Source organism: Vitis riparia, chromosome 5 (genome assembly GCF_004353265.1).
Source record: "Vitis riparia cultivar Riparia Gloire de Montpellier isolate 1030 chromosome 5, EGFV_Vit.rip_1.0, whole genome shotgun sequence".
Taxonomy (NCBI): domain Eukaryota; kingdom Viridiplantae; phylum Streptophyta; class Magnoliopsida; order Vitales; family Vitaceae; genus Vitis; species Vitis riparia.
Window position 1 is genome coordinate 1178602 of NC_048435.1, and position 141042 is coordinate 1319643.

The 141042-nt window shown below is 35.3% G+C and overlaps 15 protein-coding genes and 2 non-coding genes across 22 annotated transcripts; 11 read left to right on the forward strand and 6 right to left on the reverse strand.

Moving 5' to 3' along the window:
• Nucleotides 1-8774: 8774 nt before the first annotated feature.
• On the forward strand, nt 8775-15869 carry LOC117914565 (ATP-citrate synthase beta chain protein 2). Of its 4 annotated transcripts, none has more exons than XM_034829931.1 (17): nt 8775-8904; nt 10081-10199; nt 10302-10404; nt 11408-11473; nt 11562-11685; nt 11874-12008; nt 12586-12646; nt 12755-12831; nt 13374-13529; nt 13638-13766; nt 13901-14033; nt 14136-14263; nt 14455-14560; nt 14668-14753; nt 14848-14909; nt 15072-15356; nt 15510-15869. In XM_034829931.1, exons 2-17 carry the CDS (start codon nt 10100-10102, stop codon nt 15583-15585), a joined length of 1827 nt encoding a protein of 608 aa, XP_034685822.1. In that variant the 5' UTR covers nt 8775-8904; nt 10081-10099; the 3' UTR covers nt 15586-15869. The 4 variants fall into 4 exon arrangements, with proteins under 4 accessions (XP_034685822.1, XP_034685819.1, XP_034685820.1 ...); XM_034829928.1 differs by having other exon boundaries at nt 8778-8904; nt 14668-14745; nt 14840-14909; XM_034829929.1 differs by lacking the exon at nt 8775-8904 and adding an exon at nt 8957-9213 and having other exon boundaries at nt 14668-14745; nt 14840-14909.
• Nucleotides 15870-17073: 1204 nt separating this feature from the next.
• On the forward strand, nt 17074-25703 carry LOC117914378 (phytochrome B). Its single transcript, XM_034829691.1, has 4 exons — nt 17074-19613; nt 20595-21402; nt 22269-22562; nt 24879-25703. The coding sequence occupies exons 1-4, from the start codon at nt 17546-17548 to the stop codon at nt 25096-25098; spliced, it is 3390 nt and encodes a 1129-aa protein (XP_034685582.1). The 5' UTR covers nt 17074-17545; the 3' UTR covers nt 25099-25703.
• A 4095-nt stretch (nt 25704-29798) lies between these two features.
• LOC117914189 (RGS domain-containing serine/threonine-protein kinase A) lies at nt 29799-36774 on the forward strand. The gene is made up of 13 exons (XM_034829416.1): nt 29799-30551; nt 30778-31195; nt 31284-31950; nt 32342-32382; nt 32854-32922; nt 33864-33964; nt 34139-34217; nt 34476-34574; nt 34743-34811; nt 34923-34972; nt 35106-35187; nt 35532-35626; nt 36219-36774. The coding sequence occupies exons 1-13, from the start codon at nt 30133-30135 to the stop codon at nt 36343-36345; spliced, it is 2316 nt and encodes a 771-aa protein (XP_034685307.1). The 5' UTR covers nt 29799-30132; the 3' UTR covers nt 36346-36774.
• Nucleotides 36775-37078: 304 nt separating this feature from the next.
• LOC117914190 (huntingtin-interacting protein K) lies at nt 37079-41143 on the reverse strand. Of its 2 annotated transcripts, XM_034829418.1 has the most exons (5): nt 40993-41143; nt 40319-40374; nt 37649-37715; nt 37498-37562; nt 37079-37363 (listed from the first exon to the last, which is right to left on the reverse strand). In XM_034829418.1, exons 1-5 carry the CDS (start codon nt 41119-41121, stop codon nt 37360-37362), a joined length of 321 nt encoding a protein of 106 aa, XP_034685309.1. In that variant the 5' UTR covers nt 41122-41143; the 3' UTR covers nt 37079-37359. The 2 variants fall into 2 exon arrangements, with proteins under 2 accessions (XP_034685309.1, XP_034685308.1); XM_034829417.1 differs by having other exon boundaries at nt 37096-37562.
• Nucleotides 41144-41949: 806 nt separating this feature from the next.
• LOC117914437 (glycine-rich cell wall structural protein-like) lies at nt 41950-42468 on the forward strand. The gene has a single exon (XM_034829784.1). The coding sequence runs from the start codon at nt 41950-41952 to the stop codon at nt 42466-42468; it is 519 nt and encodes a 172-aa protein (XP_034685675.1).
• Nucleotides 42469-43164: 696 nt separating this feature from the next.
• Nucleotides 43165-44855, reverse strand: LOC117915368 (probable pectinesterase 67). The gene is made up of 5 exons (XM_034830931.1): nt 44503-44855; nt 44231-44393; nt 43927-44133; nt 43582-43829; nt 43165-43486 (listed from the first exon to the last, which is right to left on the reverse strand). Exons 1-5 carry the CDS (start codon nt 44775-44777, stop codon nt 43333-43335), a joined length of 1047 nt encoding a protein of 348 aa, XP_034686822.1. The 5' UTR covers nt 44778-44855; the 3' UTR covers nt 43165-43332.
• A 3792-nt stretch (nt 44856-48647) lies between these two features.
• Nucleotides 48648-49967, forward strand: LOC117914937 (peroxidase 29). Its single transcript, XM_034830462.1, has 3 exons — nt 48648-48874; nt 48985-49345; nt 49433-49967. The coding sequence occupies exons 1-3, from the start codon at nt 48665-48667 to the stop codon at nt 49837-49839; spliced, it is 978 nt and encodes a 325-aa protein (XP_034686353.1). The 5' UTR covers nt 48648-48664; the 3' UTR covers nt 49840-49967.
• A 3890-nt stretch (nt 49968-53857) lies between these two features.
• LOC117914150 (GDSL esterase/lipase At4g16230-like) lies at nt 53858-56364 on the forward strand. Its single transcript, XM_034829369.1, has 5 exons — nt 53858-54626; nt 54744-54874; nt 55087-55332; nt 55415-55670; nt 55875-56364. The coding sequence occupies exons 1-5, from the start codon at nt 54374-54376 to the stop codon at nt 56096-56098; spliced, it is 1110 nt and encodes a 369-aa protein (XP_034685260.1). The 5' UTR covers nt 53858-54373; the 3' UTR covers nt 56099-56364.
• A 736-nt stretch (nt 56365-57100) lies between these two features.
• On the forward strand, nt 57101-60377 carry LOC117915335 (probable enoyl-CoA hydratase 1, peroxisomal). 2 transcript variants are annotated; one of them, XM_034830884.1, is made up of 3 exons: nt 57101-57714; nt 58388-58670; nt 59245-59800. In XM_034830884.1, exons 1-3 carry the CDS (start codon nt 57302-57304, stop codon nt 59269-59271), a joined length of 723 nt encoding a protein of 240 aa, XP_034686775.1. In that variant the 5' UTR covers nt 57101-57301; the 3' UTR covers nt 59272-59800. The 2 variants fall into 2 exon arrangements, with proteins under 2 accessions (XP_034686775.1, XP_034686774.1); XM_034830883.1 differs by lacking the exon at nt 59245-59800 and adding an exon at nt 60095-60377 and having other exon boundaries at nt 57108-57714.
• Nucleotides 60378-64645: 4268 nt separating this feature from the next.
• Nucleotides 64646-66182, forward strand: LOC117914087 (putative ubiquitin-conjugating enzyme E2 39). Its single transcript, XM_034829276.1, has one exon. The coding sequence runs from the start codon at nt 64931-64933 to the stop codon at nt 66014-66016; it is 1086 nt and encodes a 361-aa protein (XP_034685167.1). The 5' UTR covers nt 64646-64930; the 3' UTR covers nt 66017-66182.
• Nucleotides 66183-66498: 316 nt separating this feature from the next.
• On the reverse strand, nt 66499-70333 carry LOC117915454 (stachyose synthase-like). Its single transcript, XM_034831051.1, has 4 exons — nt 68864-70333; nt 67845-68022; nt 67385-67752; nt 66499-67295 (listed from the first exon to the last, which is right to left on the reverse strand). Exons 1-4 carry the CDS (start codon nt 70289-70291, stop codon nt 66726-66728), a joined length of 2544 nt encoding a protein of 847 aa, XP_034686942.1. The 5' UTR covers nt 70292-70333; the 3' UTR covers nt 66499-66725.
• Nucleotides 70334-75980: 5647 nt separating this feature from the next.
• LOC117914703 (probable protein phosphatase 2C 42) lies at nt 75981-81085 on the forward strand. Its single transcript, XM_034830149.1, has 4 exons — nt 75981-76498; nt 77016-77386; nt 78713-78949; nt 80493-81085. The coding sequence occupies exons 1-4, from the start codon at nt 76207-76209 to the stop codon at nt 80703-80705; spliced, it is 1113 nt and encodes a 370-aa protein (XP_034686040.1). The 5' UTR covers nt 75981-76206; the 3' UTR covers nt 80706-81085.
• Nucleotides 81086-83609: 2524 nt separating this feature from the next.
• LOC117914203 lies at nt 83610-103308 on the forward strand. The gene is made up of 16 exons (XM_034829432.1): nt 83610-83894; nt 92091-92285; nt 94006-94080; nt 94192-94359; nt 94576-94739; nt 95950-96168; nt 96737-96863; nt 98242-98430; nt 98916-99002; nt 99185-99342; nt 100262-100381; nt 101763-101988; nt 102242-102301; nt 102414-102587; nt 102678-102787; nt 102894-103308. Exons 1-16 carry the CDS (start codon nt 83703-83705, stop codon nt 103057-103059), a joined length of 2430 nt encoding a protein of 809 aa, XP_034685323.1. The 5' UTR covers nt 83610-83702; the 3' UTR covers nt 103060-103308.
• A 1558-nt stretch (nt 103309-104866) lies between these two features.
• Nucleotides 104867-104936, reverse strand: LOC117915493. The gene has a single exon (XR_004651403.1). It is a non-coding gene; the product is annotated as a small nucleolar RNA snoR118 (small nucleolar RNA).
• An 82-nt stretch (nt 104937-105018) lies between these two features.
• LOC117915487 lies at nt 105019-105092 on the reverse strand. The gene has a single exon (XR_004651398.1). It is a non-coding gene; the product is annotated as a small nucleolar RNA R66 (small nucleolar RNA).
• Nucleotides 105093-107227: 2135 nt separating this feature from the next.
• On the forward strand, nt 107228-107889 carry LOC117914733 (calcium-binding protein CP1). Its single transcript, XM_034830188.1, has one exon. It carries the CDS (start codon nt 107292-107294, stop codon nt 107781-107783), a length of 492 nt encoding a protein of 163 aa, XP_034686079.1. The 5' UTR covers nt 107228-107291; the 3' UTR covers nt 107784-107889.
• Nucleotides 107890-108086: 197 nt separating this feature from the next.
• LOC117914731 (DNA replication complex GINS protein SLD5) lies at nt 108087-115681 on the reverse strand. The gene is made up of 6 exons (XM_034830187.1): nt 115222-115681; nt 110405-110527; nt 109817-109896; nt 109613-109722; nt 108461-108536; nt 108087-108374 (listed from the first exon to the last, which is right to left on the reverse strand). The coding sequence occupies exons 1-6, from the start codon at nt 115396-115398 to the stop codon at nt 108278-108280; spliced, it is 663 nt and encodes a 220-aa protein (XP_034686078.1). The 5' UTR covers nt 115399-115681; the 3' UTR covers nt 108087-108277.
• Nucleotides 115682-141042: the final 25361 nt, after the last annotated feature.

A 141042-nucleotide genomic window follows, 5' to 3' on the forward strand; every position in this document is an offset into this window, starting at 1 on the left:
CCAAATTTAAAAAATACATTTAAAAATCTAAAAAGTCATACTTACAATGGTTTTTAGATAAATACTTAATAAGTAATTCTCTTAAAAACACTTTTTTTAAAAATACTTATAATAAAAAGACATTGTCAAGAGGCACTTTTATTTTATTTTATTTTTTAAAAATATAATAGAAGTAAAAAATTGTTAAGATATATTTCATCACCATTCTTAAAAAATAGTTTTCTATAGAAAATACATTTTAAACTTTTTATGGAAAACAATTTGTCTTTTTTTTTTTTTCCAAAATTTGTTATCAAAACGAGGTTTTAAAATAATTTTAAGGTATATTCATTTTTTTGTGAATTTTTTTAAAACAAATTTAAAAAATGAAGAATATTTTGAATTTTTTTTAAATTTATAAATAAGTGTATAATCCCTTTACAGAGAATAAGTAAAGAAAATTATTTTTCACATTTAAATTTATAAACACAAATTAATTCACAAAAAAAGTTGAGAATTATTTTTATACCTTTTGAGACTTATTTTTTAAAATGTTGACAAAAGGACTTTTACTTTTTATTAAAAAATATATATATATTATTATTTAACCAATAAATCATTTCAAGTTAATAAAAATTATAAAGTAATAAACCAAAAAAAAAAGTGGATTTTCAAACGAATTTCCATAAATAGCCTCTAGTATTTCTCTTTCTGACGCGTGTGTATGGGAGAATTAACAAATACTTGGGGAAAATTCTACAGTACCACTTCGGTACCTATCCAAAAAACAAGTTCAATCCGGACCGTCCAATTGGTTTATGTATTTTAAAAAAATTTAAAAATATATAAAAAAAATAAAAGTAGGTTGTCGGTCACCTGATTTCCCGCTTCTATCTTGCTTAATCTTGTTTAAAGACAAAAATTTGTCTGATGGGTATTACACTTGACGCCTATTTTCGAAGAGGTGAGCTATTAGTTTGATGAACATTACAACTTTTTCCGGATTTTAGAGAGTTAAGCTTCAGAAATTTGAGGGTGTGGAGATGGAATTTTCGGGTGAAATTAATATTTACAGAGAGAGTGGGCTGAGTGGGGATTTTGAAGGAGAAATCAGAGAGAGGAAAAATCAGCAAGAAAAGAATTAGGCGGGCTTTGGTGGATCCGAAACCAATCTCCTCCTGCAGGCAACTCTACCTACTCTCCCATAACATGTACTTCACTCATCTTATGTCATATGGTAGTGATTGAAATGTCGAAAATTTCGGCGATATTTATGAGAAAGACAATATTTTTACCGATTTTTTGGAAAATTTCCCGATATTTCCTACCAATCAAACGGGTATTGAAAAAAAAAATGATAACATGATTAGATTAGTACCTGCGAGGATTGAGAGTGGTAGAGTAAACTAGAACTGGAGCCTTTTTAGGGATTCTCGGTCTGCAGGGAAAAAAGGGCTTATTATCCTCTCTTAGAAAGTTCGTACCATCTTTTAGAAAATTCGTACATAATCTTAAAAAGTTCGTACCCTCTCTTAAAAAGTTCGTACTCTCTCTTAAAGAGTTCATACCCTCTTTTACAAAATATTGATGACAATTTCATAACAAATTACTAAATGCTCTCAATTTGATTAAAAATAACTCAGAAAAAAATTAAAAAATCTAGATATTATAAATCATTACATATTTAAATGTCATTTAACATGACATTTCTACCTACAATAGTTATATGTAAATGGAAAAAAAAAAAAAAAATCAAATGTTACCTTTTAACACTTGTAATCACTTGACATCCTTCAAGACATATAAAGCTTCATCTTCAAATTTAATCTATGAACAAAAAAAAAAAAATTATATAAAAATTTTAATAACAATTTGATAACAAAATTTTATAATAAACTCATAAAAAATTTTAAAATCGTTATTTAACATCACATTTCTTCCTACAACAATTATATTTGGATAAAAAAATATCAAATATTACATTTGACACTTGTAATCACCTGAAATCCTTCATCTTCTTCATATAATACAAATTTTAAATTTTCTCTCTCAAAAAGTTTTGAACTTGATATTGAAATTTGATTCATCAAAATACATCTTACATATTTTGTAATTTGGTAGTTGAAATTATTTAATTTTCATATTAAATTATTATCTTTTTTTTTATATATGAATAATGAGAGTATAAGAGTAGTAGGTAAGATTTTCTTTTTTTAGATAGAGTTAGGTAATGTATTAAATAACAAATTATATTTGATATTTAATAATAAATTATAAAAAAGTTGTAATATTTAGATATATATGAAATACATGTGATTATTTTTCACTAACAAGTCATTTTTACCGATTTGATAAGTTTTTATAAATTTTTTAATGATATGTACTTTACACATGTCATATTTTTATTGGGGTCAAATGTGGGTAGGTACCCCAAAATGAAGAGTGGGTACCATAGAACAACCCAATACTTGGACATGAAACTAATTAAAAGCTAGGTGGAATGCTTTGAGTTGACCAAAATACCCTTCTTCTTTTGGCATTAATCATCACATGTGTCTTCACTCCTCAATTGGCAACCTTTGACACACGTGACACTCAAGGGCGGCTTGTAACTTACAAATATGGAAAACATCTGCTTTGTTTTTTACAATAAAGAAGCGTTTTCATTTTTAGACTTTCATGTATTAGAGAACCTTTTATTATTTCTAAAAATAATTTTTAAAATAATTATAAAGCTTATGTTTGGTTCCAAAAAATATTAAGAAAAAAAAAATTGTTAAAAAAAAGTTTTTTTTTCCGTAAAAATATAAAAAATCAAATTTAATTAAAATTATTTAAAAATTTATATATTTTCAAATTATTTTATCTTTTTATTAAAAAGGTAATGTAAATGAAATGAATTTGAAACGCACATAAAAATGATTTATTGACTTTAATTTTTTTTTTTTACATTTTTTTCTTTTTATTAAATTTTTTGAAACAAAGCATAGCTTTATTTATTTTTAATTAAATTATAAATAATTTATCAAATATATTTAAATGACAATAACGGTCTAACTATGTATCATATTTTCCCTTAACGAGAACATGAAAAAAAATAATATTTTTTCAATCAAACAAATCTTTTACATTAATACATGTGATAATGTTTGGTGTACAATCAACAATATCTTTTTTAGTTAGTTTCTTCAAAGCGAACAATGAGTATACCTATAATAAGGTGTGTTCGAATTATTTTTTCAAGTCCCTCCCGAAACTTAAATATTAGTCCAGAACAAATATATAATAACTTTTTATGAGACTTATATCCGAATTTGGTATTGATAGCTTTTTATTTTGATAAAGTTTTAATATTTCATGTATTTCTTTAATGTTTTAATTTGATTCATAATTGACTTTATGAATAATAGTTTGAGCTTTAAAATTAGATATTTACATTAATGATCACTCATGTCTAATAGTTAAGAACATTTATTACTTGTACAATGAATATAAACGTTGTTTGAATAGTTTTTTATCTATTTAATATTGGATGAGAAATTAATTTATATATGGACGAGGCCCATAATAATTATTTTTATTTTATTTTTTATTATATAATATAAACCGTTGCCCCATCATAACCATTAACGTGATCAATAATTAAACATGTGAGATGATTTGGATTCCAGAAATAATTTTCACTATGATAGGGGTAAAAGAAGACATAAAAAATTTGATTGAAAATGACAAAATTATCTTTTTAATATTATATTTGATTTGTGGCTTTGAAGTAGAAGTAATTATGTTGGTATGGAGTTAGACTTTTATATTAGAAAATTATATTTAAAAAATATTTTTATCAATAATAAAAGTAAAAAATATTATTTAAGACAAAAATCGGAGAAAATAACAAGTGCCTTGCCATTAACACATTCTTTTCAATATTGTATTTGTGGGTTGAATTCAGAAAAGAAAAATAAAATAAAATAAAATAAAATGAACCGTGATTCTCAAGTGGGTATGTGTCACATGCAACGATGAGTCACAATCATTTCATCAGTTTTGAAGCAAGCGTTTGTGGTTACGTGGGTTCCACGTATGACAATGAACTCCTTTAAATACAATTTGTTTGACAATTTAATTATTTTTATATATTTTTTCATAAATAAATGAATATATATTTTTGCCCTTTTTGACTCTTTTAGCCCTTGTCGTCCTATCAACGTTGCCTTCGAAGTGGGAAAGTGGAAATTGGGGAGCGATTCTTTAGACACCATGAACCAAGTGAAATTACATCATTAGTCAATTGTGGATAACGTGTGAGCACTGAGCAGCACAACGGCGGACCAATGCCCCATAGATTTTGCTAAAAATATAATAGGTAGCGGGAATTCAACCCACACAGGTTACGTTTGGTTCCGAAAAATAATAAAGAAAGAAAAAAATATAAAAAAAAATTATTTTTTCTTGGTTATCCTGTAACAAATTAATATAATTAAAATTAATTAAAATTTTATATATTTTTAAATTATTTAATTTTTATATTGATGAGTTAAAATAAATAAAATGAGTTGAAATAATAAAAATAATAATTTGTGAATTTTTAATTTATTTTTTATTTTTTTATTTTTCTTTTAGATATATATATATATATTTTGTATTTTCTTTTAAATTTTCTATAACCAAACATATCTTTAAGTTTTCAGATAATTAAATAAATTTTTACTTTTAAAAAATAACCCTTAAAACTTCCTGTCACTTTCCTTCATCACAGGTGAATATTGACTTGGGAATTTGACAGCTTCCTAAGTCTGCCAAAATGAAATCATTTCGTGTCCTCTTGAGGGAGGTTTTAGCCCATTGGAGTTAGCCCCTTTTTTTGAATTTCAATCATATACTACTATAAAATAGATAAAGTGTATAATTTAACAACGTATTTCTCATTATGGGTAGTTGAGAGAGGCTGGGATGATGGACTGCCCTAGACTGCAATGACCCGTTCAACAATGGCACCACCCCAAACTCTTTGTCTTTCCAAATAAATAAATAAACAAAATGTTTTAATATATCATAATTTGCCAATGTTTATACCTCGTGGCTATTCTTTTTTTTTAAAAAAAAAAAATTAGGTGTCTTTTATTTATTTATTTTATATAATTTACTAATTATTTTATTATTTTTTATTGTTAAAATTTTTGTTTTTATAATTGAAGTTTTGAAAATAATATATAATAAATTGTTTTTATTTTTTATTTTTAAAATTTAATAGCAAAAAATAAGGAATAAGAATTTTGGGAAGCTAACGCCCCTATTCAACCACGTCTAGATCAGCAAAATTAGTGCCATTTCCATAAATATTGAAAAATTAAATACACTCATTAAAAAATCATTAATTTGTTTTTGTTTTTGTTTTTTTGTTTTAAGTTTAAAAGTGCCTTTCACAATAATTTTTAAATTTTTTTTTGATAAAATATTAGGCATTTGATAAAATTTTAAAAACAATTTAATTTTTTTTTTAAAATCACTTATAATATTTTCTAAATAAACATTTAAATACATTTGACATTAGATTTACAAAGTGTTAATAGTTTTTTAGTTTCTTTTATTTAAATATACAAAATTTCAAGTATTAAAAACGTTAGAAGCTTTTACTAAATCACTTAAAAACACTTCATAAAAAAACATCTCTACTAAAATTACTTTGAACAAAAATACTTTTAAATGCAGACTAAGATAGTAAAATTAGAATAATAATTAATTTTTATAAAATATTCATAATAATGATTTATGATATTTATTTTTAAAAATACAAATCAAGGGTATATTTGATAACTATTTTAAAAAACAGTAATGAAAAATAGTTTTTTGAAAATTATTTTATAATGCTTTATAGAATAAAAATATGTTTGAAACCTAAAATGTTTTTAATATTTTTAAATATGTTTTAATTCTTTTTATTATTTAGTATTTTATTTTTAATCATTGTATGTATTTATATAATTATTTTTTTTAAAGCAATATAAAAAAAAAAAAAAAAAAAAACAAACTATCATTTTTTTTAAATCCTATGTACCATTTACAATAAATTTGAATCTCGGGGAAACCATTTTATGATTGAAAAAAAAAATGGTAATAAAATGTTACATCATTTTTATTTGTAATAATCATTGACCCATAAATAATTTAATTTATTCACCTAGAAAATATAACGTCACAATCACCCATTATTGACGACCCTTTCTCTTTTTCCTTTTTCCTAAAAAATAAATTCTATTTTTTTAATAACATGAGACTAAACCTTGACTTGAATTGACTCAATATACCCTATTAAGATATTTATTCAAAATATACTCTTTAATATTATAGTGAATTTGGGATCATAAAATCAATTATTTTATTTATTTATTTCAACTATCAAATAATAAATTACAGAGATATTTATAATTAATTATAACATCCAAACAAACAGAAATGAATAATGACTTAATGTTTTTCTAAAATAGGTAATAACTTGTTTGGGGTGCACAATTTTAAATCTTGTTATAAATAGAAGAAGGTTAGAGTGTTTGATCAATACTATAGTAGTGGTATCACAAGCTTTATATAAACCCTCAAAAAAACACAAATAAAGTATGTGCACATAGACTTACTTTCTCTTACAAATAGTTAAGACTACTTTTATATGACTTAAGTTTCGGAGGGGCGTGCCCAGATCACTCGTCCGAACATTCTATTGTACAGGTAATATGTCTATCTAACTCTAGTACTGCTTGACAAATCTTTTAAAAGACACAAAGTAGGGAACAAGTTCGCTTGACTTTGGTGAGGCTAGACGAATCGAACTCTAATTAGTTTAACATCAACACCTTTCACTTTTTTTTTTCCTTTTTATTTATTTATTCATTTTTAAATTCTATTTTTTTTTTAATAATATGAGATTGAACCTTTACTTGAATTGACTCAATATACAATATTAAGATATTTATTCAAAATATACTCGAATTTGGGATCATAAAATCAATTATTTTATCTATTTATTTCAAATATCAAATAATAAATTGCTGAGATGTTTATTATTAACTCTAAGATCAAAACAAAGAGAAATGGATAATGACTTAATGTTTTTCTAAAATAGGTAAAGTTTGGGGTACACAATTTTAAATTTTGTTATAAATTAGATGCCCCAAAATTGGGATTTTTCTATAAAAGCATCCTACAGTCATTTTGTCTTCTTTTATTTTCCTTCCCCTAGTTTGTATACCATTCAAAGTTTTTTTGATAATGATTAGAGGAGAAGTTTTTGGTTTTTAAAAAATCTTAGGATGTTTGGTAAAATTTAGAAAATGCTTTTAAAAATTTTAAAAATCATATTATTAAAAAATTAGTTATAGTATTTTCTACGGAAGCACTTGATCGTTGATTTTCCCAAAAATATTTTCCAAGAAAAATATTTATACTAAAAATATTTGGAGTAAAAATAATCACAAAAGCACTCTTAATTTTTTGAATTTTATTTAAGGATTATATTATACCTTCCAATCAAATATTTATAATTTATAAGAGTTTGTTTGAAATGACAAGCCCTTTTTAGCCTAAAAAGTGTCATTGAAAAAAAATTAAAAGTCATTTTGATGGTGATTATACAAAGTGTTTTTAACTTATTTTAATACTTAATTTTTATTATTATTTAAACATTAAAAATATTAGAATCGTTTTATGAAATCACGGTGAAATACTTTTAAATATTGAATTTTTTTTTAAATTTAAAAATTTGAAAAATCACTTATGGTGTTTTTTGAAAAACATTTTGAGATAAGATACTTACATTAAAAAATACTTCAAACATTTATGCTACATTGATTTATTGTCTCATATTTATTATATTTTAATTCTAAAAATTTAAGACTAATGGAAAATTGTTTATTCTTAATAACAAATTTTAAGTAAAAAAAAAACATGTTTAACAAATTTCATTTTTAAGAACTTGTTTTAGAAACATATTATTTTTGATTTTTTTTTTTATATTTGGGTTTTTAAATAAAATTTTGTTTCTAAAAGGTAAAAAAATATTCTTTACTATCATTTTGTTGAGAGCTATTTTAGAAAACAATGAAAAAAAATGCTATGATCATGTTTGGTAATTGTTTTCAAAAAGAGTTTTAGAAAATAATTTTTTAATATTTTGTAAAATAAAAATATATTTGAAACCTAAAATGTTTTTAATACTTTTAAAAATAATTTTTATATTCAATCATTTATTTTTAATTATTTCAGGAATTTGTATAATTGTCTTATAAAATAGTTTTTAAAAAATAATAAAAAACATCTTTTAGATGTTTTACGAAAATATTGTTTTTTTATTTATTTTAAGAATAAAAGATAAAAGGTAATTTTTTGATCGCTAAACATGGCTTTTGCCCCACGTTCAATTGCCAAAGGAAAATTGCGTTTTCCCTGGTTTGTTTTTGTTTTTATTTTTGGGTAAATTTAGAAAAATGTTGGCAATATCTGAATTTTCTATGCATTCAAAGGCATTTTCATTTGCAGGTGACAATTATCTTTAAAGGATTTTTTTATACTTTCTCCAAAAATTTCCAATTTTCATTCTTCAGGGTCAAGCCACCCTCCCTCCACCTACCCCCACCAGCGACCAATACTTTCTCTCTCTACTTTTTCTTCCTTCCCCTCTAAACTAACACTGGAATCGTGGGGTATAGATTTGGTGTTGCAAATTATAATGAATGGATCGTGAGCTAACTAACTTGCGCCACGTGATCATCTCACCCCAGCCTTCTTCTGCCTCTCGGTATTGGTGGGTGCAGTAGTAGCTGTGCTCACCCGTCTCTCTCTATAAGTACCTTCTTTTTCTCTCCATTCCTGTCGCATTTCTTTGCCCTTTTTTATAATCCTCCACTTACCCCTCGCCCACCCCCACCCCTACAGGTACTTTTCCTCAATTCCTTGTTTTGAATCTCTGAATATACTCGAGTCTGATCCCAGATCTGGTGTCTTGTTTCGGCTTTCATTTGATTCCGATTCCTGTTCGTTTCTGAGTTTCTTGGCGTTTGATTTCGGTTGGGTTCGTTTTTTGTTTCGATGGTTTCGAGGGGAGGTGCTTTGGTTTGTTGTTTCGTGGTGGAGTCAAGAGAAAAAACAAACAAACAAACAGTTTAAATTTAGTTGTATAAAGTGGTAGATCTGCTTGTTGTCTGCATTGCTGCTTTTGCTTTCCGTATTTGCTGATTCGCTGCGGTACTGGGCGTTTCAATCGAGTTTGTTAATGGGTTTTTCGTATTTCGGTTAATTGTCCCGTAGATCTCCTTTATTTCATCGAATCTTTCTCTGCTTCATGTTGTTTAATATTACTGATGGGGTTGTTTTCATTGTTGTGTAATTTGAGTAGCCATAGCTTCTGAACGTTAGAGACTTGAGGTTTTGTGGGAATGGCTTGTTTGTCTTGTTTCTAGGTCCCAAACTCTTAGGATCTGCTTGGTACCGGAACATCATTTCTCTCTCATTTTTCTGGAGGGGGTGGTTGCATTCTTATGCATTTTTTTTTTTTTTTTTTATGGATCTTGTGCTGGGATCTTGTCGCCAATTCCATCTAATGCAGAACAGGGAAGATTGGTGTCACATGTTGTTTGCCCATATTGACAAGGATATGTTGTTTACAATACATAGCCCAAAAGCGGGCATGTGCTATGCAAGGAGAATTTGAATAGTGTGGGAGATACCAAATCAGGGTATCCCTTAATATAAGAGACTCATAGTAGCATGAAAAGAAATTATATCTTGAAATTTCATCAAGGAAATGATCAAATAGTGTAGGACAAAATCATTGAATTCCTTGATATAGCAGACGAATTGTAAAAATTAGATGTTCAATTGCTATTCATGGATGATCTTAAGAAATATACGTGCTTTTAGTTTTATCTCTCATTTAGGGTTTGAAAAGAATTTGTTGAATCATGTGATGCAATCCATTGTCTTACATCTATGCATGTACATTGGAGTAGTGATCCCTCCAAATGTTATTCTGCTTGTCTGGTAGACCCTTTATCTGTTAATATGTTTTCTGCCAATACTAAAATATCAGTGTGATACTGAATCTACTGACAGGTTTCTCTGAGACCAAGCCATGGCTACTGGACAACTATTTTCCCGGACTACACAAGCATTATTCTACAATTACAAACAACTTCCCATCCAGCGGATGCTTGATTTTGACTTCCTTTGTGGTGTGTATAGCCTTTCCCTTCTTTTTTTCTTTGGAACAAGTAATCGTTGGATCTTAATAGAGGCACTGTCATTTACGTTATTATCTCTTGTTTATGCTTTAGGAAGGGAGACACCTTCAGTTGCTGGAATTATTAACCCTGGTTCTGAGGGGTTCCAGAAACTCTTTTTTGGTCAGGAGGAAATTGCCATCCCAGTACATTCATCGTAGGTCTTCTTTCTATTATTCTGTTCCTGTGTTTTCTGTTGTTATTCTGTACTTGAACTTCAAAATTTGAAAGTGTTACATATGTAGATGTAGGTTTATCTTATTTCAGTGAGATTGACTGGTACACTTCCTTAGTTTTTTTGGACTGTATGACTTGCTATAATATCGTACATTTAACTAATAAATAATTTCTCTGGTCATCTAAATAACAAAACAGAATTGGGTCGGTCTTTGGGTGCCCTTTTCTCTTTATATATAATACTGTGTTTTTACCTATCAAAAAATCTAAATGACAAAAACAGAACTAGTTAGATTCTATTACACTTTATGGTTTGCTATAGCATCAGAAGCAAAATTCATTGAGCCTCAAATTATTAATACTAATTTGTATGAATATGATGGTGGTAAACTCTGTAAATTGTAGATCTTCTAGACTTGGTAGTTATGTGTCATAGCCACTTTAAACTGATAATAACTTACCAGTTGCCACTGAATGATTCAAACATTTTAAAAAATTATTGTATTTGTATGTTTTTGGTGCTAATAGTATTTATCATGTGTTCATCGCTTGTGCCCGCTGTGTTAAGTGTCTCTTGGTAAGTCCTTTTTTTTGCTTATAAAAGAAAATGTTTTCAGTGCTAAAAAGTTGACTTTAGTGAACCATTTGCTCAAGTGAATTAAATTCATTTGATTGTAATATTTTAGTATTATTAGCATAGTGCTCTACAGGAGTTTATAAAATCTCTGATGTCAATATGTTAGTATCACAACTTATATCTGACGCATTTTATTTCTCCAATTCATAGCCAATATGTCCTAATATCAAAATAATTTTAATCACCTGATGAACTTTATAATTTATACACAATAGTTTTGTAGCACTCTTCAATTGACTTAGTAAAAAATTTCTACTTCATCAATACTGCCTTGTTGGATCTGAATGTTAACGTTTCTTATCTTCATCTGGATTCCCCCCCCCCCCACCCCTTTTTTTTTTTGCAGCATTGAAGCAGCTAGTGCAGCACATCCTACTGCTGATGTTTTTATAAACTTTGCATCATTTAGAAGGTCGGTACTGATTTATTTAATCATATTTTGGAGTACAGAAGTTCTTTATTTGTGTTACATACTAATTTTGTAATTAATATATCTCCAGTGCTGCTGCTTCATCCATGGCTGCTCTGAAACAGCCTACCATTAGAGTTGTGGCTATTATTGCTGAAGGTGTTCCAGAGGCAGACACCAAGCAGTTAATTGCATATGCACGGTCAAACAATAAGGTTGTAACTGATGAAATGTTATTTTCTAAGTTTGGCCTCAATTCATAGCTCTGATACATTTTTGAATGGCAATGAATCAGCTGAGGAAAATGACCAAGCAGTAAATTAGAATTGGAAACATATTGCCCCCACTGGAAATGGTCCTAGTTTAGCTTTATATTTAACCTTAATATGGATGGTCTTCACAGGTTGTTATTGGCCCCGCTACTGTTGGTGGTATTCAAGCTGGAGCCTTTAAGATAGGGGACACTGCAGGAACAATTGATAATATCATTCAGTCCAAACTTTACAGGCCTGGCTCTGTTGGTTTTGTTTCTAAATCTGTACGTATTTATTCGTTGAACTTTATTTGCTTTGATTCCATATTTCTTATGTAAAAAACCTGGTTCTAGCCTTCACTGAAATGAATATGGTAACTGGTGATACTTCCAAATACAGATAGAAATCAAATAACAATTTCATATCTTTTATTTTCAAATACAGTCATAAATGGTGTGGAAATAACTATAACATCTTTATGGTTCAAGGCCTAATTTTATGGTGCAATTATATTAGATAGAGCTCACAGAGGTGACTATTATGCTGCACCTAACCAGTGCAAGTTGCCTCGAGTTTGTGTGACAATGTGTGCCAATCCATCTGGCAAATAAACTGGTATCATCAAAGAATTTTATCAGTTACTAAATGAGATTGTGTCCTACAAATTGAAAGAGTGAGATTTAAATTTTTCTATGTACCATAAAAGAGTGCTTATGCTGTTATCATTGAAGCAGTTTCCTTTTTAACTGCTCAAACACTTGGTGACAATCCCTTTTATGACAATGCCATGTTCGTAGAGTAGCACTCTATGCTGTTTCTTTATGGATCCAAGAAGTAATTTTTTCCCTTTGACAACTGCAGGGTGGCATGTCTAATGAACTATATAATACGATTGCCCGTGTCACAGATGGTATCTATGAAGGTATATATATATGCTGGCCATTTTGTTTAGCGTTATCTTCATAATTGCCTCAAGGCATGTACATTTGGGTTGAAATATAAATTGGGTACTTTTTTGGAACGTCTGCAGGTATTGCAATTGGAGGAGATGTGTTCCCAGGATCTACTCTTTCTGATCATGTTTTGCGGTTTAACAACATCCCACAGGTATTCTAGTGTTTGCAGTCATTCCCCCTGAGGCACACCTGCCAAAAGTTGCATTTTGCATGTTTATTTTTTTTTCCCTCCCCACTTGGAAAGCTATTATTTGTTGTATAAATAGGCATTGCATGCTTGACCTCAACTGTAGGTAATGCAAATGGTGACAAACCTGTAGACTCTCCAAAGTGTCTATCCCTTAGTAGCTTGAAAATAGTTCATAACATTGTGCCTACTATGGTACTTTTTGTGGTGAAATTATGCAGATTCCAAACTATCATGACATGCCCATATTTAAAGTGCAGCTAACCAAAGATTTAATTAGGTGTCTGGAGTTTCTAGTACTTATATTATGTTTCAGCATCTTTGGACCTCAAAATTATAAGCCTACCAAGAAGCAAGACGTAAAAAATCTAATTTGTGAGCTTGGTCCTACTTTGGGATTTACACTATGAGTGCAAACATTATGCATCCTCATTCCACCTTCATAAACATCATGATTGATTCCTCGAACTCTAATTCTAGCAACCTGATTTTCTGATTTGACTCAGGTTAAAATGGTGGTTGTACTTGGGGAACTTGGTGGGCGAGATGAATACTCCCTAGTTGAAGCCCTGAAACAGGGAAAGATTAACAAACCAGTTGTTGCTTGGGTCAGCGGAACTTGTGCACGGCTCTTTAAATCAGAAGTGCAATTTGGTCATGCGGTGAGCTATTACCTCAACTTTATTCAAACTGAACTGTTTTTGCTGTGGTACCTTGACTACTAGAAAGGAGGTAATTTCTCTAATTTTGCTTGACATTATCCAACTCAGGGGGCCAAAAGTGGTGGTGAAATGGAGTCTGCACAGGCAAAGAATCAAGCACTAAGTGAAGCTGGTGCTGTTGTGCCCACTTCATTTGAAGCATTTGAAACTGCAATTAAGGAAACATTTGAGAAACTGGTAAGTTTCTGAGTACCTTGACCTATTTTCATGTCTATGACTGAGCCTTTTCCCCATATCCATTGCTTTCCCTAAATTTTTCTTCATCTCCACCACTTTCTTTGCTTAGTGTGTTTTGATTGCTTTTCTCTTAGCATGAAGAGGGAAAGATTACTCCTGTGAAGGAAGTAACGCCCCCGCAAATCCCTGAGGATCTTAACACTGCAATTAAGAGTGGAAAAGTTCGTGCTCCAACTCATATTATTTCTACCATCTCTGATGACAGAGGTATGGTTTGAATCCTGTTATGTTTTTGTTCAGCATTCTGATGTTTGGTCACTTAATTGGGAATTCAATGGCCTTGAATGTTTTGTGCTTCTCAATTTCCAGGTGAGGAGCCATGCTATGCTGGTGTACCAATGTCCTCTATTGTTGAGCAAGGTTATGGTGTGGGCGACGTTATCTCTCTCTTGTGGTTTAAACGCAGCCTTCCACGTTACTGTACTCACTTTATTGAGGTAGATTTCTCTTACTATAGAGCCTTTAATGAATCCTTCTCTTTTTTTTTTCATTAGAAACTTGTTTTTTTTTACTATGCTTATTTAGCTTACATCATTTTTTCCCTTTTCCCTTTTAATTAAACATGTCTTTTGTGGAAACAAAATTGTGTTATAGCTGTTGTCTTACTAATGCATATGACCTTGTTCAGATCTGCATCATGTTATGTGCTGATCATGGCCCCTGTGTCTCTGGTGCTCACAACACTATTGTTACAGCAAGGGCAGGAAAGGACCTCGTATCCAGTCTTGTCTCAGGTAAATTGTAGCAATTATGTTTCATTTTTATTTAGATGGAGGGATCATATCTTCATTGGAAATGCTGTAGTGTGGGCTTTTGTGAACTGATTTTATAATGGAAACAGGCTTGCTTACAATTGGTCCCCGATTTGGTGGAGCTATTGATGATGCTGCTCGATACTTCAAGGACGCTTATGATAGGGGTCTTACAGCTTTTAATAGGCAAAATCTGGGTAGTCAAAAGATTCTTTATGTCTCTTCACTAGATTCTAAGTATTTATGCATTGACTTGCCAGGGTCTTACGGCTTATGAGTTTGTTGAGGACATGAAGAAGAAGGGCATTCGCGTGCCTGGCATTGGACACAGGTATGGAATTTCCTTGATTGTCATTATGTTTCTCTAAGTTGTGCAATAATACTAGAAAAAAATTGTTACATGGGATTGGATTTTTCTTACTTTTACATTCGTTGTTCTTCAATTTCATGATCCTCAAAATGACAAACTTTTCTTTGTCTTTTTGTTGAAAAGGATCAAGAGAGGAGACAACAGAGACAAGAGAGTCGAACTTCTCCAACGATTTGCACGCACTCATTTCCCCTCTGTGAAGTACATGGAGTATGCTGTTGAAGTTGAAACATATACCCTCTCAAAGTCAAACAACCTGGTCCTTAATGTAGATGGTGCTATTGGATCCCTCTTCTTGGATCTCCTTGCTGGCAGTGGAATGTTCACCAAGCAAGAGATTGACGAGATAGTCCAGATTGGATATCTGAATGGACTGTTTGTGTTGGCTCGTTCCATTGGTCTGATTGGGTAAGTTGGCTTACACTTCAGAGTCCCTTTCCTTTCTACCTTTCTGGTTTATTCTCTCCCTCCATTTCTACCTTAAACTTGGATCACTGCATCATATTCCACTTCAAACGCATAGTTTCCTCTGATTGGTTTCTTCTTAATTCAAAACCTCAGGCACACTTTCGACCAGAAGAGATTGAAGCAGCCCCTATACCGTCACCCATGGGAGGATGTCCTCTACACCAAGTGAGAAACTTACAGATTGCCGACACAATGGGTACCTGCTTCCAACAAGCATTTTTCCCCTTTTAGAAAGAGTTTGTGAGCTATTTGTTGGAATGATTATTCTGTTGTTAGACTAGTATTTGTGTTGCTAGTAGCCAGCTGAACACTTTCTTCCCTTGTAAGTTCTAATTAAAAAGTTTATCAAGAGAGGACTCTCTACCATTTAATAAGGAAAAAAAGAAAAAAGGTTGTTGATGTATCCATAAAATTTTAGGCTCTCCAAATAATATCACATGATTCCAAGTGAAATGTATCTGCAATATGAGTATGACAAAGAAGGTTGTCCATTGTGGGAGACTTCAGTACATCAGATAAGGTCACTCCAATCCCTCCTTTTGTTTCAAGGGGCTGGAATGGACCCTTGTCCCACACACCCACCCACCCCCTCCTTACATGATGTGCTACCAAGCATACCCTCATCTTCTAAGCCACAAATATTCCAAATCCTTAGAATTATACCAAAAATTTTATTGTATTGTTAGTTCTTGGCTTACCATTGTAACCATTGAAATTGAGCTTGGAGAAGTTATAATGAACAATCTCAATTAAAATAAAAGCCTTCAGAGTGGCGTAAATGAACTCAGAGATGCAAGGCATGTAAAAAAGACGACCAATAGATGTATAAAAATAAAACACAAGCACTCTGAGCACTCTCACAAAGGACACTTTGAGGGCATAGACCCTTCCTTACACTCTAATTCAAGCCCATTATTCAGTAAATTACACGTGAAGATGTCATTATTCATTGAACACACTCGATCGTACTTATTTGTACGATCCTGTACGAGTTTGATCTTGAAACCATCTTTAGCATATCAGAAGCGCTCCATATAGGGCCATAAACGTGAGCAAGTGTGGGGGTAAGTAGGTAGCGAAGAATAATAGAGCGGAAAGCTTCACCAGTCAAATTTAAAGGTGCCTGAGAATTTAGAGTGAAGCATTAAAAGGCAAAAAAAAAAGAGGAACATTGAACGAGGAATGATGGGTCTTTTCAATCCAGCATATTGAAAAATTGCTTGCTACTTGTAGCATTACACCCCCTTCTTGAAAAGACTGCATCTCCTTGTCCCTATCCCTCTCCGCTACCGCTGGAGTAAAATATTTATCATTTCGCTAAAATTATAACAACCACTCATAAATAATATTCCCCAAAAATAGCAAACAGAGATCTTGCCTTTTCTGCCCATAAGGATTTAAATGTAAATAAAAATGTTTTTACAAGGATCATTTATTAGATGATTGTTCATAAATGATGTTTGTTTGGGTAGATAGAAAAACCTTAATTTAATTCCATTTAAAGAAATAACAAAAGTGGTACTTTCTTGGGAAAAAAAAAAAGAAATAAAAGAAGTATCTTGCTATCCATATCCAAACGTTTAAAAAGGGGAGAGTGAATGTGTGATGGAATAAAAAATAAATAAAATAAAATAAAATGAAATGCTGAGAGACGCAAGGAAAATCTGTGTGAATGGCTCGGAGTTTCCAAACCCTAATTGGAACCATTGGAACCATTGAAAGGGCTTCTTTTTTGTAATTCAACAGCAGTAGCGGTAGCTCTCACCAAGTAAAAATCCCAGGAAAATGAAAAAGAAAGCACCGGAAAGGGCAGGAAAAACAAAAATCCAAAGCAAGAAAATGGTCACGTCCATGGCCCAAAAGGAGCCCATTTGCTACAAAGATCATCGGACCAGTTGCGTTCTCTTCACACACGCAGAGAGCTTTTTTACAACTGTTGAAAGGGTATCGGAACCCAAACAAGAGCAGTGGCACCACCACAGCTGCTACTCCGTCAATCATCGTGTCCGCCTCCTCCTTGATCTGTTCTGAGACTTACCCATTTATCAGAATTGCTGAATCTTCATACCCATTTCTCTTTTTTGATCTATAATTTTGGAAAGCTGAGAAAGGTGTCGAGAGTCTGCGAAATGAGTTCAGGAAACAGAGGAACGCAGTCGCACCACCAAGCTCAGTCGTCGGGGACAAGCAATTTGAGAGTTTACCACACTGATTCAATGAGCAAAGCCATTGCGCAGTATACAATGGATGCTCGCCTCCACGCCGTATACGAACAGTCCGGCGAGTCCGGTAAGTCATTCGACTACTCGCAGTCGGTTAGAACCACAACGCAATCGGTCCCTGAGCAACAAATCACTGCGTATTTATCGAAAATTCAACGGGGTGGCCATATACAGCCCTTTGGGTGTATGCTTGCGGTCGATGAGGCCACTTTTCGGGTCATTGCTTTCAGCGAAAATGCCCGAGAAATGCTCGGTCTCACTCCGCAATCGGTTCCGAGCCTTGAGAAGCCCGAGATCCTCCTAGTAGGTACTGATGTTCGCACGCTTTTCACTCCCTCGAGCGCAGTTCTCCTCGAAAAGGCGTTTGGGGCTCGGGAAATTACGTTGTTAAATCCCGTGTGGATTCATTCCAAGAATTCTGGAAAACCCTTTTACGCAATTTTGCATAGAATTGATGTGGGAATTGTAATTGATTTGGAGCCTGCAAGGACTGAGGACCCTGCTCTGTCCATTGCTGGGGCGGTGCAGTCGCAGAAGTTGGCCGTTCGAGCCATTTCCCATCTTCAATCTCTTCCCGGTGGTGATATTAACCTTTTGTGTGAAACTGTGGTTGAGAATGTGAGGGAGCTTACTGGGTATGATCGGGTCATGGTTTACAAATTTCACGAGGATGAACATGGTGAGGTCGTGGCTGAGAGCAAGAGGTCTGATTTGGAGCCTTATATTGGGTTACACTATCCTGCCACGGACATTCCACAGGCTTCAAGGTTTTTGTTTAGGCAGAATCGGGTTAGGATGATCGTTGATTGCCATGCCACGCCTGTTCTGGTGATTCAAGATGAAGGGCTTATGCAGCCTCTATGCTTAGTTGGTTCAACCCTTCGGGCTCCTCATGGCTGCCATGCTCAGTATATGGCCAACATGGGTTCAATTGCCTCATTAGCGATGGCTGTCATCATCAATGGAAGTGATGAGGAAGCTATTGGTGGGCGAAACTTGATGAGGCTATGGGGCCTGGTTGTTTGCCATCACACATCTGCTAGGTGCATTCCATTTCCTCTTCGATATGCCTGTGAGTTCCTAATGCAGGCATTTGGACTCCAGTTGAACATGGAACTGCAGTTAGCATCGCAATTGTCTGAGAAACATGTTTTAAGGACCCAGACTCTCTTGTGTGACATGCTCCTTCGTGATTCCCCTACTGGAATTGTTACCCAAAGTCCTAGTATTATGGATCTTGTGAAGTGTGATGGAGCAGCACTTTATTACCAGGGGAAGTATTATCCAACTGGGGTGACCCCGACTGAAGCCCAGATAAAGGATATTGCAGAGTGGTTATTGGCAAACCATGCGGATTCAACAGGTTTAAGCACTGACAGTTTAGCTGATGCTGGCTACCCTGGGGCAGCCTCACTTGGTGATGCAGTTTGTGGAATGGCTGTTGCTTATATCACTTCAAGAGATTTTCTATTCTGGTTTCGGTCCCACACAGGAAAAGAGATCAAATGGGGTGGTGCAAAGCATCATCCAGAGGACAAGGACGATGGGCAGAGGATGCATCCTCGTTCTTCATTCAAGGCATTTTTAGAAGTGGTCAAGAGTCGGAGTTTGCCATGGGAGAATGCGGAAATGGATGCAATTCATTCTCTGCAGCTTATTCTGCGTGACTCTTTTAAGGATGCTACTGATGGAAGCAATTCTAAGGCTGTAATGCATGCTCAGCTCGGGGAGCTAGAGTTGCAAGGGATGGATGAGTTGAGCTCTGTTGCAAGAGAAATGGTTAGGTTGATTGAAACTGCAACAGCTCCCATATTTGCGGTCGATGTTGATGGCTGCATAAATGGTTGGAATGCAAAGGTTGCGGAGTTGACGGGGCTTTCTGTTGAGGAAGCTATGGGGAAGTCCTTGGTTCATGATCTTGTTTACAAGGAATCTGAAGAAACTGTTGACAAGCTTCTTCATCATGCTCTACGAGGTAGTCCTCTATCTCCTAAAATCTTTTGTTCCTGCAAAACTCACAAGTTCATTAATGGGGGCCTTTTATTTCCTTTGGAAATGAAGTAGCTATATTTTGTTTTCCATTTCATTTGAAGGCAAAAATCCATCATAAATAATTAAACTTTTTGGAAAGATAAATGATTTGGTAGGCAAAAGTAGGAATCAGAAAAGTAAAAATAAAAAAAATCTAAAGAGAATTTTTGAGATCCTGAAAATTAAATTATGCATGATATTGAATGCAGTCATTCAAATACTATGAATACCCAAAATAACTAATTTGATATGCTAATAATGTACATGGGAATGATTTCATTGTACTGGCTCTGAATGGCTTCTGAGTCAAGAGCATTAATTAAATGAAATAAACCTATGAAAAAAAAAAATTCAAAATATGTAGATTGTTAATGAAGTTCTCTGAATTTTATAAGGGAAAGCCAAGTAATTGTGGTTTTTTTAATCTACCAAAAAAATTAAAAAAGAACCTGTTACATGTTACCTTGATGTATGTGCATCTAATTTATGTGAGAGAAGGATATTTTGATACATCACTGTATGCCTACCCCAAAATTTGTTTCCACTAAAAGTTGGATAAATTTGCACTGTACTCTCCAAAACAAACTTACTTGATGCCTTTTTATGTGGTTGCTTATGTCAACTTTGTTATATCATGTTTTTTCCAGTGCATCTAGGACACTGATACATTTCCACTGTCCAACACAGGTATGAGGTTGCCAAGGGCCAATCTTAAAACAAAATGAATAACGGGTGTTAGTGTTGAAAATGATGTTTTACATGGGAAAAAAAACAACTATAATAAGAAATCCTTGTTCCATAGTTGAAGGAGTGATAGTTTAATTCCTGGTATTAGTCAGCTATGAAATTGATATGTGTTGAAAAATAATAACTCAGTGCTGGATTTTGAAAGTTAATTGGTTTTACTTAATTTTAATTGATGCAGGTGAAGAAGATAAGAATGTAGAGATAAAATTGAGGACATTTGACTCACAACAGCATAAGAAGGCTGTTTTTGTGGTCGTTAATGCTTGCTCCAGTAGGGATTACACAAATAATATAGTTGGAGTTTGCTTTGTTGGTCAGGATGTTACTGGTCAGAAAGTGGTAATGGACAAATTTATCCATATACAAGGTGATTACAAAGCTATTGTACATAGTCCCAACCCTTTGATTCCTCCTATATTTGCTTCAGATGAGAACACAGTTTGCTCTGAGTGGAACACTGCCATGGAAAAGCTCACTGGGTGGAGCAAGGGGGACATCATTGGGAAGATGTTGGTTGGGGAGATTTTTGGCAGTAGCTGTCGGCTGAAGGGTCCGGATGCTCTGACAAAATTCATGATTGTGTTGCACAATGCAATTGGAGGGCAAGACACAGACAAGTTTCCATTTTCCTTCTTTGACCAGAATGGAAAATATGTGCAAGCTCTTTTGACGGCAAATAAGAGAGTTAATATTGAGGGCCAGATTATTGGTGCCTTCTGCTTTTTGCAGATTGCAAGTCCTGAATTGCAGCAAGCTCTCAAAGTCCAAAGGCAACAGGAGAAAAAATGCTTTGCAAGGATGAAAGAGTTGGCTTACATTTGTCAGGAAATAAAGAACCCTTTAAGTGGCATACGTTTCACTAACTCTCTTTTGGAGGCCACTGACTTAACTGAAGATCAAAAGCAGTTTCTTGAGACTAGTGCTGCTTGTGAGAAGCAGATGTCAAAGATCATAAGGGATGTTGATCTGGACAGCATTGAGGATGGGTGAGTTTGTTTTTATTTATGGGTTTATATTTAAATGGACGAAATTCAAGAAGCAATTTTTTCTGCTCCTTTGGGGTGCTAAATTCTGAGACATGTCTGTCTGTCTGGAAGGTATAGCTTTACCTATTTTTATTCCTCTATTGAATCCCAAGGGGATGTAGATCTATGCAAGTCTGTTTGCTTTTTCTCATCTGTAACACCAACAAGGAAAGAGAAAATGAAACAAGCTAGAAGAAGAGTTTGTTGGCTTGGTTGATTAATGGAATAGTGCAAAAGACAATAGAAGAAATGCCCTCAAATCTGGTCTGTAACTTCCAGATCAGTATCAGATAGTACGATGTTGAAGTAATTATGTTTTTAAAATAGGTTGGAGAGATTCATGTGATAAATGAACAGTTACTGGAAGGGCTGGGTGAACCCTGTACCATTGTGTCAACCATTATTTGACTCAAACAGTTACACGATTGCCTCAACTCAACAAAATCTTATCTAAACTATTTTGGGTTGCCTGTCTGAATCATGTTTTGGTATTCCATGTCATCTAATGTCATTGTTAAGATAAATGTTTGTTGTTACATATAAAAATTGTTTAGCTTTGATATTTCAAGCTAGGATTTGTTAACAGCTGGCAGCCACTAAATGAAGACGTTGAAGCTATAAACAAACAGCAGATGGTTTGTTGTGGATCTTTTGTTTCATGTTTTCAGTTGCATAGAACTTTTGATTTAGGATATTGTTATCCTCCCTCTCACTCCCTCTCTCTCATTTGCTCAAACATTTCTACCATATTCAAGTGCTTAATTGTAATGCTTTTCATTCAAACCTCTTGCCTAGTTTTTCTAATTTTAGTTGTCTTCTGGTATTAGTTCACTGGAGCTTGAGAGGGCTGAATTTTTACTTGGAAGCGTCATAAATGCTGTTGTTAGCCAAGTAATGATATTGTTGAGGGAAAGAGATTTACAATTGATCCGGGACATTCCTGAGGAAGTCAAAACACTGGCTGTTTATGGTGATCAAGTAAGAATTCAACAGGTTTTGGCTGATTTCTTACTGAATATGGTGCGTTATGCACCATCCCCAGACGGTTGGATAGAGATTCAAGTTCGTCCAAGATTGAAGCAAATTTCTGAAGAAGTAAAACTTATGCATATTGAATTCAGGTATGCTAATCTCATATCCTGTTTTCTGTGTGTTTTTCTTGTAAGCATTTTCACCACAGGAGAGAATCTTTTAGTTACAGGTGCTATTTCTGTATAACCATTGAAACATGCTGGTGGCAACTATAGGTCATAGTTTGCATGTGAAAGGTGCATTGGAGCAGTTATAGTCAAGCGGCAGCTAAAAGTTGTGGTTAATGGTTTCAATGAGAATGGCATATAAAATTATAGCAATACTTGATCTATACCACATATGATATAGGATATAATTGCCTTTTTTTTCTCGTTGCACTTCTATGGAAATGGCATTAGAAAAGTTAAATGGAAAAAAAATGATAGTGAGAATTATTAGGAAACTGTCATCTTATCATGTCTTTTTTGTATCGATTTTCTAGTTTCTGTCTAAAGTTGCTTGCACTTAAGTTAGACCAATTTCAAATAGTATTTGGTTTCCCAGTGATGTTTGACCTTTCTCTCAAGTGATAGCAAGACAAGAACTTTACCACCTAGATTTGATGGTCTCCATAACCAACCAAGATATAGGTTTTACTTAGATCATCTGGGGAAAATGGAGTTGGAGAACAGGGAAATCTTATTCAATTGTTAATTTTGTAATGTTGAATGACTACAGTTTCATGATGTTCACTTAAATTAGTTTTTGAAAAAACCATCTAATTATTCAAATCTTTGTTGCAGAGTATATATATTATACACCCTTTGGTTGAATCATAATGACTTGCAATTTTTACACCATCTTGGGACTATTCAGAGTAATTATGAACTTTATTGGCTTGAAGGGCATTGGTAAATTTAAGAGAACTGTCGGGCTCACAAAGTTACTAGTTGGGCATCGGGGAATGCAACAGTAGATCATGCTGGACAGTATTATGTGCTATTCCAGTAAGTTCAAGGAACGGGTCTGGGTCTCTTGACAAATTAGGAATATGATTGTATAGATTTAAGGGTGGGTTGAATGAACTGTGGGGGGTGGGGGGGAGGAGGTTGTCACCATAGATATCTACTAAGGGTGGCACAGATATAAGGACAGCCGAGCAGGATTGGTGATCTTTGGAAATGATTTTTGATCTTTAAGTATAGCACATCTTGGTTAGAGAACAACATTTCAGGTTCTTCTCATAAGTTATGCAGTGCTAGTTATTTCAGTTTCTTCTCATAAGTTATGCAGGTGCTAGTTATTTAAGAGTAATGCAGTTGTCAAGATGAATTAGAATCTAATTCTTTGATTGGAGTCATGGATTAATGCATTGAGAGAGAAATTCTTTGATGGGACCAACACTTCATAGATCTAGTTAAGCCTATCTGTGATATCTAATTGGTTGTTCAGGTGCTAGCCTGGTTCAGCCCAAGGTTCTTTGATTTCCCCTACTGGAAAAATACAAATGATTTTTTATTCTCATGACATCCTATTTTTAGCCTGACTTTTGGAGAAAGTTTTCTAAAACCAGTTAACCAACAATTTTTTTAGGCATTTACCCTTTTCTAGCATGTAGAGCAGAAAATAGTTCTGAGTTAATGGAACCAAACATGCTCATGGATTCATGGTTAGTTCAAGATCTTTTTTTTTGAGTCTGAGTTTAATTGATCAATAAATGGAGGTATGCTGCGTGTGGAGACCGCTTTGAATAGCAAGAGATTTTGTAAAATTTTGGAAATATATGAAGAACTTAGATAAGCCTGTAAATGATAAAATCAATATATTCAGACCCACCCATATGTAAAGACAACCATGTGAGCCAACAGTATGCTCCAAGACAGGTGGAAACTCTAATGAAGTCTAATTGTTATCCTAATAAAAACTGTATGAATGTTAAACACTTGAATAGTGGTACAAAATGTTGACCAAAAAGTCATGGATGTAGATCCTTTTTTTAATAGGTGAATTAGAGATACTTTAGATAGGCACCAATCAAAAAGGGAGGTGCAACCCACGTTCTTGTAATTGATTTATCATTCTTTCTTTCTCGTGAAGAGAGTAATAAATTGATTTATCATTCTTTCTTTCTCGTGAAGAGAGTAATAAATTAAAGCAAAATTTGCTTGATTTAGTACAAGAATTTTAATTTATTATTGTTGGTAGTATTGATCTATGGTAAGTTACCTCTTACTTAAAGAAGAAAGTCAAGGGCTAAGCGTATTGTCCAAAAAAATGGTCTCAGGCCAAACTATTAACATATACAGAAAGAAGCATGTGATAGTCACTTGTAAATTGCAATGAGCAGAAACTGTTGCTTATATTGTTTACCTTCATGTGATAATATGCTGGATATTTGAGTTGCTAATATTGTGTTTTTGATGAAGGATGGTATGCCCTGGTGAAGGTCTTCCTCCTAATCTGATTCAAGACATGTTCCATAGCAGTCGTTGGATGACTCAGGAAGGTCTAGGGCTGAGCATGTGCAGGAAGATCTTAAAGCTCATTAATGGCGAAGTCCAATATATCAGAGAATCAGAAAGATGTTATTTTCTAATCAGCATAGAACTTCCTATACCTCGCAGAGGCTCAAAGAGCGTTGACTAGGTTATTGGCACCAATGACTCTCCAAACTTCAGGCCCTTCTCGCTTCAACTTCAGATGCAACTTCTGGCATACAAAACCCATTTAAAAGCTTCAGGCTCAATACAAGAGTCACCCAGATGGGCTAATGGGTATTCAATAAAACTACTTCAACATCCATTTTGGAGTGTTTCGTCCCTGCTGTGTTCCAACACACTCTAATATAATATACACCCTGGTTGATTTCACATCTCAGTGTAGTCCTAAAGTGTTCTCAGGAACCGGGTTATGCCAGATCCTACTGCAAGGGTGTGCCTCAAGTGATCCATCAACAGAGTCGGGGTCAGGGGTCAATTGCAGATTCTTTGATAACCGGGTTTGCACTTGCAGGTAAATCTGAGTAGGGTTTCTGCCTTACGCATGTTATACTAGATAGAATATTTGTATTATGTCCTCTCAAGTTCTCCAAGAGTGGCTGTACAATATCTACTTCTTCAGGTCTAAGCTATTCTTTTTCTTTCCTTTTTTGGTGTGATAAAACAAATTCTCTTACTCTATGCTTCAAGATTATGTAACATGAGTACTAATAATCTAATCTAAATATACTCTAATTCCCCATTCTATGTTTATTTTCGATTCATCAGTTATTTTCATCCATCTTCTATTGTAGAATAGCTTGGGATGCCTCACAGGTTATCTTTAAGAGTTTTATATTTGTTATGTTATGCTACATGTTGATGTGGGAACTGTCACTTGCCAGGGATTATGAGAGGGCAAGTTTCATGAGGGATATAGTTCAAATCCAAGTTTTAGGTGGGTGCAATAACCTTCATTCAAATTTCTCAATACTCAATAGTTCTGCTTGATATAGCTTTCCAAAGAGGTGTTTGAATAAAACTTCCCAACATGGGTTTCATACTTAACATGATTTTACAATTCGTTAAGATAAAATCAAGGAAAATTTTAGGTTACTAAATTGATACTGATGTAGTATGTGGCTTATATTGAGTGAAAGACATGGAGAAAAAGAGGCAAATGCTAGAGGGGAGTGGAGTGACGACATTTGCCATTCAAGCTTGTATTTTTATTGTTGAGGGTGAATGATAGGTTGGGGGATGTGTGGGGGGGTGGGGGTGGGGGTGGGGGCGGGGGGCAATGTCCCTCTGCGGTATGGTTCAGGGGTATTTTTTGAATTTCATTACCTAATGGTTAGTATAAATACCCTTTTGTATAACCCTAATTTGAGATATAGTAAAAGTCTTTTTCCTTGTTCCTGTGGACGTAGGTAATCTGTCGAATCACGTTAAATTTATGTGTTTTTCTTTTTGTTTTTCACTAATTTTTCACCAAGAATTGTTGCACGAAAATCAACATATACATATCGAAAATGCATTTTGGGATGTTGAAATATACAAGATCAAGATATAAACAAGTGAGATTAGATACAAAAGAATGAGACCAAAGTTTAAAATGATTGGATTTGGGTTTAAAATAATGAGATTGAATGCAATGATCCACTCCTACTTGTATAGATATTATTTGTTGTGGGGTTAAAGGGGTCTTCATGACTTTAAAATATATTTATACAATAAAGAGGAACCCATATATATTATATATATAATATTAAAAACTTTTTACCTTATTCAATGTGAGATCACAATCATCCCCTATACAAATATAATGTTCTTATTGTGTCTCCTAGATTACCGTGGTTAAGCATACAAACACCTCTAGGGAGACCTAATAAACTTCTAAATCAGGGTCAAGGATTATCTTTGATATCATTTGTAATAATCCGATTCAAATTATGTAGATGTTGTTTGTCGTACTTCAAAAGGTTTCTCATAATTTTAAAACATGTTTATAAAGTTAAGAGGAACTCATACATATATAGTATCAATATATGGTTTGTCATTTATTCCCCATGTTGACATGACATCTTTGTTGTGTCCCATAGGATTGTGGGATAAACAAACAAACACCTTTATGAAGTTAAACAAACTCTCACGTTAGAGTTAAGATTGATTTCGATACTATTTATAATAATTTACTTCTAACCATGTAAATATTATCCTCTATACATTCAAGAAATTATTACAATTTTAAAATGTATTTACACAGTTAAGAGAAGCCTACACATATATAGTGTTATGAACTTTTTTCTTGACATTGATATAGAAGATGTTTGCCTCACAATAGGTGTATATCTGTTTGATCTTAAAATTTTAGTGTGAAACAATGAAAATGTTTATGTTTGTATTGAGGGTGATTGTGATATTTCGTATCAGATAAGAGGAAAAATTCTTAATGTTATATATGTATGAACTTATCTTAATTATATAAATACATTTTAAAACCGAAAGGACCTTTTAGGCCTAACCTAAAGTATAACTGTGATATGATTTGATGCATCCCACTTAATTGATACTTTAACAAGACCCTAATAAATTATACAACAAAGTGGTTGCTTCTAATCCTACTAGAAGCAGAAGTTGCAATTCCAAATAAGTTGTATGCATACCAGGATGTCGTTATCTAATTATTATTTTAAAACAATTAAACAACACAAGTTTGAAGTTTGAATAAAGTATTAATTAAGATAGGCATTATGTGACCACCCAAGAAGCTAGTTTCCCTGGTCAACTAACCGGGTCTCTCTTAGTTTTCTTTTGAGGAAAAAAAATGGTGGGTGAACATCATCTCCTATAGCCTTACAGCTTGCTATCTTTTTCTTTTATGGTAAAATTAACATTAAGGGAACCATCAATCTTCTGATTCCTCTCTCTCTCTCCCACTCTCATAGACATTGAAAACAATTAGAACTTTATACTGTTCATTGTCCCTGTCATACTTAAAATTGTGTGAGTGAAAGCAAACAAAATGTGGGAGACAGAGCCGTAGAGGGGGTTGATGCCAACTTGGCTCTCGCTTGCTTCCAGCGGTGAAACTGGGAAAGACAAAGCAAGAAAGAGAGAACACTGGATATATACGAACTTCAAAAAGGAAGAAAACAAGGTGTGCCTCTTGCCTCTTTGCCTCTTGCTTCCTTCTAGAGGTGAAACTTTGAAGGGAAAATCAAATTAAGAGAGAAGAAAAAAAGAGAAAAGCATTGGATATGTATGAACTTCAAAAAGAAGGAAAGAAGGTGCCCTGTGGATGGATGTATAAAGTTGTTTACAAAGTTAATTTTTAGTATTAATAGCATTACTTTTCAATTACATGACTCATGCTTATTAAATGAGATAAATTTACAAAAATAGTTAATATGTCCCGAGAACTTCAATACAAACATGTTAATATTTATGAGGTTTTAACGTGATTTGATCAATTACACTCACATCTATAATTTATATACAGATATAGAGGTATACGAAAATTTAACCACAGATGTGATAACGGATTTTATAAATGAGGTTTTAACGTGATTTGATCAATTACACTCACATCTATAATTTATATACAGATACAGAGGTATACGAAAATTTAACCACAAATGTGATAACAGATTTTATAAATGATGTGTTATTTATTAAGGTTATAGAAGAGTCTTAATAACATAAGAAGTTAAAAGCAAACATAATAACTTTTTATTATATGAGTAATTTTATATTTTTATTATGATTTGAAAGTATTTTTAGTAAATATAATAATTAAATTAATGTAAAATTTTGCTAATCAAATGAATTGAAGAAAAAACATAAATCTTCTTGGTTTTCCAAATATAAATGAATTATATCAACAAATTTGTATTAAAAAAGAGTTTGGCACAATAAAGACTATTTTTTGAACAAAATTGGTCTTTTTCCAAATATGAAATGAGGTCAAAACAAAACTCAAAGGGGTGCTTTTAAAGTATGAGCTTCCTTCTTCCACTAATTTAGCCATGGAAGAGAGAAGGAAGTTAAGAGTCTTACTCAACAATGACCAACCACACACATGAAAAGGCCTCTTCCTCCTTTTCTATGGTATTCCACAATCCTTCCCAAAACCCACCAATACTTGATGATTTGGACAGCTTTAGACCACACATAAATCCTTCTTTTTTTCTTATCCAATTACCCATAGAGATTTTCTCATCAAACCCAAATTTAGAAGAAGATGCACATATGGAAGTGACAGTCATTTGACCATAAGATAGGTGAACCCAAAGTCTTACATTTTCAAAATAAGTTATGTGTCCAGCAGACTAACACCCGCCTATTAATTTTTATTTATTTTTAATTTTTAATTTTTAATTTTATTAAAATATGGATGGCTTCACTTTCGAGGGAAAGAAGAGGAAGAAAATGCTTGCCCACTAACTCAAGCCCCTGTCCCATATGGTGACATTGTCAGTGAGGATAGGCACTGCTAACTGGCAACCACTACAAAACGGTGTCGTTTTGGCCTTTTCTTCCCCTCCCACTCAGACCAGAAAAATTTAGTTCTAATAAAAAGCGGTGCTGGAGATAGCAGAAAGTGGGGCGGCAATATAGGGATAGTGCCCTTGTAATGAGGGGCCTTTTTAACGGAAAATGGAAAGGTAAACCCCGGGCTTGTTCCCACGGGGTATGGTTTGCATTGCTTTCCACGCGCCAGACGGGGTTGGTTGGAAACTTGGGCAGTGGGGTTTGATTGGGTGGGATGTTGCACGCGGGTTGGTGGAGCGTGGGGGTGGGGAAACTGTGGTCTCAAAGTATAAATAGTTAGATTCAGATGATGATGAGAGAGAAAGAGGGAGAAGACACCATTGCCAAACTGCCCAAAAGAGGAGAGAGGAGAGAGAGTCAGAGAGAGAAGAATCCAAAAACCTAAAAAGAGAAAGAAGATAGAAAGGGGAAGGGAGCGAAAGTAGAGAGCTTCTTGACCCTTCAATCTCTCATTCTTCAATTCCAAGAATTGACTGTACAGAGAGTAACACAGACATGAAGACAGAGGAAGGAAAGAGGGAGGGAGGGGAGGGGGCGAGTGAATGAGATTCGTGAATCTGTGATTATGGTGTCTCATTTTCAGGTCACGGTTGGTCATTTCCCGTGAAATTGTGAGGTGGGTATTGTTTGTTTTTGGGCTTTGTTGGCCATGGACACGCCTCCAGCTGAAGAGCTGTTGAGGAAGATCCAGGAGCTGGAAGCGGGTCACGCGCATCTCAAGGAAGAGATGTCAAAGCTGATGGTTTCTGGACCCAAATCGGACCATGGGCATCAGAGGTCGCACTCGACATCGCCGCAGAGGTCGAGGTTTTCGTCGCCGGTGACATCGTCATGGAGAAAGGGAAGCGGTGGGTTCGACGGACCGGCGGGGTGGAGGAGGGGGTCGGCGTCGTTCCGGCATTCGTCGCCGTTGCAGAGGGAGAGCCGAAGTCGTGATCCTTCAAGCACTGCCGGCGGTGGTGGTGGCCCGGCGGCTTACAAATTTAATGATAAGCAGTATGTGAATATTTTGCAGAGCATGGGGCAGTCAGTTCATATATTTGATCTCAATGGTCGTGTAATCTACTGGTGAGTTATTGGATTTTGGCTTGTTTTGCGCATCCAGATGCTCATTTACTTGATCTGTTGATACGGGTTCAGTTTGTTTTCTTGTCATATCTGAAGTTGTTGGCCAATTGTAGTTTGTGATGCAAACGATAAACTCTGAACCTGCAATTTGAATTAGAGATTGAATTTGGGTTTTTGGATGTGGAATTTTTCCTTATGTTAATTTGGGAATATATCTGTGTTACAGGAATAGAACTGCTGAAAAACTTTATGGTTATTCAGCTGAAGAAGCCCTCGGTCAGCAGGCCATTGAGCTCCTATCGGATGTCCAGGACTACGCTATTGCTAATAATATAGTGGATCGAGTATCAAGGGGGGAGAGCTGGACTGGGCAGTTCCCTGTGAAGAATAAGATGGGCGAGAGGTTTCTAGCCGTTGCTACCAACACTCCATTCTATGATGATGATGGTACATTAATTGGGATTATTTGCGTATCTAGTGATTCGCGGCCCTTTCAAGAAATAAGAGTTGCAATGTCCAATGAGAGGCAATCAGAAGCTAATGCGAGCTATAATCGTTCCCGAAGCAGTAGTGCTACGGCAAAGCTTGGTCTTGATCCTCAGCAGCCTATTCAAGCTGCAATTGCCTCCAAAATATCAAATCTGGTTAGTACTACACTTTTGTATTTTTGTATTTATTTATATTGTATGTTTATTTTATACTCCGTATTAATTGCTAGATCCACCAAAACAGGCTTCCAAGGTGAGCAACAAAGTTCGGAAAATTAAGGCTGGGGAGAACAATGTGGTTCGCGAGGGTGGGAGTGGAGATAGTCATCATTCTGATCATGGTTTCTCAGATGCAGCTTTCTCTGACCATAGGGAGGATGCAACTTCAAGTGGAGCTAGCACCCCCAGAGGAGATGTGGCACCATCTCCTTTTGGCATATTTTCTCAGGCAACTGCTGATGAGAAGTCCCCAGGAAAGAACTTAAGAGATTCTGGTGATGAGAATGAAGGGAAACCTGGGATCCACAGGGTTATTACCTCCAAGGCAGAGGCATGGATTGGCAAGAAAGTTATGTCATGGCCATGGAAAGGGAATGAACGGGAAGGGTCGGAGGTAAAGACAAACCGGTTTGGTTGGCCCTGGTTGCAGAATGATCATGAGAATGACATGGTCCAACCAAAGAATCCCAATTTTGGTGCAAAAACCGAAAACCTGGTGGGTGAAAGTAATCGGCACGGGAATAATGATGCTTCAGGGTCCTGGTCTTCATTTAATGTTAACAGCACGAGCAGTGTAAGTAGCTGTGGCAGTACCAGCAGTAGTGCTGTTAATAAAGTGGACATGGAAACTGACTGCTTGGATTATGAAATTTTGTGGGAAGACTTGACTATTGGAGAACAGATTGGGCAAGGTGACCATTTTTCTAGTGAATATGATATGCATGTTTATTACTGTTTAGTTTCAGAAACTATCATTTTTTTTCATGGTTCTGTTAAAGCATGGGTTGAATGGATGAAACTTTACAAGTGGAATATGAAGCCATTCTCCTATATTTTTCCTAAGTTGGGTATTCCTAGACATGTTAATGAGGTGAACAAAGGGATATGGCCTACAAACCCAGTTATCGATCTTATGAGTTCTTTTGCTATTGACTGCAAATTAATTCATTGGTGTTGGGGCAGGTTTCTCTTTGTTTCTTTGTTCCTGTGATTTCTTGTCTTCTAATCTATACTAGAACACTTTTCCTGCTTCAAATATTCTAATATTTGTTTGCTGATCTTGTTCAATAACTATTCCTGCAGGATCTTGTGGAACCGTATATCATGGTCTTTGGTATGGATCAGTATGTGCTTCTGCTCTTCTTTTGATAAGTTCATTGCCAAGAGGATGCATGAAATGTGATATTCATGAACCCTAATTAGGCCAAATTAGGTTAGAAGGTGCAATGCCAACCTCCAATTATCCAAGTTTGAGCCCTTTATGTCCATAAATTATGCATTATATGGATAAAATGTGACTCAAATTGCTAGCATTCGATGTATTCCCATCCTCTGGCTAAATTTGGGTTTTCCATGTTTAACATATTACGCGTTATATGGATGAGTTGTTGCTCAACCTTCCATAACCCATGTTATAGTGTAGGCACGGTCTAGGGGCAGGCACTACCTTTTGTTCTCATAAGCGATGGTACCTTTGTTTTCATTTTTTCCCTTAAAAAAAAGTATCTTTCTTTGAACATGGAAGAAGGGAAGGGCAAAAGAAAATGTTTTGGATATTCTTCTTGTTTGGTTGAATGATGTTCATGTTGTCGCAGGATGTTGCTATCAAGGTGTTCTCCAAGCAGGAATATTCAGATGACGTGATACTTTCATTCAGACAAGAGGTGTTTTTTCTTGCTAGCACATTTTTAGTGTATTGCTATTAGGATCAATCAATTTTGATTGCATGAACTTGGAACTCAAGTGACATTAATTGGACATCTGAACTCTCCCAATGATATTCTTGAACCTATTTAATGACAATTCTCCTAGTTCTGCATTTTCTTTGCCATTACATGTGTAAACATGTTGGATCTCATGTCAGCTTCCAAGATCCGCTTACATGTGGTCTATTGATTTCATTGCAATCTTGACTTCTTCTGGTGATTTTAGGTCAATACTCCTCCTCCACACATGCGCTTGCTATGCTCTCAATAGACGCTCAAAGTTGTATCTTAACACGCTGAGAGAAAGTTGAGATGGTTTAGTCATCTGCAACAAATATCATTGACCTTAGTAAGAGGGAGTATTATGGTTATAGGTTGAAAGGCTTGTGCCGATGAAGGAGAGGCGAACCTTCATTTCTTTTCTTATGTAAGAAAACATGTGAGATACAATGAAGGACAAGAAGACCTTCAAGAATCAAACCATAGCTTATAACGCACTGCCAAACATAAGAACAGGCAAATAACATGCAACTGACACTAATGCCCTCTAGATGCTTCTAAAATGGTGGTACAAAACTCACTTCTAGAGCTGCATAGGATCTCTAGTTTCTCTCAGCAGGTGGCTATGTTTTTAGACACCCATTTGAATCAATAATGAATAATCTCTGAGGCTGTCCCAAAAGAATCAGAATGATTTTTGCATGGCTTTGGAATTTTAGATAATTTTTTGGAATAGATCCTTCAAAGCAGACAAGGATCTCTTTTTCTTCTTCCTTCTGCCTTATGGTGAATTGTAATTGTTCTGCTATATTTTATGCATCTTGAAATTGTAGCAGGGACTGCATGTTAATAGGTTTTATTGTTAACACTGATATCAGTGTTTGGTTTTGTTTATGAAGGTATCTCTCATGAAAAGGCTTAGACATCCAAATGTTCTGCTCTTCATGGGTGCAGTAACTTCACCTCAGCGTCTATGCATTGTCACTGAGTTCCTTCCACGGTGTGTTCTCTGCTTTCCGATTGAAAACTTTCTCAAGCAAGCTTATTTCATGTGTCTTGCCTTGTAAAATTGGCCATATTTGATTTTATTTTTTTGGGCTGCTTATAATCATGTAATAGTTTCTCAGAATGTTAGGGCCAATTCACTTATATATCCATTTTTTTTATAATGCAGTGGAAGTTTATTTCGGTTACTCCAAAGGAACACATCCAGACTAGATTGGAGACGACGTGTACTCATGGCTTTGGATATAGTGAGTATTAAGCATCCATTTGCTATATGGAAATGATTACTTTTTTGGTTATTCAAATATGAGATATCTGTTAAGCGGCATCTAACAAAAGAAGACACAAATCTTAGTAAAACGGAAACAATTTTCATTTCAAGCTGACAATCAGTGAAGGGTATTCATTCCAGTGGTACAATTGTATTGATTTCCATTTGTTTTGTATAACTGCTTTAGTTAATTTCTCATACAAGTACACCTTTTATTGCTCTAACTTCTGTACAGGCACAAGGCATGAACTATCTTCATCATTTCAACCCACCTATCATCCATCGTGATTTGAAGTCTTCAAATCTTCTAGTTGATAGAAACTGGACTGTGAAGGTCTGCCTTTGCTTCTAATTATTTATCCAATTTTTCTTCTTTTGTTGGGCAACAAACCTTATAGGTGTATGCAAATATATCCATTGTGATTGTGTTTTACATTTTAACCTCTTTTTTTATTTTTTGAGTTAAGGTTTAACATGATTTCATTTCATGTTGAGTCAACAGGTTGGTGATTTTGGTCTATCACGTCTCAAACATGAAACATATCTCACAACAAAGACTGGGAAAGGAACGGTACTAACCGGCACTCACTACCTCTTCCGTTTAATTGGATCTACTTGATCATGATCTAAACAATAATTCAAGTTCTCAATAGTTTAACAAATTATCCTTCTTGTTTTGTAGCCTCAATGGATGGCTCCAGAGGTTCTCCGTAATGAACCCTCAGATGAGAAGTATGGCTTAAATCTTTAAGATGGAATAAAGTTAAACATGGCTGTGATATGTGTGATTCAAGTTTACTTTTGTACATCTCCGGGCTTTGTCAAATTAACATATATTCTCCTATCTCTGTTTGGAAACATTTAGGTCTGATGTATATAGTTATGGAGTAATATTATGGGAGCTTGCCACTGAGAAGATCCCTTGGGATAATCTCAACACAATGCAGGTATTCTTCTGGTTCTGAAAATTAATTTTGACTATTTGAAAGAAAAAAAGAAAGAAAATCAAGTGCTGCCTTCATCTTTCTTAAGTTCTTTCATGCAAAGTTTATATCACTTACAATATTCATGAAAGAAGTTGTTTCATCTGTAAATTCATATTAATGCTTTGATAAAATAGTCCTTTGAAGTACTCAAAACTAGATTTGCTTTAGGGATGATGTGGAGATGGTGTCCTGAGTGGAATCTACATTATGCTATTTAAAATAAAACAAAAGTTTTATAGGCATTGCATGTTTTGCAGCACTACATATATATGATGTCAGTAAGAATTTGCTTTGGATGCTTGCAGGTGATTGGAGCTGTTGGTTTTATGAACCAACGGCTTGACATCCCAAAAGAAGTGGATTTACGATGGGCTTCTATAATTGAGAGTTGCTGGCACAGGTGCTTCTTCTCTTCATGCTTAATGCCTGCTTTAACTGAAATTTCCTAGAGCCAGGGATTAAGCTTTTAGCCTAAGCCACCTTCAACCTTAACTAGCTCATCTAGAAAAGCTACTTATAACCTTCACAAGGATACGTGTAAAATTATTAGGAGTAATTCAGAATAGTTGATTGGGATGCTTGCATAATCCAACTTCAAATGGTCATCAATTAGAGCAATAACAACTTCCTCCACAGCATCCGAGTTTGGTACATGCCATCAAATGTCATCAAATGAATGTGGGGTGAGTGGGGAAAGAAGTTATTACCCTAGATAGAGCTAATTGGACGATTTATCCAACCAACCCAGGAATTGAATCAAGGCTTGCATGGGATTGCCTGTACTATTATCGATATCCCACAATAATTTAGAAGGTTCAGGTCATTACTGTTGAAAGATATTAAGATGTAGATGTTTGTTATTTCAGTAGTGGAGGTAGCTTAATATCTGTAGATTGGGTTACTGAATGGACAAATTGAACAATCCTCCTCTTTGTGTCTTTCTTGCAATTATCGGTTAGCTATTGTGCTGATTGGGAATTTTGTGAAACTAGTGATCCCCGGAGTAGGCCAACATTCCAGGAATTGCTGGGAAAGTTCAAAGATATACTGAGACAGCAAACTATGCAATTTCAGGCAGCCCGCGCTGCAGCTGGAGATAACACCCAAAAGGAGTTGTAGAGAGCCAATGCTTTTTTGCTCCTGCTATTTTCACTTAACAGCCAGCAGAATCATTGGCACTTTTTTGGAAACATTTACATCCACAATTGGTAGGCAGATGGCCACACAAGTTGCCGCAAATGCTTTTGGCATTGGGCCACTAAGAGCGAAGGGAGATTCTAGCTCATTGCAGCGGAAGAAATGGCCAAAGAGAGTGGTACTTAACTTTGTGAGCTGTCTAGTTTTGATGGCGATTGGCCGGGTTGGATTGTGTTATGTTAGTGCAGGTTTGTTTATGGACACCATAAAAACCTTTTTCTGTTCCCATGCGATTGAATTGAATTCATGTTATTATAATCATTTGTAATCCACGAAAAAAAAAAACCATGTACAAAAAAAACATCGACGGTTATTTGAGTTAGATTAATCTCTTGCTTTAATTCCTTCGTAGGATGTATTCTTCGCTTTCATTTTTGTTGTAATCTTTCCTGGCAAGGTCTGTCCAAGGGTTTTTTTTTTCTTTGGTAAATTTTCCCTGAGCTTCATTCTTTTCTGAACCAGTTGTGTCTTTGTAGAGGGTTGGGGCTCGTTTGGTGCCCAGGGAAATGTAGGCACTGTAAACTTTATACAAAATTTTACGTGAAAACCCACTGTTTTAGCAGCAAAATAAAGGGAGCTTGATAAAAAATGATTAAATAGTGCCTGTCTTTTTCAATTTGGGAAATGCTGTTTCCCCAAATAATGGGCCAAGAGGTTCATGCAACTAGCTTGTGGCACTCAATCCCGCATTGCTGAATTAAATAGTAGTTAAAGCAGCAACAGCATTTTTACAGAACAGAAAGAGATATACAGATCCATTATGGATCATCATTACTTTGGTCTTGCTACTTCAAGCATCAAGACTCCATTACTTAGTTCCTTAAAGGCATGTCCAAGACTCCAAGCATCAAGCTCTCTTGCTACTCCACAAATGCAAAGTCAGATATATGTTGTGACAGACACATTCCAATAGGCACCCTTGGGCTTTGAATTGGTTCAGCTGACAGAGAGTGGCTATGTATTCATCATTTATATTTGGATTGCATTCAACATGCAAAAATCAAGATTGAGAAAAAAAAAAAAAAAAAGAAACAAGAAATTTTCACTCCAACAGCTATCTAGCGAAGCAAGTACCGAATGGCAGCAACAGCATCACCTTTGTGTTCACGTAAGGTTCTCTCAGCCACCTTCTTGTCCAACTGTTCGCAACGTTACAGTAAAGAACGAGTAAATGTCTAGGAATGATTATATGACAAAAAGGGCAGAGAGATGGGAGGAAACCAACCTCTAGTTCATTTGCAATTATGTCAACATCGGCTGCATTGATCTTGACAGCAGCTAATTCTTTCTCCCTGCGACCAGATAGATATCCATGTTTGTTGAAACACATTGATTTAAAATAGCAGCAGTTGAAGAAATGTTCAGACAGCCAAAGAGGAAAGAAAAGCAATGCCCTTGCATAAGCTTCATGCTTCAGTCACAACTAATTGCACCCAAAACTGAATTAGTATCAACATGAAATATTACATAAACAAAACTAGTTGCACCCAAAAAGCCTAGAATTCCATGACAATATTTTCATAAGTTGGGGCCAAAAACATGAAAGCAATCCTTAACTCTAGTAAAACATTATCAATAATTAATAATGACCCTTAAATAAATCATAATAACAAAATCTATCACTTCCTGTATTTAGGCCTAACATAAGTGTGTAATTTAACATCTTTATCTCCATTATGAACACATGCATCTTGTTATACCAAATATAAATACTAATATATGTCCTCTGATGTCATCAGGATATAGGTGTAAATAGCTGCACCAAGCCTTGACAAGCTCATCTCAGGCTTGTGATCTTGGTCATTGGTGCTTGGGCATGCTCCCATGTGTTCAGCCTTAATTGCTATAATCTACCATATCATCTCCAGTGCAGTTTCTTTTTCTTTTTTCTTTTAAATCCACTATGCATTTAAAGTAGTCCAAATGGTTTTGATACTGATTAGGTCTTATTCATCTTTTTTTTTTTTTTTTATAGGTAATTAGATCTTATTCATCCATTTAATTTATATATCAGAGCAAACCTAGCCCAAATAGCAGCGAAAATAACCTGACCTAAGTACAATTTAATGCTTGTAACAATGTCTTTTATAAGATTGAATTAATATACTTTTCAAGCATGTAACTGTGAATTATTGTAACATGTCATCTAGCAAAGCCTACCCGCATGAAATCTCTCAAAAGGAGAATATGTGCCGCAAGCAAGAATGCTAGAAATGTGTTTTTTTTCTTATAGGCAAATAAAAGAGAATAATAAAAGCACTAAAAGAACTAGCGCACCAGAGTACACAGGATGTATATAATAAGCACCTAGAGGTAAAGGAAAAAAAAGGGAAAATAAAAATCTACCCTCTCCCTCAATAATATCCCAACCAATCTACAAAATTAATTGAAGGCATTAGAGTCTTCATCTATGTACACCTTGAGACACAGGTAGAGGTTATTAAGGAAAGTGCTTTTGAGCCTTTGATCATACTTATCCTTATTTTCAAATGATCTTCGGTTTCTTTCCCTCCAAACAATTCAAAAAATGCATAAGAGAATGACTATCCATGCCTTCTTTCACCTTTTTCCTACAAAAGAATCATGCCACCCTAAAAGAGTCTCCATGGCCATAGTAGAAATCACCTAAGAAACACCAAATAATGAGAACAACAACTACCATAAAATCCTAGATTTGTCATGATGAAGAAGAATGTGGTCAATGGGTTCTCCAAATGCATAAGAGAATGACTATCCATGCCTTCTTTCACCTTTTTCCTACAAAAGAATCATGCCACCCTAAAAGAGTCTCCATGACCATATTAGAAATAAGCTAAGAAACACCAAAAATGAGAACAACAACTACCATAAAATCCTAGATTTGTCATGATGAAGAAGAATATGGTCAATGGACTCTCCCTCCACTTTGCAAAGAGACATCTATTGACTAATGACCAACATCTTCCTTGATGTAGGTCCAAAGTCAACACCATGCCCATAAAGGCCTTCCAAGCAAAAAAGCTCATCTTAGACAAAATCCAGGGTTTCCAAATTATCCCTAATAGAAAAGGAATGACATAATCTAGATCCAGAACAAAATAAAGGGCTTTCACTGAAAAGCTTCCATGGTTTGTGCCCCTCCATACTAATTAATCCTCCATTAAAATTCCTTGCGAAATAGAAATTCCAATGTCCACCACTTCGTTTCTATAAATTTGTCACCCACACCTCTTTCAACTCAACGAAGGTAAATAAGGATGGAAAGGAAACATCTGAAGACTCCTCACCACACCACTTATCCTTCTAAAACTTCAACCTTCTCCCATTACCCACAGAAAATGAGACTACTATAAAAAAGATCCCATTCCTTTCTTACACCTTTCCATAAGCTGACTCATAAGAACACCACCCCCTTTCTTCTTTCCCATACTTGTCACCTATAAGCTTCTTCCAAAGAATATCTCTTTCATATGTATAACACCAACTCCATTTGCAAAGAAGAGCTTTGTTGTTCAAAGAGAGAGATCTGACACCCAAAGACCCTTTAGACTTGGCCTTACAAACAATCAACCACTTCGCTAAGTGTGGTTTTTTCTCTAGGGATCCTCCTCCCCAAAGGAAATCCATTTGGATCTTCTCTAGCCTTAAGCAAGAATTTCAGAAATGTTGAAGCACAGACCTTGAGAAACAAGGGTTAAGATTCACATTGTCTCATTTAAAAAAGAAAACTAAGTAAACATAAGAATTGTTTGCAATATGTATCATTCAGGAGATTAACTGTTTATGTTCAAGATCCCTAACATGGTATCACATCAAACATTCAACATTACAAACAGTTCCAGAGCAATTGTTACAACATTATTCAAATCCATTTATAAGAATATTAGCTGCAGCTTAGTAAGATGCAAAAGCTCACCTCATTCTCATGGCATTCCAATCTGCTTCTGCGGATGCTGCAATTGATGCCATGGCCTGTCACAATCATACCACAGTTGTGAGCAAGCATGAGAAATATATAATCTAAGCAAACATGCAATTCACTTTGATTTTTCTACTAATTTTCACCATCCTCAGCCCAAGTTCAATGATCTGTAAGCTGGGCAACCCATTATAGGTAGAGATAACAAGTCAGTCTGACCATCAGTTTGGTTAATGAGAAAATTAAGGGAAATACAGGGCCCTTTTTGTTAACAGAAAAAATATATATTATATTTACAACCAATTTCATTTTCGAAAATGAACCAAGAGAATATTTTCATTTTCAAATCGATTCCCATCGTTAAAAGAGTTTGCTTCCTTATACTCCAGTATTTTCTCCACAAATGACTATTTTTAGTAAAAAAAATCCATATTCGAAATCATGTTATCAAACATATCTTCCGAGTCCTTTTTCTATTTCCGAAGGCGGAAAAAAATTCTCATACCAAACAACCCTAAAAGTTTAAAATTCTGCTTTAAAAAAATAAAACCGCAATTAAGTAAACCACACACTTCTTAATATCCAGACCTTGCTTTTTCTTTTTCCATTCACACATTTTCCCAGCAACCAAATGGAGAACTAAGGCAAAATTAACCCAAAAAAAAAGAAACCTCTTGAACACGAGTGGAATCCAGCTGGCGATCTTCGACATGATCAGTGAGCTTGTCTAGGGCTTTGCTTTGCTGTTGCAAGTCCTTCGAATCCACTACCCGATCGATTCCTTCATCTGCTACCTCCATCTCTTCTTCACAGCTCTCCCAAAACTTTAGGGCAAATCACACTTTATTATATACTATGGTTAAGGGGCCATCTCCATAACATATATCGGCCCAAGTCCAGATTTCAGTCAAACTTAGCCCAAGAAGAGGCCCAGACTCAAATCGCTTTAAATAATGGGCCGAAGTCCAGAATTGTTTGGGCTAGGAACAATCCAGGCCGTCTTCCCAATTTTGAGCCCAATGCCGAAGTAGCTTTGAGTTGGTTAATAGAAGGTAGAGGGAAAATAAAAATGAGTGGGAAAAAAAATTGAAAAGGAAAAGAGAAGATAAATAAATAAAAAATAGCTTTGATTTAGTAAGGGTGTGTTTGGTTGCATTTTTTTTTAAAATAAAAAATAAAAAATAATTTTCTTTCCCTCAATTTTATTTTAAAATTGTCCATAAAAAATAAAGCATTTTTGCATGGTGTAATTGACACGGCACGCTTGATTTGAAATTGGATAAAGCTATGAATTGGAGGGCAGAAGAAGTGATCCAAATGAGAGGTGGTGGGGCCTTTGTATTACTAAATAAGGTTGGTTGAGGGCTAGGTCAATACAGTTATGAGATACGCACCGCCTATTAATCAACACTAGTTTTCATAAAGAGTTGAATTCTGAGCGTTTGGACTTGGTAATCCATATCTCAAATGCAGACAAAGACTCTTCAACTACATGCATTAATGCTATCAAGTATGCATTACCGTTATAAATAACACTCTTCTCTACTCAGTTTTAATCATCCCAATCACTTATCTTTTCCTCTCGGCTTGTTTCTTTTCTTGTAATTCTTCTTTTGGATGATAGAAAGATGGGAAAAGTTTCTAAGTATGTGGGAGTGATGGGTGTAGTGATGGTATTGGTGGTCGTGGGAATGGCAGAAGCCAGAAAGCTGGAGAAGGATTCGTTTTCTGGTGGAGGGCTTGGTGGTGGAGGAGGATTTGGCGGCGGAGGTGTTGCCGGGGGAGGGTTTGGAGGTGGAAAAGGTGGTGGAGGAGGGTTTGGTGGTGGGCAGGGTGGCGGAGGAGGGTTTGGTGGTGGTTCAGGAGGAGGATTTGGCGGTGGGGGCGGGTCTGGTGGGGGTGCTGGCGGTGGGTTCGGAGGCGGCAAGGGTGGTGGTGGAGGATTTGGAGGCGGGGCAGGTGGCGGAGCTGGAGGAGGATTTGGAGGTGGAGCTGGTGCTGGCGGGGGTTTTGGAGGTGGATCAGGTGGGGGTGCTGGAGGAGGATTCGGGGGTGGAGGCGGCTCCGGAGGAGGGATTGGCGGTGGTCACGGAGGTGGTGCTGGTGGGGGTGGAGGCTTTGGTGGTGGTTCTGGCGGTGGATTTTAAATCTATGTTCAAGTAAAGCTTGTGATATAAGACGTAGTACACCATGCTTGAGCCGTTGTGGTTTGTGCATGGGCAATATTATTGGAATAAAGTCCACTAGGACTCGAACGTACCCTCTCGCTTATCCCATGCAAAGAATAAAATAAAATCATTATCTTGCTTTATATTTGTTATGCCATGATTTTGTTTCAATAATATTTGCAATTCCTACACCCAATGTCTTTCGTTACACCTTCAACCTTATTTGAACTTGGTCTGTTCCCAAAAAATACAATTATTTAAATCATACTATATATATATACTTAAATCCTCATTTCTTTATATCTTAATTTCATTCTTTTATGTCTTGAATCCTAATCTTTTGTACTTTGATTTGGATCTAAATTTTAATATGTATTTTCAACAACCAAAATTGAAAGTTGGGTAGGTACCTTTTCCATGCCTTAATTAAACTTTTCCAATTTCAACATGTGTTAATTAAATAAAAATATGACTAAAACGAAAAACCGAGGTATGAGAAGTGACCAAAGGTACGAACAATATGATTAGGGTACATACAAAACTAAATCCATTTTTTTTTTTAATTTAAATTATCAACAACTTGGACCATATCTTAAATTCCAATGAGTGGTATCAAATATTAGGTACGATATCCTTTGGTACGGTAGAATGTTATAATCAAAGTAATCATAAAGTGAAAGATTAATTTTTGTTTAATAAAGGAATGAATTGAAAAGAACACAGAAGATCGAGTATCTAAAGCTTCATGTGAGCGTATGAGCAAAGTAGAAGAGGTGTAAGTTGGTATAAAATTAACAATCATTTCCGATAATACATTCCTGGCTAATTAATCGATCATCTGCTTCATAGCCATGCCGGTAGCCATTTCTGGCCATCCACGAAGTCCACAGAGAGGTAAGGAGCAGCTTCTTCATCAGTGAGCTGTAAAGACCATGAAGCCCGGTTCTCTGTTTCTGCTCCTGGTCCATAGCATTTGTACTCCGCTTGGAATAGGTTCCTGTTCCAATTTACAGTCAATATATAATCTGATCAGTTGTTCATAAAAAGAAGATTGAAGATGGGTTTTGGGTTTAAGGTTTAATTTTTTCTTACTCGGTGCTGCCCGTATAGCTCCATTTGGTCCAGCCCTGCGGGACTATTGTCCTAGACATATAAACCTTCGCAAAAACCGCTCTAGAATGGGAGCCTTTGGCTCTACCCAAGTATACTCCTCCAATGCCATACACTTTCCCTTTCACAAACACAAACCCACTGTTATCTTCTCCACTTTGCCTGTTCTGAGCTGTGATGGACCCCGAGATCTTCACCCTTTGGTCTGCAATCACGAATATCTCACAGTTCTGCGTTCACCCAGAGAGTGAGAGGATTAAGAACAAAAACACTGTTTCAAGAATCATGATGGGGTTTTTTTGGATTGCGTTAAAGCTTAAAACTCACATGGAACATGGATCTTCCGCGGCCAAAGATGAAATCAACTGAGCCCTGGATGTAGCAGTTGTGGTAGAAGTGCCTGCCTTTGTAATCAAAGAGAGTGTTGTGGGTACTGTAGAAGGAGCAGTGGTAGAATGCTACCATCTCCGCCCCCACATATGCTGCCACTGACTGGTTCTGTGAGGTCTGGGCGACCCCGGTCGGAGCATCATTCTGTAAAACCGAATACATAGAATTAATATCGAATCGAATCTAATCAACTATCTTTATCAATGGAGTCATGGAGATCAGTGGAGAAGAAGCAACGGACCTTGAAGCTGATACCAAAGATAACAACATGGGGGGCTTTAACTTTGAAAGTTGCAGACTCTATGTTGTCCTTGGAGCTTTGGGACCAAACGATGGAAGTCCTGCCTCTCCCATTTCCTCTCAGGAAGATATAAGGCTTGTTCTCTGGTATGTGAACCTTCTCTCTGTGAATCACAATTAAAAAACATTCCACATTAGGGAAATTTAAAATAAGGGTTTTTTTTTTCTTTTAATTATGGAATTGGTTTGAAGGAAAGGGAAGAAACCAATTACTTGTACACCCCTTTTCTGATATGGATGATAGTCCACTTGCCATTCCCTTCAGGAACAGAGTCAATGGCAGCTTGAACAGAAGTGAAGTCTCCTCTGCCATTGATATCGACCTTGATCGTGTGGTTGGCACCAATCTTTTTCGTCAAGAGAGGAGAATCTAACACTGTTGTATTGAGATTGGGGGATTTGTTATGTGCTGCATGGGATGCAGGGATGGAGACGGAGACAATGACCAGAAAGGCAATGTGAATGGCTTGAAGGAATGGTGAAGACATGGTTTCCAGGAGGAGCAGGAGCTGAATTGTTTGTATATGGAAAGGGAGCTTGTAGGAGATGAAGTTTTGATGGAGTTTTTGGGAGATCTCAAAGTGAAAAACATTGTGTTCATTTTAGGGGAGAGGTTGTTTGGAAGGTAAAATTGGAGGTTATTGAATTGAATGGCGTCTCTGTTTTGGAGGGCCTCCAACGGTTTCTTTTGTGGTTGATGTGCTCTGTTTTTGTTTTGATCTCTCTGCATGACATCTCTCTCATTCATCCACAACTAGATGTGGTTGAATTTTATAACTCTGGAATTTCATCAAACACTTAAATTTTTGTTAAGACTTTCTAAATAAGGGTATCATACTATATCCAAAAATGGAACATGCCCCATCCTTATTAGTTGAAAATGGGGATATGGCGCTACCTTTTTGCCATAGATGAGAATTCATAGTTGGGATGACTTACCTTAAACATGGGTTATATATATGATAGAAGACGAGGGGCTTATTTGGGCACATTTTGGAAAATAGTTTTTAAAAATAGTTATCAATTATTTGGGCACATTTTAAACATGGGTTATCTAATTTTTTCTTTGTCAATTTTCAATGGGCCCAATTCTCGGTGTTGCGACTCTAAATAATGATTAAATTGACCAATTTAAGTAATTTACATCCAAGTTCCCTAAGTTTTTACTAAATCACAAGATATTGACTCATGTGTCAAACTTTAGATTATCATTGTGGAAATAAATATAACTTAACAATATTTTTAAACCATGAATGCCATCTATGGAAACTATGTTTGGGAAAGAAGAAAAGATTTCTTTTTTCAATAAAATCTTTCTCTATAATAAACATGTTTAGGGTTCAGAATGGAGTAGGTTAAGATGGGACACCCTTATCCCAAATTCAAGGTAAAGTAGGCTAATGGGTTGTCATCCTCATTTACAAATAATATTGTCCTTGTCTCATCAATGCAAATCTAAACCCTAGATCATCCATGAATTTGAACCCTTCTCAAGGTCAATCCTCGAACCAAAATCTTAACAAATCCGTTGCTTCATCTTCTTCATTTTCAAAGCTTTGACATTCTTATCAAGTTATGCTTATGAAAAAAAGACTTTTATTTTATTTTTTTTAATTTCAAAAAGGTTAGAACACCCTTAGGGGAATTGTAGTGGCGTCACAAGCAATGCTCTAGATAATTAGGTACTTTGCATATATTTAGGACCAATGACAAATATGATTGGGCAATGGATGGAAATGATGATGCCTAACAATTAGTTCAACGTTACTTACAAGTAGTTTTCGGGATTAAGACTAAAGTAAGAGTAACTTGAAATTGATTTCAAAGATGAGAGTTTTAACTAGTGTATGGGAGGAAGATGAAATGGGGCAATCAAAGTGGGGAAATATTCGAATCCAAACATAAGGGTTCTAAGGCTAATGCTTGGAAAAATAATTCTTTATAGGAAGAAGTTTTTACTATTTTTTTTTAATATTTGAAGGATAATTTTGAAAATTCGCATTTGGAGCAAGTTAGTAGAAAACGTACATACCCCAAATCCAATTCAGGTTTTGAAGATGTTTCCAAATCCATTCTCTCCCCAATTACAATATTTCCATACTTATCCCAATGGGTCGAGCCTGGTCGGGCCAAGCGACCCAAATAACCTGCAAAACTTCCATCCCTAAACATGTTTAGGAGGGATGAGAATTCCACCATCTCAGACCAGTTGGAGATTGAAATAAATGAAGAATGGAGTAACGGGGACCAGGGGTATTTATTATTGAATTGGATGATGTTAATATTGAGAAATGTTGCCCATAACATATGATGAAGCATGAAAGAGACTCTTAATTATAAGGTCCAAACTATGGAGTATGAAAGCCCATAATCAATGCTCCATCTGAGGAATTTATATGGAAAGAATTTAATATTCTCATCTCTCATTCTATTAGTCGTTAACTATGGAGCATTAAGTTTCAGAATTAATAGTCTGTCTTTGCAATTTCTATGGAAAGGGGGTAATATTCTCTTTTCTCATTCTATTGCTCTTTAATGTAGTTAATAATATTTCCAAAATTTAATGCTGAGTTATCACAAATTATTGACTGTGGAGGTGGATAAATGGATTGAGGTAAAGTTTTGACTTTTTGTCTTAAATCCTAAATCTTAATTTAAGTGGAATAAAGTAGAATGCTTAGAGGGTGTTTATTTTTTTGACTTTTTACTGAAAGTAATTTGTTTTCTAAATTTAAGTGGTTTGTTTTTTTACTTTTTCATAACTTAAATTTAAAAAAAAAAAAATCAAAATATTTAACTTTTCTAAATAGAAAAAATAACATATTGATTTTTCTTTACTTTTTAATACTCAATAGAAATAAAATATTACAAAAACAAACAACTTAATATTTAACACTATTAAATATTAAGTTTCTATTTAAAATTAAACAAAAAAACAAACACCACCTATTTATTAAGGTTTCAATGATATTACACGTTAAATTATTTGCTTTTACATATAAAAGTATTTGAGACGAATTTGTCCTAAAAAAAATATTTATTTATTTATTTTATTTTATATAATTAAGATAGAATATTTTAAAAATAAAAATAAAAATAATGGAATATTTCCAAGTATCTCAAAATCTTAAAATTATTTAAATAGTTAAAATTTTTAAGAATGTTATATTTTCATTATTGACAAATCAATTGATAATCAATTTTTTAGTGAAAGAAGTTTTTTTTCTTTACTCTTTTCCTTTTCTTAGACTTTATATTTACATATACTCATATAAATCTAGATCATTAGTAAGATGGGAATTTGTAGGAACAAAATAATAAGGCAAACACAAATAAATGGGGGTAGCTATTTATCATAAAATTTGACTTTCGTTGTTATTTTGTATTCAACATTTTTAACAAACAAATGGATTATAGCATTTCATGTTGGATCAATAAATTATTGAGCTGAGTTGGATTTGAACCAACATAGACATATTGTAAATGAATTTACAATCCTTCCCCATTAATCGCTCAAGCATCAAACCCAAGAATAATCAATTTTAGGATTATCGATAATCTATCATCAACTTCTTTTCTTCCTATTCGTAGAAGAAGTCAAATCCTAACTCGTTGCCTCCTTAAAAGAGAAATGTCATGAACCCCTCAATGATGGGAATATGCTTCCTTGATTGTCATCATACTAAGATGATAGTATTAATTGTTTTTTAAATTGTCAATATAATGTAATGATATAACTAGATTTGAAGGATCTTTCTTTCTTTCATGATTCCATAGAATCTTTTGATTCATCATTTGAATTCACGAATCAATCATTCTAATCAAAATTCCGTATATAAATCAATAGTTCTATTTTGTATCAAAAAGTTTTATAATAGCTAAATCATCAAAGCATTTAATAGATGCGTTTTTCATAATAATTCTCCAATCAAGTTTTGATAATTTTAATTGAAAATCAATTAATTTCAAAGAGAATAGGTTAAATTTTTTTACAACATTCTATATCATACATCTTATAGGCTTATCCTAATTGTTATCATTTGTTCTATCCATTTCAAATTTAAGAGCAATCGTGCATGACACCCTACCCCTAGTCCATGAACTTTTAATTATTACTTAGAGGAGGCATTAATGAGGTGAAGGTACCCGTGCATTTTTCAACCATCATCAACATCACAACCATTGTTACGTGACCTAAGCCATGATACATAAAAAAAAAAAAAATGATGCATTGATTGGTTTACTGAGACGCGTATGCTGAGTTGGATCCAAGCAGACCGCCGATTCTTCTCCGCTTTTAAATAGCCATTACTCAAAGGACTTGATACTCACGAGTTCTCTTCTGAGTTCTGGCTGATCATCAGCAATAAAGATTATGGATCATCTGAAAAAACTAAGTACTGTTCTGTGTTTTCTGCTCGTACAGTTTGGGGTTGAAGGCAGAGGACTTTCGTATAGTTTTTACCAGAAATCATGCCCCCAAGTTGAGGACATTGTTCGAGCTGCCCTTGGACCCATATTTCTCTCTGATCCCAGCTCCCCTCCAGCTTTCTTGAGGCTCCTCTTCCATGACTGCCAAGTTCAGGTCTCTTTCTTATGATCTTATCCCCCTCAAGCTATACATTAGGCTGATGAGAGAAAGATCATTTCATTTTTCAATTGTTAATTAACTGCTTTGAATTTTTTTATTCACAGGGCTGTGATGCTTCCATCCTTGTCGATCCAGCTGATGGGAAAATGCCATTGGAGATGGCTTCAAGCAAGAACTTCGGAGTGAGGAAAAGGGAGTCGATCAGCCTCATTAAATCAGTGGTGGAAGCTCAATGTCCTGGTACAGTTTCTTGTGCTGACATCCTCGTAATGGCGGCGAGAGATGCGGTTGCCTTCTCCGGAGGGCCATGGATTAAGGTCCCGTTTGGAAGGAGGGATTCGTCCCGTGCTACCAGCTATAAACTAGCGGATGCTTTACTCCCTCCGGCGAACCTCGACGTCAATGGCCTGCTTCAGATCTTCACCCAGAAGGGAATGACCATAAAAGAAGCTGTTGCCATCATTGGTAGTATTATACTGTTATGACACAAAGTCTTCATACCATCCATTTGCATGCTGTGAGAAAGTTATAAACACGGTGCCATTTTTGCAGGGGCTCATACCATAGGAATAACGCATTGTTTGAATATTCGGGATCGGCTGCAGAGGCCAGAAGGAGGTGGCAGGGCCAGAGGAATGGAGCCAGGGTTCGAAGCATTCCTGAGGTTGAGCTGCCCAGAAGGATCTTTGATCTCAAATTCAACCTTTGTTGTGAATGATCCAAGTGCTTTTACCTTTGACAATCATTACTATTCTAACGCAATGCACGGCCGTGGCATACTGAGGGTCGATGCAGAAGTGTCGTCAGACTCAAGAACAGCTCCGATTGTGTCGAGCTTTGCAGCTGATCAGAGTGAATTTTTTCGGGCTTTCGCTTCTGCCTTCGTGAAACTGTCTGCTTCGGGTGTTCTAACTGGAAATCAGGGTGTTATTAGAAAGAGCTGCAATAGATTAAATTGAGAAGTTACAAGCTGGTATGTATTCTTGGGTGCTATGTTCTGTGTAGCATGCTCAATGTTTAGTAAGAAATGTTTATGTTTTGTGGCTGAAACTTCTTAAAAAGTTCAGAAATCTCTTTGCTTGTGGTATCTCTCAGATCACTTTCCAAATGGGTTTTTCGTTTGTTTGATAAATTGTAAAAAATAGGACATTGGAGTCGGGCCAGCACAAGCTGGGACTCAACCTGGTGCAATATAATAGGCCATTCTCAGTGCTCATGGTACAATTTAGCCATTCCTACAGAATTACAGAAGAATGGTGTGGGACAAGTGTTCTCCAAACTACTTTTTTCAACCACTCTTTGTAAACTTTCCTGAAACCGAAAATGGTGCACGCTTTCCTGAAATGGAAAATGGTAAGTTATAGTATCCCTTGGTGTCGTTTCCAATTAGAGTCAGGTTTAAGACAGAGCTCATCTTGGTCCAGACGGAGTGATCCCATACGAGTTATATGTTTGCCTTGAACAAACAAAAAATCTTGAATCTGGGAATGACACGTAGAGGGAAGCCCCCCACAGTATCAGTTACACATTGAACAAAAAAATCATAACTATTGAATGTATATACTAAAATCAAGGCTGAGTTAAAAAAAATTAGACCAAGTATAAAAACAAGAATAATAGGATTAAAATATAAACAATAAAACTTAAAAATATATATTATCTAATTAATAATATTTTTCTATAGGTATTGAAAAAAATCTATTTCAATATTGTAGTCGAATCCTCCATAAATCCATTGAAATAAAAGGAAACTTATGTTTTGATGGGGGCCATTTGGGAAATATATGGTTTTTGAAATCCAACTTTATGAAATCTGAAAAATCAATTTTTAATGTGGAAAATTATATATTTTTTATACATTCTGAGCCGGTTGCATATTTTGTGCCAAGATTGCTTTTTTTTTTTTTTTTTTTCTCTCGTACCCACATTCGCCTCTCCCTCCCTCCCTCCCTCCCTCCCCAATGAAACCGAGCGGCACTTTGCCGATGTCATCACCGGCCTCCCCCTCTCTCCCTTTCCTTTGCCTCTTTCTCTTTCTTTCCTTCCCTTTCGACATCACCAAGAGAAAAGAAGGTGGTGGCAATGGTGGAGAACCAGGGTTGGAAGGAAGAAGGCGCGGTTGGTTACCATTGACGGCGGCGGCGGAAGCACCAACGTAGGGAGAGACGTTGAGGAGGGGCGGGTTGGTATTCCTAATTATGGAGGATCCATGGTGGGGTATGTTGTTTATCCTTAAAAGGGCTCTTTTGGGTGTGTGCCTTTTGAGGGTGACAAACCCTTCAAGTCTCGCTCCTCTCCCACCACTGTTCTTCTTCTTGATTGTGGAGGTATTCCAGATTCATCCCTTTTCTTTAATTCTTGTTTGTTTGTTGGGAATTTGATTTAGTACTATAAGAGAATTCATTTCTCAGTGATGGGTGGGTCTTGTCTTTTCCTTCTCCTTCTTTGTTTGCCTTTATATTAGTTGAATTTGTATGGAGTTATTACATTAATAGGTATTTTGTTTGGCTTTTGGATTTGGGTTTTGGATGCTTTGAATTTGAATTTTGTTGTAACAGTGGTGCTCCCTTCTCTCCCTACGCTAGTGCTTCCGCCATCGTCGTTGTCAATGACTGCGAGAGCTGTTGTTTCCCGTCGTTAATGGCAACTAGCCGCAGCTTCTTCCTTTCGGCCCTGGTTCTTCACCATTGCCATTGTCTTATTCTCTTTTGGTGATGTCGAAAAGGAAGGAAAGAAAGAGAAAGAGGGAAGGGAAAGGGAGAGAGGGGGAGACCGATGATGACGCTGGTAAAGTGCCGGTCGATTTCACTGGGGAGGGAAGGAGAGGCAGATGGTGGGTACGGAAGGAAAAAAAAAAAAAAGGCAATCTCGACACCAAATATACAGCCGGCTCAGAGTGTATAAAAAATATATAATTTTTCACGTTAAAAACTGATTTTCAGATTTCATAAAGTTGAGTTCCGAAAATCATATATGTCCCATCAAAACATAAGTTTCCCTTGAAATAACTTCTTATGGTATTTAATAATTACACTTTTAACTTAAATTAAAATACAAAAATTAATAACGTCCTCTACAGTAGCAAAAGGACCATTTTAAATATAAATTTGACTATTTTGCCCCAAAATCTCCACCCTGCGGACAAGGGCGATGGTTAAATTTGTTGGCAGAGGAGTAGTTCAATGGGACCTATAAGGCTATAACAGCTGCTAATAATAAATAACAAGACCTAATTCTGTACAAGAGAGGGTTTATGAAGTCAAAATGTACAGGAATCAGATCAAACCACACAGACAAAATTAAAGAAGCCGCTGTGCATTTGTCAAATCAATGTGGTGTCTTTTTCTGTTAAGGGTAGAAACAATCACATAGATGTGATTTAAACTATAGCATAGTTCTTTGACAGGAGGCCAACCACTCCACATTCATGTTGATAAGGGCTGTCAATATCATATAAGAATTACGAAAAAAAAATTAATATAAAATTTTATATATTTTAAAATTATTTAATTTTTATATAATAATAAAAGGTAAATAAAATAAAATTGAAAAATCTATAACCTTCATGTATTTTACTTTGAATTTACTTTTTATATTTTTCTTCAAATATTTTGAGAATCAAATATAACTTAAAGTTATTAATCAATACTTTTATGAGTTCATGATATGTTTGGTTGATAAGAGGTATTAAGGAAAGAAAAAAATTATTTTCTTATATTTAATTTTATTATGAAATAAATAAAAAGAAAGTAAATCTAATTAAATTTAATAAGGAATTTATATATTTTAAAATTATTTAATTTTATATAATAGATAAAAATATAAAATTAGTTTTTTTAAAAAAAAAAAACTTATTAATTTTAAATTTATTTTTTATTTTCCTTCACTTCCCTATTTTCTCTTAAACTTTCCCGAAGCAAAAGTAATCCTAATAATTTTTCTTTCAAACCTCCAAAAGACTCACATTTAACTCTACACAAACAGTGCAAGAAACCTACTTTCTTGCACATTCTGCTAGATGTTTCTAAACAAAAACATTGTTCAAGAACTTGAAAAGCCTTTGGCGTGTACACAAACCATAATAATTCCAATAGAAGGTGATTTTTTTTCCAAGTTTGTGCTCTGAATAAACCTCCACCATAAATAAAGTTTCACATGCTGAAGAAAGGGGTGTCTCTTCTTCCATCTCCTGCACCATGTGAATGAACCTAACCCATGAGCTCCTTCCCCCCTCCCCCCTCCCAACCTCAACACGAATCCATCATGTGTCATTATGATAAAGAGATGGGGCAAGAATCTGGAAGCAACAACCTAATCAACCAAAGCTTAATATTAGGCTGCGGTCCCTCCGGGAAGGTTAGGCCTGGATATAAATGTTGCTTGGTAACTTTCAATCCACTCATTCCTCTCTGTCAGACCAATGCAACAAAGGAAAAGGGTGGTGCGCTACTATTCCTAGTCTGTCTTCTTCCCTGAAATAAAACTATTTTTAAATAACATTTTTTAAATTGTTTTGGATTGTTTTCTTATAACTGTTTTAAAAAATAATTAAAAGAAAAACACAAATAAAAATTATTCTAAAAATATATGTAAAAACGTAAAAAAAAAAAAAAATTGTTAAATTCTCGAACAGATCTTTATTTTACAAAATATAAGATACCAATTTTTTAAAATTATTTTCAAAAACTATTTTTTCAAAAACACTTCTTAAAGGAAGCCTAATAAATGAGCTAGTTTTTATTTTTAAGTTACTGCATTGAATTCAGTCCATGTGGTATCCCCCATTTGTTTGAATTTTGAACAGTCGTCTGGGTTGGGTTCGTTGGCAGTTGCATCAATTAAAATATTTACTTTGTATGCAGAAGCACGGACGACACAGTAGCTACTAATTCAGTCTTTTTACTAGGGTTTTCGCCTCAATTTTCTACTCCCAGTAGGCCTTAATCACATCCTGCTTTCACGGGTTGGTGGTGAGATTTTGCAGGGCCATCAATGTTCTCTACACTCAATCCATGCTTTAAATTTTTCACCAAAGTTTGGTCCAAAGAAGGGTGTGTTTAACAATACTACTCTTTCTGGTGTTATCGTCATCTTTGCTTTTTGTTTGATGGTAAGAAAGCTCAAAAACCCTGTCCTTGAATCTTGATTCTTCCTCCCCCTTTGTAGCCCATTGCTTATATGATCCAAGAATAGAAAAGGGTCCTTTTCATCTTTCCTTTTTAGGCTGGTTTACGTGAATAGAGAGTTAGAGAAAGGCCTCATTTTCATATCTATGGTATTTCAAAATTTCTGTTTTGATTTTGAAGTTCTTCCATACACTTACACTCCAACTCTTTCTATATAATCTAATAGTCTTTGTAGGCAAATTCATTCAAAGCATTCTTCTATACATCATTGTGTTCTTCAGTTCCCCCTTCCACTTTTTGGTTCTTCCTTTCACCTTTTTTGGCTGCAGATCCTGTGTTTATAGTATCGCTCAGTACATTTTGGGCTATGGGTGCTCTCTCAAATAGAAAAATCACACTCAGGATTCTATTTCCAATATCCACTTTCCTGGTCTTCTTGTTAAGTCCTTGTTTGGCAGGGAATGTTCCTGCAAATTTCGTTTTTGGGGATTCTTTGGTGGATGCGGGAAACAACAATTACATTGTATCTCTTTCCAAGGCCAATTACATACCAAATGGGATTGATTTTGGGAAGCCAACAGGAAGATACACAAATGGAAGGACAATAGTGGACATTATAGGCGAGCTCTGTTCCTTTCTTCTTTCACTTCTGCTTGATTCTATCTGTCATAGGTTTTTTGAACTAATGGGAATGCTCATATCATTTGTTCTTCTTCCTCTAAATTTTCTCCCACCAGGTCAGAAAGTGGGCTTCAAAGATTTCACTCCTCCTTACTTGGCTCCAACCACAGTTGGAGATGTTGTCCTCAAGGGTGTCAACTATGCTTCTGGTGGAGGAGGAATTCTTAATTACACTGGGAAGATCTTTGTAAGATCTCTGCTCTTCTTAATTGCAAGATTTTGAGCCTTAAATTTTTCTGATTGTACGTTCTGTAAGCAAATTGATGGGGTCTAGTCTAACTTTGAAGCTTCTAACTCTGATAGTGATTTAATGTGTATTAAGTGCCTTCAGTTTGTCAGAAATAAATGTTGTATGCAGAAAAAAAACTGATGGGCATTGAGTATTTGATTGACTCATAGGGTGGAAGAATCAACTTGGATGCACAGCTTGACAACTTTGCAAACACAAGGCAAGACATAATCTCAAGAATTGGTGCACCTGCAGCTCTGAAGCTGTTCCAAAGGTCTCTGTTCTCAGTTACAATAGGCTCCAATGACTTCATCAATAACTATCTGACACCTATCCTCTCAGCAGCTGAGCAGAAGCTGGTCTCTCCACAAACCTTTGTGGGCACCATGATTTCAAGATTCAGACTTCAACTTACAGTAAGAAAAAAAAAAAAAACACCCACCTTCGGCTTAATGGATTCAGCCAAGAACCTTTCTAATGGATTTGGACTGCCTGCAGAGACTCTACAGTTTGGGGGCGAGACGGATCATTGTGGCAAATGTTGGACCGATTGGGTGTATCCCATTTCAGAGGGATACAACCCCAGGTGTAGGAGACGACTGTGCTTCCCTTCCGAACCAGATGGCCCAGTTGTTCAACACGCAGTTGAAGAGCCTAGTAGCAGAGCTCAGCACAAGTCTTGGAGGCTCAAAATTCGTGTATGCAGATGTGTACAGCATTGTGGACGATATCATCCAGAATTATGAATCATTTGGTTTGTAAACTCTCTTCTTTTGGTTGATTTACATAGCAATATGTCACAACCTGCTCAAAATGATCACCCACTTGAGTTCTGTAAGGGAGCAGAAAGCTTCTTGCTGCCATAAGCCGTGTGAGAAACACCTAAGTCCGTGACAATTAGCTTCCATTTTTTTAATTTTTTTTGAGATTAAATACAATTTTTTTTTCTCTTTTATAGGTTTTGAGAATGGAAATTCGTCGTGTTGCTACATTGCTGGGCGCTTTGGGGGTCTAATCCCATGTGGGCCTCCGTCTAAAGTTTGTTCAGACAGATCAAAGTATGTGTTCTGGGATCCATACCATCCTTCTGATGCTGCTAATGAAATCATAGCCACTCGGCTACTAGGAGGCGACTCTGATGACATTTGGCCAATGAATATTCGCCAACTGATTCAATCCTAGTCTCTGCAGTGGAATCCATGGATTCATAGGATCATTGAAGCAAAAAAAGTAATAGAAAAATAAGAAATCTTCCCTTTTTGATCGATGATAGCGCAAGTTCAATAGAAAATTTGTCCATGATAATGGAGCGGGAGAAAAGGAAGAGGCCATCCCATTCAGTATAAGCATTGTCTTTGGCCCTGCTAATTATTGATTATTATTGATATGTAATACTATTCAACATTTCCCATAGTGGTTATTATAAGAGTCTTACGTCTTTTTCTTTAGTCAATCATGACACCGGAAAATAATAATAATAATAATAATAATAAATTAAAATTCATTTCTCAATGATGATGAGATGACCAGAAGTGTCACAAACCACTCGTGGTCTCGCTGAGTTGACCTCTATCCATTTTTGCTAATTTGAATCTATGATCTAATCCTGATACCATTGGTTAGGATTAAGGACTTAGACACTTCATTCGAAAACTAATAATTGTCAATAATTGCATGTGACACATCCATTTTGGGACCTTGATTTATCCCAAGATTTATAATGATGTCTCATCATCTCCAACCTTACATACTCATTTCAAAATTAATCTCCACATGTCATTTTTCCCGAGAAATGACATTGTTATATCTCTAAGAGCATTAGGAATCAATTATGTGGAGACAAGGAAATTAGTCATCCTGCGTTGCAACCAAAATATTTATATCATACAAAAAAAGTGACACGTAATACTAAGAAAAAAAAATTAATCTTTTGATATCAATGCCATATTATATCAAGTAAATGTACGGTAAAAATAAGCTACAAAGCAAGATTTAGGATTTTTTTTCTCTCACTTTGTATGGTAAATTTTTTTATTTTTCAACCTACTAAACCCGCCAATATATATATGCTATGAAAGACAAATTTTCATAAACCAAAAAAAATATGGCACGTGTGAGGCGTGGATGCAATATTACACTCGAAAACGTTGGTCAGCGATTCACAGAAAACGCTCGTGTTGTTCATGCTGAGTAATGACACTGGCTTTGCTCATTTCTATACAGATATAGCGATCACGAAATGGAGAAGAGTCAGTTACAGACGCTGTTGCGAAACGACGTCGTCCTTATCCTCTCACACACTCCAACGCGCTATCACAATCCCCCACCTCAAGCCACCCCTCCCACCTCCCTCACCCCTACACCGATCTTACTTTCCAAACCCTAATGGCTCCATCCTCATCTTCCGAAGAGCTGATACTCGTGAATCGTGAGCCGAGCGGCGTCGCCTTCGTGACGATCAATCGGCCGCAGCTGCTGAACTCGCTGACCAGGCCGATGATGGTCGATCTGGCGCGGGCGTTCAAGAGCCTCGACGCCGACGATTCGGTTCGGGTCATTGTGATCACTGGATCGGGTCGGGCGTTCTGTTCCGGCGTGGATCTCACGGCGGCGGAGGAAGTGTTCAAAGGCGATGTGAAGGACGTGGAGATCGATCCGGTGGTGCAGATGGAGCGGTGCCGGAAACCGATTGTTGGCGCCATCGGAGGGTTTGCGGTTACTGCTGGATTCGAAATTGCTCTCGCTTGTGATATCTTGGTTGCTGTTAAAGGAACCAAGTTCATCGACACTCATGCTAGGTATTTATCTCCTAAATTATAGGTTTGTAATTTTTTTTAGACTGTTTGTTTCCCGGGGAAGTACCTTCGGTCTAGAATTCTGCCTTTTTAATTGAGGCGATTTTGGTTCATGGTTAGTGATGTAGAGTTTGGATCTATTTGATTAGTTTACTGTTGTGTTTTATTGGTTTCTGTCCTTGTCGAATGAGATTTGCTAACCTGTAAATGGCAGGGGAGGCAAAAAAGATGTTGAAATGTAGAGTTTGGATCTGTTTGATTAGTTTACTGTTGTGTTTTATTGGTTTCTGTCCTTGTCGAATGAGATTTGCAAACCTGTAAATGGCAGGGGAATAAAAAAGATGTTGAACGTTAGATTCAAATCTTGTATGTACAGACCTTTTTAATTTATCATTTCTTACTGAATTCATATTATTAACAAAGAGGGAAAAGGCAGTTGTATCGAGAATAATGATTCAAAGCCCTGTGACAGTCTAGGCTTCCACTCTTACATGTTTAGCATTCTCTTGAACATTCTTTGGGCCAGATGAAAAATCCTTTTGAGTGTCATTTCCTGTGATATGCCTTTTGTCTGGATGGTTTTCAGCCATGAATAAGGATATGCCTTTTGTCTGGATGTAAAATTGGTGATGTGGGTGCCTTCTGATAATGTGTTTAGATAAAACTGTTCTTGCAGGTTTGGGATATTTCCTTCATGGGGTCTCTCGCAGAAGCTCTCACGGATTATAGGAGCCAACAGAGCTCGTGAAGTGTCTTTAACAGCTATGCCTGTGACTGCAGAACAAGCTGAGAGGTGGGGATTTGTGAACCATGTTGTTGAAGGAAGTGAACTCTTGAAGAAAGCTCGAGAAGTTGCAGAGGCCATTATGAAAAATAATCAAGATTTGGTGATGAGGTACAAGTCAGTTATAAACGATGGCCTCAAACTGGACTTGGGTCATGCTCTTGCTCTAGAAAAGGTAGGGTAATTTATCTTGTTAGTGGCATTTTTTTTAGAAGTATCTACCTTTAATTGTTTTGGTTTGTCTTTCCAATTGGTCTTAGCAATCAAGTTCATATGATTCTTATGACCAAGGCTTACATCTCAGTGCTCCATGCTTTTGAGGCTCTCCTTAAGTTTTTGCCTTTCCTATGACTTTATTTTTATCATCCAATTTTATGATTTTATTGGGTTAAAATTCATTGTATATCTTTAATGATCATGAAACCTATTTGTCGAGCTGAAGTTTTTTCCAATAATGCCTCCCTTTTTTATGATTTTGTCTTGTTAACACTTATTTAAAATTTGTTGAAAGTATTTAATGATCTCAAAAACTGTTTATTAAAGTTTGAGGTTCATGTGCATGACATTTAGGTACTAATTCCTCCATTCACTCCTTTTACCCCCTCAAAAAGTGACCTAAACCACTTGCATCACATATTAATAGGCAAAGTTTGTGTTTCCTTGTAAAAAGAAGGGGCATAGTGATTGTAGTTGGTCCGTACTCCTGAATGAGTGATGGCTATGTATCTTTGGCTTTTGTTCTTTTTCAGTGTCATCAGGAACTGGGCAAACCATAGATCATGGATCTTATCAACAGGAATGGTAGTTTGGCTCTTGATGGTCACATCTGCTATTGGGGCTCCATGACTCCACAGAGAATGGGAAAAAGAGAGGATTTGGATGGTTAAAATTTAAATAACTTTGTTTTGGTTTGGGGAGAGAGAGGTGGGGCGGGTGGTGTGAAGGAGAGGAAAAATGTGTTTACAGGTATTTACTGAAAAATTCTATATGAGAAGCATGTTCATTCACAATTGGTTGCTACTCTATATGAGTGGTTATTGCTACTAGTAACCATGGTCTTATATTTCTATGAGGAGGACAATATCTCCATTGAGATTTCCCTTCTCTACAGTTGCCCAGATCTTCTCTCTCTGATCCTTATCCAGGTGGAGATTTCTAAATCCTTAGAAACTTCATGGGAGAGAAGTCTGGTGGAATTGTCACTTTTAATGTCTAAATAGATTGTTGTTGATTGTTGCATAGAATTTATTAAGTTAAATCTTGTGCTATTATGGTTATATATATTTGCTTAACAGCATAAATTTTCAGATCCTAGATGCCACACACTTGTCATGCATGCATAAAATCTATTAGTATTTGGATTTAATGGTTGAATTCTTTTCTTTGTCTAGTATCTATACTTGTCGATGTTTCATTTTGATTTCCATGTTTTTGACTAGTTTGACTCTTTTTTTTTTCTCAAATTATCATCTATATAAAAAAGTTAACACCATATCTATCAATATCTCTGCATTCCCTGACCATTAAGACCTTGGTAGCAACGTATAATTTAATTTCTCATACGATTTATTTTCTATCGCTTGACATTGTTATTTCCAGGAGAGGGCTCACAACTATTATAACGGAATGACCAAGGAGCAGTTTAAGAAGATGCAGGAATTTATAGCAGGTCGGAGCTCAAAGAAACCTTCCCCCAAGTTGTAGATTCACTTCTGTTTGACTTGTAAAAATAAATTAGTTGGGCCACCAAGGGACAGAGAAATGATGAGCAACGAACTAGCCTGGTTGCCCAACTTTGTCATTATGCAATGATATTCCCAATTGGCCATTCACTGCTGTCTGTTAATAATAAGATGCTCTTGTTCAAGTTGCCAAATACACATCTGATTAGTGCAGCTGCTTCTTTTATACAAATTAAGCACGCAGAATGAACCTATCCTTGTGAAATAGCTTTTATGCACATTTAAAGCCAATTGCACCGAGCTGGATGGTCTCTGGGCGCATTCAGTTCAGGGGCAAAGATGGGGCGGTTCTCAACTATTGGAAGAGTTGATTGTGATAGGTCAAGGGTTGTAAATTATTGTAAGACTTCATTGATAGGTTAAAGGAGTCTTGCATCATCTAGCCCAAAGAAAAATTAAGGAAAAAAAAAGATCTTCACAAAATTGTGTTGTTAAATACCAGATAGGTTGGTTTTTTGATGATTTTTCATATTCACAGCTACATTATCTGAGTATTCTCCATCTTGGTGCACCTTAGTATACAATATTTATGTGTGTGTAGATAGAGATTAGATATTCGAAGAGGCACTTTTCGGGTGTCACAGAAGGCAGAGTTAAGGAGTTTTGAACTAATTTTGAGATATGCACGTCTCCCTCTAATGGAGGACTCTTCATGAGAAGACAAAATATCATGTAATCATGCTGATACAGTCTAATCCTTCTATATATCTCTTCTCCTCAGTACAGATTTCCCTTCTGATGTATTGTAATTAGTCTATAATTCTATCATGAAATCAACTATTGAATAATCCTCCCAATGTACTTGAATACAATTCCAAAAGCTAAAACTAGTTGCTACTTTAAAAAATGACCTCATGCCCATGTCTGAGAATTGGCTCAGGCCTAGTGGCCCAAGCTTTACACACAGCAATGGGCATTGATTGTTTAAGGAGTTCCTATTAGGAGTGAGTCATCCAGCTTACATAGGGAATGCTTGTAATGCTTTATTAGTTAGTTTCCAGACATGCACGTTTGATGTTTATGTGTTGTGGAGGATTGTTTTGGTTTTAGTCGGCCATTCTTTAATTTTTGCTCTGTTCCTGTAGTTGTCATTTAATAATTTAATATGATTTAATATGCTCAATGTATAACAGTGACAGCCAAAAATGTAGATTTCTGCATTCTGTTAAACCGAATGATTCAGTTGGCTTTAATACTACTCTCTTAGAGCTTATGAAATGCTTTTGGGGTGTGTAAAGAAGTGTTGCTTTCTTATTTCATGAAGCAAGCTATATGGAGTAAATAAGTTAATTCTAAAGCATCTATGATTTGGAAATGACTTATTGAACTGAACTTTTAGCCAACCAATTTAAGCAATGCTTACCTTCAAGGGCAACAACTACCAGGATTCAGAATTGACAGGTTACCTATGGGGTACAAGCTGGCTGAATTCTTGAACTGGCACTCTTCTCTTTGCAGGTGACTCAGAATTATTTGAACTGAATTGTCTGCTTATGATGTTTTCTCTCTCTTCTTTTATCTTAATATAGTTTGTATTAACTTGAGCTTTCTTACATGTGAACATGTGACATTAAACCTGTGTTATTTGTTATGTTAGACTGTTCTATTGCCTTTTATTTTCTGTTTTTTTTCCCTCCTTTAATTGAGCAGAAGTCAAACAATTCCGTGTAAATGAGGGAAAGGAGGCATAGCCCCTCATGAAGGGGGTTGTGGCAGAAGAGGAGGAGGCCCATCCTTAGGAGTTAAGTCTCTTTTAACTTTGTTTCTTTCCTGGTTATGTTCATATGCTCTCTACACTTTTGAAGATTCGCATTCCTATTCATTGACTTAATAACCTTTTGGCTTTTGCTTTTGTATGGAAGTCTTGCACTCACCATTGACTCATAACCTTTTGTATAGAAGTCTTGCACTCAATTTTTATTTGATTAGTTTTGATAGCATGCCTCTTTTGCCTCTCATTTCATTTGAACCCTGGAAAAATCTGGAACTCATCACTTCCTGTTGCTGGATTTGTAGAAGTAGAGCAATATTATTTGCATTCACTTTTCTATTTGATTGCCCTAATTTCACTTGACTGTGTCTCTCACTAGCAAATTTGGGTAGTAAGAAAAGTGGAGCACCAGTAGCATATGCCACTACCCTATTCTTATTGCTTTTGGCCACATAGGAAGAAGCTTAAAAAATAAAAAGAAGGTTGAGCATGAAGACTAGTGCCCTTTTTTGAATAGAGTAGCTCCATTTTCTCCATATTAATGTGTCCCTTATTAGTGGGAATCTATGTCTAGGAGGCTAATTTCTTTATACCCTGTACCATTCTACTATTTCCTACCATATATTATGTTTTTATAAAGCTAGCTAACAAAAAGGGTAGAGAGAACCCCCTTTCCCTTTATTGCTCCCACCAAATATCTTAGATGACTAGGTATTAGTGGCACAACTGGAGGCCACTGTTTCATATTCTATATGATATATAGATGACTTTTGCTACTATACTATAGTTTTAGTAAATTCATATTAAATCAGCAATTGAGGGGATTGAACCCCCTTTTTCAATTAATCTCCAATATATTATATTTTCTATAGGAGAAGTATTAGGAAAGTTAAGTGTCAGTTTGACATTTTTAAAAAAAATTTGTTTTTAATTTTTTATTTATTTTTTAATTTAAAATTTTTTAAAAACATAATCAGACGAGTTTATGCTTTTTTAAAAAAAAATTAGTAAAAATAATTTTTACTTATTCTCTAAAAATTGTTTATTATTTCACTTTATTTTTAAAATTATTTTCAAAAAAAAAATAATCAAACAATATATTGTTTTGCCTTTAAAATAAAATAAAATAAAATAAAAATTATTTTTAAATTATAGAACCATAAGTTTTTTGCTTATTTGTTTTGTTATTAGAAACAAAAAATAATAGTAAATTCATTCGTTATAAAATATGATAACTTTTATATCTATTGAGGTTTTGTATAAATATATTAAATCGTGAGTTTTAAATTTTGTGATATATAGATGCATTTTATATATAATTTTTTGTGAAAATAAAATATACTTTTTCAAAGAATTCTTAAATAATATATTTTGAAAAAAAAAATTCTTACCTAAAATCTTTTTAAAAAATAAATTTTATAAGATTGGTGCTTCCATCAAATCACTAGTCTCAATGAAATTAACCTTGTAAAATATTTTATCTCATGATTTTCAAAATCATTTTAATATTTTTAAATTTAAAGTAATATCTTAAATTTTTGTTAAAAAATTTGTGAAAATTATTCTCTTTTTAAGGTTAGATGTAAAGAGTTTTTATTTTATATGGGAGATAATATTATGTTTTATTTTTAGAGGTGGTAAATAAGAAATTGGACCCTTCAAAGGCAGTGGGCCCCCTTTCCTTTTCTATATACAGACCTTTAATAATGAATTGATTTGATGGAAATGGGATGATATTCCGACAAGCCTCAGTACCTCAGCGAGGAAAATAGGGGCATACAGAGTGGTATGGAATGGATTGCGCATGGTTCTGCATTCCCGAATAAGAGAAATAGCAATCCATGCGTGACGCAGGGATGGATCATTTGGTACGCTAATCTTTTCAAGAGACATGGTTTTGGTGGAGACTATAGTTATAGTTCAACCTCGCTTCCTTACTTCTTCTAATCTAATACATAAATTAGTAAATAGAAAGTGTGCGCGTACCTCATAAAAAAAAAAAATATATATATATATATATATATATATATATATATTGTATACCTTAACATAAAAAAATAAAGAAATTTAATATAAGAACAAATTATAAATGGGTTCAGAAAAATTATTTATAAGAATTAAAATAAAAGAGAGATGATGAAATAGATTAAAATCAAGTGATTACAAATCCAATTTCAAATCATTTGATGGGAAGTAATCAGATTGTTTAATAATATTTTCATATAAAAATTAATTAATTATTAAAAATATAATAATAAAATAATAATTTTTATTATTCAAATGATTAGATTACTTAAACTGATTTGGAAGGACATTTAAATTTTGTGTTTAATAATAAAAGTGGAAACAAAAGTATGTCTCACTACAGTCCCATTTAATTTTATATTTAAAAATTATATCTTAAAAGTACTTTTATTGAAATCAGAATGATATGAACGGAAGACTAGGCGGAGTTGACTGCTTCCCAATCCCAGTGGCTGGGTTTCCTTGGAAACAAACGGGAATGGACCTAGTGGAGTGGGTGGCAAGTTCCTCGTTAGGTTTTATTTCCCTTTTAGTCTCAATTTTAGTTTTAACACCCACCCTATAATTTTGAGATAATATTCACTTTCCGGAGTGGAAATCGGTTTCTTACCAAACAAAAAAAAAGGGAAAAAAAAGGGAGAAAAAAGGGGAAAAAGGGGGTGCGTGAAATTGAGTGGGAGGCGCGTGGGTCAAGCAGGTGGAGGATATTACGGGAAGGGTTGGACTAACTTAGCTGATCACGCATCTTCAGCATCAACATTTCGTTGCATGAATAAAGGAAGGAAGGAAGGAAGGAAGGAAAAGAGGAAGATATTTCATATTTCCAAAGTTAAAATGAAGGAAAAGATCAACGGTGGGATCAGCCTCCACCTCACCGCTCCATAGCTTCATAACATTCTCTCGTCCACAGGTCTGTTTCGAAGAAGAGGAATCCCAGAAGCCGAGAGGTCGGTGGCTATGGATCCAAATGGAGAGATAGTGGAGGAGGCGGAGGAGGACAATGGGTTTAGGCGATTCGACGTCGTTTCGGACGACTCCGACCACCACTACGTCAAACTCAACCGGACTGCGAACAGCGACGCCGACTGCTTCAGTAATGCAGCGAGTGGCGTTTACTCTAAGATCATGCAGGAGTGGAAGGTTCTCGAGAAGAATCTTCCCGATTCGATTTTCGTGCGGGTCTATGAACGGAGGATCGACCTTCTCCGTGCGGTGATCGTCGGCGCCGCGGGGACGCCGTATCACGATGGTCTCTTCGCCTTCGATCTCGCATTTCCGCCTGATTACCCCGCGCATCCTCCGCAGGTCCATTACCGCTCATTCGGGCTTCGATTGAACCCCAATCTGTATGCAAATGGGCGGGTTTGTTTGAGTCTGCTGAACACATGGGTGGGGAGGAAGAAGGAGAAGTGGGATCCTTCCCAGTCCACGGTTCTTCAGGTCTTGGTTTCGCTCCAAGGCCTCGTTCTCAACGAGAAGCCCTACTTCAACGAACCGGGTCACGGGGTTCTACCCGGTCGGAGTCTGTGGGAAAAGAATTCCATGGCTTACAGTGAAACTGTGTTTGCCTTGTCTTGCAAGACGATGCTTTTCATGCTCCGAAAACCCCCAAAAAACTTCGAAGCTTTGATCGCAGCGCATTTTCGCGACCGCGCGCTCTTTATATTGGAAGCTTGCAACGCCTATACCGATGGGCGCGTCAAAGTTGGGTACTACAGAGGCGATGGCTCTTCTTCCTCTTCTTCTTCTTCTTCGTCGACCGTCCACGTCTCGCATACTTTTAAGACTTCGATGCAAAAGGTGTTTCCTGATCTCGTTCACACATTTACTAGAAACGGGGCCTCTCTGGGGAATTTCGTCGAACGGGTAAAGCAGGATAGAAAAAAGGCGTCATCACAAATTCAAGACGCTGTTCACAAGAAACAGGGTATTGCAACTAAGTTTATAAGCAAATTGAAGATGATTTTGGGGTTGAAGAAGAGTAGGAAGAGCAATGGTGTGGTGGGATCAACCGCAAATAATAGAACAGAAATAGAGGGGTAGAATTGGGTTTTCCTTGAAGATATGGTACAGGTTTAGGTATTTTCCTTTCGCTTTCTTTTGGGGTTTAAAATTTTTAATGTTAAAATATAACATCGGCGGCATACATAATACATTCGGAGAGGGATGTGTTTCGACTTTCTTCCCTAAAAGCATGTCTTTCCCAATCTTTTTCTTTGTGGTTGGTAACTTGGTACAGTGATCTGATTGTAGCATCAGAAACAGTGCGGAGGAGCATATTTAAAGTCCGTTTCAGATGATTCTAGAAAGAGTGTTTAATATTTTTTTTTTTTAAGTACTTAAAAAAAATTTTAAGTGAAAATAAAAATAAATGGAGGGGTTCTGATATGAAGTGAAAATTAAGATGAATAAAGGAACAAAAATACCATATGAAAAGGAGAAAAAATGCTTTAATTCATTGCATTAATTCATTCAATGCATTAGTATGCAGTGAAAATAAAGGGACGAAAATGCCATCTATAAAATCAGAGTTCAAAACAGACACATACCATAAATGCTTTAATTCATTATAGATCAAATATACAATATTTGTCTAAAGAGTTGTGGTATCAATAAAAAATCTATTACTTTGCATATTAGAGGAGAACATTGAAGAAAACACCCACGACCCATCCTTGTAATCCCAAAAGCTATGTCAATTTCCCTATATTTCTATGGTCCCTTTGAAAACCAGGACTTCCACACCAATATCTTAGTGAATTAGAATGAGAACATCAGATGATTCCCCACCAATCCATGGGACTTCAAAACTCAGAATTCCATTGCTTGTCCACTCATACTCCACTTTTCCCCCATTCAGAACAACCTCCCCTGGCTTCTCACTTGAGTAGGCCAAGAACTTCCCTGCTCCCTTAACCTTCATCTTCACACTACAAAGCCCTCCTATGCAGCCACACTCCATGCCTTCAATTGCCCCTCCACTGTTAAACATGTTCTCAAGGCCTATCCCTGCGAATTTAACTCCCTTTCTAAGTTTGTGAACTGGGGAGATGGTGAATATTTCAAATGTTGAAGGCAGGAGGGTGATGTTGATCTGCTCTTTAGGCTTCACCAACCGAAGATTATCACATTTGTTGAGGTAGACAGCAAACTCATCCGCACCTCGAAACTCTGCCGTACAAGCCTTCTGCTCCCACTCAACGTCATCCGAAGAAACCGAGCCGGACATGGCCTTGTAGCATTGTGGGTAGGCCTTACACTTGTGCTCCTCCGGATACCATCCAGCTCCTTGGCAGTTGAATGCTCCCACAACCCCAGAAAACTGCATTCATCCAAAGCTCGTGTTGGTCAGAGCCATTTCTTATGGAAAAAACTTCTAAGTTTTTACCATTCTAAAAATGCTAAAAATACCTTGTTTAGGTTCCAGATTTTGAGGAGGGTCTTGCCATCAAAGAGTGGGTTTTCAAAGAGGCAATCTCTGGTGGGAAGGGCGTAGTGCTGGCATCTGAGTATGGTTCCATCAGGCAACACTAGCTTTCTCAGAAGATCAAAGTTATGGTGCCCCACCTTATCGCTTACATACACCGGTCCTCCGCATATTGCTCTTGAACCGGCATGGAACTCAGCGCAGAGATGATCGGATTGGAACATGTCCCAGTCAGGTTGTATGAACTGTCCCTGCCATAAGCTGTTGTAGCTGCAATGGATCATGTGGACTCCTTGCAGCCAGTACACTCCCATGGGATCTCCATTAGGATCTTCAAACCAGAAGTCATCACCTATACAGAGATAACCCACCCCAGTGAGCCTTTAGAAAAGGGAGAGGAAAAAAAAAAACAAAGAAACAAGAAGAATCTCAATCTCCTATTACCAACTCTGCCCATGGAGATTTGCTTTGTGGCCAGGAAGAAGAAGTCATTGCACTGCTCCATGCTTGCTATGAAGCCACTTCCTCCAAAGTTTTTCTCCAGTGACTGGCTCAGACCATCATAGTATGCCCTGGCAAGCTCAACTCTGCCGCCATATTCCTCACCCACGTACTCCAGAGCCTGTGCAAGATGAAGAGCCAAGGTAAAACAGAGAATAAAAAGGTGGGTTTTGTAAATGTGATGGTCCTGTATAGGGCCCAGCCAATATGTTTATATTCACATTTACATTATCCAAAATGCTAGTGATGGATAATTGGATATGGGCATGCCAGCCCAGACCCATGTCACTACCCCAAAATCTATGCTAACCTTGTTATAACTTTTAATATAAAGGAGAGGTCCTGAAAATCCCTTAATTTATTTCCTTGAATGGTTGTATACAGAAAATAGTCAAAATGATTTTAGTGAATATACACAAAGCTTATAAATCAAATATACATATATAATGAGGTAAGATAGAAAAAAATATAAATGAAGAAAGAAAGTCCAGATCAAAAATTTTAATGGGAAATTTTTTAGGAAATCTTCAGGTATTTCAATTGAGAGTTACTGTCTAGGAGTTAGAATCCTCTCCAATTCATAGGCTCATGGGAGAGGATCTTAACCCACTGCTTACAACTTCCATGGATTCTACATGACACCTTTAACACCTTAGTATTTGTAAAAGCCATATTAAAAGGTAAAAGAGTGCTTACCTGAATATTATACTCTGCAGAATATTAACAAAACATGCTCTTCTCTGTCCTTTGATATGTGACTGGTGATTTTATATGAATCTCCCCTAGTAATAACAAAGATTATGTTGATGACCATGATCATGATGATCATGATGGAAAAACAAGATGCTTGTTTGAAATATGAAGATGATGCGAACCGATTAATGGAAGAAGAGAGGAGGAGGAGGAGAATGAAGTATGATAGAAATATGAATGTATATGTGAGTGTTGGTTGCAGAACTTACATGGATGACATCCACCTTCACACCAGTGATACCGGCATCAGCAAGATATGAATGCATGGATTCATATAGATCTCCAGCTTGGCTTGGATTAACCAGCCCAATCCCACCTTTAACCACCATAACAACTGCCAAATCATACATGGTCTTCTCAAGCCCTGCAGCTATGGTTGCTTCACAGACCTTGTTATCCAGGTGGGTAGTCCCTGGCCTCACCCCTCCCCAAGCTCCACACAGAGCATGCCACACATAAACATCATCCAACCCTGAAAACTTTGCCTTCAAATCATTCACAAGTGCCTTCAGCCCCCCTCTCTTCACCCCCTTTTCTTCCTTGAGGTACTCTATGATGGTGGCCTCTGGAAGGCCCGAGTCATCGCCCCCTTCCTCCTTGATGGCCTTCTTCTTCATGGCGAGAGCAACCATCTCTTTGAATCGCCTGTCGTGCTCCTCCTGACTGAATTTCGGAGCGTGGGGTTTTAGCATTGCGCCCGCTTGGTACTTTGCGAATTTCTCATTCTCCTTGAATCTGTAGAGCCTGCAGAGCATCTGTGAGCCGAGGCCCGTTAGATCTTTGGAGTCCTGTAGAGGGGGTTCGTGGTCCATGTTTATGCTCTGCCATCCATCGTCGATGATCAGAAACCTGGGAGGAAACCCATTTTCTTGGAAGCTCTTAACACCATGCCACACTCCGACCGGCTCCACCGTGAGATAAAAAGCATCCCACGAGCACCACCCGAATTTATCGATAATCCGCGGCGGAGTTTTCTCCTCCAAGAGCCGGAAAGTCCCCAAATGAACACGAACGGCGGCGAAAGCGTCCCTGAAAAGATCGTAAGGGTTGTCTCCGACGTGAAAATAAGCACAAGAACTGAACGAACTGCCCTTAACTTTGGTGGAGCCACTCTCTACGCACAACACCACTTCTCCGGCAGGACCGGGGTGAATAGCCGACCGAAAACTCCCTTCTATGAGAGGAAGAATGAGGGCGTAAGAGTTGAACTCTGGAACTTGCAGAAGAATCACCTGGGTCTCCATTTGCAGATCGGAGCCATTTGAACCAATCCACATGGTCGACCACCACGTCTTGAACCGGAAAATACTCATGAACTTCCGATTCAAGAGCTTCCCAATGGGGTTGAGGATTCGATCCTGGGGCTCCCTCACGGATAATCCGAGGAAGGCTCCGTTTTCGGATTTGGATAAAACGGACTTCAGCATGTAATCTGGTGGTTTTGAATCATCATCATCGGAGAAATGAGGAATGGAAGAGAAAGCAGAAAGTTTCACGTTGTTTGGAACGTCAGACAAAAGGGTCACCCCATCTACAGAGATTTCTCCTTTTGGGGACAAAGAAAATCTCGAAGTGGAAACACCCTCTTTGAGAGAGTTATGGGAATGAATCTCAGTGAACAAGTTAGGAGGCGCCATGAACGAACAAGAATTTACTGGAGAAAATCAGTAAGAAGAAATGAAAGTTGAATGGAGGGAAAGTGGAAGCAAGGCACATATTTGTAAGCAAATATCCGAATACACTGTATAATCACTCACACCTGTCATAAATCCCTGAACGCCACGTGTAGGGCTGAGATTTCTAGGGCCATACAGGTAGAAAAAAACCTACCCGGTCAGGTAATGTCGGTTGCTAAAAAACTCTCGTCGCCAAATTTCACATTTTTAAGGATGTTTGGTATCTGGAGATTTTATTCTCTAAAAGCTAATAAATAAATAAAAATCCAACAAAATGAAAAAGAAGAAGTAGTGACTCTGTAATTAGAAAAAATCAACGGCCTACCATTTTCGTATTCGGGATAATCCCTGAAAAGGACCAATCACGATTCCCCACGTGTTGCCAGTATCGATCATCCACCGTTTGTCGGAAGAGAAGGTGTTATCCAGATCAAATATTTTAGTTACGTTTAATGTCATGAGGATGTCGAAACAAATCTCTAACTGAAGTTACTTAAAACTTAAGCTTTCATTAAAAGGAATACGTTTCTATAAATGAATTAAAATTATTATTTTATAAAATAGTTCTAGTCTTTTGGATAAGTTAGTTAAATCAGTTTGAGGTAGGTAAGAAATGTCGGTTTGGGCGGTGGTTTTTGTCTTGGAGACCGTTACTTTTTTTTAAATAAAATAATAAATATAATGTTTTGGAGTGACATCATTTGGTCCCAAAAGGTGGGGTAACGGGACATGGCTGATTTTATCTGGTGTTGTTCCGTTTCCATTGGGACATGTATATGAGACTCTCGTTCTCTTTCAAGGTGTAGGATAAGGTTTTGTATGTATAGTTTCCTTTAGGATATGTGGATATATGGATATATGGGATTCCTTTAATAATTAGGATAAGCTTTCTTTCTTATGTACACGTTAGAGGTTTATACATGGGAACTAACAATGTCCCATGCTTTCTCTTACCTTAATATCGAAGGACCCAAGAAGTGTGGCTTTCAACTAGAGATAGATATGAGACCTTGCAAATTTCGAGGGAATAAAAACATAAAAGAAAATTTGTAAAATTTAGGAATGCTTTAATCTTTTTTATATTATATTTGGTTTTAGAAGATATTAAGAAAAAAAAAAATATTAATAAATATAATTTTTGGTAAAAAAGAAAAAGTTAAAATATTTAACTTTTTGTATTTAAATAAAAGTTTTATATTAATCAATATAATTAAGAATACGTCTAGTAGTGATTTTAAAAAGTGTTTATAACATTTATAACACTTAGAAATTTTCATCCTTCAAGCATTAAAAATATTATAAATATTTTCGACAATCATTGTTAAACGTACTTAAAATTGAACCTATTGATAATAATTTCACTTTACTTATATTAGTTGATATCAATAAATTACTTTTACTTGAATAAATTTTTTTTTGAATATTTTGATTTTTTTTATTTAATTAAGAAAACAAACACCATCTAAATGAGAGTTATAAATAACACTCTAAAGTTTATATGAAATTAATAAATAAAACTAATAACATAATGACATTGGAAATATCTTGAATCTTCGTGTGTCTCCTCATCATGCCGGCCTCTTGTCGGTCCTATCCATTATGAATATAAAATTATAGTCATAAACAAATTATTATATATTAATAAATAAATTGTAGTTGGATTTGAATTTGTGGTGGAAGCCTCCTATCAAGAAGTTTCCAGCTACATTGCATTGAATGTGCTATGATTTTAATATTATAGAAATATATTTGAAATATCATTTATTTAATGGGAGAAATCATTTGAATAAACATTTGGGAAATAAATAATTCACAAGTTGAAAAATAAATATGTTTGAAAGCATTAACAATAAAATAAAATATTAAGAAACACATCTTTCAATTTTGTGTAGCATCGTTTCAATTAAAGAAAAAAAATTTAAGATGATGTTTGCTTTTAGGTATAAAAAAAAAGTTAAAATATTTAATTTTTTGTATTTAGATAAAAGTTTTATATTGATATTAATTAATATAATTAAGAGTGCGTTTGATAGTAATTTTAAAAGGTGTTTATAACTTTTATAATACTTAGAAATTTACATCATTCAAGTATTAAAAATACTATAAACATTTTTTACAATCACGGTTAAATGCACTCAAAATTAAACATATTGATAATAATTTTATTTTAGTTATATTAATTGATATCAACAAATTACTTTTAATTGAATAAAAAAAATTAAATATTTTAGTTTTTTTTGTTTAATAAAAAAGCAAACACTACCTAAATGAGAGTTATAAATATCACCCTAAAGTTTGTATGAAATTAATAAACAAAACTAATAACATAACGACATTGAAAATATCCTGAATCTTCGCATGTGTCCTCATCATGCCCACCTCTTTCCGGTCCTATCCATTATGAATATAAAATTATAGTCATAAACAAGTTATTATATATTAAAAAAATAAATTGTAGTGGGATTTGAATTTTGTGGTGGAAGCCTCCTATCAAGGAAACAGCTACATTTCATTGAATGTGCTATGATTTTAATGTTATAGAAATATATATGAAATATCATTTATTTAATGGGAGAAATCATTTGAATAAACATTTGGGAAATAAATAATTCACAAGTTGAAAAATAAATATGTTTGAAAGTGTTAACAATAAAATAAAATATTCAGAAGCACATCTTTCAATTTCGTGTAGCATCGTTTCAGTTAAAGAAAAAAAATTTAAGATGATGTTTGCTTTTAGGTATAAAAAAAAAGTTTAAATATTTAACTTTTTGTATTTAGATAAAAGTTCCATATTGATATTAATTAATGTAATTAAAAATGTATTTGGTAATGATTTTAAAAAATATTTATAACCTTTATAACATTTAGAAATTTTCATCCTTCAAGTATTAAAAATACTAAAAACATTTTTTATAATTATTGTTAAACACACTCAAAATTAAACATATTGATAATGATTTTATTTTAGTTATATTAGTTAATATCAACAAATTATTTTTAATTGAATAAAAAAAGTTGAATATTTTGGTTTTTTTTGTTTAATCGAAAAGCAAACACCACCTAAACCCTAAAGTTTGTATGGAATTAATAAACAAAACTAATAACATAATAACATTGGAAATATCCTGAATCTTCGTGTGCCTCCTCATCATGCCGACCTTTTTCCGGTCCTATCCATTATGAATATAAAATTATAGTCATAAACAAATTAATATATATTTAAAAAATAAATTGTAGTTGGATTTGAATTTTGTGGTGGAAGCCTCCTATCAAGAAGTTTCCAGCTACATTGCATTGAATGTGCTATGATTTTAATATTATAGAAATATATTTGAAATATCATTTATTTAAAGGGAGAAATGATTTGAATAAACATTAGGGAAATAAATCATTTTCTAAGTAGGGAAGGGTATGCTCATTTTTAATTGTAAGTTGTGTAAGTAGGGGAGTGCCCGGGCTTGTGTGGTATCTGGGCCGGACCCATTAATGGATGTGCAAGTTATTTAAGATGTTAAGAAGAATCGACTCTTCTTCACAACACTTCCAATCATGGCACGCTCGTGTCCGTTGCTTCTTGTGATTATAAATTGAAACGAAATGAGAGTTTCCTACTTCTTGTTGAAGCATTTTAATGTGGGCCGAAGCCCAGATTACTTATTATAGAGGGCCGGTGGCTTCCTCGTCCAAGTTAAGGAAACCCAGGTCCATACTGAAGAAGCGAACTCATGACCCCAAACCATACTCAGGGCTACAGCTTCAACACAGTCGACTAACCAAAGTTGCAAACAAGGCCCACTCCAGACAACAAACCGGGGCCCAATCTTCCAACTGCCCCGACCGTCCATCCAGGTGAGCCCCACAACAGGTATGGCCTGGCCTCATCCCCCTAGGCCCACACTTGACCAGATACTTCCCATGAAAAGCGAGTGGGCCCAATGTCCATAATCAAGACAGGCCATGGGGCCCATTTAGGCACTGAGCTGGACTCCTCAGCCCATTTCCTGGAACCCCGTTATAAACAAAATAAATATTTGCCACCAAGAAGTAGATCAAAATGGACCCATTCTCCACGCCACAGTGTAAGTCCATAGCGAAGAATGCTGGAACCTGCTTGGAAAAATACAGTAAAATGGAGGAATTATTGCCTGAAAATTGGTTGCAATGTCCCCATCCACGAGACAGATTTACAACCAGAGAATACACATTCAAACGACAAGTTTTCGCGCTTATCATCGACCCTACTTTCAACATGGCTGCAACCAAATTTTATGTTGCTATAAGTGCAACGAATCTTCATCGAGTCAAAATATGTCTACATCCTGATTTGCACACATGCATAGCACATCAATTTCCGTCAAAGGCCCCTGTATTTAATGTGTTGGTTTCCAAAACATGATTTTTTTTTCTATGGCGTCTTGCAGTTCTCGTGACTTTGAATTAAAGAGATTTTCACAATTTTAAAATGTCTACATAATTAAGAAGAATCATAAATATATCACACCAAATTTTTTTTCTATTTTTCGATGTGGGATCGAGCTCTACCCACTATCTCTTCCATGGATAAATTAGAGATTAAATATGTGGAGAAGAAGGCCTTTGCGCCATTAACATTCTCCAAATCTTCAATAATTTGAGTTGTTGGGTGAGCGACCAGAGATTCTCCCTCTTAAACACTGAGAGTGACATTTAATTATTGTATTTCTGATTGGGCCCCAAAGTGTGGCCCACTGCTATGCTGCTGCCTCCTCCTTGGGGAGTATCTCCCTTCACTGTCATCCTCTGCCTACTACCGCTATTCAATTTGTTTGTTCCAAGTAAAAATATTCCAAGATGAATTTATGATCTAATAATTAGTCACTTTCTGGAAGTAATAAAGATTATAAATAAGAACAAAAATGGTATAAAAAAAATTATTTGGTGTCACATCTATAAAAAAGAACTATGTTTTAAAACATATCTTTTAATAATTATTTAAAAAATAAAAATATTATTTAGAGTGTCAAAAATAAATAAATTAAAATATTATCATTAGTCTAACGAAGGAGGGACTCTATAAGCAAAGTTATTAGTAAAAATCTTGACCTTGAAATTGGGCCTTTATGGAGCAAGTTTCGGCCCAGAGTAAATGGGCCAACTTGTCAGCCTGGCTTGTTTCAAGGCAATGGGATAAAAGGTGAGTGGGCTGGGCCTTGCGCCTTCAACAGCCCATCATTAAAAAGATAAAAAAAGAGAGGAATGCTAAAGGGTACTGATAGGCTGCATCAAACACAGGGTTGATATCCTTGTTTGGGCTGGATACAGGCCCAATAAAGCCCAGTTTAGCTAAAATCTCTGGCCTAACATTTGTGCTCAGAATCCCTAGTCATAACCAGCCCAGCCCACTATGTCTTCTTCCTCCTTTTAACCACTACGAAATGACTGCCAGGCTGAACTTCTAGAGACTTCTACCCTCAACAGCGGTACAACAGCAACTTCCACTTCACAAAGTTAAAAAACCTCACAAATGACAAAACAAAACACAACAAAAACAAGCAAAGCGTTGTTCAAAAACAGAAGCAAAAAATATTTTCAAAACAGAAGATTTAAAATATTAAAATGAAAATAAAAATTTTTATATTTGAGAAATGGAGACATTGAAAATAACACCCAACAAAAGGCTTCCCCACGCCATCTTCTCCCACAAGAGAATGAACGCGTCGCTGTTCCTCTACAACCGAACACCCCCCATCCCCTCTTAACCTACGCACCCCTCCTGCTCTTATCCTACGCGTCAAGCTAGGGTTTTTTCTTCTTCAACCCCCACCAAAACTATATATCTTCTGGGTGTGGAGTGCTTCGGTGTTTTTAGGGTTAGGGTTTCTGAGAGATGTGGGATGCTCGGTGCTTTGATGAATCTCCTCTCTCTCTGTTTGAAGCCATTCGGCCGTGATTCAGGGAATGTCGAGCTTGGGAGTGAAGGAAGAGAGGGTTTGCTTTGGTTTCGGGATATTGGGCGTTATGCGTCCGGCGACTTCTCGATGGCCGTGGTTCAGGCCAATCAGGTGCTGGAGGACCAGAGCCAGATCGAGTCGGGGCCATTTGGGACCTTTGTGGGGGTTTACGACGGTCACGGAGGGCCCGAAGCGGCTCGCTACGTTTGCGATCACCTTTTTCGGAATTTCCAAGGTTCGTGTTTTGATCTGATCTTTCTGGCTGTCGATTCGCCACGTTTTTTGAGTTTTTGTTGGTTATTTGGGTTGTGTGATATTTATCTGCGAGCAGATTGGGTGCTTTTACATGTGTAGTATTCGATCACGGACCTTTTTCCGAGATGTTGGCTTTTTTTGGAGAGGTTTGATTGCAAAAGGAATCTTGTACGGTGGGTAACCGCCAAATCATAAGTATTGAATGAGACCCAGAACCTAGAATTTGCTAATCTGGGTCTTCACTACAAGATTTGGGATTTGGGTATTATCCACTGTAGATGATTCTTCTTTGACCTTCTAAGCTCGAAAAGGTCAAATTGGAAGCAACGAGTCAATTTGGTTTTATTGCAAATTCCCTTAAAGCATTTTGCGTTGAAGCCCAATAATGAACTGTTATAATTCTCGGGAGTTGAGTTTTCTTAGTTAATTTTTGTCTTTTGAATACTAAAGAAGAAAGCTTTCTTATGTTGGAGTTCTTAGGTTTTGTGTTTATGCAGCAATATCAGCTGAGTCCGAGGGTGTTGTGACCACGGAGACAATCAGAAGGGCTTTTCTCCAAACAGAGGAAGGGTTTACAGCTCTTGTGTCCCAGTTATGGATAAGTCAACCCAATATGGCGTCAGTTGGTTCATGCTGTCTAGTGGGAGTTATATACGAGCAGACCCTTTTCATTGCAAACCTGGGAGATTCGCGGGTTGTGTTGGGCAAGAAAGTAGGCAACACTGGTGTTGTTGCTGCCATACAGCTCTCGACTGAACACAATGCTAACGTTGAGGCTGTCAGGCAAGAGCTCAAAGACATGCACCCCAATGATTCCCAAATTGTTGTCCTCAGGCATGGTGTTTGGAGAGTAAAGGGCATTATTCAGGTTATTTCAAATACCTTTTGACCATGCTTAAAATTGCTGTAATATTTGGAAATTGTTTTTTCGGTTTTCGTGTTCTCCTGCACGGCGACCATTCTTGACTTGTAGTTCCTCAGAAACTTGCTCTCATAGAATTCTTCAAGTTCTGGCCTTGTGACTCCCTAAATCCTAAGGTTTGTGGACAGAATGATCTAGAGATCATATGGTCCTTTTGCGTGTCATCAAGGCTGTTCAAAAACTGGATGTAGATGTTGTGTGAGAACTTTCTGTAACATTTAGTGAAGAACTTGGACGGTCTGTCATATCCATGTACAAGAAATTGAATAGATGTGTGTGTGAGTGCTACACTGTATATGTTTGCTGTAAAAATTTGAGAAGTTTCAAATTGGAATGAGTAGGGTCTGCAACACGGAGCCCAAAAGCATTTCAAATGAATATAAAGGTAATAACACAATCTACTTACTTGCTGATCAAAAAAAAGAAAAAAAAAAGAAAAAGAAAAAAGACACATAATCTACTGACTTGCAACCTTGATCAATTATAGGGGCTAAATTGACATCCATTTCCTAATACTGATTGAATGTCTCCTCTTGAACTCATCTGGATTCTTGATGAAATCCAGATGTATATGTTTTGAATCTGATTATAGTTAGAGGCATGCTATGGTAGGTAAATATTTGGTTTAGATGCCCCCACCCTGCATGTCTTTCTCCCTTTGATAAATCATTTCTGAAATGCATAGGCTATCATACGTGGACATGTTGGCCCAAAAGCAGTTATATGCAATTGATGAACTTATTCATCACTTTCCAACTGGCTGTTCTATATAAACCTAATACCAATATTTTACTTTCCCGGGTTTGATTGATGTTTACCAGACGTTTATTGCCATTTTTTGGATCACAATACCCATGTTCTAACTTCTGCATAACATTGGCATAATTTTACTCAGAACTGCTTCCCTGTAAATTGCCAAATTAACACCTAGATTATTTCCCTTTTTTTTTTTTTTCTTTTTTTCTTTTTTTTTATAAGTAACACCTAGATTATTTCTTTTTGTGTTTAATTACTACTTGCATATTTAAAGCTTAATTTAATCAAGTATAGTTTCAGAAAAAAAAGGGGAAAAATGCATATCAATTTCAAATCTTGAATGAAATAACCTTTTTTTTTCTTTTACCTAGATTTATTGAACTCAACTATATTATGGGAAATTGGAATCTGAATTTTCTGAGGAACTTTGATTAATTGCTATAGCATATTTTTCTGTTTAAATTTTAGATTCTGTGTGATCTTGTGTCATCAACTTCATGATTTTATTTGATGCAGGTTTCTAGATCTATAGGCGACGTATATATGAAACATGCGCAGTTTAACAGAGAACCACTGAATGGGAAATTCAGAATTCCTGAACCAATGAACATGCCTATCTTGACTGCCAATCCATCTATTATTTCTCATACTCTCCACCCAAATGATTCTTTCCTTATATTTGCATCTGATGGTCTATGGGAACACTTGAGTAATGAAAAAGCTGTGGATATCGTCCATAGTCATCCACGTGCAGTAAGACTTTATCCTCTGCATTCTTTTTGCAATAATGCTTTTCTACATTGAAATGTGGTTCAATGTTTTTGTGATTCTCTTTTGTAGGCATTATATGACCTTAAAATTCAAGTTTCAATTGTCTAGGGTTTGTTCATTAAATGGTTGCATGGTGGTGACCCTCTAATGTACATTATTTGCAATTCTGTTTCATCTATTCCTGGAAGATCTCTGAAGTAATTTTTTTTTTCCTTAAATTGATTTTCTGGGTACAGAGCTTAATATCTGGTAAATCATTTGTGTATCTGCCTCTTTTAATAGAGCAATCATAGATATCTTGTCAGTAATTTCTCGCCTAATGCCTTTGTAGTTTGCACTCATCAAGAAATTGTTTTTCTTTAATTTCTCATGCTACTGATATAAATGGCCTGATGGGTCATTGTGCCTGCATTAGTTAGTGGTCATCTAGACCTAGTTTTTGAGGGTGAGCTTCATAGTGAGCCATTATCTTCAGACCCTTTACATCAGTGATACCATATTTGTGAGAAATTGAAAGAAAAAGAATTTTTTGGTTAGAGTAAACCACAAAGGCCTAAAGTGGGAAATTACTGATAAAATGTGCATGACTTCTCTATTTAGAAAAGGCAGATGCATAAACGAGTTACCAAATATTAATCTCTAAACCCTTCTATCTGTGATATTTTTGTAACATACCACCAATATCTGATGTAGATATGTGAAATGACCATCATTATGGGCTCCACGCAAATTTGCTGAACTACCTGCTTGGCAATGCTTTGTAAATCCTTTTGAACTTGCTAGCAAATATGAACTCATAAAATATTCGAAATCGTACTAAATCAAATTTGTTTTGATCACTGACATAAATTGATAGGGATATGGAGACAGAATAAAGAATAGCTGTGAAACTATGCATTTGCTAAAATTCTTTTGTTCACTTGTCCCAAGGGAAATGCATGCACGTTTGATAAGGATACCTTAGCAAAAAATATGCTGCCCTCTACCATTCTGTTAAACACAAATTTTAGCGTTGGACCTCCAAGCTAAGTGATACCTGTGACAGATAAAATCTTTGCTTGCTAGTGTCTCAATGTTCTGAAGACCCTTTCTTCCTCCCTTCCCTCTGGGATAAATGAAACGGGTCTTTTCGTTGCTAATAATTCACAGCTAACAGATCTTCTTGGGGAATATTATTAAAATTTCTGATGTAGGCAATCTTGGAGGGCCTTTGTCTCAATATTAATACACTGCCTAATATTAGCATAAATAAAAGTAGAATCTCTTATAAGCTAGCTGCAGATAGTTTGTAGGCAACAGATCTTAACGAGAACATTTTGTACTTTTTCCACATGATGTTTGTGGATATTACATCCTTATATGTTGAACTGCAGTTATATAAAAAATATATATATATATGTTGAACTGCAGTTACTTGATAAAGTAGACATTAAAATCATGCACATGTGTATAATGTGTATCTCTTCATATAAATTGGTTTTGGTAATTCTGCATATGTCAAGCTCACAAGTTTCCATCATTGCAGGGAAGTGCCAAACGACTTGTAAAGGCAGCCCTCCAAGAAGCCGCAAGAAAACGAGAAATGCGGTACTCAGATCTGCGAAGGATTGACAAGAAGGTCAGACGGCATTTTCATGACGACATAACTGTTATTGTTTTGTTCTTAAACCACGACCTAATATCCAGAGGCATGGTGCAAGACCCTCCACTTTCAGTTCGTAGTGCACTGGAACACTGATGATTTATGGAACTAAAAAATCCCATTTCTCCTTCCCCTGATTTCGGCAATTGCCCTAATATTCCTCATGATGCATATGGTTTGAGAGAGCAACAACAATTGTCAAAGCAAGCAGTTGAGCTACTCGGATACTAATAGAGAGGTCCCCCATTTATTTGAAGAGGCTTGAAATTTGTAAAATGTTGTTAGAAGATCTAAGCTCCCTTGTAATACCCTCATATAATCTACTTGTATGCATGTTGTATTTTTATCTTTTTTGGCTTCCACTCTCCTTCCCTTCACTCTCTCTCTCTCTCTCTCTCTCTCTCTCTCTAGATATGTGTGGGTGCGGAGCTCAACATCGACTAATATCATTTGGTTAAATAGTGTTTTCAGGTGGATGTATGTGTTGCATGGTAACTAGAGGGTTTAGAGTGTGGGCTTATCATTTAGTTTACTTGGCCTGGACTAACTTATGGCTAGAAGCCACTCAAGAGTTCTTGCCTTCCCCTCTCGTCACCTTTCCTTTACTACCAATTGGGGCAGACTCCAGGTTATATTTGTGATGAAATATATTCCTTTTTATACTCCCAATGAGAATTTTTATTTTTTATTTTTTATTTTATCTTGTAAAACGGGGGAATGGTGATGTTAATGCTATGTCTGGATCCATTTTTGATTAGTATGAGAAAATAATTAAAGAAAAATTATTTATTTTCAAGTTATTTAAATTTTATATAGAAAAAGAAAAGTAAGTTTAAAAATAATTTATTTGTTCCAAATTTATTTTTTAATATTATTTTTTCCTACTTGCCATAGGGCAGTGAATCGAGATTAATTGTTGAGTGGCAATGGTCTTATTTCATACCTTCCCTCCTTATCTACAAGCTGGGTGTCAGTCTCTTAGCCTCTTGACTCAATCATGGAGGAAAATGCCTCATGGGTAAACCTTGCATCTATGAGAGCTTCGGCAAAAAGCAAGGAAAGCTTGGAGGTTTGGTGGTTCAAACTCCAGGGGCTAAGTGAGGAGACCGTGGGCGAGCCAGACGCACACCATGCGCGCACTGTGGGCAAGCTAGACAAGCATCGAGCACGCATCGCATACGCACCAGATGGGCACCACGCGCGCACCAGGCTTATGTGGTGCAAATGAAGGCTGAGTTGGAATTTTATTTATATTTATTTAATATTTCATTATGTCTCCTCAGGCATATTGATGTCTCCTCCAGAAAAATGAAAACGGTTCGTATTGCTCTTTAAGGAAGGGGGTAGGGGGGAGCACCAAGGGAAAGCCTTGACCGTACCAAGGGGGCACTATGGCATGGCCGTGGGCGTGCCTAGGACACACAGATGAGACTCGAGCACACACACATGGGCTCCACGACATGTGTGGTGTGCACCCTGTGGCCGCAACGGCATGGGGCCTGGTGTGACCTACCTCCTCTCCGCGCAAGCACGAATGCGCCTAAGCCTTGTGCGGTGAGCCAGTTGAGGAAGCCATGGGCGCAATACCCTGTTCACCAAGAGGGATCAGCCATGGGCGCAATGCCATGGCTCGTTGCTATGGAGCTAGACCTGACATTGGAAGCAAGCAACATGCCCAAGCCATCGACACCTAGACATGGCATGGGCTCACACATCAGTGTGGGGAAGACACACTGATGCACCAAACACTTGGTCAACTGGTTGGTGCACGCTGCCTGACTCAGAAGACCTTGATCAAAGACACACTGGTGGGCACCCGGTCACAAAAGGCACCTTGTGGGAAATGAGGCAGCTTGTTAAAGGGACTCTCCAGCAGCTTGGTGATGAAGGCTTGAGGAGATGGCAGTGCAGCTAGCTAGTGGCAGTGTAGCTAGTCAGTGGTAGCTAGCTAGGACATCAAGTGATCAAGTCAAGCAGCCAATTGACTTGCAGTTGGCTGAGGAGCTGATGACTGATGCAAGTGAGCGGTTCACAAGCAAGCCATTATCTGGGTGGTGTGTGGTTATGCAAAGGCAGTTATGGGCGGTTCTGGCCAATTGCATAACCACCAGATTGGCTCCAACTTTTGAATTTGGGAATTTAAATATGTAACTGTAGGGCGAGTCTTTTAAAAAGGGCTCCTACATCCTTGAAATCAGAGAGTGAGAGATTGGGATAGGGTTCTTCTCTTAATGCTTAGGGTGTGAGCATTGTACTCTGACTCAGGGGAACAATTTTGTCTTGTAGAGTAAATTAATACAAGTTAGGAAATGTTTCTTGTAAATCGTTGGTGTCCCTGTTACTGTACTTTTACTCTGTTTTTCTAAAAGCTGGGAATGAAGGTTGGCTAAGGAAGGGTCCTTAGCACCACCCACTTGTGAAAAATTTAGTGGGATCTTCAGGGGTGTAACACTAGGCTCGTATAGTGTGAACTCTTGTTTCAATAATTATGATTACTGATAATTACTGGCTTTGAAGTCTCTCTAACTCTTTAGGTCTTGTTTGAGTAGCTTATTTATTTATTAATTAATTATTATTATTATTATTGTTATTATTAATTAAATTTAATTAAATATGAAATAGTTTTAATTTTTTTAAGTCAATTTTTTTTTCATAAAAGGAGAATGTAAGAACATTATTATTATTATTATTATCATTATCATTTGCATTCGATTGTTGTACAAGTTGATATTGAAAAAAAAAAAAAAGGTAATAAAAATACAAGTAGTTATATACAAGAAAAATTCGCCGTTTTTGTTTAATAAAATTATTAATAAACGTCCATTAGTGGACTTGGAAGGTAAATCCAAACAGCACCTAGAATTAACCAAGGGATTATTGGTCTGAACTCTGAAGTGGTCTGATCCTGATAGAACGACAGTGCCAATGACCAGAGGCAGAATCGTAATTATAAATAAACAAAGGTGCATTTTGGAAATGCGGCTCTGTGGACTACTAGAGAAAGAAATGAACCTAGAAGAACGGCTTTTGTCTATGGGGCACGGGAGCGACGATCAGAAGTAGCCGGAGCCCGATTTTCAACATCTGACAGCCATGAAGTCAGTTTTAAGCGCGGTGCCTGTCTTAATACTGACGCTGACTGTGGTCGCCATTCAGTCGGCGTCCGCGGCTCCGGAGGCCTTCCGGCGAGACCCGGGGCATCCTCAGTGGCACCATGGGGCTTTTCACGAGGTCAGAGATAGTGTCCGATCTGATGTTCGCCGCATGCTCCATACGCGTGCCGAGGTATTCGTCTTCCCTTTGGTTGCTCGGAAACTGCAAGAAAATGAAGGAATGTTAAAAGATTATGAATCTTCGATTTTTGATGCTTCAGATTCACTTAATCTGATTGGTGCATATTCCTTTCACACTGTGTGATCGTGTTTGGATTTCGTGTCAATCTAGTTTTTATGTTTGCTATGACAATTTACTCATTCCTTCCGTTAATTTGTATGTTCGAACCTTCCTCCTCCGTTTGGTTGCTGAGAAAATGGAGGAAAGCAAAATTTTGGATGTATATATTCCATATTTTTAAGTTTTCCATTATACGGAAAGCTAATTAATTAAGCTGCTTGTGTTGATCATAGCAGCGTGGAGGTTTAGTTTGCTCGCCCCAAATATTGAGAATTCTAAGGTTCAGAAGTTCATTTTTCTTATTCCTTTTAAAGGGATTTCCTGGAACCACACCATGCCACCAAGTAGCCAACAGCATGTCAGTTGTGCTATTTGGTCCCTTGTAAATGTGGTTATTTCATTTTGTTAACATTGATATTCCAGTGCTTCTATGGTGGTAGCTATATGTTGGGGAGGATACTCTTTTTATTTTATTTTCTATATATAAAGACTTTTTATGAATGTTGGGGTATTTACTCATTTAAACCTCCTCTGCTGGTTGTATAGGTATAGGGTTTGTGTTTTTGATCCTTGGTCTAGTGGCCAGTGGCCTTGAGTTTCCTCAACGAACTTTGGTTTTAAGAGCTGTTATAAACATTTATGGTGGTCTATAATGGTGATGGTTTTGGCTAGAGGAGGTAGGAGACGTTTTTCTGTGGAATCCAAAGCTTTTGAACTTGTGATTGATGAAGTTGGAGGAAAGCTGAGAGGTTGTATATGGGAGAGATGCAAAGGATTATCATCTTGGATCAGATTTGGTGATGTAGGGCTCAGTAGTTTGTTGGTAGGAGTGGAGACCTGCTGTAGAGATAGAGATGAGAGTAAATGGTCCCTCGCATGGGAGGAGGAGGGAAGGAAGTATAGATTGGAGCGGCGTACAAATGAGGCGGGTAGATTCATTTTTTGCTCTGTTCGTGATCTGGAGTCTAAAAGGTTTTGCTTAATTTTTCCAGAAGGAAAGAGGCTATCTGGGGGATGGAATACCTTGGCTGAGAAGTTGAGAGAGGTTGGGGTAGTCCCAGTTAGAGGAGCAAAGGATCCTCTTTCTCTTGAGGTGCTGAAGAAGGAAAAGGAGCCTGATCAAAGGACATATGCAGATGTAGCAAAACTGAGAGTGGGGAGACTAGGGGATAAGGTTTGGCTGGAAGCGGGAAGGAGGGTGAAGCCTGGTAGATTAGAGCAGCTGGGCCGTTGCTTGGTGGGTAGATGGGATAAGGTGGAGAACCATCCCCCTGCGTTGGATGTTCTGAAAAACTGGGCTGTCCATGCTTGGCTTCTCCATGGCAAGTTGGACTTAGCTGTAATGGGAGGGGGGCTAATTCTCTTTGAGTTTGAATTGAGTAGTGAGGCAGAACGGGTTCTTGCTAGAGGGAAGAGAAAGGTTCTAGGTAGTGTATTATTTATGGAAAGATGGCACCCGGAGGTGGGGTGTTTTAGCTATGGAGCTTCGGCTAGTGAGGTATGGGTGAGAGTGGTAGGTCTGCCCCTTCATTTATGGAATCGAGAGGTGTTTAAGCTGATAGGAGACGGCTGTGGTGGTTCATTGCTGTGGATAACAAGACGGAGTCAATGGCAGAGCTGCAATGGGCTAGAATGTTGGTGAAATCGGCGGGCAGGGACACCCCTTCCTCTGTCCAGATTGTGGATGAGATGGGGTGCTTCTCAGTCCAGCTATGGTGGGAATCACCACCTTGGTTCTCTCAGGTGGTGCCGGCGGGAAGTGGCCTCGGGATTGGGGATGAAGTGGATGCTGAAGATACAGGGAGTAAGTATTGTGATGAGTATAGAGATGGCGTGCGGGAGAAGGTTGGACAGCTGAAGGAGCAGAGGGGAGCAGTTGAGCCGCCCTGTGGTAGTTCTTCAAAAGGGGATTCAGTTTGTCCAGTTGAGCTGGCTGAGAGGGGCCTGGAGAGGAGGTGACTGATGGAGAAGACAGCTGCGGGATCAGAGCTCGAGGTGGAGGGAAATCAGCAAAAAGGGGAGGTTTTAAATCTGGGCCGGCAGATTGTGTGTTTGGGCCTGATTGGGAGGCCCAAGTAAGAATCGGGCTGGGAGATGATGGTTTTAAGTCAGATTTGGTGGGAGCCCAGTTTTTTGGGCCTGATTGTGTCCCCAGGCCCATCTCGTTAAGAGGATGGGTAGTGGGCTGCGAGGAGAGGCCTTTTCTCTTTAAGGGGGTGATTGAGGGCTGCGAAGGGGGGGCCGACATGGGTCTTGAGCCCGAGTTGGGAGGGATAAGAGGATTTAGGGCTCCTCCTCGTGCCGAGGCTGGGGGGGTGGATCTTAGGGCTCCGATGGAAGCGCCGGGTGTCCAAGTTATGGAGGACGGGGGGATCGCGTGCTTCCTAGGAGGAGATTGGAGGGAGTCGGAGTCTCTAACGGAGAAGGCGAGAGCGCGGATGACTGAAGAAGCGCTGTCGGCTGAAGCATCCAGGTACGAGCCCGTAATCGATGTTCTTGGGGGGGATCGGGTTTTCTATTCTTCTTCTTCTCTTTCTGGGTGCGATCGGGCTATGGTGGTGGGGGGAGTTAGGGGATCGGTAGGCATTGACGAAGGGGTTGGATTTCAAGCTCCTTTGCGTGCCGTGTTGACTGATGGCAGTCCGTGGGAGTCGGAGACAGAGGGGGGAAAGAACAGGGGTTTCGGAGCAAAGGAGAGTGAGGATCTGGAAGAAGATGAAGGCCAGGGTTGCGGATGGGACGACAGTAGCTTGGCTAAATTCAGTAAAACTTTGGGATTTTCGACAGTTGGCGTTGAAGGGGAAGTCCTTAAATTACTGTTAAGGCTGAAATCAAGGAGGGATCAAGGCAAGAAGAAAGGCATTGCGGGGATGACTAGGTTTGATAGGGAAGTGAAGAAATTGGAATGGTCGATTAATTATGAAGGAGAAAGCAGGAAGAAAGGCTCGGATAGAAGAAACGGGGATAGAGCTCTGTGTCTTAAATGAAAATTAAAATCCTATCTTGGAATGTCCGGGGGGTGAATGATAGGAATAAGAGAAGTACAATTAAGGCCTTAATCAGATCCCATAAAGTGGACTTAGTTTGCTTGCAGGAGACTAAAATGTCTCAGATGTCTTTAGGGGTGGTGAGAAGTCTTGGGGTGGGGAGATTTTTAGATTGGGGAGTTCTGAATGCGAGGGGGGCAGCTGGAGGGGTGTTGGTTTTTTGGGACAAAAGAGTTTTGGAGCTGGAAGGGATGGAGGTGGGGCTTTTTCCGTCTCCTGTCGGTTCAAGAACTGTGAAGATGGATTTATTTGGGTTTTTTCAGGAGTGTATGGCCCTACTGTAAAGAGATATAGAGAGCTGTTTTGGGAAGAGCTTGGGGCCATTCGTGGTCTATGGAACGATCCTTGGTGTATTGGAGGTGACTTCAATTTAATCAGATTTCCGGATAAGAGTAGAAGAGGGGAAGATTGTCTTCTTCAATGAGAAGATTTTCGGAAGTGATTGATGACTTGGATTTGAGGGACCTCCCTCTTCAGGGGGGTCCATTCACCTGGAGTGGAGGTCTGAATAATCAAGCTATGACCAGGATAGATCGATTTTTGGTGTCGGAGGATTGGAAGGTCACTTTAAGGGGGCGGTGCAGTGTACCCTTCCTAGGCCTGTGTCCGACCATTTCCCTATTTTATTGGATGGGGGAGGGGTTAGAAGAGGTCCTACTCCTTTCCGTTTTGAAATCATGTGGCTTAAGGAGGAGGGATTTATGGACCTGTTGAAGGGGTGGTGGCAGAGTCTAAGCTTTAATGGCTCGTTTAGCTTCATCCTTGCTGAGAAGTTGAAGGCTTTGAAGGCTATTCTAAAGTCATGGAATAAGGATGTTTTTGGGCAGGTGGGTGTCAATAAGAAAGTGGCCCTGGATAAGGTGAATTTCTGGGATGGTCAGGAGAAGCTTCGTCTCTTATCTTTGGAGGAAGTGGAAGCTAGAAAGGTAGCAAAGGGGGATTTCGAGAAATGGGCTCTAATGGAGGAGATTTCTTGGAGACAAAATCAAGAGAAGTTTGGCTTAGGGAGGGTGATAGAAACACTGGTTTTTTCATAAAATGGCAAACTCCCACAGAAGGAGAAACTGCCTGTCCAAGATTAAAGTGGATGGTGTTTGGTTAACTGAGGAGCAGGAGATAAAGAGAGGGGTGGTTAGAGCTTTCAAGGACCAATTGACTGACCCGGGGGCTGGCAGCCTTCTATGGAAGGTCAGGACTTTAATAAAATTGGAGTGGAGGATGCAGCTAGACTGGAGGAGGTTTTTTCTGAGGAAGAGGTCTTCAAGGCTCTTTCAGACCTGAACGGGGATAAGGCTCCGGGTCCAGACGGATTCCCCCTTAGGTTTTGGCAGTTTTGCTGGGATGTTGTCAAAGGAGAGATCATGGGTTTTTTGCTAGAGTTTCATGAGCGCGGCAGATTCGTTAGGAGCCTAAATTCGACTTTTCTGGTCCTTATCCCAAAAAAAGCCGGCGCCGAGGACCTTAGAGACTTCAGACCAATCAGTTTGGTGGGCGGGTTGTATAAATTGTTGGCAAAAGTGTTAGCCAATAGGCTTAAGAAGGTAGTGGGCAAAGTGGTGTCTTCAGCTCAAAACGCTTTTGTTGAAGGGAGACAGATTCTTGATGCTGCCCTTATTGCCAATGAGGCAATAGATTCTTTGTTGAAACGAAATGAGAGTGGGGTGTTATGTAAGTTGGACTTAGAGAAGGCATACGATCACATAAACTGGAACTTTTTGCTGTTTGTATTGAAAAACATGGGATTTGGGGAGAAGTGGAATGGGTGGATCTCCTGGTGCATCTCTACAGCTACGTTTTCAGTATTGATCAATGGCACCCCGGAAGGCTACTTCAACAGTTCAAGGGGGCTGCGTCAGGGGGACCCCCTATCCCCGTACCTTTTCGTGATAGGAATGGAGGCCCTAAGTAGGCTGATCCATAGAGCAGTGGGGGGAGGGTTCCTATCAGGCTGTAGAGTTAATGGAAGAGGCGGGAATGGGGCTTTGGTCTCTCACTTGCTGTTTGCCGACGATACGTTAGTGTTTTGTGAAGCTTCTGAAGATCAGATGGTCCACCTAAGCTGGTTGTTGATGTGGTTTGAAGCCATATCAGGATTGAGAATCAACTTGGACAAAAGCGAAATTTTGCCGGTTGGTAGAGTGGAGAATTTGGAGAATTTGGCTCTTGAGGCTGGCTGTAAAGTGGGCAGGCTGCCTTCTACCTATTTGGGGATTCCGTTGGGGGCGAATCACAAGTCCGTGGCTGTTTGGGATGGGGTGGAAGAGAGATTTAGGAAACGGCTGGCCTTGTGGAAGAGACAATTTATCTCCAAAGGAGGGAGGCTTACTCTAATTCGGAGTACATTGTCAAGTATGCCCATATACTTGATGTCTTTAATCCGAATGCCTAGAGTGGTTAGTCTAAGGTTGGAGAAAATTCAAAGGGATTTCTTGTGGGGAGGGGGTGCTTTGGAGAGGAAGCCTCACTTAGTTAATTGGGAAATTGTTTGCATGGATAAAAGGAAGGGGGGATTGGGTGTTAGACGCCTCTCCACCCTTAATAGGGCCCTTCTTTGCAAGTGGAATTGGCGTTATGCGATTGAAAGGGAGAACTTTTGGAGGCTTGTCATTAGGAGGAAGTTTGGGGAGGAAGAAGGGGGTTGGAGTTCTAGAGAAGTTAGGGAGAGCTATGGAGTTGGCTTTTGGAAGGAAATAAGGAAGGAAGGCGCCCTTATGCAAAATAAAGTGGCTTTTGTAGTGGGGAATGGTAGAAGGGTAAAGTTTTGGAAAGATATATGGTGGGGGAATCTCGCCTTATGCAATTCTTACCCCTCCTTGTATGCTTTTGCCTCCTCTAAGGAGGCTTGGGTTGAGGAGTTTTGGGACACTTCGGGAGGGGAAGGGGCTTGGAGTCCTAGATTTTCTAGGTCCTTCAATGATTGGGAGGTGGAGGAGGTGGAGAGGCTTCTTTTGGCAATCCGAGGTGCAAGGCTTAGTCCTCTTATGGAAGATAGACTGATGTGGAAGGCGAATTCGAATGGGATTTTTTCAGTTAAATCGCTCTATAATGATCTTTCTTCAAGAAGAGCTGGTCTTTTCCCTCACGGTGTGATATGGAACCCTAGAGTGCCTTCCAAAGTGAGCTTCTTTGCTTGGGAGGCCTCTTGGGGTAAGGTGCTCACTATGGATCAGCTTAAAAAGAGGGGGTGGGCTGTTGCTAACAGATGTTTTTTGTGCTGTGAGGAAGAGGAGTCAATTGATCATATCCTTATACATTGCTCCAAGGCAAGAGCTTTATGGGATTTATTGTTTGCCCTTTTTGGAGTTTGTTGGGTCCTCCCTTCTGCGGCTAAAGAGACCCTTATTGAATGGGGGGCTGCATGTGGGGTAAGAAGCATAGAAAAGTATGGAAGGCAGCCCCGTTGTGCCTTTTTTGGACGATTTGGTTGGAAAGAAACAGGATTGCTTTCGAAAACGAGGACTTTTCGGTTCATAGGGTGAAAAATTCTTTTGTTTGTAATCTTTGGGTTTGGACAAAATCAATTGTAAATGAAGGTTCTATTACTTTACCTAGTTTTATTGATTGGCTAGGCGCTAGATGAGGGTCGGGTTTGTATTTTCTCTTCTTTTGTGTGTGCCTTAAGGGGCCTTTTGTATACTTCCTGTATGCTATTGGGTTTTCCTCTTGGTGCCCTTTTCTAATATATTGTTGCCTTTGCCTATCAAAAAAAAAAATATTCCAGTGCTTCTCTGTGGTGTTCGATATGAAATAAGAGCTATTTAGGTTTACTTCAGAATTCTTTCTTAGTATAGTAGCCCATTTCCTCCAAAATTCTACAACTTGGCACATTTCTACAGTTAGAATCATACTTCAATCTGGATTTTCAGTCCTATGGAGAGTCCTAATGGATGGCAGCACAGAGGTACTACTAGGTTGCATCTAATCAAAGAACAGATGGTTCCCAATCCATGACTAACCGATCCCTGAAAAGTTAAAGTTGATTTAGACACATAGGCTGCACTATGCCAGCTAATGAATAATTTTTTTATTCTCATCCTGGGCAATTTATCCTGAGAATTTAAACAACTAATGCAAAGTCAGTGGTAGATTGAAGATAGCATAATTCATGAAAATGGTTCTGCTGTACTAGCTTTTTTTAAGATGCTAAATTGACAACCAATTTGATTGGGAAAAGAGTTACCCCACCTGTGTATATTTTCCACCAAACATTATGAACCTTGTTTTGGGAGTTTGTTGTAGGCTGCCCTTGCTTTGGATAAGAGCATAGAAGGTGAAGGGAAGTGTGCTGTGACAGATTTTACTTAGAAATTTTTGCACTCCCATGAAAGTGTAAAATTCTGCAGCCCCTTTTCCCCCCTGCATCTTCCTCAAAACTTCTTCCAGTAAATTGAAGAATGAAGTTTTAACTTTTCCAGGGCTTGAATGGTTCTTTGTTTTATGCTTTTCATTTTGTTCAAGTTTGTTATCTCAGTAAGTAAATGACGAAGGTATGCTCATTTTGGTTCCTCACTACATGCTGAAATGGGACCTCTTTAGTACATTCATAGGCTTTGGGTCATTTTGTGCCTGAGCCCATGGGAAACTACTTGTTAATTTTGTGGTTGATGAGCTGCATAGTTTTCACCTCTATGGAATGTTGACTCTTTATTGTCTCAAAATTGAAATTAAGATGAATAGAGACATTGGGTGAATCAAGGAATATTCAATTTGAGCATCTAGAAAGTGATATTACACCAGGGGCTAACTAGAACCATCTTAGTTTTCTGAAGTTCGGTCATTTCCTTAACTCTTTTTGAATGAGTCGTCAAGTCAAACGTACCTTGATAGCCAATACCCATGATGCCTCCATCTATCAACAAAATCATGGAATGTTTCTTCTACGTTCAATAGAAGTCTCAGCTTCTTTTTTCCCTTTTCTTCAAAATATTGTTACATTCAGTGTTGGAATTTTAACTAGGTAATAAATCATTGTTGATATTGCTATTATTTTAACGAGGGTGTCTGGTTTGAATGTCTAATCATGTATATAAGTGTCATACAGGTTCCATTCCAGGTCCCACTTGAAGTAAACATAGTCCTCATTGGTTTCAACAATGATGGAGGCTATAGGTATACAGTTGATGCACACAAATTGGAAGAGTTCCTCAGAATCAGCTTCCCATCTCACAGACCCTCATGCTTGGAGACAGGCGAGCCCCTTGATATTGAGCATCACATCGTCTACAATGTGTTTCCTGTAAGTTTCAGTAAACTGTTATTCTCACTAATATCACCTAACATGGTTGGTGCAGTTGGATGTTTCAACTTGTTGCTTTGGATTTTCTATGTGATCATAATGATTCTAGTGTATTATAAAAAAAAATTGGGAGGAATATGATGCCTTTAATCGGTTCTAGTCTATTATCATAATCCCTTTAATCAATTTTGTAAATTGGGGGGTGGCATCTAGATTGGGGGGGGGGGGTTAGTTTTTTGTGTTTTCCCTCATCCAGGCTATGCCTTTTGATGTCCTTTGTATACGACCTGTGTACATGGGTGTATGGTTTTTAATTATAAATTTATTCTCTTTGCTTACTTGTCAAAAGAATAATGATTCTAGTGTGTTACATGCCTTATAATTTGTCTATAACCATATTCAACAGTTTAGTGCTAGTCATCCTTGTTTAATATTTACTTGGTGCCCTTACAGTTTAATATCATATCTTGCTGGAGCTCTAATGTCATCTTTTGTAGGCATGACTACTTCCATTTTAAAAGGAAAGTAAAATGAGAGGGGAAAAAAAAAACAGTGGAAATCTCTTATCAACATGGATCAAATAGAGTCAAAATTTTGTTGTTAACTTTAATGATTGGCAGTGAAAAAATTTGAATAGATCCTTTTTTTTTATATTTAAATTTTATCCCCATTGGGACTTGAACCTGGAACTTCCCACAAACTCTCCCCACCCCTTTACCACTTGAGCTAGGCCTCAAGGGCAAAAAACTTAAATTGATCCTAATGAATCATAGGCATGTGTTGTTAGGTGAGTTAAATGAAAAACAATTAAAACAAGGAATGGAAATCCAATTTTTGGAAGGGACAGAATCTATGTAATTTTTAAGTGCAGAATCGTAATTGGATCAAGCATATGAAAGGTATTGAGGATTTTTCTATGTTTTTGCTAGAAATAACCAATTTGGTGTGAGTTTGGTTTCCAGCCATGTCTCAATTTGTGTGATCTGATTCTTCTATGGTTCTCGATGACTTACAAGAAATCTTCCTCTGTTATTACATTTTCTAAATGAAATGTCTTGATATTATATTAAAAAGAACAAAAAAAATTACCTTTTTCTGACTTGGGTTATCTAGGTATCATGCATTTACTCATGATCTGAATGTAAATTTGGCATGTTGGAGCCTTACCTGAATGGACAAACATGAACAAAAGAGCCATCCATACTCATGCAGTTAACCCCCTTCCAACTTTTACTTACAATCTTGGTGATTTCTGGGGAGTATATGGTCAGCGCATAACATTCTTTAATATGATTGGCTTCTAGAGTGAGTCCTAAGATCATGGCAAGCTTATGTTTTTACTGCTGCTATTTGGATGTTCGTAGTGTGCATTTCTAGCTTTTATCATTGTTCAAATTTAATTCATAGAAACAGAACCTAGTACAGATAGAAGAGATTTATTTTATGAAATGTGAAACCTAGACCTGATCACATCAATATGCAACTTTCAACATGTTCCAGTTATCTTCTCACCAAATTATTTTGTGATCCTAAAGCTGCTTGATTCCATTAAAACTTAGTGTAGGTTTTTCCCCCCTTCAAATTTTGCATGATATTGGGTTAATATTTCTGATTGGTCTCATGGCAATGAAGCCAAAGAATGGGGTGCAACTTTATCTTTTGAGTTGGTGCAAGTGCTACTCCTTTTAACCATTACATTATGTATTTGTCCTCACTACAGGCTGGGCAACCAGAGCTGATAGCACTGGAGAAGGCACTGAAAGAGGCCATGGTTCCTGCTGGAACTGCTAGAGAGGTTACTGTCATTGTTTCTTTCAATTATTACTGCTGTCTTGATTATTGCTGAAAAAGTTACAGATATCATTTGGCTTCAAATAAAGTTCTAAAATCTAGTTACAACTTTTAGTCTGATTATGGAAGGGAGGTGCCGTTGTTTGAGGTGGATGCAACAGCTGTGGAGCCTGTATTTCAGAAACTATATTCCTACATATTTGACATGGATAATCGTGGATACAATGCAGCAGAGATGGATAGACCTGTGCCAAGTGCAATTTTTATTGTCAATTTCGATAAGGTATATTCTGCCGTTCTTTGCAATTCACTGCTGTGGTTATCTTCTATGAACATTGCTAATTAGAATACTTCTCAAATATTTCATCTAGGATGGGATTACTGCAGTTTCTTCACAGAAAATGTTTCTTGAAACCATGTGATTTGATCATCTACACTGTCTAATAAACTTCCTTCCTTTTTTTAATATTCAAATTTGGGTGGTTCTACTTTATTTCAGGTGAGAATGGATCCTAGGAACAAGGAGATTGATCTCGACAGTTTAATGTATGGAAAAATTACCCAGCTAACTGAGGAAGAGATGAAAAGACAGGAGGGGGAATACATTTATCGTTATCGATATAATGGAGGAGGGGCATCTCAAGTTTGGCTGGGTCTTGGAAGGTATAGTGAAAAAAGCTCATACAGAAAAAATTGGGTTTTGAAATTAATCATCAGAGAGGCTTTAATTATGTAACAGTGCCAGGTTATTCTCTTGAAAACATGGTATGCCATGAAAAAACATAGATCCCATTTTGTGCTCTCTAAGGCATTTAATGGGATCTGAATTATACTTAGCATTTCTTCAATATATATTAAATGGGTAATATTGAGTTCCTTGATTTGCTCTCCAATATCACATGAGACATTAATTATGTTCGGTTTGGGAAGATCTAGATGGAAAATTATTTTTACCATCCATAATTTTTACATGTTGATTGATTCTGTCATGAAATATCCAACTTAGTGTCAAGTATCACATGAAATATTTATTATGCTCTGATTTGAGAAGATCCAGGTGAAAATTTATGTTTTTGATTTTTGTCATGCAATTGTCAAACTATGATCCATAGCATGAAATATTGGTACCTTTAAATGTTAAACCATGATTTTTGTCAAATTTAAGCACTTCCAAAGGACATGTGTTGGATTGATCAAATGTGTGATTGATTTTTCTTTGTTGGTTTGGGACCCTTTGTCAGTCCTTTGTAGTCATCATGTATTTTAATCAAAGGTTCCTTAACTTGTTATGTATGTGTGAAATTCATTTTAATCATCTATCTTATGGATGAAAATGCATTTCAGGGAATCTAAGTTGAATCTGCATAAGGCAAAGCCAATAAAAGAAATGGAATGAGTCACATATTCAATCATAAATGTTGAGTCTAGCCCCCAGATGATGCCAAGTCTCCTTGGGCAAATACAAATGCTTGAAAGCGAGCTCCATAGGAAATTCGATATTGAGAGAAATGCCTTTTTTTCAAGTGTAGTATCATCCTAAAAAATCACATTATATAATGCAATTTATCACATTATTTGGAACCATGCTGTGATTGAATAATTAATATCTGTGATGCGTTTGGAGTTGATTTACCATCATGTTTGTAAGGACAATGCTGAGTTAATTCTCCATATTATTCTCTTGCATTACTGTGTGGAATTATCACTTTATTTGGAACCATGCTATGATTTCATAACTAAGATCACATTGAATCTATTAATCTCTATGATGAATTTAGAGGTTTTTTGCTGCTTGAATTTTGAGGACAATGTAATTTTAGTCCTCCTCATCTCTCTCTCTCTCTCAATCTAATTTCCTGCCTGTACTATTCAGATTTGTTGTCATCGACCTCTCAGCAGGGCCTTGCACATATGGAAAGATTGAAACTGAAGAAGGAAGTGTCAGTTCAAAAACACTCCCACGGTTGCGGAATGTGTTGTTTCCAAGGGGTTTTAATGCAGCTAGTGTTCATTCTACTCATGATACTTTTGTTGGACAACTTGCTGCTTTGGTTTCAACCACAGTTGAGCATGTTATTGCCCCAGATGTTAGGTATTATTTTACATATGCATTTGTCCTTTCTTTGTAGCTTTCCTGTTTTCTTCAAGAACATTATTTCATGGATTAAACCCAGTCCATATTTTAATCTTTGGCATGCATTTGAAAAATGACAGCTCCACATATCTCCTAAAAAAGCCAATTTTGGAAAGAAAAAAAAAAAAAAAAACTAGAACTGGCCCTTTCCCATGACAGGCGTTCTTTCTAGGTTCAAGTCCTTGGCTTACACAGCACACAGTTCTTAAGGGAGTGGTCATATCTGTTGTTTTATCCAGTCATGCAAAGCAAGGCGATTGGGTTTCTATATTATCTGAAAATTCTCATCATTGGAGATTCATATAAGTATTTCAGGTGGCATAGGGGAAACATAGTCCATACCATGGTTAATGTGACATCTAATATATTTTTGTCTTTATATCTTGTTCTTTTTCTAGTTTTGATGGGTATTGTGATTGTAAGTTATGGAAATTCTTTTTACTTCGTTTCTTGTCATCTTTCTATGTCCATGCTATTTGACTTGGTTTTGCACCATTTGCATAAACTGATCATGCTGTGGACTCAGGTTTGAGACTGTTGATCTGACGACAAGGTTGCTTATACCAATCATAGTCCTTCAGAATCATAATCGATATAATATCTTGGACAAAGGCCAAAATAACAGCATAGACATTGAAGCAATTGAGGCCGAGGTCAGTTGTTTACTCTGGATGATATCTATTACTTGTTTGCTTGCCTTTGGGTAGTGATATGCCTTAATTAATGAGTAGCAGTATCCTGGTTATTGCACTATCTTGCACTCCCTTTTTGCTGAACTATTTTGATAATTTATTATGGTTGGAGTCAATGAAAGCAGCAGACAAATTATCATTAACACTGATCCTATAGTCCTTGTCTTAAAAAACAAAAGAATAGCTATCATCTAAACAAGCAGATGTCAGAATGAGGAATGTACAGTTCTGAGATGTTAAATTATGCCAGCTTTTTCCTCACACTTGGATGGATCAAGTTAGTTATTCAGTCAAAAATGAACTCTAGCTTCTTTTATTTCATTGGCCAAACCCAGTCCTACCTCTACCATGGGGTGCCTAAGCAGGATGCAAATACACATCCTCCTCTGTTCATGACTGAACAAGAATGAACTCTAGCTCCTCTAATTCCATTGTCCAAAACTCATTTCTGCCTCTGTCATAAGGTACTCAAGTGGGATGCGAATATACACTTCCCCTGTGACTGAACATGAAATGGGGTAATGAATATGGGAGTTGCTCAGTCTGATTTACTCTGGGGCAAAGGAAGACACTACTAACATGTAATTATTTGATGATGCACAAAAGGCTTAGTTAGCAAGTAAAGTGTGGATTTGTGAATGTTAAGGACAATAGGAACTCAGAGGAAAAAAATGGTTTTGACTATTGAAGGATTCGAGGAAGGATATATCATGGTTGCTTTGAAAACGAAGATATTGGTTGAAAGCTTATTGGATGGTACTAGAAATTGGTAGAACTCCTACATTTAATTGCTCAAAGTATCTTAGGAAAAGAGTTGTGAATGAACCAATGCTTTTTCACTTGATAAATTAACATCTATGGTAAATGATCTCCAATCAAATGTCGACATGAACTAATATTTCTTACAAAATAGTTCATCACGTAGGAGTGACGAAAATGTTTTTGGTTTATTGACTGCTCTATCATGGGAACCTATTTGTTCCTTGTTATCATGGGCCCACAGTTTCTTTGATTGATTATGTTTTTTCAGCTTGATATCTTTGAATGATTAGATGGAGGGGGTCCTCCAAAACTTTTACCAACTTTTAGGATATCCAGAATTTGGCCCTCTTGTGCTGGAGCAGTTGATTGAGGGATTTCATGGACATTTTTCTTGTCCTGGTACTATTATGTTATTGATTTGTGGAAAGTAAGGATGTTACTTTGAGTAGTAGGGAGTCCTTAAAGTTTTCATGCTTGATGCTGCACTTAATCAGAACTTTGTCTGAATATTTATGTAATCACATAATTGCATATAATAATCCAGTGTCTTTGTTACTTATTATGTTGTTATTTTCAGGTTAAAAAGATGGTTCATTATGGTCAGGAAGTAGTAATTGTTGGGGGTTCACATGCACTACATCGCCATGAAAAGTTGACAATTGCGGTTTCAAAGGCAATGCGAGGCCATTCCCTGCAAGAAACAAAGAAGGATGGACGTTTCCATGTTCATACAAAGACATATTTGGATGGTGCTATTCTCAAAGAAGTGGGTTCTGCCTTTATTATTTTTATTTATGTTAAAATATTAATTCCCTTGTTGTGAAGCATTAAGTGATGTATTCATTAATCATCTGCAGTGTGAAAATGTGTATTGTTAGCAATAAAGTTTTCCATGTTAGAGAATCTCCCTGCATCTTTTTATGCTGCAATTTGTTTTTCTTTGACTGGCAATGTTTTTCAACAAGCACTAGCAGTTCAATTTAGCCACTATTTCTTTATGCCAAACTCTTTAAAAACACAGATTGAGCTGCTATTTTGTTGCCCCTATCATGAATATGCCAGCTGGCTTGGTCCTGTTTGGGTTCTAAAGCTGCTGCATGAGCTCTAACCTACTGGCTCTTTCCTTGTTTCTGTTAGTTGCTACTTTCTGCTTCTTACAACTGGCTCTTATTTACTCATCAAAATATGTTTGAATAGATGGTTCCATTCCTTTGTAACCTTGTTTTTTTCTCTTGAAAATGCTTATATCAGGAAATGGAACGATCTGCTGATGTGCTTGCAGCTGGTTTACTTGAGGTGGCTGACCCATCTCTTTCAAGTAAATTCTATATCCGCCAGGTTAGTCTAAACTTGTTGTACTTATATATTACAGAATGTCATTAGAAGGGATTTTTAACTCAACTTTCTATTATATGGTTTCCATATTTTGCAAATCCTTTTTCTTAAGCAAAATTATTTTTGAGTTTCTCTTTTCTTATTCTGTGACTTTTGCCCTAAAATATATATTTTGTATTCCCCAGCATTGGATGGATGAATCTGATGGTTCAAGTGATTCCATACTAAAGCATAAACCTCTTTGGGCTACTTCTGCCTCTAAACGTGGGAAGGAGAAGAAAAAGAAAACAGAAAAGAAACAAAGTGATCTACACCGAACTTATGGAACAAGAGTGATTCCTGTGTGAGTATGCCACCCTGTTGTGTTCACAAGTAGTTAAATCTTATAGTAATTGATGCATTTTTCATTAAATAAGAAGTAACTAAAGATCAATAGAAATTGATTCCCTTCATTGCCTATCATAAAAAACTAAAAAATAAAGGAAAGGATACTCACCTGGGTTTTAAGTATTGACTTTGGTTGATACAGCTCTGACTCAGAATTCATCAATAAGGTCTTGTGGTAGACAGAACACTGAAATACAAATTCAAATCAGACCTTTTTTTGGTACTTTGATTAGTGTCTAATGGATGGATTCCAAAAAATGTTGTGAACATACCAACCCCAAGCCAAGAATCCTACTAACCCCACAGCAAGGCAGGGCTTGGTGGATATGATCTTCAATGCAATACTTCCAGTGATCACATCAATTACTTGTATTTGTTTTTTTATTAAAGAATCCAACTAATGTCATGCTCAGTGTTTGGAAGTTCATGTGATATAGAAATTATGGTGTTCAGTACAAAAAGTAGTACTGTTCTAGCTTTGTCAGGCAACAAAACTAATCTTCACTGATTTCCTTCTCCATTTGATTTTTGAAAATGCTGCTCTCATGGAATTCCTATGAGTTACTGATGTGGGGGGGCACTTTTGAAATTATCAAGATGATGAACATTAATTTTCATTTGAAATGAAAGCCCCAAGCGACGCCCATGTAATCCCATCTGGGATTTCTATTTGTATGTCCCTGTTTTTTCCTTCTCAGTATTTCCAAGTCAATCAAACAATGCAAATATTTACTGGAGAAAATCGTTCACAATTTTGTCCTGATGATTATCATAAGGTGTTTATCTGCACTGCTCTATTATGTTGTGTCAGCTGTGAAGTGTATGGTTTTATTCATTAAAATGAATATTCAAATGCCACAAGGTCTCTTTTGCAGCTTTGTTCTATCATTGGCTGATGTCGATCCACACCTTATGATGGAAGATGAAAGTCTTGTATGGACAAGTAATGATGTTGTCATTGTGCTTCAGCATCAAAATGAAAAAATACCTCTAAGGTGAGTCATACAGATTTGCCTTTTTAGACATGCAGATATGTTTCCAGCTTCTCAGAAATTATTTCTTGTTTACATTATGGTTGCAGTAATTTGTTCACATTGAAACCATATTATATGTGCCCTCAGACCCCATTGCTCCTCCCTAAAAAGAAAACAGATTTTTTAAAAGAAATGAAAAATGAAAAACTTAATGTCCGTTTGTATACACTTCTTGTTTCCAATTTTTTGAAAATAGAAAATAATAGCAACTTCTATATAAAATATAAGAATGCTTATAGATTTATATTAAAAATGTAATGGTTTTTAAAAATTGATTAAAATTGAAATTTTAAAATTAGGTATTCAAAAAATTTTAATACTGCATATTTTAAAATTTTTGAAGTAATTTTTAAGGATACAAAGTAAGTCTATACTTTTTGTATTATTATTTCTACTTTTTAAATAAAAGGTTTTATTTTAAAAAATAAAAATCAGAAAATGTATTCAAACAAAGCCTTAGGTGTCGTTTGGATATGCTTCTTGTTTTCTATTTTAAAAACTGAAAATAATAGTCACTCCTATATAAAATGAACGAACTCTTTGACACTTAAAAATATTATGACTTTTTAAAACTGTTTAAAAAAATTTAGATTATAAAAAACATTTTGTTACTTCAAATTTAAAAAATTTTGGAAGTAGTATTTATGGACATAAGGTAAGTCGATACTTTTTATATAAGAGTTACTATATTTTATATTAAACTTACTATTATTTTTTATTTTTAAAATTAGAAAACAGGAAGTTTATCAAAATTAGCACTTAATGAATCTGAATTTTTTTTTTTTTAATAAATCTTAATAAAGCCTTATCTGAAGATATTACACATAGTTTCTTGGTGAATGCAATAATTTCTAATTCTAGCCTTTCTTGATTTATCATTTGTCCATCTCAACATCCTTTATTTAATTATGCTTATCATGATTTTTTTTGTTGCTTAGCTGCTCTACCTCTTGATCATAATTCATGCTGAGCTTATAGCCATCTTTGATGCATATCTCTTTGTTAGAGACATTCTGGGCTATTATCCAGGATTGTATTTATCTAGAAGTAAAAGGACTGCTCTCTGCCAGTATAATGAATAGGACTAACATATTGAGTTCTAATGTGACTCTTTAGGACTTCATGTCACCCTATTTTACAAGCAACTGAAGCTTTCATTTCTCTTGCAATACAGTCATTTTATTAGGCCTCACACGATGGTCTCAGCTTCATTACACTAATGTGTGCATGTGGCTTAATAGTTTATTAGGCCTTATAAGATAGTGTCAGATTGAAATTATTGGAAAAGCCAGGGTTTCATGATCTCATTTTTCTCCTAAAATATCTTGCATTTGTTGGACAGTTATGTTTCAGAAACAGAGAGAAGGCATGCTATTCCATCACAAGCACAACGCCACATATTGGCAGGTCTTGCTTCTGCCGTGGGTGGGTTGAGTGCACCGTACGAAAAGGCTTCTCATGTACATGAAAGACCGATTGTGAATTGGCTCTGGTCAGCTGGTTGTCATCCGTTTGGACCATTCTCCAATACTTCCCAGATCAGTCAAATGCTCCAGGATGTTGCCTTGGTAATTCCAATGACGTTCTTTGCTTAATTCTGCATAAAAATATTAAAAATGATAATCAAGGTTAGCTTCATTAAGGTAGCAAAAGTCACAACTTAAAAGCTAAAGAAGGAATTTATTTACATTAAGCCATTGAGAAAAATATGGTTTTCTGAGTGTCTGTCACTCTCTGGTCTGGATATCTGATAACGCTTTACAATAAGTTGATTCTAGTTGACGAAGAATATCTGAAAGAAATTCTTTGTATTGTTGGCAGAGGAACACAATATACGCTCGTGTAGATTCTGCACTACACAGAATTCGGGATACATCAGAGGTAACTTGATTATTTATTTATTTATTTATTTCATAAATATAAATTAGTTTGTCTTCAATTTGGCCATTTTATCATTTATTTATATGCTTACAAGATTCTATTCTCTTTGTAGTATGTACAAACTTTTGCTGCTGAATATCTGAAAACCCCACTTGGTGAACCAGTCAAGGGCAAGAAAAATAAGTCGAGCACTGAGCTATGGTTGGAAAAGTTCTACAAGAAGAAAACTAACTTGCCTGAACCTTTACCTCACGAATTAGTTGAAAGACTAGAGAAATTCTTGGATGTAAGTTATTCTTATTCTCAATGACCATCTTGATCTAGACAAACATATTTCCGACATTAACACATCGACCTTTTCATAATTGAACAACAGAACCTTGAGGAAGAACTTGTAGATCTATCATCCCTGTTATACGATCATCGGTTACAAGATGCACATCTGAACAGCTCAGAAATTTTACAAAGCACTATCTACACCCAACAGTAAGTTGCCCTGCACATGGAAAAAGCTTCTTGGTGATTATGAAATTGAAATTTCTGATTAGGGTTTTATGATCCTTGTAATAATCATCTGTCTATGATATAACAGGTATGTAGATTATGTTTTGGTGAGTGAGAAGGAGAAAATGAAATGCTGCGACATCGAATACAGATTCCCGGTGGAGTCTTCTCAAACGTTCATCTACGGTGGAATTCTTCTTGCTGGATTCTTTGTATATTTCCTGGTCATTTTCTTTTCATCTCCTGTGCGTTAAGTCAGAATCACAACGGCTTCCCGGTCGGAAATCGTGTCAAAATTTCAAAGCTCGCCTGGCAGTATGGAGGAGAAATGTGTATCCCCAGAAAATATATAATTTTGAGGAGAAAAAATTTTGATTTATAAGAAAAAATTGTGTAAAAACGTTGGATGGGTAATGGTGTAGGTTAGTATGATAATGCCCATTTGGTAGCGAATTTGAGGACCAGGATACAAAAGAATGAAAAGTTTCTTCTTTTTTGGTTTCTTTCTTTCTCTTTGAGAAAAAGTTGGCTCTCCTATCCTGGAAGTGAGGAGATTGAAGGAGTTGAGGGATTAAAAGATAATAAGGACGGATTGACTGGATTGAACATCAAATATAATGAAGACTAATCTCCCTTCAAATGCCACCGTATAAATTATTGTATTTTTTTAAAGTGGCATTTTATATGAAATATTTGCTGGACAAGATTTAAAAAATAATCCCTATTTAATGAAAATTATAAATATATAATTTTTATTTTTTTTTGGTCCAAGAAATCTTTATAAGTCCTTTTAAAGTATTTAATTGTAAGTAAAAGGTTTGTTTTTATATGAAGATAAAAAAAACCATAAAATAAGAATTTAATTTTATAAAATATAAATTTTAAACTGTCATTTAAAAATAATTAATATTTTATATATTTTTTTTATTAAAAGAGTTTATCTATAATAACTTATGTACTACCTATTTATGATAATATGGACCATCTTTTATCATGCTTCACCTACAAATACATGAAATTTGAATGAGATTTTATTTTATTATTTTTATATGTATGAAATTTTTTTTTTGATAATTGCAAATTTAGATTAAAAATTGATAAAGGATACTTTTATATGAAAAATAATATAATTGATTTATTTTGTTAAACTAATCCATCTCAAATTTTTTTATACTTTTGATCATATTGAATGGGATACAATATTTTTATTTTATTTTTGGTAATTCATTAATTTTTTAATATAAGAAATAAACTTAACTTTTATTGTTTTCCCAAATTCATCCCATTCATTCAATTAGGCGAACAGGTTATTCCTCTTATTAGTCTCACTTGTTTTAATTCTTGCATGTAAAAATTAAATAATTTAAAAGTACATCAATTTTTAATTAATTTAAAAAGTTATTTAATTAAAAGGTTATTCAAAACCCTATTTTAAAATTTTAACTCATTCTTTTTTTTTAACATCATTTCAATTATTTTTTAAATATAAACATAAAAAAATATTAGATTTATAAATTTAAAGATTACATTTGATTTTTTTATATTTATTATAATGTAATCAGATAAGAAGAATTTTTTTTTAATTCATAGCTTTAATACTTTCCAATGATCAAATATACGTTTTTATATAGATTAAATGATTTTAAAATGTTTATGTTTTATTTTCTTTTACTGTACACCCAAACAAAACCATAACCATTTTTCTTAATTATTTTTTTAACGTGAAAAAATTAAAGAAAAAAATACAAAGAAAAGAAAATAAAAAATAGTAAATAAACTAAATTTAAAATCCATAAACTATTTTTACATATTCATTCCCACTTATTTCACTTATTTTTCTATTTGACAAAAAGATAAGAAAAAACACTTCCAAACCCTCTCATAAACCCCCGAAGCAAACATAATCTAAGTGAATATTATGATTACAAGCCACATTTATTTTTATTTTGTGATTACTTTCGCAAAAATTTATGATTTTCCATTCATCACGTTATCCCTAAACAAGTAAAGAAAATCAGACAAAAACAAAAGGGGGAAAAAGAATTAAAAGTGAAATTCAAGAGATCAGATATAGCTTTCTAGGCTGCATTTCCATCACTGTTCAGAGCCCAGTGCACATTTCATCATATCAACATTTCCAAACCCTCTCATAAACCCTAAAATCAAACCCTAAACACCCAAAAAGAAAGAGATCATTTCATTTTATCAAAGGGGTCCTCAGCAAAAATGCTTGTAATTGTCATCAGATTAGATGATCAGGTCTCAAAGATTACATACCATCACAGGAACCCACAGAATTACACTAATAACAACAGAAAACTTTTAGTAAAATATTTATTGGGAAAAAGAAAAACCCAATGAAAACAAAATAAAAATGAAGAGCAGAAGAGAGATTTAGCAAGATTTCATTAGTTTCGCCTTGACAAGAATGAGGGCGAAACGACTCAACTCTCCTGCATTAAATCTTTGCCTCTTGCTCTTATCATAGAAACCCTAAAAATCCATCGTTATCAGAGATTTGGGATCCTACTTAGAGGCATTCATCTTTGACAAAATCAGTAAAAGCAGACTCCACATCAGCGAAGGAAAAGGAAAAAACGTAGGAAGAGTCAAGATCAGCGAAGGAAAAAGAACACGTACAGAAGAGGGACAGTGAGGATCGATGAGACGAAAGAGCTATGTAGCAGATAAATAATGCCTCGGCTGCGTAAGGTTTATATACTGGAAATTGGGAATTAGGGTTTTAAGAACTAAATTACCAAAAACTCCTTCGTCGTTGTGTAATATGGCCTAGTTCAAGCCCAAGTTGTAATGGGCCAAGACCCACGGAAGCAAGATCTCTGTTACATCAGCATGGAGGTTACTACTTACTCCGTGTAATTTTAGTGGCCCTAGTGGGGATTATTACAGAACAACTCGAGCCCAAGTTTTAATGGGCCTTTACCCACCCAAGATCTCTGTGAACGGGCCCTCCCTCGTTAACAACTTAACCAGCAGTATGGTGGTTTCAAGGATGGAAACATCACTAAATATCGGAGATATTTCGTGGAAATTTTGAGTTTTGGACCTTTTGGTCCAAGCAACAAATGGAGGCAAAACATCAACCGACCAATCTTAGCTGATTTTTCGCTGATATTTGTGGTCAGACAATGCTCACGCGGGCTCGGTCAACGTGCGCAGCTCCTCTTGCTTGTACAGTCAATGCCCATTTTTGCTTGATCAAAGCCTTAAAATTTAGATTATTTTATTAAAAGCATGATATCATCCTCATTTTATAAATTTAACCCTCAATTTCTTTTAATCCTAAAAAATATCCGATTTGGATAAAAATACTCTTATTCTTTTCATTTTTCTCATTTTTATTTATTTATTTTTTTTTGAGATCGATGAAAATGCATAGGGTTTTAGTGATCACGGGCCTCCCCTGTTTGAATTTTGTGGTTTAGGTGCTGCCACATAAATGATTGCGATATTGGTTGAACAATAACAAGTATACGTCGCTTTCTACCTTTGCAAAAGCAAATGAAATTTCTTCTCAAAATGGCCTTATTCTCAAAACACTTGCACAAGAAGTGAAAAGACCTTCAATTTATTCTTAAAATATCAGCCTCTTTTAAGAACAGAATGATCGGAAAAACAGTTTCCTATTCTAAAGGAACCAAACAAGCCCTATTCTCTTACCTCTTGTATGATCGAGAACCAACATTAGGGCATTACTGGTCCCAGAGGCCATGAGGCATACGCCACTGGTCACATGTTGGATTTTGCAATCATATTGTATTTGGGAATCAATTGATGGGCATCAAGACAAACACTATATATATGATATATATGGATCACAGACAAACTACCAACACCCACTCCTCTGCCCCACATGTGACCCCAACAAATTTATCAATAAAAACAAAAAAAAAAGGGAAATTTTAAGCATTTCCCTTGGAAAGCTACTGGAAATCTTGCTGGAGAATAATTTTGTGACTACACAACCTGGAACCTTGTTCTATGCGGTGTTTCATTTTCCGAGTGAAGATGTCCACACATACTTTAATCTTTGGTTTTATACTCAGATTCCATTTTATTACTTCTTTCTTGATTCCTTATTTTATATACCCAAATTTTTTTTTTTTTTTATCATGGTCTCACAAACTAAATTCTATCGCTAACACCTGTCTATTTCCAAACCGTAAGGTAGTAGGGAGGCCATAATTAACAAACCATCACCGCCTATTTAAGACTGCTGGCGTCACCACATACGTACCACCGCATGCCACGTTTGAACGTAGGTCAATAGGTCTGGAACCTTGCCACCCAAGTCAGGTCATGTCACGTCCAATGACCCAAATGCTGGGGCGCGTGGACTCGGCACCTCCAGCTATCTCCCGCCCTCTCTATATAGATGTGCCACCTCCCTCATTCTCGTACTTACATTTCGTGTCTATTGTTCTTCAAAACGCGTCGGTTCGATCTCATTTACGAAGCAGCTGCAATGTGTCCCACCGGCAGTTCCCTCCCTCAGGCGACTGCGGTGAGGTCCGAGTTCCGCCCGGCATTCGACGTCCTCGACGCCGACCGCGACGGCAAGATCAGCCGCGAAGATCTCCGCAGCTTTTACGCGGGATTCCCAGGCGGCGTCTCCGGAGATGAGGAGGCGATCGGATCGATGATGTCGGTGGCGGATTCGAACAAGGATGGGTTCGTGGAGTACGATGAGTTTGAACGCGTGTTGGGCTGCCGGAGAAGTCCGAGGAACAAGGGCCACGGCGTCGCTGGGGTGATGGAGGATGTGTTTAAGGTTATGGACAGGGACGGCGACGGCAAAGTAGGGCTCGAGGATTTGAAGAGCTATATGAATTGGGCCGGGTTTTCTGCAACTGAGGAAGATATCAAGGCCATGATCAAATTGGGCGGCGGTGATGAAGATAGTGGTGTATCCTATGATGGTCTGCTCAAGATCCTGGCCGTTGATTATATTAACTAATTTTGCGCGTATTTTACCTGTAAAAGTAAAATAAAATGTAGAAATTTCTGCATATTTGCCGAACTCATCTTTTTGTCCCATTAACTAAAAAGGCGTTGCGATCCAAGTTTCTTGCCAGCCTCCCCTTTAGAGCTCAGTCCATTTCCATTTTTCTTTCAAAATAAAAAATTCAAAAAAGAACAAATTCTCATAATAAAACATGTGATTCAAAAGAATATTGGTTTAGGTTATTCAATTATATTTGTAGCACGTGACTTCCGGGGTTTAATTTCTATTGCATTTATTTGAACTTCCATTTTAAAATGGCCAGCTGAATCACGATGTTTATAGATAATTTTATATATATTCTCTTTTAAAAAAAAAGGTACACAGTCCTATTCAATATGGTAACAATCTGCGGTTGTTTAATCAAACACCCAAGGCATGGATGATGGAATTTCGAATAGCACACTGTAACTACAATTTCTGTCTTGTGCTAAAAGACGCTGAGTGGCTTACACCAAATCAATTTGACCACTTTCTATGAGTGGCTTTACTGAGTTGTAGCGAAGAATGTATAAATCATCAGCAACCAGGTCCACCACTTCTTTGCTGCATATGGCAAATTTAATTGGTTAGCACAAATGGGAAATCATCTACTGAGTGTACTTATAAATGATGATAAAAGAAACATTTACCTGTCATCAAGCTGGAAAGCTTCGATAGATCCTTTGCTTTTGCAGAAGACAAAGGTGTCCAACCGTGGCTCCGGAACTAAAAGGCCAAACAGATGGGACATCAATTTTTCAATATTCAAAGTTTCATACACTGATAGATCATCTGGCACAGTTAATAAGTAGCAGAATGTGCATGTTATGCCTGACACTCGGATGTTCGAGAACTTGGTATTGACCCTGATTGATAATCGGATGTTCAAGAACTTGGTTCTAAGTACATTAAATATGGATACCAGTGGTAAAAGAAAGGAGCTAAGGCTGGATTATGAATTGACGGTTGGGGATGATCTTAGAACCATTCATCTCCCTTTACATCTATCTAGATGATGATATAGACCAATTAACCAACCCCCACCTCCTAATCTAGATTACCGGCTAGGTTAAAACATTAGATCCAGATAGATTACTATCTTCACTTGTGAATTAAAGTTGAGTAAGCAAAACTTCAAATGAAAACCAGCAGTGGTGCTTGGAAAAAAGATGGGGAAGAGAGTGGCCAATGAAATCCCAAGCATCAGGATTACAAGTAACATGAACTTGATGGAAATAAAAAATAACAGAACCAGAGAGAGAAGATACAGAAGTTGAACATCCCTGTCCATTTAGTTGTCTGATCTAAGGTCATTGATAGTGGCCTATGTGAAAGATAGAAATAACCAATATCAATAATAGTGTTCAATTTGCCAATTCCCTTTCCAAAGAATGAAGAATAGACTCTATCAACAGCTTCTTGATCATAACTTCAACAATGTTCACATGATACTTGAACTTGAGGGGAGGGGAAAAATCTCTCAAGCATACAATTTCAAATTCCCAACACAATTTGAGCCTCTTATATTATAATCCCCAAGGTGCCAAATTTGGATGCCTGTACTCTAAGCATACAGCTATAACTTCAGACTATAATAGCTACTGTCTAAGAAGCTTTGCAAAATTTTAGATCAATCCTTAATTCAGTTCAAATTCAAGGATTCCTAACGGAAATTGAATTAAACAAACACTAGAACAGAAACAGGAGAAAATTGGAACCTTGACCCATAAAATAATCCACCACATACACAAACAGAGAATGAAAGTAGAAGAAATTGATGACTAGAAAGGACAAAAGAATACCCATGTCATCCTCTTCACTTGCTACAGACTGCTTTAGAATAGACTGGTAACCATCTGGCAATCTTGAGAGAACAGACTGTTCAAGATGTCTTTCCATGTCATCAGTACACCTGTAAAGTTAATTTCAAACACTGTTGGACAAAAAACCTCATAAATGTATTTCCACTTAAAAATATGAGAAAAAAACATGAACACAGCCTTCACCTTTTGGCAAACTTTTGCTCTTGCTCAGAAAGCCGACTCCAAACATCAGTTTTTAAGATGTGGAACATGTATTTCTCAATCTGCAATCAGAAAGTTACTTAGGAAGCGGTAGAACATGTTTTAATCTGATCAGGTGTTTGGAGGTCTCGTTGCATAATATTTGAAATGAATGCATTATGTTTTTGCTAGTATCTAAAACAAGTGCTTGTTATTTTATTTTATTTTTGAGACAAATTTTTCTAAACATATGAATATTTAACATGATCTTAAATAAAAGACAAAAAGAAGACAACCCTCCTCTTTGACGATTCTAGTTGTCAACATAAAAATAGAAAATAATGAAAATCAATTTCCATTTTTAATATTAATTAAAAGAAAAAAAATGAAATTAGAATTTATAAACAAAAAATAAAAATTCTATTTGTTGAAATTCTTTTTCTTTGTAGAGAGCCCAATCTGTGGAGAAGGAATTTGATTTCTTTGATGATTTCATGCTGAAAGGAAATCTTTTGTTCTTAAATGTTATAGAACACTTGTTTACATAAGTGCAAACACACCCTAGAAAAGCCACAAAGAGATTGAGGTTACCTTCTGAAGACGAATTCGAAGATATGATCTCAACAAAAACTGAGTCCTATCCAAGTCCATCTGATAGAGTGATACAGTTAGTGGATCAGTACCATTTTCTCCAAATTCCTCCACAGTTTCTTCCTGAAAAATATGCATCAAATTGGCATGAAAAAATAGAATTTAAAAAGTGAAAGAACAAGAAAACTAATATTACTAAAGTGAGGTAGTACCTACACAGAATCCATTATAATTGCAAGGATCTTACTGGCATACAGACTACGCGTAATTCTGGCATAATTACACAATATTTTGAGTTTCCAAGGTTTTCATGATCAACACCCATGACTGTACACCTATTATTAAAGGAAAAAAGAATTTTGAAGTTCATCCATCTTTACTTAAAATGGAAAATTTTCTTTTCAAATTCAACTTGATTGGTTAAAATGTCACACAAACTGATACACCAACCAGCTAAATCAACAGAGGGAAGCCTCTAGCCATATCTCACTTTTACATTTCATCACTGCTGCAAAGAAAATTGTTTGACAAGATCAGAATCCATAGAATAGAACACTGTCACACTTCTCTTCTCCTTTTCCATCAGCCTTGGCAAGCCAAGTTAGTTTTATGTTTGGATTCACCATATTAATATATGATTTTTCTTTGTAATGTAAATGCATGGGGGCATGCATGACATTCAACTAAATGTGTAACCAAAAACTACAATTTGCACCAGCTAGAATAGAGCCAGAACATCTACAATCTGCTTAGAATTTAGTCCTTCATTTGATCAACCAATCCATTAAATATCAACCTTCTTTCAACACCACAACCGCCACATTAATTGACCAATCTATACGAACTTACAGTGACACTTCCCCCACCATCACTCCAACTCTCCCCATTGCTGTCAAGCCTGTCATTGCTGCAGCCACTTTCATCATTGGCTCCCACATCCCAATCACCAACTCCAATAATAACATGGCAACCACCAGTACCATAATACCACAACTTTTGTCACTATTATCACCTTAACCACCACATTAGTAAGACTACATTCATAACATTCAATCTGTACCAACACCATCACCTTGCCATGCCATGTCAATGCTGCTGCTACCAAGTTCATAACAAACGCCTCAACCCACATGATGTTTTCACACCACCTCTGCATTACTCTGAAAATTTATAGACATGGATGAATAGCTAGAACTTTTTTTTTTCGATGGTTAAAAGTAATTGTATTAAAAAGGAAAGTATACATGATGTATACAAGAAACCAAATACAAAAAGGCACGGACACACAAAAAACAACTGCATTCTACGGAACTCCTAACCAATCTACAAAATCAAGAGTCAACAAGGAGCCATCCCCAATATACAATCTTACCCAATCCCAAAATAGATACAAGAAATAACTTTTAAAAGAATGATTTGAACATTCACAATTCTCAAAGGCTCTCCTATTTCTTTCCCTCCAAATGGACCAAAAAAGGCATAATAGAGCAACCTTCCAAGCCTTTTTCCTTTTTCTACCGACAAGAAAGTCTCCCTAACTCAAGAGTAAACCTCTCACCGAAGAGTGCATTACCCACTGTACACCAAATAAAGCAAAAATTAGTTGCCACAAAATACAAGCTTTCGGGCAATAAAGAAGAATATGATCACTTGTTTCTTCTTCCTCTTTGCACATGTAGTATCTATTAGGCATCTTCCACCCCCTCTTTTTGAGCTGATCCAAAGTCAAAATCTTGGCCCAAGTTGCCTCCCAAGCAAAGAAGTTGACTCTAACAGGGGCCCAAGAGTTCCAGACCATACCATGAGGGAAAGGATCCGCTTCTCTACTAGCCAAGAAGGAGTAGAAAGACTTAACAGAAAAAATATCACTCTTTGTATCACCCTGCTCCACTGAATCCTCAGACTCCATAGAAAGAGAATGATCATGCAGCCTCTCAAAGAAGTTGTCTACCTCATCCAGCTCCTAATCATTCCACTGTCTAATAAACCTAGGATTCTAGCTACCACCATCCCAAACATTAGCCACCCAAGCATCTTTAGAGGAAGCTATAGAAAAAAGGTTCTGGGAAGCCTCCCTCAACAGCATTCCAACCTTGAAACACATTCTAACTTTGAAATCCTCCCAACCATTTCTGATTGCCTTCCAAACTCCCACTCCATACCTCTCTCACCCTAAATAGCTATAACTTGAAGCTAACTAACATACTTCACTAATTAGATTCACAATCACAGTTATACTATAACTATAAGTAGGACAATAAATGATCAATATGAGTTATCAGTTACCACTGTCATAGTTGTTAGCTTGTAAAACTTATCATGTGTTGTAATATAATGAAAATTAAATAGAAAAAATATACACACATGATCATATATATTAAAAGCATGAAGTATAGAACAATATATAACCAATTTGATAAAAGATAATAGGATTTAAAGAGTTAAACTACATCTTACCATATTAACACATTGAATACTAGAGTTTGAAATATTCAATTTAACAAAACATCAATTTAAGGTAAAGGTTCATCACAAAATGCACAAAAATAAATCTTTTAAATTTTTTAGATTTGATTTTTAATTACAAATTCCAACTAGACATGTTTCTTTACATGTTCTTCTGATATATGTCTTTTATCATCTCCTTGATTTCAACTTTTCATGCTTATCATTCATTCCCAACCAAAAATAAATTTTTTTAAAAAAGTAATATATAAGGTAAAAGTTTTTATTCATTGATCACCATCATTTTCAATGTCAAAATTCCAACCATTCAAATGAAAATTATCCAATATTTATTATAAAAATAAATTTACTTAACTTATGCTCTAAACTTTGACAACAAAAGTGTAACTTTTATATAAGATTATTTCACCTCTTTCTTCCTTTCATGATCAATTTCCAACCTTTATGTACATTTTAAACAATTAATATAATGATTCTTTTAAACAGAAAAAAAAAATATTGAATTTGATTTTTCTTAAAAAATATGAAAAATAATTGAAGGTATATGCATCTTTGTATCATGTATCATATGTGTCTTAAGATACACTAAAGACAAGATACAAGTATGATTTATCTCAATTTCCATAAAAAAATATATCATTGTATCATATTGTGTTTTGTAAGTTTTTAACAATTGACAAACACTATTTATAATAAAAGATTTCTAGCCAAAAACTAATTCATTGGAAGGAGAATTTGTAATGTGGTCACTAATCCAATAAACATTACTGGTTTTTCTACATGACCATGGAGAAAAAAAATTCATATCAATTCTCACTTCAAGATCCAAAAATATTAGAATTTTAACAACAATCTTGAAATTCCTATAGATACTCATTGATGTCAAATTAACAAGAACATAATGTTAATTGGAAAGCTTGCCCCTTCTTCTTTCCCTTGACATTTGGGTAGGTCCAAGGCATTGTCAAGCTTTTCAATTTCACGGAGAATGCATAAAAGCATTATATCCTATAAAGCGTTTACACCCATGATGCAGACAGTATTTCACTGCTCACTGACATTCTGCTCATTTAGCTTATTTGCTTCAACATGATATATTCAGTTGTTGTCTAAACATGAAGATTACAATCCAGAATCTGATAATGCTAGACTGAGAATTCAAAATTTTAGTTATTATCAGAAAGCAAAATTTGCCGTTAAATAACCAAGGATCCTGAAACTGATTGAAGAAACACCTATAAATCATTTTGAAGAAGGAGGATTCCTATGAGTTCCCAAATCGACAAGGAAAGTTCAGAAGATCATGTCAAACCACCCACACCCTGAATACCAAACTTGAGCTGCAATCATGTCTGACAAAGATGATGTGGTCACAAAAACCTCATGGAAAACAGTTTCATGCGCCAAGTACTCTCCAAAATAATACAGGATCCTCCATAAGAAAGAAAGAAAATTTAGAGTGTAGTACCTATAACAGTGAAGGAAATTTGAGAAGCTATTCTGACTAATTATAGTGGGGGAAGTTTATATCAAAATTCAAATCTTCAATAGAAGAAGCAATGCAGTATTTTTGTCCCAAATCAGAAACTAGTTAGTAGAAGGCTTTGTTGGGATGAGTTTCAAATCCAAAACTCCAGCCTATTAGTGCTGATTCAAGTTCAAGGCACCACATTATCTGAAAAAACTATTTTTAGGGAGTTGAAGTCACCTAAAACTAGAAGTACGACATTTTTTGATGAATGAAATACAATGCTCAGTTAGATGTAGGTAGACTGGATGGACAATAGATATATAATGCCCATTAATCAAATGCCTGAAGAACAAAACCTCACTAGGTGCCCAAAAATGGTACCTAATGCTGTCAAATTGCGATCCTTATTGCTCCAAATTTTTAAAAGCTCAAACAAGTTTCGTGCAAAATCATTGATTTCACAATTAAATGGAGCATTGAGCTGCTCATGAACGATTTTAGAGTGCAATGGAAAATAGAAATAATGAAAAAATAAATAAATAAATAACTTTCAAACAAACACGGAGAACATGCAAATCAAATTCTATCAAAAAAAGAAGAAGAAAATCTTATGCCAAGCTTCACAACAAACCTAGTTAGTAATTGCTCTAGGTTCCGTTTGGTCTCCGATGATAATGTGTAAATAAAATTTGGGACCGTATGAAACAAAAAAATAAAAAAGAAGAAAAAGAAAAATCCACTCAAACAACGAATTTCGCTTCATTAAGTCGAATCTCAAAATTTTCACCAAAAAAAAAAGATTTATAATTTTTGTTTTTTTCATTTCCGTTTACTTTCTCAGAAACCAAACAGAAGGTTAAGGATTAAAGTTTAAGCATACCATCAACTGGATCTGTTCTCTAGATCTCTGCACCAGCGCAGTTTGAAAATGGAGAATCTCGGGAGCAGCCTTCTCGTTCCTCCACGCCCTCTTCAACAGCTCCACATCGGTCGTCGCTATCAACGACTCATAATCGTCGGCCGGAAACCCTGATCCCTCCTCCGAACCCGAAGCCATCTGAAAATAATTTCCCAAAATTTCCCGTCTTTTTTCTCAAACAATCGAGAGGGAAACCAACAGATAATTCACCAAACTGGCGCCAAAAACAAGATTACAAAACTTTCGCCCGATATATAAGCAAAGGGGAAATCATTAGATGTTTTCAGAAGGACAGATCACGAGTTTGTGCGTGAATCTAACGGCGTCGAATCGCCCCGTGATTAGTACCCGAAGATATGGACGGCTACGATGGGGTTTGATTCACGCACAAACTTGAGATGTGCCCATCTCTTGATAAGAGGCTTGCCTGTTTTGGGTGTTAGGCTTTGGGGCTCGACTTCCATTTATAGATGGCTGATATAAATATTAAGTATTAACCATTGGACCCACTGCCACTTGGAGGATGATGCTTTGGGCTGATCGCGTTTGAGAGGGCTTTTTGGTCAATTAATGTCTACAAAAATGAATGGTATATGAGCCATCCACGTTTCACATAAACTTTATATTAAATCAAAATTTAAAGAATATGTTTGATATTTCATTAAAATATAGTAATAAAAAGATTGTTAAAATCGGATTGAATCTTCTGGATTGATATTGATTTGAGAGTAACAAGTCATATGCTCTTAAATGGAGTGCACTTAATATTGAGGCCAATTAGGTTTGATGTCAAATTCAAGGCCATTTTGGCTCAAGCGAGTTTGATATCCACGAGGAGATATGGTACACAACCTTAACCTTTGCACTTGGGCTAGAATAAACCATTCCAATTAATTTCTAAAAATTAAAAATAAAAAAAAATAAAAAAAGTGAGGATTTGATATTATATTTTAGATTAAAAATCTAAAAAATTAATGAATTAATTTTAATAATAAAATATAAATTTCAATCATAAATCCATAAATAATATACATACCACAAAAAGTGTTGTTTTACAATTTTTTTTTTTCACCACGTAGAGACAATTGTTATCTTTAACGTATTTTTGTTTATTTAATAATTAAATATAATTAAAAAAAGTTAATTTTATTCACATTAATGAAAGATGTTTTTGTGAAATTTTAAACTTATAAAAATTATATCTACTTAATCAAATCCAGATGAGATGGTTGGAATTAACTTTAATTAAAAATTATAATTACTATCACATTACCAAAATTATGATTAATTATTATATAATAAATTCTAATATTTTGGAATATTTGAAAATATATATATTTTTTTCAAATCATTAAATTGTATATTAAAATAAGAATAATTAAGATAATTAGTTTTATGAATGTCTTGAACACAAAAATATGACATTTAGATAGTAAAAATAAAATTTAAAATTTAAACTAATTATATAATTAATTATTTAATTTTTTTGTTATTATACTGTTTTAAATGGTTCCTTAATGAAGAAGTCCATGATGTAGCTGGATTTTAAAACTATTATAATAGATTGGGTCAAATCTCAGAAGTTTATAATATTAGCATGGAAAAGTTTTCATAATCCCATGGTAACTATAGGGTGATTATGATATATCACCTAGAGTATTTTTGGACAATATCCAGAGACGAATAAAATCATGTGATAGTTTCAAAATAAATAATGATGACGATAACGATAAATTAGTAAACAAATAAGAGGGTTTAGTTTTTTTATTTTTTACTAAAGCAATTCATTTTCAAATTTTAAATTATTTGTTATTTACTTTTATTTTTTCATGATTTATTATAAATTTGTTGTTGAATGAAAAAATTTAAAATATTTAAATTTTTTTAAATGAAAAAATAGTATCAAGTTAATTTTTTTTATTATTTTTTTATTTTTAATATTTAATATAAATAAAATACTAAAAAAATAAATAATATAATGCTTAACACTATTAAATATAAAAATTTTATTTTGAATTAAAAAAAAAACAAATACCACTTAAGTATTAAGTTGAAACCTTAGAAGTTTTTTCGATGAGAAATTGTAAAAATGGTTTTATGGGCAATTTCCGTTGTTTAAGCTCGAAGTTAGAAAAAGAAAAACGAAAAAATCAATTTAAAGAGATGAAATGCTTCAGATTTGTACATCATATCCCTTTTATGTTAAGTTCGTGTTTAAATCATATTATTTTAATCAAATAACTTAAAAAAAAAAAAGTTATTTGAAAAAAAATTAAAAATCATCCTTAATTTATAAATCCAACTTTTTTTTTTTTTTTTTTTTTTTAAGATTGAAAAATATCAAAATTTTGACAAAGAAAAATTCTCATTTTTTTTATTGTAAAAACAGCCATCTCAAATAATTGAAATATCGAATTAGAATTACAGATTTAGACCTTTTAATTATTTGTTATCAATTAATTTTTCAAAAATACCGATAAATTGTACGAATTTCTCTACCATCGCAGTCCGAAGCGAAGAACTCGAACTCTGCCACCGTCCGACGTCGTAACGGTGGGATCCGCAACAACAAGCCACACAATGGTAAACTCTCAAACCTGCCCCTCCCTTTTTTCTCGAAGAATCCAGATAGAAAAAAAAAAAAAAAAAAAGAAGAGGAGATCGATAAACTGGCGCCGGTAATAAAGCGGATGCTACAGAAGAGACAGATCCCGAGTTTGTGCGTGAATCTAACACCCCTTTGAAAGAAGATTGAGGCGTTGGATTCGCGCACAAACTCGAGGTTTGTATCCTCTTTTGTCGAAAGACCAAGAAAGCTTTATACTGAAAAGCCAAATGCCTTTGCTTCACTTTATATAAAAAAAAAAACAGCAGAGATCCCATTCCTACTATTCCTCCCCCTCCTTACCGTTCTTTCAGTAGACCACTTCCAAGTTAAGTAACGCAGTTGCTTGGGCGCTACGCAGGATTATTTTTCCAAAAAAAGAAAAAAGAAAAATGAAAATTACATTTTTGGACTTGAGATGAATTCAAGGGTTATCTCAAGGGAAAAGTGCGTTTTTTTACCCATATTTAATAAATAAAAAATATCATAAAATAACCACGGATGCTTGTAAAATTTAAATTTAACTTATTTATTTAAAATTAATTAAAATTTTCTACAATTTATCTTTAAAGATATTCTATTTAACTATTCAAGTACCATCTAATTTTACAATGCATAAAATTTAAATTATTTTTAAATATTGTTTTATTTTTATCATTTGTTATAAACTAATTAGGGTTTTATACACTTTCTTTTTAAAGATATTATCATTTAAGAAGGTATAAAATTTAAATTATTTTTTAGAAAATTTTGTTTATGCTATTTTTTTCTAAGCACGTGTATTCAAATATTCGCCTCTCTTCAATTCAATTTATTTTTTCATTGAAATTTGGTAATTATCTGATTTATTTTTATTGTGAGAAAATTGTTCCTTTTTAAAAATAATTAACAAATAATACCCTTAAAAAAAATTTAAGAAAAGGAAAGGTTTTTTTTTGACATTTTTTTTTGTTAAAAAAGCAAGTGAAAAAATAATTTCCTTTATACCAAAAAAAACTTTATTTATTTATTTTATAAACTCATCATCCCGTTAAAACCCATATTCTCTCTATTATTTACCAACTCACCAATCTACTTGGTTTTTTTATTACTATCTTTTAAATATTTTTCTCAAATTGTTAGAATTATAATTTTCATTAAAAATGAACAACAACATTTTAAAATAAATATAAAATAAATGGATGATACCATTATAAATAAATAATGTAATGATAAAATTTGTGGATACTCAAAAAAATTATGTACTTTTAAAAAACTTGATAATATTTATTTTAATAAACCTATAAATTATTATTTTATATTTAAAAAAATATAAAATAATCATTTATATTTATTTTAATAAGTATGTCTATTTTCTTGTAATGCATATGCTCATACTGAATTTTTAATTAATTTTTTCATATTGTCTTAAATTTTCTTACTAGATAAAAGAATTTAAAATCAAATAAAATTTAATAAATTAAATTCATTAATTAAATACTAGAATTTCTCGAGTCAAAATTGGTCTAAAATAACTATGCCTATTTCTCTTCCCTCATGTGCATAATTATAATATTTCAAATTTTTTTATTATGTAAATGGACTCCAAATTGAGTAAGAGTTTATTTATCGGATTCTTTAACAATTTTATTAATTTTCAAAAATAAAGAAACTAAAAAAATTAAGCTAATTAATATCAAAATTTCTTAGAACAAAATTAGTCAATGACTACACTAGTTTCTCCTTATATTAAGTTGCTTGATTTTATATTCCAAATTATTTCAAAAATTACTAGATTTATTAATAAATTCAACATACTACTTTTACAATTAATACTTATAAAATGTAGTAAAAAATAAAAATAGTAATTTGCATGCTTATGAGAATACTTCTTTGGATATCAATGAGTTATAACAATTGGGCCCACATGAGCTAGCATGGTCCATGAAAAGAAACCAGCCCATTTGGTCCGAATGCTCATTATGATTTTGGGCCTCCCTCTAGCCCAATCGGCCGCTCAACAGAGGCCTCAAAGTACAATCCCCTAGGCCCAGTGGCATTCGAGCGAGAAGGAATAGTGATATTAGAGTCTGTTTAGATGGCCTTCTTAGTTTAGTTTTGACTAGAAGGAAATAGCTTCTTTATAAGTCCAAATAGCATATATATTATCCAAACAAATTTATAAACTCTTATTGAGTTTAAAAAAGAGTTATTAATTTCTTAGAAGTTAACCCAAACAGACCCTTAATCTTTTTCCCAAGTTGGTCAACTTTTATTTCTTATATAATATCATAATAAATATTTTTAATATATCGAGTGTCCAAGAATTGATCTTTATTTACTAATAATCTCGTGCTTCGGGTACCTGAGTTTATAACTTAAGCAGAAAAATGCTAATAATTATACCATATGGAATTATGCAGAACTAATCATAATTATATCATATGTGCATTTTCCCCCTGCTCATCCCATGTGACAAAGTTTTAACAAAACCTATTTTATTGATTTGATTTGAGAAAAAGATAAACGAGCGGTTGAAAACCTTATACTTAGTGAATTATATCGGTTGAAAACCTTATACTTAGTAAATTATATCATAAGTTAATTGAACTATGATCAATTACCTTATTCACTTATTAAGGAATTATGATATTTGAGTCAAAGACAATAGGAAGGAACAAGGAATTAAAGTCAACTCATGATGAGTAGTACTATGAAGCTTGAAAATGGGATTCAAGAGTGCCTGTGGTCAACATTTATATCTTCTTCTTTCCCACTCAAATGCTGGGAATACTGTGGAAATGTCATGGCTTCTTATACTTCTCTTTGCACTTAACTTTCTCCCCATCTTCAATCGTACAACTACAGCACTTCAAATGTTTCCCACCATGGTTCCCATAAGTTATGGGCTCGGTACATTATCCCATAGTTGATTTTCTCTTCTCGATATGAAGTTCATGCATGAAACGGATAGAACAGTACTTCATGATAGTATGTCTCTCACAATAGTGAAAGTCAAACTTGGATTTTTTTTCTTTTTTTCCTTTTCTTCTTCTAAGCTCACCGAACTATTTTGATTTTAAAAAGAATTTAATATAAATGTGAGAATAATATTTTTTATTATAGAAGTTTTGATTCTTAATACCCATGGAAAGTTAATTTTAATAAAACTTTAGTGATATATATTAAGGTTATTATTTGTGAAATTATAAGTTTTAAGTTTTAACTTTAAATTAAGTAGTTGTTTGGTAAACGAATTTAATAACTTAAAGTAAATTAATAACTTAATCGAGATTAGTAAGTATGCTTGATAAAATAATTTAATAGTATAATTTAAAGTAAAAAGTAATTTTAAGTAATAAGTAAAAATAATTAAGTACTTATTGTTAAATCTATATTTTCATTTTACCTTTTTACTCGTATTTATTTTAATTACCTCTATGATTTGCTTTGTTATTTCACTATCTCTGTTGTTATTTGACCTCATTTACCCTAATTATAATTTATGAAGATAAATATGTTAATTTAATAATTTAGAATAAGTTTCAAGTTAATTTTATCAAACAATTTTAATATTTAAAAGTAATAATTAAGTAATAAGTTTTAAATTAACAATTTAAGCATAATTTAATTTAAAAGTCAACTTAAACCATTAAGTAATAAGTATTAAATTTACCAAACAACCCCTTAGTTTTTAATTAAAGCCAATATCCAAAACTAAAAAGCTAATTCCAACAGGTGTTTATCACTAATGAACCCATTAGGTTGAGATTGACTTCAAATTAAGTTCTCAGTTAAGTCAAAACAATAGCGTGCTAATAAACAATGCCCATTTACGCAATACATCATCAATAACAATATCAATTGTACATCATTCCAATAATTTTTCAACTCAACTCATGATTAGCTTAGTAAATTCGGTAGTGATAATTAATAGTGGAAAAAAAGCGATTATAATTATGGACCAGATGCATTTCATTTTTATCGCTAATACTACTTAATATGGAAATGACCAAACGCATCATCTCGTGAGGCCAATGGCAAAGAGCTATATATGGACTACTTCTAATCAAGTGTATATAGATTCTCCAAAGTTAGAAATGCTTCCTGCTTTTGATATTTGGAAGGATGAATGTGTGTATTTTTTTTTTTCATAAGAATTAGAACTCAACAAACTTTCAAGAATCGCTTTTAAAAACTTGAAAAATCACTTAAAATGATAAGTGATTTTTAAAAAATCTATTTTAGAAGACGTTATAAATCAACAACCCTGTAATCAAAATCGATCATTCCCAAACAATAACGAAGATACATCCTATTTACCAAATACCCAACTAATAATAGCAATTATATACACTTGGAGGATTTCAAGTCAACTCATGATTAGTTTATGTGAAGGAACTTAAAAGTAGAATTCAGATCGAAAGTGCCAGAGGTCAACTTGTTTTAGTTTCTTCTTCCTAAAGGTGATCGTCCACCCCTCGTGCTGGTACTACTGTCGAAGTGCCATAGCTTCATGTACTCTTTTTTTGCGCACTTAGTTTGTTCCCCCATCTTGAACCATATGCATGCTATTCTAAATGTTTCCCACTTATTTTCCAGTAAGTTATGGCTTCAGTGACATATCGTACAATATTTGACTTATCTTCTAGCTATATATACACAGTTCATGCATGAAATGGATATGTAACACTACAGGTAATAATCTATCATGGTTGGTGAAAAATCAATCTTGATCTTTATCCTCCAAGTAATGAAGGTTTGGAAGTTGATCTTCTTTTCAGACTTTAACTTCAGTCTCTTGTTAACCCAAAGACCCAAAAACAAAAAGGTTATTTCAAGCCATAAGATTATTGCTTTTCTATAGATAGAAAAATAATCCCATAAATAGTGAGTTTTTAGTTCTTTTAAGGCTTTATTAAGATCACGTACACGCCATATCCATGGTAACCCTGGTTTTTATTTAACATGATAGTCAGAGTAGAGTTGACAAACTAGTCGAAATCTTCTACACCAGATGGTGAACATATATAGCATAGATGATAGAACTGATACTTTATGCATCTTTGTGATACCAAACATGTATCATTGCACAGCCTTTAACTTTTTTGGCTATACTTACATGCTGGTTCCACATTATTATAGCTAATACTTCATTTATTCATTTCATAAGCTTCATCCCCTTGTACACTTAACCATGGCGTTCAGGGTCTTTCACCCTTGGGTGAGCAATATCTAGGAAATATCGGTGAGAGTCATCGGTACCCTGTTGTCCAGATTCACCGGTGCTGTCACCATCACTGCTGGCCACTTCGTTGTTTCCAGCAATACTACTTTTAGCATCATAAGCGCCAAAGGTAGCCTTCTTATTGAGATTCGTATCACTTAAGAGCTGTTTGGCTTCATGCCCTTCCTGCATCGGCTTTCCCAGAGTTAGCAAGATCAACCCCAAGGTAACGCAGAGAACAAGTACAGTTTTCATGATCAAACTGTTGTTGGACCTGAAAAACGTAACTGCAGTTGTTACAAAATAAGCTAATATAGAGAAAAAAAAGGGAAGAACACTGAAACTAGGGTTTTATTAGTTGATGAGTTTACCACTCTCCTGCTTTCAGAAATTATGGAAGAATGATTTCTAAGGTTGGATATATACATATACATATACATACATACACACATAACTTATCTATATATATATATATATATATTCATAACTTAATATCATCAGTGTGTTTGGATTAGTGTTGGCCGGAGTCATGTGCAGTGAAAGGGTTTTGGAGCACTGAGTGCACTAGTGGGGAATATCTCAATGTCGACGTAGCACCAAGGGATGAGGTCGTGGCCACCAAAGAAGCAATATTTGGGATGGAGACAGATTCAATGCTGATGTTCAATTGTTCGAATATTAAATTTTGGTCACTATTTCCCCTTCTAGCTAGGCCGGTTCCCCCATGAATTAGTGCCATGCATTAATAAAATTACTTTCGAGTTTAAAACATCTCGATAATGGTAATCCATCACAGCTCGGTGAAAATCAATCTTTCTATCACAAAACTAAGGGTGTTTTTGACAATTTTTTTATTTGAAGTATTTTTAAGAAAATCACCCATCATTTGTTTTTTTGAAAAATATTGAAAGTGAATTTTTTATTTTTATAAAATATTTTAAAATTTTGTCAAATACTTATTTTTCTTTAAAATCATTTTTTATATTATAAATGTTTTTTTAAATATTATTAAACAAACTCTAAATATAATAATATTGTTAATTCTCATTAATTAAATTAAACATTTTTTTTCTTTAAATACCAGATATCAAAAAAATTGTTTTGATATTTAATAAAAGTCCTTAAATAATACGAAGATTACTCTTTGACATAATGACTTAATTTCAACTTCAATTTTTAGTCAAAACCAAAGGGAAAAAGGTTATTTCAAACAAGGCCAAACTAATACACTTCAGTTCAGCCTTTAGCTAGAACTCATTGTGTGTGCAGTAAAGAGGTCAATTAGTTGTAGATTGGCTCTTAGCTCGGTTGAACCATGCTTGTTCTCAATCACACTTCGTTATAAGCACTTTTTACATCAACTTTTCTTTTAGATTTCCATCCTTTTTTTTTCCTACGCGGAGATGAGCACAGAATAATTCCCAGGTTTAATTAGAAGTGCTTTGACAAATTTAAGTTGAAGCATGCACAGTCTCATCCTAGTGATACACAGCAAAAGAAATCCAGCAATTTTCCAACAGGAAAAGAAATAATAAACTTCCCTCATTACTTTGTTATAGGAGTAATAATTGCAATCATATTAACATAGTGGACTATCAAAGAAATCATATTAATATAGTCACTACCATTAATCCAAGATTTTCAATCCAACCCATGATTGCCATGGACAGTGAATATCCCTTCCCAGTACTTTAAAGATAGAATTCAATCATGATGGCTGTCAACGTTTTGATCCTCTTTTTCCAAGGGTTACTACTGTTCCCCACTCCTGGTACCACTGGGGCAGTGTCATGGCTTCTATACTTGCACTTTGTTCCACATCTTTATCCATATATGTATATTGAGAACTGTGAATGTCCCCCACTCATTTTCCAACAAGTAATATATGAATATCTTCTAGATATCAAGTTGTGGGTTATGAACTACAAGAGGATGAGCCTGCTTGTTGCAAGTATAATTTGTATAAATATCCTCTATCAGAAGAAGACAATCCCATTAATCTTCAGCTTTAATTTGGGATTTTCTTTCTTTATTTCTTTCCTTTTTTTTTTTTGTGGGTATTTATCATTGATGCTTTTGGGAAAATAATTAGGAGTTTGGGAGTGATCATTGACATTGAGATAGACCCTATTAATTAATTTCACCAAAGGGAAAAAATGATATATATTCTTGATCATTTTGTGGCATTAGACTAGGGTTATGTTTGATTTGAAAATGCCGGAAAAAGTGAAGGAAAAAAAAAAGATTTATTTTAAACCTATTTTACTTATTTAATTCTTTTATATAAAGACTAAATAATTTAAAATTATATAAGTTAGTTATTAATTTTAACTATATTTGACTTTTTTTTCTTCTACTTTTTAGGATAAAATCAAATATGAGAAAATTATTTTCTAAAATATTTTTTCTTTAATATTTATCGGGAATCAAATATAACTAATAGTTCAAACGTAAAAAATGAAGAGACTTTCTTTTAGGGAAAAGAACTTCCTGAATTTTACCATGACTAAAAATTGTGGATTATGCCCAAGAACTTCAATTGATTTGGTTGCATCAATATAGGGTTTATACCAGTACTGAAGATCCATTAACACATGAAGCATATATCAAAAAAATATATACATAAACAAGCCCACACCATATCCATGGTAGCCATGGTTTTTATTTAAGATGATATTTCATAACACAAAAGCGTAATACTCGACAAGCCGAAACCCGTCATACACCAGATAGTAAGCATGGGACAGAGCTGATCACCTTATGCAATTTTGTGATACCAAACATGGGCCTTTTCGGCTACTTACATGTCGGTTCCACAACATTATTATTACTATCATAGATAAGCTTCATCCTGATCCATCATCTTCTTATCTTAGCCTTGGCGGCCTGGGTTAGATTTTCCTGGTTGGTTTCCTCTAGGGTTAGTTAATTCCGGGAAAACTCGGTGACTATCTGCATCTTCAGAGCCATTGGAGGACTCACCATCCCCGCTGCTTGCTACTTGATTGTCCATGGTTCCAGCAGTGGTTTTAAAATGATCATTAGCGCCAACACCCACCTTCCTATTGATATCCTTATACGTTTCCTCCAAAGTAACCCTTCCTGCATCAGCTTTCAGGGTTACCAAGAAAAACCCTAAGGCAGCGCAGAGGACAAGTAGCGTCTTCATGATCAAGCTGATAATCAATTGCTGAACCAGTCTCCTGAAAGAAGCAGCTACAGATGTCACAAAATTTTGTCACATGTAAATGATCTAAAACAAGCAAAGGAAAAATGGAATGAAACTAGGGTTTTGTTAGTTGAAGAGTTTACCAGTCTCCTGATTTGAGAAACTTGCTTTGAAGAGATATACAAGAGAGATTTTTCAAGGTTGAGTATTTATAAGGGAGTCTCATAGTTATCATCTGGATTGTTAGGGTGGGGGGGTAGCATAAAAATGTTTGAGCACTAAGTGCAGTAGTGGGTTCGATCTCAATGTAATAAGCACCAAGGAAGATGTTGTGGGCACCAAAGAAGCAATTGTGATAAAGATTGATGATTAAGCTATTATTTACATTTTAGGGTTCACTAATGGATGACGAAGCATGGAAGCTAGTGTTTTCTAGTACATCTAGCAATCATATTTCTCAAGAGATGTATCTTATATATTTTTTTATTTATTTCTATTAATAATCAATTTTAATCTTGTATTTCCTCAACCTTGGAAATTAAGATTGGCATTTTACCAATCATAAAAAGAAAAAAAGGAAAATATAAGAACTTAATCTTGTTTGAAGGATTAATTTAGGGTTTGTTTGGATTTTTATTTTATATTTTAAAAATAAAAACACTTTTATATAAGATATAAAAACTCTTAATTTTTTTAAAAAATTAGAAAATAGCGATGATTTTCAATTTTTACTATCCTAAATTATAAAATTTTTTAAAGACAAAGTTATATCCATTGGCGAAGCCAGAAACGTGAGGCACGGGAACAAAATAAAAAAAATTGGTTTTAGAGAGTAAAGTCATAAAAAAAAAAAGTAAATTTGACTTAATTGTTAAGTCTTTCTTTTTCCCTTTTAAGTTAATAAAAATTTAGGTTTTTAGGAGGGACACTTGCCTCCTTTGGGCATGTGCTAGCTCTGCCATTAGTTATATCATCATGGCTTTAGCTTTATTTTTGGTTTTGATTCAACCCTAGAGTCAAAAGCAAAGAGCTATTTCAAACAAGACGGAATTAAAATTTATTTGCGTATATACAAGAAAGAGGCTTGTTAATTGTAAATAATTGGCTCATTCATACGTGAAAGCCATGCATGCATACTTGTCCAAAATAAGCAACAAATACCATACTATTGATGGGTCACTCATTAATCCTCACAAAAAGTTCATCATTTTACATGTGTTAATATCTCTAGCGGTCATAGCTCATCATAAGCATAATGTTACATTAATTTTTTTTTTTTTTACTTTTTTTTTTATCCAGGTATTTTTCTTTCCATTAAAACATATGTCAAGACATATAAAATTGTTTTTTGACAAATTTAATGAAGTTCAATTACCGTCACACCTAAGCAACATGTAGAAATAACACAAACCTTTCGATCGATTCTCCAAAATGAAAGGAAATAACTTCCTTTATGTATTTATTTCTTACGAGAGAAGGCATATGCATGCTATAGCCAAGAAGCTGGGCTTTTGTAAGTGAATACATCAAATGATGGCAATCATATTAATTTTTCTTCTTCTTTTCTATGGTGCTTGTTCCCCACTCATATGCAGGTAGTACGGAGGACGTATAACTCATAATTTGCAACTTTTATTGACAAATTTTTTTATGAGATGTTACATTTTTATATAAAAATTTTAATTTTAGAAAGAAAAAAAATGTATCCAAACATGTACTTAATAAAATATTTCTATTTTAATAATCATAACTCGAACTTATGACTATCGACTTTGATACTAATTATCAAATCAGGTTTTTGACTTATTTCATCTAAAAATCAATTATTGTTCAATAATGATAAGTCAGATTAAGTTTGTTTTAAGAATTATCATTTGGTTGATTCATCCCTGAGCTCAAAAACAACATTATTATGGTATAACAATATGTATATATGCATTAATTTCATGTAATGACAGTTTCATAATAAGCATAATGTTACAATAAATTTTTATTTTTATTTATTTTTATCTAGGTCTTTTTCTTACCATTGATTAAAACAAACAAAAAGGAAAAAACTTCCCTTATTACTGTAATTAAGGCAATGCATCAAACAGTGGCAATCATATTAATATATCTAGTAGTCAGTAATTGCCATCAACATTGAACATCAAGTTTAAAAATAGAATTCAAATATGACGGCTCACATTTTTCTTTAGGTTTTTTTTTTTTTAAAACTTTTCTAAGGTTAATGTTCCCCACCCATATGCTGGTGTATAGTACTGTGGAAGCGTCATGCCTTAATATATTTTGACATTTGTTCCTCGTCTTTTTCCATGTAGTACTGTGAGTGTTCCCACTATTAATGCTTCAATAAGTAATGGCTTCAATGCCATATATATATATATATATATATATATATATACACATGGTTGGAATCCGTGCAATGATTAATGGTGAAAAAAAATAGAAAAACGAAAAAAAAGAACATGAAAATTTAATGTGGTTCAACTAATTATCTACGTCCACGGGAACATGGAAAGAGGATATTCACTATGTCAAAATTAAGGTTACGTAAACTGGTATTTATATTAACCCTTAAAAATGAAATTCTAAAAAATAACCCTAAACCGTACTGCGGGGTGTTCCCCCCCACAGCCCCCAACCTATCGTTTGCCCCACTTTGCTATGCTCTCGTTCCACTCCATTTTGCTCCCGCATTTTACTCATTCTTCTCCATATGTCTTTTTATTCAAATAAACCACATACTGCAACATATACACATAAAAAAAAAGTTGTATTTTGATTTTTTTACTCTTGATTCAAGCTAACGAGACATGAGATTAATGAAGCTAAAGAGCTGAAATCTTCCTTAACTGGCTATACCTTCTATGAGTTTCGTCTGTTTTCTCCGTTGATTTGTTTCCTCTTACTATTCATTTCTCCAAGTTAGAAAAAGCAATGAAGAAACTTTCTTTCTAGTGAAAGGAAAAGGTGCCATGGAAACAAGCGAACTTCTAGTTGAAACGGGCAAAAATGAAGAGACTTTCTTTTAGGGAAAAAAACTTCCTGAATTTTACCTTGACTAAAAATTGTGGATTATGCCCAAGAACTTGAATTGATTTGGTTGCATCAATATATGGTTTATACCAGTACCGAAGAAGATCCATTAACACATGAGACATATATCAAAAAAATATATACATAAACAAGCACACACCATATCCATGGTAGCCATGGTTTTTATTTAAGATGATATTTCATAACACAAAAGCGTAATACTCGACAAGCCGAAACCCGTCATACACCAGATAGTAAGCATGGGACAGAGCTGATCACCTTATGCAATTTTGTGATACCAAACATGGGCCTTTTCGGCTACTTACATGTCGGTTCCACAACATTATTATTACTATCATAGATAAGCTTCATCCTGATCCATCATCTTCTTATCTTAGCCTCGGCGGCCTGGGTTAGATTTTTCTGGTTGGTTTCCTCTAGGGTTAGTTAATTCCGGGAAAACTCGGTGACTAGCTGAATCTTCAGATCCATTGGAGGAGTCGCTATCCGCGTTGCTGGCTACTTTATTGTCCATGGTTCCAGCAATGGTTTTAAAATGATCATTAGCGCCAACACCCACCTTCTTATACGTTTCCTCCAAAGTAACCCTTCCTGCATCAGCTTTCAGGGTTACCAAGAAAAACCCTAAGGCAGCGCAGAGGACAAGTAGCGTCTTCATGATCAAGCTGATAATCAATTGCTGAACCTGAAAGAAGTACATGCAAATGATCTAAAACAAGCAAAGGAAAAATGGAATGAAACTAGGGTTTTGTTAGTTGAAGAGTTTACCAGTCTCCTGATTTGAGAAACTTGCTTTGAAGAGATATACAAGAGAGATTTTTCAAGGTTGAGTATTTATAAGGGAGTCTCATAACTATCATCTGGATTGTTAGGGTGGGGGGGTAGCATAAAAATGTTTTGAGCACTGAGTGCAGTAGTGGGTTCGATCTCAATGTAATAAGCACCAAGGAAGATGTTGTGGGCACCAAAGAAGCAATTGTGATAAAGATTGATGATTAAGCTATTATTTACATTTTAGGGTTCACTAATGGATGACGAAGCACGGAAGCTAGTGTTTTCTAGTACATCTAGCAATCATTTCTCCAGAGATATATCTTATATATTTTATTTATTTATTTCTATTAATAATCAATTTTAATCTTGTATTTCCTCAACCTTGGAAATTAAGATTGGCATTTTACCGATCATTAAAAAAGAAAAAGAAAAATATAAGAACTTAAGACTTGTTTGAAGGATTAATTTAGGGTTTGTTTGGATTTTTATTTTATATTTTTAAAATAAAAACACTTCTATATAAGATATAAAAACTCTCAAAACTTTTTTTTTTTTAAATTAGAAAATAGCGATGATTTTCAATTTTTATTATCCTAAATTATAAATTTTTTTAAAGACAGCTATATCCATTGGCGAAGCCAAAAACGTGATGCACAGGGACAAAATAGAAAAAAATGGTCTTAGAGAGTTATGTCATAAAAAAAAAGTAAGTTAATAAAAATTTAGTTTTTTAGGAGGGACACTTGCCTCCTTTGGGCATGTGCTACCCTTGCCATTAGTTATATCATCATGGCTTTGGCTTTATTTTTGGTTTTGATTCAACCCTAGAGTCAAAAGCAAAGAGCTATTTCAAACAAGACGGAATTAAAATTTATGTGCATGCATACAAGAAAGAGGCTTGTTAATTGTAAATAATTGGCTCATTCATACGTGAAAACCATGCATGCATACTATGGATGGTCACTCATTAATCCTCACAAAAAGTTCATCATTTTACATATGTGTTAATATCTCTAGCGGTCATAGCTCATCATAAGCATAATGTTACATTATTTTTTTTTTTTACTTTTTTTATCCAGGTATTTTTCTTTCCATTAAAACATATGTCAAGAGATATAAAAATGTTTTTTTGACAAATTTAATGAAGTTCAATTACCGTCACACCTAAGCAACATGTAGAAATAACGCAAACCTTACTATTCTCCAAAATGAAAGGAAATAACTTCTTTTATGTATTTATTTCTTACGAGAGAAGAAGGCATATACATGCTAGCCAAGAAGATGGGCTTTTGTAAGTGAATACATCAAATGATGGCAATCATTTTAATTTTTTCTTCTTCTTTTCTATGGTGCTTGTTCCCCACTCATATGCAGGTAGTACGGAGGACGTATAACTCCTTATAATTTGCAACTTTTATAGACAATTTTTTTACGAGATGTTATATTTTTATATAAAAATTTTAATTTTAGAAAAAAAAAATGTATCCAAACATGTACTTAACAAAATATTTCTATTTTAATAATTATAACTCAAACTTATGACCATCAACTTTGATACTAATTATTGAATCGAGTTTTTGATTGATCTCATCTAAAAATCAATTATTGTTCAGTGAAGATAAGTCAGACTGAGTTTGTTTTAAGAATTATCATTTGGGTGACTCATCCCGAGCTCAAAAATGACATTATTATGCTATAACAATATGTATATATGCATTAATATCATGTAATGACAGTTTCATAATAAGCATAATGTTACAATAAATTTTTATTTTTATTTTTTTACCATTGATTAAAACAAACAAAAAGGAAAAAACTTCCCTTATTACTGTAATTAAGGTAATGCATCAGTGGCAATCATATTAATATATCTAGTAGTCAGTACTGTTACTCCAGGAATTAACTTCAAGCCCACCCGTAATTGCCATCAACATTGAACATCAAGTTTAAAAACAGAATTCAAATATGACGGCTCACATTTTTCTTTAGGTTTTTTTTTTTCTAACTTTTCTAAGGTAAATGTTCCCCACCCATATGCTGGTGTATAGTACTGTGGAAGCGTCATGCCTTAATATAATTTGACATTTGTTCCTCATCTTTTTCCATGTAGTACTGTGAGTGTTTCCCACTATTAATGCTTCAATAAGTAATGGCTTCAATGCCATATTCTCCAATATTTGATATATATATATATATATACACATATACGGTTGGAATCCGTGCAATAATTAATGGCAAAAAAAAAAGGAGAAAAAAGAACACGAAGATTTAACGTAGTTTGACTAATTGCTTACGTCTACGGGAACATGAAAAGAGGATATTCACTATGTTAAAATTAGGGTTACATAAAAAGGTATTTATATTAACCCTTAATAATGAAATTCCAAAAATTACCCATGAATTGTACCGTGGGGGCACCCCCAACCTATCATTTGCCCCACTTTGCTATACTCTCGTTTCACTTTGCTTTGCTATGGCATTTTGCTCATTTTTCTCCATATATCTTTTCGCTTAAATATGAACCACATACTACAACATATACACATAAAAAAAAAAAAAAAGTTGTACTTTGATTATTTTACTCTTGATTCAAGCTAATGAGCCATGAGATTAGTGTAGCTAAAAAGTTGAAATCTTCCTTAACTGGCTATACCTTCTATGAGTTTCGTCTGATTTCTCTGTTGATTTGTTTCCTCTTACTATTCATATCTCCAAGTAAGAAAAAGCAATGAAGAAACTTTCTTTCTAGTGAAAGGAAAAGGTGCCATGGAAACAAGCTAATTGCTAGCTTGTGACCCATAGTTAATGAATCATACCAGATGTTCATATATGTAAAAATATATATTAAGCTGCCTCCGACTTTCCAATTTCAAATGATTATGCAGATGTAGACTAATTAACTAATAATATCATTAGGTACCTATCGGCGTGCAATTTGAATGGATTGATCCGACCCAACTTGATACCTAATCTGATGATTGAATAGATTTGGATAATCATTTCAACCTCGATTTAATATTTAATAGTATTTATAATGTATATCATATATCATACACTTTTTCATTTTTCTAAAAGGGTATATAAATTTATTTTTACTTTTTTTTTTTAATTACTATCTGGGTATAGATTTGTAAAAAACATTATAGGTGGATTTTGAATCATTCCATCCGATCAATTCGACTAACTCGAGCTTATGAAAATGAGGTTGAATCGTGTTTGAACTAAGTAATACGAGTTTGAGTTTAGGTTAGGTTAGATTTAAATTGATTATTCCTTAATTTATGTTAGATTTAGGTTAACAATCAACTTGACCAACTCACCTAAATTTCAATAATATGTGGTTAGATTCTTAGCATGATTATGGTTCTCTGCAAAAAGGGTAGACTGAATTTTAATACAATTATAAGTTGTGGATTATGCCAAGAAAGGTCAATTGATTTTCTTGCATAGTTGTTTAATTTCAATCTGCAAAATGGAAATTTTGTAAAACAGCTATGGGAACAAATGTAGCCATCCATCCCTTCATAGAGATTAACAAGCACACACCATATCCATGGTAGCCATGGCTTTTATTGAAGATGATATGATATATAGTCATAACGTACACAAAACACAGTACATAGTTGACAAGCTAGGCCGAAAGCCATAACATAACAACGATAATACACATAACATAGAGCTTATGGTACTCCATGCAACTCTGTGATACCAAACATGCGCCATTACTTTCTTTTTCTTCTTGGCTACTTTCATGTTTTTTTCCACATTATAATTATAAACTAATTAAGCTTAATTTATTTACATAAAAAGCTTCGTCCCCCTCTTTATGGGCTTCCCTTTGGCTTAACTACATCAGGAAATAAACGGTGAGTGGCGCCCCCCTCGCTATAGGAACTCTCGCTATCACTCTCGGCTACCTTATTGTCCATGTCTCCAGCAATAGTTTTAACATCATTGACGCCAACGCCAACCTTGCTATTGGGACTTGCACCGCTTAGGAGCTGTTTGGCCTTTTGCACTTCCTCCAAAGTAAGTCTTCCTCCTTCAGCTTCCAGAGTTAGCAGGAGCAACCCAAAGGCAACGCAGAGCACTAGTGCAGTCTGCTTCATGATCATCAAGCTGTCAATTGCTGAACCTGAAAGAAGCAACTGCAGTTGTTTCAAAATTTTGCTACTTAAAAATCTTGACAAACAAACAAGCAAACGAAGGAAAAATGAACTGAAACTAAAACTAGGGTTTTGTAAGTTAGATGAGTTTACCACCCTCCTGTTTTGAGAAACTTTCTTGAAGAGCTATGAAAGAGAGATGTCCAAGTTTGGCCATATATATAAGTGAGTCTCATAACTATTGCTTGTGTGTGTTTTGACTACTGGCCTGGGGTATACCATATAAAATGGCACTAAGAGCCGTAGTGGGGAATCTCAATATTGTATTAGCACCATGGGAAGAGGTTTGGGGCCACCAAAGAAGAAATTGGGACGAAGACTCATAATCAGGGCATTTTCAGTGGGGATGTTCAAATACTTAATCATTAAACTTTGGTCCCGTTAGTTTTGTTTCTAGGGTTTATTCATGGATGACGCTGCATTAAAGCTAATAATTGCTCACCTGAAATAATTGGACTGCATTACCATGCTTGGTGAGCTGGGCAGTAGCTATCAAAGTTGCAATAAGAAGATATCCACGATATCCAGGGTTATATTATTCCAAGATTAATGAAATAAGCAATTGTTTAATCGATAATTAAGTATCTGAAATAATTAAGTATATATATATATATATATATATATATATATATATATATATGCTACAAGATCTATTCATGACATCGTCGGATTTCTTTTGTCGAGCTTTGATAAAACTATATGTTTGTAGTCATTAATTATTATCTTTGCCAAGTTGACATTTTCTATGAACATAGTAAGTTATTAACTTATGGCGCAAATTAAGTACAACAATTTCATGACTAAGTTTAATTAATTACAAATGATAGTACATCATAACTAGCTAATATGTGATCATTAGAAAAAATTCTAGATTAGTTCTTCAAAATAAAAGACTTAACGACAAATCATTTTCAGACATGTGGATTTTCTAAGCATGCCACGGTTGGTCCTTGCTACACAATACATCAATAGTAATAACGTCATTATAATGTTAATTATAGTTAATATTACTCCAAAATTAAATTTCAAGTTGATTAAGTAATGATTAGCGTTGGCCATGAAGCTGAAATATATTTAGTTCAAATTAGATCTTCTCTCAATTTTTTTTTATTCCCAAAAGCGATTGTTCCCACTAATTTGATTTGCTCTAGCACTATGGAAGAATAATGATTGCCAATACCTTTTTTTTTTGCATTAATTTAGTTCATTATCTTTGACCCGTATCCTCTAAAATCTTGCCCGGTGTTCCAAGGTATCATTTCAAGAGGAAATTAGTTCTAAGATCTGATCTTCAGCTCTAATCAATATGATGAATATGAAAGTTTAAAAATGTAATTGCTGTCGCATGCTTTAATTTCTAATTAAATAAATTAGCCTAATGAGAAGTTGACATTGAACCCATGCACATTTTTTTAGTGGGTCCATAACATAGATGTTAGTGTCATATACACTTGATAAATCAATTTAACAACTTAATATTATTTAATGATTGAATTTAAGTTATTAAATAAATTATGTATGTTTGATAAAATAACTTAATACCATAATTTAAAAGTAAAAAATCATTTTAAGTATTAAGTCAAAATGATTAACTCATTTTTAATCTCAAAATTCTTTTATCTCATTTAGTCATATCAAGTGAAAATATATTTTACAACTATGATTTTACAATCATAACTTACTATTATAATAAATATTTTTATAGTTATTTTATGTTTCAATATTTTGAATATAAATGTTTAACACATTAGTTTACCACTTTAAATTAATAAAAATATAAATATTAGTTAAAATTAATGAGAGTAAGAGTAAATATATCCATTTGATGATTTAAGATAAAATTTAAGTTAATTTTATTAAAAATCTTAATACTTAAAGTAAAAAATAAATAATAAGTTTTAAGTTAACAATTTAAAAATAATTTAACTTAAAGTCAACTTAAGTTATTAATAAATAAATATTAAATTTTACCAAACATTGAAACTTAATTTTGCATTGTAAACTTTTTCAAATAAGCAAGGTTTTAAATATCTCCACTCGGTAATTAGATTATTACTTGCAAGTAAAAATCAGAAAAAAGAAAAAAAGAAAAAAATAGTGACAATATGATAAGAGCGACAACATGATAAGAGTGAGAGAGTGGCTTGTCAAGTTGCTGATATGTAGATGATTAATTTCCTAATTTAGATTAGTGGGATGTGTTGAAACAAAATAGTGAGAGCACTAGGAAAGGGCCCTCGGAAATAAGTCAAATAACGATATGTGTTGTCACCAAACAAGTATATTTCAAAGGAGCGCATTTTCATTTCATTCAATAATTCAACCTATCTCGGTGATCAATGTTTCCATATTGGGGTTCAAAATGAGAGATGCAGCAATAAAAACCAATATGGTTTCTCGCCTGAACTAAATATGTTTAATTATTACATTTATTGGCCTCCATTGACAAAATTGCGTCTGGTTACAATTACTAACCATGATTGATCTTTGCCAAGGTTTTATGCAGTTGTAGGGTTATATCAAGCTTCAAAACCAAGTAATTTTATGGGCAAAGGACATGAAAAGGTTGGCGAACCATTATTTATATATTTTCATAAAATAAATATTATTAAAATCTTACAAAATTAAGAATCTGTTTGATAGTAATTTTATTTTAAAAAATATTTCTAATCTTTCTAGCATTTGAAAATTTTAATTTTCAAATATTAGAAAAACTAAAAATGTATTTTAGAATAACTATCAAATAAGTTCTAATCATAATAAATTATGTTAAAACATGAACAAGTAACTAGCATATTGCTAAGTCTAAACGACACCAAAGAACAAAAATCTTGAACAAAGAGATGGACGCTTTTTTAAAGTTCATTGTAAAATAATTGAATAAGCTTTGGTGAGTATAGCGCAATCAAACAATTAATTTTAGCACTCGAGGCAATAGTGAATAATGAGCAAGATTGGTTTTGGTTCATTTTAAAATCTTTATATATAAGACTCCTAATTAAAGGCTATGAATAATAAAAAATAATTGAATCAATGTTGACTAAGTACTTGAGCTTTCAAGAAAAATTGAGCTCAATTGAAATGATAACCAAAACAAAATTTGAACAACTTCAGCATCACTAAATATCACAAACACAACCACTTAGTATAATTTTGTGATTTTGATTTGTTATAAAGTCAAAGCAAATTGACCATGTTTTGGTTAGTTAGGTATGATGAACGGTAAAATTTGAATCAATTTTATTGCACTATACAAAAAATTACGAGGGAGGGGTTGAGCTATGTTAATAGGGTAGGCCTATTTTTTGAAGTAAGAATTATGTCTTCAAAACATTACAAACAAAATTTAAACTTGAGCTTGCAAGAAAAACTGAGCTCTTTTGAGACTATCACCAAAGCAAAATTTGAACAAATTCAATTACCTAACATTACAAATACAAGTGTGATTTTATAATTTTGATACATATGAAGAACCATGCTTTCCACAAGTATGATAAAGTTAAAGCAAATTAATCTTGCTCTAACTAGTTGGATTCGTTGAATTGTGAAGTTTGAATAAATTTTATTGTGTAACGCAAATGATGAGGAGAGTTGAGCTATGATAGGCATGTTTGTTGAAGTAAGAATTGTGTCTTCGTGTAATTATGTCAGAGGTCAACTCTTATATTCAACTCATTTTGTCATATGTCAACTCCACTATTCAACTCGTCTCATGATTCACGCGGGTGAGCAGGAGCAAATCCGCAATCGTAGTTGATTAGTCAAACCCTTTGATTTGCTTCTTCTTGATGTGATTATTTTAGGCTAATTCCCACTCATGTGCTGATAGTACTGTGGTGTCCTGGCTCCAAGTACTTATCCTTGCACTTCGTTTCTCATCCATAACCATTGTGTGAGTTGATGTTTCCCACTAATGTTCCAATAAGAGTTACCGTTTCAATTGATAATTATAATCTCTGCATTCTTTCTTGCCTTAGGAAGCACAAAAAAAATTGATGTTTTCCATGTAAAGGGAGCCGTCATTCGGGATTGTAGAGACTAGAGATAGGCTCTAGTTCGTAGAAGAAAAGAAATATAATCTTAAATTCTCCCCATTCAAACTGGTATGGCATGATACTGAGTGTTCAAGCTAAAAAAACTGAAGAGACTTTCTTTCAAGTGAAAAGAAAAGGTTCCTTGCCTGCCTTGTTATCCAGAAGAGACTGTCCATCGTCCAGGGCCTTCTTTACCACTTTAAGGGGGGAGGGGGTGAAGTGGGATTTACATAAAACCAAGGAAAAGCGGCCCATCATTAATCTCAGCATTCTTATCATTTGGTAGATCCAACTCTCCATGGCCTATTTCGTGTTCACTCCCAGCTCTAACAAGCACCCGGAAATGTGTGATAAAGGCCTCTGAGGGAACTGTTTCAGTCGGTCCCCTGGTTCGCATGCGGTGACCTGCTCTCGCCGTAGGAGCAGCTCCAGCGGTCTACCAACGGTCGACAAGTTTGGGATTGGGCTTCGTGCCTAGGCCTCAATGTCAAATCAGTTTTTTGAGATTACAAATCCATTATATGAAGAAAAAGGAAGATATATTTAATTTACTTTTACTTAAGTCTTGCTTTGTTACCCCAGGCTAATGCATCGCTGGTGTAGACTTGCTTTGAACACTCTAATTTCATTGAAGGCACTACCCATCTGATTAAGGCCAAGAGCAGATTATTGGTAGAAGGGATGTGGCAACCAGTGATGTGTGCTATGAAACAACCCATGTCATGACTCGTATCATGATCTATGTCAAGATACGTGTTGTATATCATGGTCGATGCAAACAAATTTCTAATAATTTTTTTTGATAATTTTTTTAATTACGTTTTTTTTAGAATAGATTTTAAATTTTCTAAGTTATTTTTTAATAGAATTTTCTTAGTAATAACTTCTCCTTCCTCTAAATGATAATGTTTAGTAGACTTCTCGTAACGTCATAGAGATGAGCTACCCGCTACCCACATCACCGCAATCTAAACACTTCATCGAACCATTCAATTGGTAAGAGCGGCAGGAGGTACAACTCACAAGTCAATGCCATGAGCACGTAGGTGCTGTGGCACATCAGGATGATGCACTCTGCATTCCACGTTCGTGGCGAAGATGTCTCCACAAGCATAACAACAGCCCAGGCTTAGGCCACCACCTTAAACTTGTTCACTTAGCTTTGCCATATATGGTATACATTCAAATGGAGTTAATTATTCCCTTGGACTAAGTTAATTTGTATGTGTGAATGTAAACGTGTGGTCGAAACTTTCATAACCTTTTCGAATCACGTAGGAATTTTGATCTTCTCGGTCAGTTGAGATTCTACATTACTTGGATTATCCATTCTAGCTAATTAACAGTACTGTTGTCAGCAAACTGTGATTATGGCTCTTTGGGCAAAAAGTGAACTGGATTTAATCTACTATGTATTTTTGGAGTAAAAGTTCATAAACATCACATATTATTCTGACTTTTAACTGATTTGGTTGCATCAAAACTTTTCACCCATGGAATAAAATTCATTTTTATGATCCGAACCCGTTGTGGCCAACGTTTTTATGTAAGGTACTAGTGAGAAGCGAGAACATAAAGCATAGTACGTAGCTGAGGTACAAACCAGAGACCGTCAGAAAAGAGAGTAATCACAGCATAGAACTAATACTTCATGTGACTGAGAAGCCAAACTTGTGCCGTAGGTACTCTTCTGTCTACTTACACGTTGGTTCCACATTATTACAACGGACAGTACTCATGTTTTCAACATTATAAGGATCCATCCTCTTACAAACTTAGCCACGGTGGCATCACTGGTTTCTCCATGCATGGTCACGGGCCTTACGATTTACTTGTCCATATGAACATGGGTTCTCTTCACCATCACTGCTGGATTTTACCGTCCATGTTTACTTGAACATCATTACCAGTTCAGCACCAAGTGATCCGACCTTCAGGTTGAGATTTGTTTCAGCTACAGGAGTCTATTGATTATTGACTTTACGCCCTTCCACCGAAGGGGTTTCCTGCATCACTCTTCATCAGACTTAACTAGATTATTTGAAGTGTAAAGCCTAAATCAGTTTTATTATGTCATATAAGGGATGTTGAGGGTCGAGCTCCTATAGTAGTACCCCTTATGATATAGGGTTTCGTGGGAGAGAAAAAAGGAAGTGTATGCGGTGGTTTGATTAATGGATTCTTGAGTTTTGGTGCTGTTGGACATAGGAATCACATTGATTGTCAAATCAATGTTAAAGTCTCAAGTCTTTCTTTATTTCTGTTGGTTAAGTTAACAAGATCAACCCGAAAATAAGGCAGAATACAAGTGCCGTCTTCATGATCAAACTGTTGCTGAACCTGAAAGAAGCGACTGAAGTTGTTACAAATAATCAATTTATAAGAGAATTGAGATAACATACTTACAAGCCAGAAATCCATCACACAAAAGATAGTACACACGGCATACAACTGATACTCCATGCCACTTTGTAAAACCAAACATGCCTGCCACATACTTCTTCTGCAACTTACATGTCGGTTCCACATTACTATACTAGCACTTCATTCACATACTGAACTCCATCCCCTTACAAATTAACTTAGCGCCATGGCCTGGTCGATCGGGTTGCCTCAGGAAAACTTCATTGAGTAGCGTCTGCTGATGATCCAGATCCATTGGGGCTTTCAGTGCCGCTATTCAACTATTTCATAATTAATCATTGAGGGTGTTCATTTCAGGGTTCAGCAAGGACGATACTGCAATCTTTAAAATGAACAATATCTCA

Coding starts and splice junctions, on each gene's coding strand:
- LOC117914565 (XM_034829931.1), top strand. CDS start 10,100: ATGGCTACTGGACAACTATTTTCCCGGACTACACAAGCATTATTCTAC. Junction 14,561..14,667: donor CGTATCCAGTCTTGTCTCAG/GTAAATTGTAGC, acceptor TAATGGAAACAG/GCTTGCTTACAATTGGTCCC. Junction 14,754..14,847: donor CTTATGATAGGGGTCTTACA/GCTTTTAATAGG, acceptor CAGGGTCTTACG/GCTTATGAGTTTGTTGAGGA.
- LOC117914378 (XM_034829691.1), top strand. CDS start 17,546: ATGAGTTCAGGAAACAGAGGAACGCAGTCGCACCACCAAGCTCAGTCG. Junction 19,614..20,594: donor TCTTCATCATGCTCTACGAG/GTAGTCCTCTAT, acceptor TAATTGATGCAG/GTGAAGAAGATAAGAATGTA. Junction 22,563..24,878: donor CTTATGCATATTGAATTCAG/GTATGCTAATCT, acceptor TTTTTGATGAAG/GATGGTATGCCCTGGTGAAG.
- LOC117914189 (XM_034829416.1), top strand. CDS start 30,133: ATGGACACGCCTCCAGCTGAAGAGCTGTTGAGGAAGATCCAGGAGCTG. Junction 31,196..31,283: donor CCTCCAAAATATCAAATCTG/GTTAGTACTACA, acceptor CCACCAAAACAG/GCTTCCAAGGTGAGCAACAA. Junction 34,218..34,475: donor TACTCATGGCTTTGGATATA/GTGAGTATTAAG, acceptor ACTTCTGTACAG/GCACAAGGCATGAACTATCT.
- LOC117914190 (XM_034829417.1), bottom strand. CDS start 41,121: ATGGAGGTAGCAGATGAAGGAATCGATCGGGTAGTGGATTCGAAGGAC. Junction 37,716..40,318: donor TGGAATGCCATGAGAATGAG/GTGAGCTTTTGC, acceptor ATCTGGTCGCAG/GGAGAAAGAATTAGCTGCTG. Junction 37,563..37,648: donor TAATTGCAAATGAACTAGAG/GTTGGTTTCCTC, acceptor CGTTGCGAACAG/TTGGACAAGAAGGTGGCTGA.
- LOC117914437 (XM_034829784.1), top strand. CDS start 41,950: ATGGGAAAAGTTTCTAAGTATGTGGGAGTGATGGGTGTAGTGATGGTA.
- LOC117915368 (XM_034830931.1), bottom strand. CDS start 44,777: ATGTCTTCACCATTCCTTCAAGCCATTCACATTGCCTTTCTGGTCATT. Junction 44,134..44,230: donor TCTTTGGTATCAGCTTCAAG/GTCCGTTGCTTC, acceptor TCGGTTTTACAG/AATGATGCTCCGACCGGGGT. Junction 43,830..43,926: donor GCGGAAGATCCATGTTCCAT/GTGAGTTTTAAG, acceptor GGGTGAACGCAG/AACTGTGAGATATTCGTGAT.
- LOC117914937 (XM_034830462.1), top strand. CDS start 48,665: ATGGATCATCTGAAAAAACTAAGTACTGTTCTGTGTTTTCTGCTCGTA. Junction 48,875..48,984: donor TCCATGACTGCCAAGTTCAG/GTCTCTTTCTTA, acceptor TTTTATTCACAG/GGCTGTGATGCTTCCATCCT. Junction 49,346..49,432: donor AGAAGCTGTTGCCATCATTG/GTAGTATTATAC, acceptor CCATTTTTGCAG/GGGCTCATACCATAGGAATA.
- LOC117914150 (XM_034829369.1), top strand. CDS start 54,374: ATGGGTGCTCTCTCAAATAGAAAAATCACACTCAGGATTCTATTTCCA. Junction 55,333..55,414: donor GATTCAGACTTCAACTTACA/GTAAGAAAAAAA, acceptor GACTGCCTGCAG/AGACTCTACAGTTTGGGGGC. Junction 55,671..55,874: donor CCAGAATTATGAATCATTTG/GTTTGTAAACTC, acceptor TCTCTTTTATAG/GTTTTGAGAATGGAAATTCG.
- LOC117915335 (XM_034830883.1), top strand. CDS start 57,302: ATGGCTCCATCCTCATCTTCCGAAGAGCTGATACTCGTGAATCGTGAG. Junction 57,715..58,387: donor TTCATCGACACTCATGCTAG/GTATTTATCTCC, acceptor CTGTTCTTGCAG/GTTTGGGATATTTCCTTCAT. Junction 58,671..60,094: donor ATGCTCTTGCTCTAGAAAAG/GTAGGGTAATTT, acceptor TGTTATTTCCAG/GAGAGGGCTCACAACTATTA.
- LOC117914087 (XM_034829276.1), top strand. CDS start 64,931: ATGGATCCAAATGGAGAGATAGTGGAGGAGGCGGAGGAGGACAATGGG.
- LOC117915454 (XM_034831051.1), bottom strand. CDS start 70,291: ATGGCGCCTCCTAACTTGTTCACTGAGATTCATTCCCATAACTCTCTC. Junction 68,023..68,863: donor TGAAGGTGGATGTCATCCAT/GTAAGTTCTGCA, acceptor CATCTTGCACAG/GCTCTGGAGTACGTGGGTGA. Junction 67,296..67,384: donor AAATCTGGAACCTAAACAAG/GTATTTTTAGCA, acceptor GGATGAATGCAG/TTTTCTGGGGTTGTGGGAGC.
- LOC117914703 (XM_034830149.1), top strand. CDS start 76,207: ATGCTCGGTGCTTTGATGAATCTCCTCTCTCTCTGTTTGAAGCCATTC. Junction 76,499..77,015: donor CCTTTTTCGGAATTTCCAAG/GTTCGTGTTTTG, acceptor GTGTTTATGCAG/CAATATCAGCTGAGTCCGAG. Junction 78,950..80,492: donor TCCATAGTCATCCACGTGCA/GTAAGACTTTAT, acceptor CCATCATTGCAG/GGAAGTGCCAAACGACTTGT.
- LOC117914203 (XM_034829432.1), top strand. CDS start 83,703: ATGAAGTCAGTTTTAAGCGCGGTGCCTGTCTTAATACTGACGCTGACT. Junction 94,081..94,191: donor CTGCTGGAACTGCTAGAGAG/GTTACTGTCATT, acceptor TACAACTTTTAG/TCTGATTATGGAAGGGAGGT. Junction 94,360..94,575: donor TTATTGTCAATTTCGATAAG/GTATATTCTGCC, acceptor ACTTTATTTCAG/GTGAGAATGGATCCTAGGAA.
- LOC117914733 (XM_034830188.1), top strand. CDS start 107,292: ATGTGTCCCACCGGCAGTTCCCTCCCTCAGGCGACTGCGGTGAGGTCC.
- LOC117914731 (XM_034830187.1), bottom strand. CDS start 115,398: ATGGCTTCGGGTTCGGAGGAGGGATCAGGGTTTCCGGCCGACGATTAT. Junction 109,723..109,816: donor GAGCAAAAGTTTGCCAAAAG/GTGAAGGCTGTG, acceptor TTAACTTTACAG/GTGTACTGATGACATGGAAA. Junction 108,375..108,460: donor GCTTTCCAGCTTGATGACAG/GTAAATGTTTCT, acceptor TGCCATATGCAG/CAAAGAAGTGGTGGACCTGG.